The following is a 144,179-nucleotide window of genomic DNA, read 5'->3' as shown; positions in this document are numbered from 1 at the left end:
TTTTAAGTGTTTTTAAATGTCTGTGCTCAGTGTAATCAATAAAATTTTTGATATCTTGTTCAATGATTGGTTTATAGCCATTTATTACACATCCTACTTGCTTTTTGATGCACGAACTTGCTGGGGATGTGTGGCACCTTGAGTTGCTTTAACTAAAATCGAATTATTATTATTTACTGGCAACATATTAATAGCTCATTAACAGATGAACATCCAAATAATCTGATTTATATATAAGGTCATAGGGAAATGTTAATACCTCACTGACCTAAGCAGGGTAGGATGAAGGGTATGTGACCTTGTACCCTGGGGGGCGCCGTCTTGACCCTGAACAGCACCTATTTGCATCTTGGCATCCCTTTTATGAACCAGGCATGCTCACAAGGTCATTACTTAGTTGATGGCACCTCCAGAGTCAGGCAGATGGTGCTGGAAGTGGCAACATTGCGCTGCCAACGTTCTCTGTTTCAACTAGGCAGCACTGTCAACTATGCAATGATGTAATCGGCGTTGCCTGGGTCATAGAAAGGATACTGGCATCCAGAGGGGAAGATGCTCAAGAGCGAGGAGGAGGTTACAGGACGCAAGTAGATGAGTATTATTTTTTCTTTTTTTATGCTGTGCTGCATATACTGTATACAGGGGCATGTACTGGGCTACATATAAATTGGGGGCATCTGCTGGGCTACCAATATACTGGTGGAATGTACTGAGTTAGCTATATTCTGGGGGCATGTGCTAGCCAACATATACACTGGGAACATGTGCTTGGCTACATAAATACCGAGAGTGAGTGTGCTGGCCTACATACATACTGGAGGCAGGGGTGGGCTACATAAATACTGGGGGCAGGTGTGCTGGGCTACATATATAATTGTGTTAGTGTGCTTGGCTTCATATATACTGGGGCAGTGTTCTGGGTAACATACACACTGGGAGGGGTATGCAGGGCTACATATATACTGGAGGGAGTATGCTGGGCTACTTAAATTCTGGGGCCTGTTGTTTTAATGTCTTACATTAGTCAATATAAAGAGATAAAGGGGAAGGCCCAAGCATTATGGGAAATATCATTTTTATTTAGGATTATGAGAAAGATAATGAGGTGCTTTGCTTTGTAGAGTGAAGAAAGCATACAGCGTGGTACGGCACATTCTTTCTAACCATGCATATCTAGCCATGCCATGACATTCTCTACCTGATGGAGAAGTATTGCCAACTATGAGGATTTTACCAGAAAGAAGACTGGGATGGACCACACAGTACGGCATACATTGTACAAAATAAGGTTACCAAAGGAGTATACATAGAATGCATCTGAATCTTTCAAATACAGAAAAAAGAAGAGCAACGCACACTGGCACTATACAATATTCACAGAGGTATCTCATATTAGTTATTTCAAAATAATAAGAACAGTTATCTTGCAACATATTATCAGTACACTAGGGAGTAGTTCCCTTCCGTATAAGACCAGAAGCACTCGTGAGTGCACTCACTGTGCTATCGTTGTAACTTGTCACTTTATCATTTGCCAGTTTCGGCATGACAAATAATTGAGCCGCTGCATGGTGTTTATAGATGAACTTTCTCGCCGCTATTTTAGAGGATACATTTGTAACCGCTTTGCTTGTGTCGCCGCCAAAACAAATAAAAAGAAGCATTCATAAACATTCAGTATCTTCTACTTAGCAGGCACGGATGCACCTGTTTGCTGATCTTTTATTGTAGTGCTTCATCCAATATGTGCCAAACGTAGTATTCTTTTTCCCCCTTTTTTTTTACATTTTGCTATCCATTACATGTGTCCCTTGTCTCTATTTAGTTTACCTGGTTCTTACTGGGGCAGATTTATCAAGCTGTCTGAAAAGCAGAATATTTCTTGTTGGCCATGGCAACCAATCACAGCTCCCCTTTAAAATATTCATGAGCACTGGTAAAATGAAAGCTGAGCTTTGATTGGTTGCCATGGGCAACTAGAAATATTCTGACTTTCCGACAGCTTGATAAATCTGCCCCATTGTGTTATCGTCTCAATACGCTACTCCATTATTTGCCAGTCTCGGCATGACAATGACCCTGATATTTGCGCCGTTGCTTGGTGTTTATAGAGGAACTCTACTCGCCACTACGCTAAAGGATACATTTGTAACCGCTCTGTTTGTGGTTCTCATTGTTAATTTGTTACAACAGCCCGTTACTTGGTTACCACTAAACATAAGTTCTTGGCGGTGGTGCGCATGCACATTTATTCATCGACATACTTCACTGAATGGACCTTACTTCCGGTCCTGTGCTGTCATCTCAGCACAACGCCGATTGTTTCTGGCGCTTCTTGGGGAGCATATTTAAGGTGAGCTCAACACTTTGTGTCTACTTACCCCTGAGGAAGTCATCCTTTGATGACGATACGCGTGGGGAGCTCTCTACCACTGTTCCAACTCCCCCTTCCACCTGTAAGCCTACTCCATAGCAGTTTGGTACTGGGGTACTCGGGATCGCACTCTGAACTGTAAGACTTAGCACTTTCTTCACTCATCTATTTGCACTTTGTTTTTTGATTTGATATTGAGGTTGTATTTATTCATTTATTTTGGTACTAGCACTTTGTTATAATACAGCTCCATATTGCCTTTATAGCAGACTACTTGATTGATCCCGGTTCTCATCATTGTATTTTTTGACCTTATAGTGTATCTATGTATCATCTTTTGTTATTTTGTTTAACTTTAGGGAGGTTAGGAGGCATTACCAAGTGTCTGGACAGTGGTATTAAGCGCTGACCCTTACATGGGTCTCCGATTTGGTATTTTGTGTGTATATATATTTTTTAAATGTTTTTAAATGTATGTTCTGTTCTTTTGGTCTGTTCCCTGAATAATAAATATAATAAAATTTCTTATATTTTGATTCACTAAATGTATACTCTCAATGAGCCATTTTTTATGCAATTCTGTGTCTTGCTTGAGTTATTTTATGTATTCATTTGCACAGGCTCCTTTTACCTTGGTGGCTGTGCTAATCGGTTTCTTTAACCACTCGTGAGGTATAGAGAGACGCCCATCAGGTCATTGAATGGCTAGCAGAAGAAAGAAAATATAGGGGGAAGGGAATGAAGGGGGTGGGGGCATTAGAGTCCCAATGTACCTTAATGAAAAGAGTTGTAATCAGGAGACCCACTGAAGTCCAACCATGAGGACCCTGTGCCAGAATTTTATTCATCGGTGACCAATAGTGATGAGCGAGTATACTCGTCCGAGCTTGATGCTCGGTCGAGTATTAGCATACTCGGACCGGCTCGTTGCTCGGACGAGTATTTGCCCTGCTCGATAACGAGCATTTAATTTAAAAAAAAAAAGTGAAGAACAGTAAAAAGATACAATTAAAACATTTAATTTAATTGTTTAATTGAAGAAAACAGTGAAAGAACACAGTGCAGAACAGATTGCAGATGTTCGGGAACATCTGCAATCTGTTCCGGAGACACGCGTGCAGAACGGTGTTCTCCGCAATAGTATTTGAAGAACAATATGTGTGAAGAACACATTACAGATGTTTGGCAACATCTGCAAGTTGTTGTCTACACATATTGTTCTTCAAATACTATTGCGGAGAACACCGTTCTGCACGGGTGTCTCCGGAGCAGATCGCAGATGTCCCGGAGACACGCGTGCAGAACGGTGTTCTCCGCAATAGTATTTGAAGAACAATATGTGTGAAGAACAACTTGCAGATGTTTCCAAACATCTGCAAGTTGTTCTTCACACATATTGTTCTTCAAATACTATTGCGGAGAACACCGTTCTGCACGCGTGTCTCCGGAACAGATTGCAGATGTTCTTTCACTGTGCTCGTTAAGTTTATAATTTTACTGAAAAATGCTCGGAGGTGGGGCTCGTTACTCGAAACGAGCACTCGAGCATCTGGAAATGTTCGGCTCGAGTAACGAGCACCCGAGCATTTTAGTGCTCGCTCATCTCTAGTGACCAATAATATTTCTGCAGTTTGTTCATCACATGGAACGCTTTTGGTTACAACAGAGAGAGACAAGTTTATATACTGATTCCTCTCTGGTGTGTGGGTTAATCCACTATGAAGGTCTCATAAAGTGTTAATATGATGCTAATGAGGACAAGCATAAATGTCTTGCTTGCAAAGCCGGGTCCAATGCAACTGGTTTTGCCAGTGTCTGAATATCAGTGTCAAACCTGGATTATTGCATCATCAAATTCAAAAAATGTTAAATTCCGGATTAATGGAACTTCAAATTCAAAACTTTTTCAAGTCTGGATTAATTAAACTACACATTCAAACATTTTTAAATTTAGGCTTCGGGAATAACTGGGTCTGAAATCCAAGGATGCCTTAAACCACAATGAGAGGAAGGGTGTGTGGTTTTTCCATTGCCTCTTTTACAGCAATGAGAATAACTAACTGGTTCTGGACACCCAGAGCGCCTTTTACCACTGTGTCATCATCTTTTTAAATAAAAGTTTTTATTATTTCTTTGTTTATTTTTTTTGTTATTATATTAAGTACTAGCCCACAGTTTTTCAGCCCTCTACACACAAATAATAAACATAAAGAATATTTTTTAATGGCTACAATCCCATTCAGAGCCAACATTCAGGTTTCCAAATTGGTGACCTATTCTTATCAGATTGGTGGGGGTCCATCTTGGCTTGACCACTTTGTTGTTCCAGTTTTGTTTTGTGTTTCTGATTCCCAGTGCTAGAGGCTGTTGCAGACAGCTGGCATCCACTAATCTTATATTGGTCTAATAACCTGCAAAACATCTTTTCACCACATATGTTTGCACTGTGTAGGATCTCTCTCCAGAAAAAGTGGAAAGAAATGCAAAATCCTATGGAGTACGCATCACCATGACAACCTTGGAAGATGCATTAGATTTCCATTACTGTTAAAATATTGATGTCACTGCCCTTTATAACAAGTAAGGACGTAGCTATTGTTGTGGTGGCATTTTTCTGTCCATTTGTCACTAAGATGTTATGTACTGTATATAGACAGCCTAGGAGCTTATAAAAGCAGATAACAAATCTATCAATAAATCTTTATAAAGGGCCATCATATCATGTGGTGCTTTACAGATCATAGGGTACATATACAAAGAAAACAAGATATTACAGAGTAATTGTTATATCTGTGTCATGTCTTCCTTGGTCCGTGCTGGGAGACTGAGGAGATCTTGATTTTCTTTGTCTCGCTCTTTTTCTGTTGTGTGAACGTGGCTTTAGTTGCTGGGTTACTCTGATTGATTTCGCTACATCTCCTCTGCAGTTTGGTTCTGGAACAGCAATATTCACTCTTATAAGATTGGCAGAGTTCTGACCCAATCACTTGGGGCAGACTTTTATGCTGCCTATAAATATCCTGTTCAAAGGTTGTCCAGTGCCAGTTAAAGTTTTCCTTTGCCTGCTCCCCTATCTTGTTTGAGTGCGACCTTGTTATCTGAACCTCTGGTGTATTGATCTTGGCTTCCGCTGTTTCACTATTCTTCTGTGTACCTGATTCTGAACTGCATTGCTCTCTCCGATGTGGTCTGGATTCTTTAACCATTCTTCCGTGTTGTATTTTCTATGTTGTTTTGTGTTATCACTTTGGCATAGGGAAGGAGCGATGTCCATTAACTTGCCATTGCTTACAGTAGACGCAATTAGCAGGCAAGGACTGTTTTGGGAGGCTAAGAATTAGGGTTCACTGTATTTTCAATGTACAGGATGTTATCAAGCTCCATTTTCTGAGGCCCCCTTAATGAGGTTTACATTGGTTTTGGGGATTTTTTTTTACAATTTTTTTTTTTTTACAAAATAATTTTTGGGGTCAAAAACAAAAAAACAATAAACTTATCTAATTTATGTATACCTTGATTGCTCTTCTATATTCCCCAATGGTTCCTTTTTTGCAATGATGTGATGTAAATCTTTTCAAACCGATATTGCAGGCCAGAATAATGCCTGTTTGGTACTCTTAACACTGTTCTGACTAAAGTTTCAGGGCTCTTGTGACTGGAAACCATTTTTGCAATCTAATCGGATGTTCTAGAAAAACAGAATGAGGGGATCTGATGCTCCCCCTGGCAGGTCACACCTGATATGCTGAGAGGTCTGGTCAGGTTCCCTGCTTCACACAATGTCGCCATGTGAACTGGCAAAGGCAATAGTTAATGAGTGTAGAGCGGCCCAGCCCCGGAGCGGCCCACTCTACAACCCAGCAAATTTGGCATTAAGCTGGCGGCCCATAAATATGTTCATGCTATTCACTATAACTATGCAAACAATTCATCCTGGCAAGTTGGGTAATAAGCTTGTATTCATATTTACATTGAATATGAAGTGACTGTAAAAAGTATATGCAAAAGTGCCTATTACACCATGTAGGTGTAAGCGGCATCTGTGGATGTATTTTTGCATAACCTGGGGTGTGATCCTGGCTTAAACATCTCACAGAATGTTATATAAAACCCTGAGAAATGGGGAACTACAATATACATTAAACCATTTGTTTTCCCGTTTATCAATGTCAGGTGTCAGAGATGACGGAGTATTGCCCTTGTCTGTACTTGAACCAAGCTTGACAGAACCTTGTTATAATGATCCATTTCCCAGGAAAATCATTGATCACTGTTCTAACTTTCTCATGCAAGAAATTAACTTGACACAGGCTCCATCCAGTTACAACACTGTTTCTGGGAAAAGAAATCACTTTTGAATTTATGTAAATTATTAATTCTGCATTGGAATAATTTCTTGTTTCTAGTGGAACAACCAATAAGGGTTTTAAATGCAAATGCATTCAATGCAAACTGCTACTGTACATTATCCAAATGCTTCATGGTATTTAAAGCCATTGGGTTCAGAACAGAAATTGGTCAAATGCCTAGAAGAGTTCATAAAACATAAAACTTTCATCCAGCCAGAAAAAATGGAAATTATAAAAGAGTAGACAGGTATCTGGACATTATTTTTGACATATGTCACAACAAAATCTTGTTATCATGAACATGTAAGTGATAAATTAAACTGTGCAGAGTTTTACTCTTAAAACTACCTTCAGTACACTTGCCATAGTGTAGCGCACATAAATTACGCAGCTCTGCACAGAGCTTGCCAAATCAATCCCTGTCCCCAATGGGGCTCACAACTTACCAGTATGTTTTGGAGTATGGGAGAAAACCAGAGGACCCGGAGGAAACCCACGCAATCATGGAGAGAACATACAAACTCTTTGCAGATGTTGACCTGGAATAAGAACCCAGGTCCCCAGCACTGCAAGACTGTAATGCTAACCATTAATCCACCGTGCTGCCCAAAGTTTAAAAAAAAAAACTAAAACATCATGTGAAGAATATATAAATATGCCACAATTCCCTTAAAAAGAATGGAAAATCTGTCAAGCAACCTCTAATCTCCTGCGTTTTAGAGCCCTTTAAGTGGACTTGTAAAGTACCCTCAGTATTACGGAAGTAATACTCTCTCTAATTCTTGTAGTGACGCTCTTTCCTCCCACCGCTTCTCCTATGCCTTTGCAGCACCAAGCTTCGTAATGTGAATCTCTTCTTTTCAGTGTCTGGATGACCCCCTTAAGTGGGGTAGCATGGTGGCACGCTAGGCAATTACCTACCCTCACCTAGTCATCGTCCCACCCTACAGGACAAATTTCTGCAGATTTTGTTGAAAGTTTAGTTATGCTTTTTGGTTCTTGAGCTCTGCAACCTCTCAAGTTACTTCCCTGATCAGAAGAAGTCACAAGATAGAAATCTCAAAAGTAACTGGAGAGTTAATCCAAAATAGTAGATGGTCAGGGTTGGGATTTTTAATACAGCACTGGTTTCCTCTCTTGCTTTTCCCTGAAGTTATGTTTTAGAGCACTTGTTATATAGTATCAGACATACTCCTGAATCAAATTTCAGACATCTGTCAATCTTGATCTGACTGATGGAGCTGTGAGGATGAAAATTTTCACTCCATGTTATTGTACCAACAGGCTACAAATGCCTGACCTCCACCAGAACAGACCCTCCTACTACTACTACTGTACTGTGATAGGATTTAAAGTTACACTGCAAATTAAATGACTGTATCTTGTTGGATATTGGTCACGACAACATTTCTGATTACTAAAGAGAGACATTTAAAGTAAAGCTTTAGGAATTCTTTTTAATAAATCCTAATAAACTGATAACAAAATACTTTTACAATATAAAAGCACTTCCTAAAATATTTTTTCCAAACATTTTAATCTGAAAAGAAGTATAAAACTGAGAGTGTCATATGCATCTCATGGATCTCATCATCTCTTATCTCTGATCTGTCTCATTTTCTCATCTGTCTCTCATGTGTCATATACTAGTAGAATGTTCAGAAGGTAAATGAAAATGTATACAAACCTTGTAACCTGATAATCTAACCCCATTGTTAGCACACAGCATCTCATAGAACTAGAAGGATCATAATGGGACACATTTACTAAGGGCCATGCGCCAGTTTTCATGTCTGACATGCACGTTGCATGTGCAAACTGCTTGCAAAGGTATTTAACAAGTGTCTGCACCATAATTGTCGCACAGACCCTTTTTGTGCCACAGGTGCACTAGGCATCATGCTACAAACATTAGGAGGCGTTTGGTGTTCAGACGGACCGTGCGCCAGATTTAACATGCAAAGTCTGACAGAATTGTGTTGCACAGCCCATGTTAGAGACCCACCAAAAAAAAAATGATGCACTCTGTCAGAGCAGTGCAGAGGGCGCCCACTTTGTACACTACACAGGCAATGATGCTTATTGTGTAAACATCACTAGGGGGTTATAATTTGAGAACTTACTTTCAATACTGGATGTAATACATATATATATACTGTATATTATAAATAATGAAAGGGAAAAAAGAAAAGAAAGGAACTGTTTTTTTCAGTCCCTAGCTCTAAACAAGGCAGAAATGTATAGGGCATGTCCAGTAGTATTAGCAGACCGAGCAGAAATATTATATATGTCTAAGAATCTGATTTGTATAGGTCATAGTCAGAACGATTGCTTCAGGCCACTGAGAAAACAGAAAGGGCAAGCAAGACTCTGTCGCATCTAAACAGTCACAAGATGCCTCCAGATCTTAATAAATTTCTCCAAATCCGGTTGGTTTAAGTCTGCTGGATGGGGATGAAACATGAGATCTCAGGATCTGCACTTGGAATATGATTATATGGACTTTCTCAAAGTCATGGGGGTACATACTATGCCATTTTCGGCAAGAAATGTGATCATTTTTGCGGCTACGTCACCTTCACACCATGTAAGTGTGGAGGGACGCAGCCGCCAGCGGAGTGGGCAAGGCATGGAGCGAACAATTTTTTTAGCTTTTAGCAAAACTAAGCCTCTTGGTGTATTTTATGCAACAAGAGTTCCATGGACCTTATGATACGAATGATAAATGATCATGATGAATGATAAATATGATAAAATCCCCCTATTGACTCCATCTATAGTCTTCCTTCTCATCAGTATGTTCAGATTTATGGCTGGGGTACTAGGCAACTATTCTTTAGAGGCTTTACATGCATAATTTTAGTGGATTTTAGAAGGAAGGAGTCTAAGAAGATTAGCACAGTCACAGTACCTGGATCTATGAGTAAGTGTGTCCCTGGTTTATTCAAGCATGAAATAATAGAGAAGAAGAGAAGAAATGTTCTGATCACCCACCTGCTCCATTTATATATTCTTCATAGCTTTAGCTTCTACTATTATTTTTTCTATATCTATAAAAAGCACAATCCTTAGTAAGTAATGTATTTTCTGCACAGCTATCACAGCATTAAATTGGTATTACATGAGATACAAGAATATTAAAATCAAGAAGAAAAACATTGTTGTAACTAAAGAGATTGCTTTGCATTTTATTATTGTTGGTTTGAAATATAATTTAATCTGGAATATTTAAGATTTGGTGATGAAATATTCAACTCATATGTAATTTCATTCACCATCGTCATCCTTTGCATGTTTGAATGAAGCACTTATTATATCAGACATGAGGAATAGAAAGTGGCAGAATATAAAGGAGTATCGATGTTCAGCTGCTTGGTTAGACTTTGCCTAGATGCAATGACAGAACTGTCAATTAGAGGAGCAGTCTAGATATGTTGTCTGTTTGAGGCCAGAGGTTGTAGATAATTGAATGTTTGGATTTACAGTGCTGAGTGAATCAATTAATTTGCTATTCTATAAAGACTCCGAATCATTGAATCAAATATACATCACTGTGATGATGGTTCACATTCTTCTTTTAGTTCGTCATGAAAAAACTCCACACTTCAACCTTTTTTCTCTGTAGCAGATTTAACCATGGGCATACTCACAAAATAGCTGCTGGGCTGCTGAACACGTGTTCATCTTGCCTCGTACATATGCACATTGGGCTATACTGGCAGGGCATTTTATTCATCCCGGCTAACTATGCAGTGAGGAGGCATTGGGTCTTGGACTGGTGATCAATTGTGGTCTAAGTGGTCTCCAACTATAAGTAAATTTTGAATCTACACTTTCCATAAGACATTTTTTAAGAAGGGGTCCTTTACTACTATGGTTGGATAGGGCAACGGTAGCTGATTGTTGGGGGTGTAGCACCCAGTGGACTACTACACTATGGTCATAGCAGGAAGCAAACATTGCTGTCTGTACTGTATTAGCTGTCTGGGTGCAATTCTCATAGTGTGCTCAGAGTGTAGCCAGACAATCGATACAATATAGACAGACTATCTGTTTCTGGCTCAAAATTTTGTGTGGTGGTACACCATAGTGCCCCCTACCTATCATCTGCTAATGACCTATCTCATGGCATATACCCGTCTATTTGAACGTTAAAATGAGTCTTATAGGTATTTTTCACAACCACCTGTAATGTTATAATGCAATAATATGAAAAGAAGAGACTGATGACAAGAAAGCATTTGCAGTAAGAGTTTTCCTTACGGAGTCTGCCAATTAAGACCGCCTTGTTGGCGCGTGGAGACTTATTTGCATATTTTCACAGAATCTTCTAGTGGAGTGTCAATGGCTATAAGTTTTCCCGGGTGGGATGAGGAAAACTGTGCCTCTTTTAGCTACAAGAAAGAATGGCAGAGATCATAACGATAGCTATCACATCTTCTATTACATCATCATCAAGTTTTTGAAAATTCTTCTTGCATAAACATTTGATTTAAAAAAGACACATACTATACAATGATTTATCTCTTGGATTCCCTTAATATAAAAAAGATTGAAAAATGCATAAATATACAAAATCACTCCATAATTTTCTATAAACAGGTACATTCAGGATAAAGTTAATTATCAGAGGCAAGTCCAGAGTTGGTTGTCGCAAATTTAATTGGACTAGAATAAAGTATTCCCCAGTCAAGATTCAAATCATCAAAGGTTATTTGAAACATTATTAAAAATAGGAAATGTACTTGAAAGAGAACACAACTTCTGCATCTGAAACCATTGCAGTCTTGTACTTATAGTTGTCTCTGATTATGATGTCAGTAATGGAAATGATACAAATTAATTTGTATAGTTGGGTTTTATTTTTTGTCTATGTATGGCGTTGTTTTGGCGCAGTTGTGGTGCAATTGCTGTTTTTTTACTTTCCATTTAGTAAAGAGCTCCACGAGGAATAGCTTTGAACGTGAGTAGACTGGAAAAAAGCTAACAAAAATAATCAAATATAATAATTAGAGATGAGCGAACACTAAAATGCTCGGGTACTCGTTATTCGAGACGAACTTTTCCCGATGCTCGAGTGCTCGTCTCGAATAACGAACCCCATTGAAGTCAATGGGAGACTCGAGCATTTTTCAAGGGGACCAAGGCTCTGCACAGGGAAGCTTGGCCAAACACCTGGGAACCTCAGAAAAGGATGGAAACACCACGGAAATGGACAGGAAACAGCAGGGGCAGCATGCATGGATGCCTCTGAGGCTGCTTAAACGCACCATTATGCCAAAATTATGGGCAACAGCATGGCCATGACAGAGTGACAGAATGAAGCTAGATAGCATCTAAAACATGCAATAATTGACCCTGACACTATAGGGGACGGCATGCAGAGGCAGCGGCAGCAGGCTAGAGAGTGTCATGGCGACATACCCTAAATGGACTCAGGCTTCAAACCAATGGGTGGCAGAGAGGAACCAAAGGAGGAAAGCAAGAAGTGCTCAAATAATATCGGTACATGATAAAAGTTTGCCAGTATATTTTGTGGATTACACAGCAGGGTGGCGACAAAGTTAACATGGAAGCCATGAAAACAACCCAAAATTCTGCCTGACACAGCTCGTTTGATAAGGGGACCATGTATGGAGGCAGTGAACTAGTAGTAGATTAAAGGTGCTGCAGTTAAAACTATGTTAGTTGGATCTTGGCATGGAGCTGGCGCTCCGCTGCCAGGCGAGCTTTCGCCAATCCAAGCCCCTGTCTCTAGGCTACTCCCCAAACAGCACTTTTGTATAAGATCAAGTGTAGTAGCGTTCTTATAAGTTTAGGATATGCCGGGTGAGGGGAATGTAAACAGATACGCAAGAAGCGCATGATGCGCATGGAGCTGGCGCTCCGCTGCCAGGCGAGCTTTCGCCAATCCAAGCCCCTGTCTCTAGGCTACTCCCCAAACAGCACTTTTGTATAAGATCAAGTGTAGTAGCGTTCTTATAAGTTTAGGATATGCCGGGTGAGGGGAATGTAAACAGATGCGCAAGAAGCGCATGATGCGCATGGAGCTGGCGCTCCGCTGCCAGGCGAGCTTTCGCAAATCCAAGCCCCTGTCTCTAGGCTACTCCCCAAACAGCACTTTTGTATAAGATCAAGTGTAGTAGCGTTCTTATAAGTTTAGGATATGCCGGGTGAGGGGAATGTAAACAGATGCGCAAGAAGCGCATGATGCGCATGGAGCTGGCGCTCCGCTGCCAGGCGAGCTTTCGCAAATCCAAGCCCCTGTCTCTAGGCTACTCCCCAAACAGCACTTTTGTATAAGATCAAGTGTAGTAGCGTTCTTATAAGTTTAGGATATGGCGGGTGAGGGGAATGTAAACAGATGCGCAAGAAGCGCTGAAATAATATCCCTAAATGGTAAAAGTTTGCAAGTATATTTTGTGGATTACACAGCAGGGTGGCGACAAAGTTAACAACTTTGATGTGGAATCCATGAAAACAACCCAAATTTCTGCCTGACACACCTCGTTTGATAAAGGGACGATGTATGGAGGCAGCTATATGGACGACTTTTGGAGGTAGCAATGGAGACAACGTGTGGAGGCTGCTATGGAGACAATTTAATTTGGATAGTGCCTGTATGTGGCAGTCCCAAACATTTTTCAAACCAGAGGAGCAGGTAGGTGGCCCTCCAGTAAAATGGGATAGATTGAGTGCCTGTATGTGGCAGTCCCAAAAATTGTTCAAACCAGAGGAGCAGGTAGGTGGCCCTCCAGTAAAATGGAATAGATTGAGTGCCTGTATGTGGCAGTCCCAAAAATTGTTCAAACCAGAGGAGCAGGTAGGTGGCCCTGCAGTAAAATGGAATAGATTGAGTGCCTGTATGTGGCAGTCCCAAAAATGTTTCAAACCAGAGGAGCAGGTAGGTGGCCCTCCAGTAAAATGGAATAGATTGAGTGCCTGTATGTGGCAGTCCCAAAAATTCTTCAAACCAGAGGAGCAGGTAGGTGGCCCTGCAGTAAAATGGAATAGATTGAGTGCCTGTATGTGGCAGTCCCAAAAATGTTTCAAACCAGAGGAGCATGTAGGTGGCCCTCCAGTAAAATGGGATAGATTGAGTGCCTGTATGTGGCAGTCCCAAAAATGTTTCAAACCAGAGGAGCAGGTAGGTGGCCCTCCAGTAAAATGGAATAGATTGAGTGCCTGTATGTGGCAGTCCCAAAAATTGTTCAAACCAGAGGAGCAGGTAGGTGGCCCTACAGTAAAATGGAATAGATTGAGTGCCTGTATGTGGCAGTCCCAAAAATGTTTCAAACCAGAGGAGCAGGTAGGTGGCCCTCCAGTAAAATGGAATAGATTGAGTGCCTGTATGTGGCAGTCCCAAAAATTCTTCAAACCAGAGGAGCAGGTAGGTGGCCCTGCAGTAAAATGGAATAGATTGAGTGCCTGTATGTGGCAGTCCCAAAAATGTTTCAAACCAGAGGAGCAGGTAGGTGGCCCTCCAGTAAAATGGGATAGATTGAGTGCCTGTATGTGGCAGTCCCAAAAATGTTTCAAACCAGAGGAGCAGGTAGGTGGCCCTCCAGTAAAATGGAATAGATTGAGTGCCTGTATGTGGCAGTCCCAAAAATTGTTCAAACCAGAGGAGCAGGTAGGTGGCCCTGCAGTAAAATGGAATAGATTGAGTGCCTGTATGTGGCAGTCCCAAAAATGTTTCAAACCAGAGGAGCAGGTAGGTGGCCCTCCAGTAAAATGGAATAGATTGAGTGCCTGTATGTGGCAGTCCCAAAAATTCTTCAAACCAGAGGAGCAGGTAGGTGGCCCTGCAGTAAAATGGAATAGATTGAGTGCCTGTATGTGGCAGTCCCAAAAATGTTTCAAACCAGAGGAGCAGGTAGGTGGCCCTCCAGTAAAATGGAATAGATTGAGTGCCTGTATGTGGCAGTCCCAAAAATTCTTCAAACCAGAGGAGCAGGTAGGTGGCCCTCCAGTAAAATGGAATAGATTGAGTGCCTGTATGTGGCAGTCCCAAAAATTGTTCAAACCAGAGGACCGGGTAGGTGGCCCTCCAGAAAAATGGAATAGATTGAGTGCCTGTATGTGGCACTCACAAAAATTGTTTCAAACAGAGGACCGGGTAGGTGGCCCTCCAGAAAAATTAAATGCATGAAGTATAGCAAGAGCCAGTGGGCCCTGTCAAAAAATAGCCATTTTCCTCTGCTTTACTGTACAAAGAGGAGGAGAAGGAGGAAAATGAGGAGGAGGAGGAGGAGTGGATCAATTATTCAGGTTGAGCTTCCTTCACCTGGTGGAGATTGGAAATTCTGAGAAATCCAGCCTTTATTCATTTTAATAAGCGTCAGCCTGTCAGCGCTGTCAGTCGACAGGCGTGTACGCTTATCGGTGATGATGCCACCAGCTGCACTGAAAACCCGCTCGGACAAGACGCTAGCGGCAGGGCAGGCAAGAACCTCCAAGGCGTACAGCGCCAGTTCGTGCCACATGTCCAGCTTTGAAACCCAGTAGTTGTAGGGAGCTGTGTGATCATTTAGGACGATGGTATGGTCAGCTACGTACTCCCTCACCATCTTTCTGTAAAGATCAGCCCTACTCTGCCGAGACTGGGGACAGGTGACAGTGTCTTGCTGGGGTGACATAAAGCTGGCAAAAGCCTTGTAAAGCGTACCCTTGCCAGTGCTGGACAAGCTGCCTGCTCGCCTACTCTCCCTCGCTACTTGTCCCGCAGAACTACGCACTCTGCCGCTAGCGCTGTCAGAAGGGAAATACTGTTTCAGCTTGTGCACCAGGGCCTGCTGGTATTCATGCATTCTCACACTCCTTTCCTCTGCAGGGATGAGAGTGGCAAGATTTTGCTTGTACCGTGGGTCCAGGAGAGTGAACACCCAGTAATCGGTGCTGGAATAAATTCTTTGAACGCGAGGGTCACGGGATAGGCAGCCTAGCATGAAATCTGCCATATGCGCCAGAGTACCAACGCGTAAGAATTCACTCCCCTCACTGGCCTGACTGTCCATTTCCTCCTCCTCCAACTCCTCCAACTCCTCTTCTTCTGCCCATACACGCTGAACAGTGAAGGACTCAACAATGGTCCCCTCTTGTGTCTCGCCAACATTCTCCTCCTCTTCCTCCTCATCCTCCTCCACCTCCACCTCCTCCGATATGCGCTGAGAAACAGACCTCAGGGTGCTTTGGCTATCAACAAGGGAATATTCTTCCCCCGTCTCTTGTGACGAGCGCAAAGCTTCCGACTTCATGCTGACCAGAGAGTTTTTCAACAGGCCAAGCAGCGGGATGGTGAGGCTGATGATGGCGGCATCGCCACTGACCATCTGTGTTGACTCCTCAAAGTTACTCAGCACCTGACAGATATCAGACATCCACGTCCACTCCTCATTGTAGACTTGAGGAAGCTGACTGACCTGACTACCAGTTCTGGTGGAAGTTGACATCTGGCAGTCTACAATCGCTCTGCGCTGCTGGTAAACTCTGGATAACATGGTCAGTGTTGAATTCCACCTCGTGGGCACGTCGCACAACAGTCGGTGAGCGGGCAGTTGGAGGCGGCGCTGCGCTGCCCTGAGAGTGGCAGCATCTGGGCTGGACTTCCTGAAATGCGCACAGATGCGGCGCACCTTCGTGAGCAAATCAGACAGATTGGGGTATGTCTTGAGGAAACGCTGCACTATCAGATTTAACACATGGGCCAGGCATGGCACATGTGTCAGTCTGCCGAGTTGCAGAGCCGCCACCAGGTTACGGCCGTTGTCACACACAACCATTCCCGGCTTGAGGTTCAGCGGTGCCAGCCACAGATCAGTCTGCGCCGTGATGCCCTGTAATAGCTCTTGGGCGGTGTGCCTTTTGTCGCCTAGGCTCAGCAGTTTGAGCACCGCCTGCTGTCGCTTAGCGACGGCACTGCTGCTGTGCCTAGAGCTACCGACTGATGGCGCCGTGCCCACGGATGGTAGTTCGGAGGAGGAGGTGGAGGAGGGGTGGGAGGAGGAGGAGGCATAGTAGGCCTGAAACACCTGGACCGAGGTAGGCCCCGCAATCCTCGGCGTCGGCAGTATATGAGCAGCCCCAGGGTCAGTCTCGGTCCCAGCCTCCACCAAGTTAACCCAATGTGCCGTCAGCGATATATAGTGGCCCTGCCCGGCAGCACTCGTCCACGTGTCCGTGGTCAGGTGGACCTTGTCAGAAACGGCGTTGGTCAGGGCACGGATGATGTTGTCTGACACGTGCTGGTGCAGGGCTGGGACGGCACATCGGGAAAAGTAGTGGCGGCTGGGGACCGAATACCGAGGGGCGGCCGCCGCCATGAGGTTGCGAAAGGCCTCGGTCTCTACTAGCCTATAGGGCAGCATCTCCAGGCTAAGCAATCTGGAGATGTGCACATTAAGGGCTTGGGCGTGCGGGTGGGTTGCACTATATTTGCGTTTCCGCTCCAGCGTCTGGGGTATGGAGAGCTGAACGCTGGTGGATGCTGTGGAGGATCGTGGAGGCGACGATGGGGTTTTTGGGCCAGGGTCCTGGGCAGGGGGCTGACTAGCAGCTGACACAGGGGAAGGAGCAGTGGTGTGCACGGCCGGAGGTGAACGGGCTTGTTGCCACTGAGTGGGGTGCTTAGCATTCATATGCCTGCGCATACTGGTGGTAGTTAAGCTAGTAGTGGTGGAACCCCTGCTGAGCCTGGTTTGGCAAATGTTGCACACCACAGTCCGTCGGTCATCCGGTGTTTCCTTAAAGAACCTCCACACTTCTGAAGATCTAGCCCTCGCCGCAAGAGCCCTCACCACGGGAGCTTCACTAGTTGACAGTGGCGCTGATGCACCAGCTCTGGCCCTGCCTCTCCGTCTGGCCCCACCACTGCCTCTTCCAACCTGTTCAGGTCGAGGACTCTCCTCCGTCTCAGAAGCACTGTGTTCACCCGGCCTCTCAACCCAGCTTGGGTCTGTCACCTCATCATCCTCCGATCCCTCAGTCTGCTCCCCCCTCGGACTTCCTGCCCTGACAACAACTTCCCCACTGTCTGACAACCGTGTCTCCTCATCGTCGGACACCTCTTTACACACTTCCACTACGTCAAGAAGGTCATCATCACCCACAGACTGTGACTGGTGGAAAACCTGGGCATCGGAAAATTGCTCAGCAGCAACCGGACAAGTGGTTTGTGACTGTGGGAAGGGTCCAGAAAACAGTTCCTCAGAGTATGCCGGTTCAAATGGCAAATTTTCCTGGGAGGGGGCAGACTGGGGGGGAGGAGGCTGAGGTGCAGGAGCTGGAGGAGTGGGGATTTCGGTGACATGGGTGGACTGCGTGGAAGACTGACTGGTGGTGGACAAATTGCTCGAAGCATTGTCAGCAATCCACGACATCACCTGTTCGCACTGTTCTGGCCTCAACAGTGCTCTACCACGAGTCCCAGTAACTTCAGACATGAACCTAGGGAGTGTAGCTCTGCGGCGTTCCCCTGCTCCCTCATCAGCAGGTGGTGTCTCACCCCGCCCAGGACCACGGCCTCTGACCCCTGCAGTAGTTGGACGCCCACGTCCCCGCCCTCGTCCTCTACCCCTAGCCCTGGGGTTAAACATTTTTAAAATGAGAGTTATAACTTTTTTTTTTTTTTTACTTTTTTTTTTTTTTTTTGTGTGTTTTTTTGTGTTTTTTGTTTTTTTTTGTGTTTTTTGTTTTTTTTTGAGTTTTTAGAACCAAACAATCCTATCCTATTGCTATGGCTATTTTCTAGCCAAGTATCAAAGGAAGCACACTACTATGCCAGATGAGATGACACTGAGTTATTGCCTAATAGAAATCCAACCCCTACTGAATTTTGCCACTTCAGCCTTTGCTATGGATATGTGCGCCACTAAGCGCAGAACACAGCGGTCGCAAGTCTCACTACAAATTGCTCAGAATTGGCAAGTACATGCACTGCAGAAACTACAGCCACCAGCAGATCAACCAGAAATCAAATATATAGAACGCTACTGTAGGCTTCAAGAAGCTATTTGTATTCTCCTATGGCTATTTTCTAGCCAAGTATCAAAGGAAGCACACTACTATGCCAGATGAGATGACACTGAGTTATTGCCTAATAGAAATCCAACCCCTACTGAATTTTGCCACTTCAGCCTTTGCTATGGATATGTGCGCCACTAAGCGCAGAACACAGCGGTCGCAAGTCTCACTACAAATTGCTCAGAATTGGCAAGTACATGCACTGCAGAAACTACAGCCACCAGCAGATCAACCAGAAATCAAATATATAGAACGCTACTGTAGGCTTCAAGAAGCTATTTGTATTCTCCTATGGCTATTTTCTAGCCAAGTATCAAAGGAAGCACACTACTATGCCAGATGAGATGACACTGAGTTATTGCCTAATAGAAATCCAACCCCTACTGAATTTTCCCACTTCAGCCTTTGCTATGGATATGTGCGCCACTAAGCGCAGAACACAGCGGTCGCAAGTCTCACTACAAATTGCTCAGAATTGGCAAGTACATGCACTGCAGAAACTACAGCCACCAGCAGATCAACCAGAAATCAAATATATAGAACGCTACTGTAGGCTTCAAGAAGCTATTTGTATTCTCCTATGGCTATTTTCTAGCCAAGTATCAAAGGAAGCACACTACTATGCCAGATGAGATGACACTGAGTTATTGCCTAATAGAAATCCAACCCCTACTGAATTTTGCCACTTCAGCCTTTGCTATGGATATGTGCGCCACTAAGCGCAGAACACAGCGGTCGCAAGTCTCACTACAAATTGCTCAGAATTGGCAAGTACATGCACTGCAGAAACTACAGCCACCAGCAGATCAACCAGAAATCAAATATATAGAACGCTACTGTAGGCTTCAAGAAGCTATTTGTATTCTCCTATGGCTATTTTCTAGCCAAGTATCAAAGGAAGCACACTACTATGCCAGATGAGATGACACTGAGTTATTGCCTAATAGAAATCCAACCCCTACTGAATTTTCCCACTTCAGCCTTTGCTATGGATATGTGCGCCACTAAGCGCAGAACACAGCGGTCGCAAGTCTCACTACAAATTGCTCAGAATTGGCAAGTACATGCACTGCAGAAACTACAGCCACCAGCAGATCAACCAGAAATCAAATATATAGAACGCTACTGTAGGCTTCAAGAAGCTATTTGTATTCTCCTATGGCTATTTTCTAGCCAAGTATCAAAGGAAGCACACTACTATGCCAGATGAGATGACACTGAGTTATTGCCTAATAGAAATCCAACCCCTACTGAATTTTGCCACTTCAGCCTTTGCTATGGATATGTGCGCCACTAAGCGCAGAACACAGCGGTCGCAAGTCTCACTACAAATTGCTCAGAATTGGCAAGTACATGCACTGCAGAAACTACAGCCACCAGCAGATCAACCAGAAATCAAATATATAGAACGCTACTGTAGGCTTCAAGAAGCTATTTGTATTCTCCTATGGCTATTTTCTAGCCAAGTATCAAAGGAAGCACACTACTATGCCAGATGAGATGACACTGAGTTATTGCCTAATAGAAATCCAACCCCTACTGAATTTTCCCACTTCGGTCTTTGCTATGGATATGTGTGCCACTAAGAGCTAAACACAACGGTAGCAAGTCCCCCTGCTAATTCCTCACAAAATGGTAAAAGATGCAAATTAAAATAAAAAAAGTAGAACGTTATTGTAGCCCTAAGAAGGGCTGTTGGGTTCTTTGAGAATCACTCCTGCCTAACAGTAAGCTAATAGAACACCCTAACGCTTTCCCTGACCAGCAGCAGCTCTCTCCCTAGCGGCATCCAGAGACAGAATGATCCGAGCAGCGCGGCCAGCGGCTAGTCTATCCCAGGGTCACCTGATCTGGCCAGCCAACCACTGCTATCGACGTGTAAGGGTACCACGTCATGCTGGGTGGAGTGCAGAGTCTCCTGGCTTGTGATTGGCTCTGTTTCTGGCCGCCAAAAAGCAAAACGGCGGGAGCTGCCATTTTCTCGAGCGGGCAAAGTATTCGTCCGAGCAACGAGCAGTTTCGAGTACCCTAATGCTCGACCGAGCATCAAGCTCGGACGAGCATGTTCGCTCATCTCTAATAATAATACATATCACAAATATACACAAATATACATGGATGACTGTGCACACATAAACACACACTTGCCAGTCACTGGTAATGCTCTTGTTACATTAGCACCCTAGTAAAGGTCCCAAAATGCCCCCAAAAGTAAATAACACATACGTGATCTTAATAGTACCCCCTAAAAATGTCTGCCAATGAACTTGCTTTCTCTTGGTAGTGATACTTCTCTCCTCTGCTCCTGAATTGAATGGGAGTCGGTATACTCACAGGTACATACACATAAATCAAAAGTAATTTGTTTTAACAGCAGACCCTTGTGGAATGAGAGGCACAGAGTGGACTTTGCACGTTCTTTTAGGTGCAAACTGCTTGCACAGGTATTTAAGAAGTGTCTGCATTCAGAACCCTAAACATCCCAGTACCTGATAGCTTCTTCAAAAAAGCCCACTCACAACTATCAAAATGCATATGGGCAGGCAAAAAACCTAGAATAGCCCGAGGGATAATGACGAAAAGTAAACCAACTGGAGGATTGGGTCTACCGGACCTAAAAAATTATTATTACGCAGCAATCCTGGACCAATCAAGCCATTGGTGGGGAACAACAACCAAAAATTGGTACCAGCAAGAAGAACACTTAAACGGTAACTCACCAGTGATATTTAGACTATATAATAGAATATGGGGCTTACCCAATACCCCGCCAATGACAACAATACTAAAGGCGGCAGATCAGGCATGGGAAGCACTTCTTGGCAAACATAAATCGAAAGGGACCCCCTTTCCTCTTAGCAAGATCCCTATGGAATTCCTTAGCTTCAACACAGATAATCTAAACCTAGCAACATGGAAGTCTAAAGGTATCAGGAACTTGCAAGATATATGGGGTAATAAACAAATACTAACATTTCAAGAACTATCCTCAAAATATAATTTATCGGAGGGTGACATTCACCTATATTTAAGAATCCGCAGCATACTAAAAGACACTAACCAACAAGGTCCCCAGATGGATCAAGAAGTATTAAACTACCTTGACAAAACCAATTCAAAACATCAAGGTATATCCTTTTTCTATAAAAAACTGCAAGAAAATACAAAACAAGAGAAACCTACATATATATCAAAATGGGAGAGAGACCTAAAAAAACATCTACATCAGCACAATGGAAGAAGGCTATATCTATTATCCATTCTACATTTCGCTGTGTCTCGCACCAGGAGGCAATAATTAAAACCCACCAAAGGTGGTACTTCACGCCCTCCAAACTAAGCGTTATTTACCCAGGAACCTCTCCTGAATGCTGGAGGGGATGCGGACACTGAGGAACTTTGCTTCACATCTTATGGGATTGTCCTATCATAGCACCATTATGGAACACTATCTCCAACATTCTTATTTTTATATCCCATATTTACAAAAAGCCAATAAGATTATCCTCCCATCAAGCTCTGCTGTTAATAGACATATCAAGCATTGACAAAAAATATCCTACAGTACCAGCTCAACTTTTAATGTCTACTAAGTTACAATAACAAGGTATTGGAAAAAATCCTAGGTGCCCCCCAATGGATGAAGTAACAAGACAGCTAAACACCACGTGTGCATATGAGAGAGCCATAGCTACTCAAAATGGCAAAGTATCTCTCTTTGAAGCCCAGTGGAAGACCTGGACTAATTCCCAACTCTACGTAGAGTAACTCAACTCTAATTACCATAATAAAGTCATATGGCAAGACTGTTATTGGACAATACAAGGACTGTTCCATAATAAGTTAAGTCTTATTTGTTTGTTACCTTTAAACTAAGTTGCCGGACAACTTAAGGTACCGGACTCCTGGAGTATAAACCTGTCTAAGTTAGTCCAAAGTTTTAAGTAGTTGAAGAAGTATCATTATTAGAGATGAGCGAGCACTAAAATGCTCGGGTGCTCGTTACTCGAGCCGAACATTTCCAGATGTTCGAGTGCTCGTTTCGAGTAACGAGCCCCATTGAAATCAATGGGAGACCCGAGCATTTTTCAGTAAAATTATAAACTTAACGAGCACAGTGAAAATACACAGTGCAGAACAGATTGCAGATGTTCGGGAACATCTGCAATCTGTTCCGGAGACACGCGTGCAGAACGGTGTTCTCCGCAATAGTATTTGAAGAACAATATGTGTGAAGAACAACTTGCAGATGTTTGGAAACATCTGTAATGTGTTCTTCACACATATTGTTCTTCAAATACTATTGCGGAGAACACCGTTCTGCACGCGTGTCTCCGAAACAGATTGCAGATGTTCCCGAACATCTGCAATCTGTTCTGCACTGTGTTCTTTCACTGTTTTCTTCAATTAAACAATTAAATTAAATGTTTTAATTGTATCTTTTTACTGTTCTTCACTTTTTTTTTTTTTAATTAAATGCTCGTTATCGAGTAGGGCAAATACTCGTCCGAGCAACGAGCCGGTCCGAGTATGCTAATACTCGACCGAGCATCAAGCTCAGACGAGTATACTCGCTCATCACTAATCATTATACATGCTCTAACTTTACTAACCAGCATAACAAATAACCAACAAGTTCTTATGGAAAACATGTAAACTGCTGATCATATAATGCTGTATGTACGACTTCTTACATTACTATTAATAAAATTTTTAAATTTAAAAAAAAAAAAAAAAAAAAAGAAGTGTCTGCATCACATTTGTATTACACATGACCTTTTTGTGGCGCTGCTGAACTAATCTTCATGCAATACAAATTAGGGGGCTTTTTGCTGCTCAGTTGGACCGTGCACCAGATTCATCATGCAAAGTCTGACAGAACTTTGTCACAAGCCCCATGCTAAAAGTGCACCAAAAAAAATTGGTGCACTCCGTCAGAGAAGTGCAGAAGGCGCCCTCTGCGCTATACACAGGCAAACTGTCTGTTAGTGCAGTTTGCACTGTTGTTAATAAATGCGCCCTGATCTTCTCACCATTTTGTCACAGCTACACAACATAGACTAGGGGGTGCTTAAAGAGAACCCGTCATGCAAAATAACCCCCTAAACTAAATATATTTTCATAAACTGCCATTAGAGAGCATTGCCTCTATCCCTTCATTGTCCCTCTACATGCCTGTAATCCTAAGCAATGAGGTCCTAAAGCTGTATGCAAATGACCTGGGAAATGTCCAATGAAGCATTAGCATATTCAAGCTGTCCACTCTATTCAAGAGTGGGAGGCACAGCCACACCCCCAGTGCTTGACTGACAGCCTGTATAATGGTGTAATGGCTCCTCCATGTGCTGGCCACGCCCCCTGCAGCCTGTGTGTGTGTGTTTAGGAGAGATACAGAAGCTCCAGGCAGCCATGTTACAGCAGAACATGTCAGATTCATGTGTAGCTGATGTCTGTGTCTCTGTGTATTAGGAGGATGCAGCCATGTTACAGCAGAACATGTCAGATTCATGTGTAGCTGATGTCTGTGTCTCTCTCCTGTATATTAGGAGGATGCAGCATGTCAGCAGATACAGCACACACTAGTAATGCCTTACTATACATTACACACAGACATGAGCAGGGGGAGGAGAGGGGAGGGGTAACAGGGGTGACATCACTGCCTCTGACCATGTGACCAGCCTCATTTACATGATAAAGAATAGATGATTTTACAATGAATAATGTATGAAATAACTAGATAAAGGCTGGGATGGGATCCTTGTGAGCTGCTCCAACAGGTAGAGGTGACAGGACAAGTGACACAGACCTGATGACAGGTGTCCTTTAAAGGGGTATTACTATTTGTTGATTTAATGGGAACTTGTCATCAGATTTTCACATTTGGAGCCCAGCTCTCTTACCAGAGAGATCTTAGAACACATGCTCACCACAACCACAGGTGAGTTATTTTGCACAACGTTGCCTCCGTCTGTTCCCTGGATACGGCTGTATCGCCACCACGGGCTCCCCATCCATTACCCAGGGACATATATTACAAAGACTAAGGGCTGCCCCAGGGAGAACCAGTACATCAGCCTCTCCATATTTCTTGCACACACCACCTGTTGGAGAGCTGCCAGGCTGTAGGTCAACCCTCCGGTCCCCATACCAAGCACCGTGACCACAGCGTGCCTAGGCTGCAACCACCAGCCACTCCAGTATTCTGGGACCCGGCTGCCTTCAGGCCCCAAGAAAAGGCTAGGCCCCGGTGGGGGATGTTGCATAAGGAACAATAATATTAAAATATCTGATCAACCAGAAAAGAAGTCATGATCGCATTACTTTGTCTCAATTCTATGAACAATTATACTTTTAGTGTAAACAAGCTACTACCGTATATACTCGTGTATAAGCCGAGTTTTTCAGCACAAAAAATGTGCCGAAAAACGTCCCCTCGGCTTATACACGAGTCATATACAAGTTAAAAATACTTAAAAAATAATAAACGTATATACTCACCCTCCGGTGGCCCCGATGTGCAGCTCTGCTCCCCCGATGTCGCGCGGCTCGTCTTCAGGCTTCCGCACCCGTCTTCTTTCTTCTGCAGGGCGCCGCCATTGTTCTTCCCCCGGGCGGCGCCTAATATGACGTCAGCAGCAGCGCGTCATACCAGGCGCCGGCCGAGAGAGAGAGCAATGGCGATGGTGATTTCCATTACAATGATTATTAACTACAAATAGTAAGATAGTAAGAATAAGAGTATGGCTACATCAGTGATTGTATGCACTGCTTAGTGATCATGTATTCTGTGCTGACCCTCGACATATTATTATAGAGATTCTATTCTATGCTCGACTTGATGAAAAACATGCAAAGCCTGAGATTACCCATAAGATATTGGGGCAGATTTACTTACCCGGCCCATTCGCGATCCAGCGGCGCGTTCTCTGCTCTGGATTCGGGTCCGGCCGGGATTCATGAAGGCAGTTCCTCCGCCGGCCACCAGGTGGCGCTGCTGCGCTGAAAATCATCTCAACGCGCCGGAATGCACCACCTCGGACCAGGTGAAGGTAAGCGCTCCCCAAGCGACACTTTTTCAGTTTTTAAATGCGGCGGTTTTTCCGAATACGTCGGGTTTTCGTTCGGCCACGCCCCCCGATTTCTGTCGCGTGCATGCCGGCGCCGATGCGCCACAATCCGATCGCGTGCGACACAATCCCGGGGCCATTCAGGTACAATCGGCGCAAATCGGAAATATTCGGGTAACACGTCGGGAAAACGCAATTCGGGCCCTTAGTAAATGACCCCCATTGGGTCTATGGCTACCAGATATACTGTTGCCTTCAGATAAGAATAATGTGAAAGCTTATATCAGTTTTATGCTGAGAAAATGATATTTTCTTGACATTAGGAAGCTATCATGCTACACAATAGAAATCTGCAATTTTAACATGACAACAGTTTTTCCTGCTCAAACTAAATGCATTCTGTATTGAAAACAGTTTTACTAGTCTATTGTCTGATGTAGGCCATTTTGCACCTCTAATAGCCAAGGAAATTTTTACCATTTTAAGAAGTTATAAAATAAAGCCTCAGCATCATGCTAACCCTATATAAACATATAAGCATTTTCCGAAAGCTGCAACAACTATCATATTGTCAAAATTCTATCTAGTTGAAAACTAAAAACTAAATTTCGATACGGTCCCAAATCCCAATAAATAATGCTTGGTGGAAACACTTGCATTACTGTGCACAAGAGGATAACTTCTTAGACAACATGGCTGGCAGAGGATGAGGAATACTTGGAGTATTCCCAGTATTCCCCATAACCAATTGTACAGGTGTCAGAAGACACTGGTACAAATGAGTAACATGGCAGCCTGTAAATGCTGCCATAAACTTATGGATGCAATGGTGTCATGTGCAACAGGTGTAGGTCTAGATCTTGTAGTTTCTAAATGAAACTTGCATTTCAGATTGCTCTCAACTATTTATTCTCCATATTTTAGCATGTCTTGTATTCCAATTTTCTTTTTCCGACCTTACATCACTCCCATGCCAAGTGGTTGTGATGGAGCAGGGAACATATGGGTATATCATTACATCCACCTATAAAAACTGTAAATCTAGGCATTAACTACATACAGTTAAATCATGTTGTCCCAACTTATTACTGTACCTAGAGGTATAGGAGAAGACAACCTAATTTTTAAGGTCTATTTCCAAGAGAGTGAAGGGTGTGTACCTAGATTAATTTTATCTGGTGGGCCCAAGGATTCTCAATCCAACACTGGTCTCTACACAGCACGTCCTTGCAGTGGTAAATGCACGAATACCTGAATATTCTTGAAGTAGCCAGTACAGGTATTCCTTGGAATTAGTGGTGATAAAACTATGTTTACCTCCAACAGGATCCATTATGTACTAGCATATATATGTTTATGCTGGGAGAAGAGGACTATGGAGTGTGAGCTGTATACAGTAATGCTGTGTGCCCTACACTCATCAGTATTGTGTGGTGACTTGCCAGAGATGTTGGGCCCCCATCCTTTAGTACCGCTTAGCAGCCAGTGTTAGTTATACGCATGGACAGGGGCATTACTAGGAAAGGCAGGGCCCCATAGCAGATTTGTGCATGGGGCCCCCTTCCCCTTATAGGCACATCTGTAAACACGTCTATACAAACACACACATTTATAAACTTATATACAAAACTTATATACAAACACAAAGTACACTCATACACCCATATTTATAGACTGAATACATTATGACTCGGCTGTGCCCACGAGCCCATTAACATAGCAGGCCCCATATCAGCAGCTACGGCGGTTGTTACACCACTGCGCATGGATATAATTGGGCAGATTTACTTACCCGGCCCATTCGCAATCCAGCGGCACGTTCTCTGCGGTGGATTCGGGTCTTCCGGCGATTCACTAAGGCAGTTCCTCTGATGGCCACCAGGTGTCGCTGGTGTGCTGAAGTTCCCCGAGGCCCGCCGGAGTGCACGATCCTATACTTGGTGAAGGTAAGCGCGTGTCCCGTGACACTTTTTTGTTTTTTAAATGCGGCAGTTTTTCCGAATCCGTCGGTTTTTAGTTCGGCCACACCCTCCGACTTCCATCTCACCGATGCGCCACAATCCAATCACGTGCACCAATATCCCGGGGCAATACAGGGAAAATCGGCGCAAAACGGAAAAATTTGCGTAACCCACCGGTAAAACGCAATTCGGGCCCTCAGTAAATGACCCCCAATATGTGTTCACTTTTTATGGACACAACACTGAATCCCTTGTAGTCCATGACCTACCATATACCATAAATCTGGTTCTTATGAACTGTAAGAGGTCTAGGTTTCACATCCAGAATGCATCTGCATGTCAAAACATATCCAGCAGCACCAGTAGAGGAAGAAAAGTGACGAGCTAGGATTGCATAAATCAAAAACAAGTGGCTGGAGTGTCCAATCCTTTTTGAAAGTTGTTTTCATGTGAGACAGCATGACATCATCTAAAATAAATAAAAATATTCTTTAAATATTTAGTTTTATACAAAGTAGCAAATATTTTCATTAATTATCTAGTATCAAATAACATGTAAACTCATATCACAACTCAGCGGATCTATGGGATTAAATTCATCAAATAATTAACAATCTCTCTGTATATTTATTTCACCAATTATGTTCAATCATTTTTATTGAAATTTTTCAAAAATAATATACAGTATATAAGTGTCTGAAAGTCAGAATATTTCCAGTTGCCCATGGCAACCAATCACAGCTCTCCTTTAAATTATTCATGAGCACTGGTAAAATGAAAGCTGAGCTGTGAACCCATCACAGCCATGGGCAACTGGAAATATTCTGACGTTCAGATAAATCTGCCCCACAGTGTTCTGGGGGGGGATGCTGAGCAGAAGATTCTCGAAAGGCCTGATGGGGGCATTGTGTGGTGCGGCTGGGCCATACCTTCAGAAAGGATCCCAGTTGAGTGGCAGAGAGATCTGCTAGTTCATTGAAGGATGAGATTGGCGATTCGCCCACTATATCACGCATGAGTGTCCCAAGAAGGTAGTCCTGAGGAGAGCCGGGGGGGAAGTCTAGGTTCCTGAACAGAGGTGTGAGGGGGCTGAACAGCCTGGACAGGATAGAACGTTGAACAAGAGATCTCCCCAATTTCAAGGTCTGGGCCAGGAACAGGGTCTGCGGCTCGGTTTCAATGTGCTGGGCAGAGACCCACAGGAGTAATTCAATAGGGATTGTAGAGCTATATTGTTCCAGGCAAACCCACTGTTTAGAAGGCAAATGATAATGCCAGTCGAGACCGGCGTCCAGCCCCATATGAAATGTAATATCGCCGCCCTGATGGATTTGAAAAATCAGGATGGAGGAATTAAAGGGACTCCCTGAAACATATTAAGGAAGCAGGGCAGTACATCCATCTTAATGACATTTATCCCACCGAACCACGAGAGGCACTTTTTATCGTAGTAGGCTGTTTTTTTGGTGCGGTCCAGTAGGGGCATGTAGTTGAGGCTATACATTTTAGTGAGGTCGGGGGGAACCTGAATTCCTAAATATGTGATCGACGTAAAGCACCATTGGAAAAGGAAAGTGTTCTTTAAGAGATTGGACTTCCTCCCTAGGAAGGGAAATGTTTAATGCCTCCAATTTGTTGTAGTTGATTTTGAAGCTGCTTAGGTGGCTGTAGGATTCGAACTCTTTGAGGAGTGAAGGAAGGGAAATTATGGGCTGAGAGATATATAACAACAAGTCGTCTGCGAACAAAGGCGTCTTGTGGTGTCTATGGCCTACCTGGACGCCATATATGTTTGGGTTGTTCCTAATCGCAAAACTGTTGATGCGGTCATGTAAACATAAGAAAAATGTACTTATCCTGTCTAAGATGCATCTTGAGACTCTCTGGAATCCACTTGAACAATTGATAAATAAAAAGAGGCATGCTCACTGAAAAAATGGCTTTGTCCAGTCAAGTAATGGGTATAGACCTTTATAACAGAAAAAGGGAAGGTATTTAAACTCCCTCTGAAAATATAGAAACATGTTACAAAATAAATCAACAATGATTATACATAAATTAAAGGATTTTTGGGGGATTGAACTGCTGATGACTAAAACTTTTAAGGACATATCTGTGCCAGTTGAAGGAAAAGTTATTCAAGCTCTCTACTGCTCACTAAAAACAGCACTGTACACTGTGCAAATGCTGTTAGCTTTAATAGATATCACAGCCCAGGCCTATACATTGAATTGGACTGAACTGAACCAGACCATATTTGGTGGTGGTGCCATGTGCTAAATCCACACCTGTCATCCTATCCTAAGAATAGGCCATCAATATTTTAAATTCCATTTTAAAATTCTTTAAAAATACTTTAAATACTTTAAAATTCCCTTATAAGACATGTTTTATGGGTCAATATGCAATGAACATTTCAATCATCCTTTCAATCAATCTTAGGGCATACCTATTATATTATATTTTGCACAGCTACAGTGTTTGAGTCTAAAAGATGCTGATCTTCAGAACTACTGAAGTTATGGATTTTTGATGCTTAGCCTTGGTTATCCTTGTGAATAAACCTGAAGCAATAATTAAGAATGGATCCCTCTGAAGCTTTGCTTCGCTACTTTTCTGGAAATACACTGGGGGATATACTATAATGATGGACATTACATATAGAAATAATGTAACTGTTCTGCACTTTGCTTCAGTGCTCCATTGATCATTGCTGATAAGCCCCATGACCCAACCATTCATCACATTCTTGTCATCTTCGAACATGATGTTAAGCTATTTATGCCCTGAGCAAGTTCTTAAATAGAATGAGATTTAGTGCATAGATTAGCACTTGGTCCATCAGCATCAAGCAGGGAGGGGGCTGATAGATGGCCATGTAATACCTTGTCAGCAATGTCTATGAAGAACCACCATTCATTTCATCACCGTCCAGCCTGTTCAGTTTAATTCATAGATCAGCCAGAGAACAGATGTTTAGAGGATTGATACGTCTTACATTTAGATTTCATTTAACCATTTGGATTAAGGCAAAGCTCTTTGTACTCTGTAGAAGGTCATGCACATGTAATTGTGTTAACACCTATGCCAATGTGTTATATCTTATCTGTTATAAAAAGTTACACATACTGGTACTAGATTTATCTACTGTATATTGCTATTGTTCCACTAATGAAATGTGGCTTCTATACTGTGCACTGTAAATATCTGTCAGGATTACTATACAGTATAAACATTTTGTCTTATACAAGGAGCTTTCTGTGTCACTATATAAGAAATGAATAATAATAACTGTATTCCATTGTGTCCCATGCAGTTCACTGCCAACAACTTTACGCATAAAGAGATTGTAGAAGATATTCCCTGTGAGAGATTGAAATACTATACATGGTACACATACTAAATAGATGAAAGAAAGTCAGAGTGCGCCAGATTATCTAAGCCCGGCGCACGGTTTTCAGTAATCTGCAGGCACCAATGGCGAATTTTCAACATAAATGTGGTGGCATTGTGAATAGGCACCTAAACACACCTTTAGGTGCACAGTTCATAAATACATGTGCAAGCAGTTTCCATATGTATTTATGTGCAAACTATGCCTGAAAACAGGTGCAGATTTTATAAATCTGGGCCACTGTGTCTGGACCCTGGTCTAAAGGGGCACAGGGATCAAAAGAACAGAGAATGGAAGAGAATATCCATTTTTCATATGCCACCCTTAGCGTCCACACTGGGCATGTGTTTATTTGAAGTAAGTGTGAACCTTTTAACTCTGTATTATGTTCTGGTTGATCATCTATCCTATACATTTTGTCTACACATATTTAGTGATTACAGCTAGAGATGAGCGAACACTAAAATGCTCGGGTACTCGTTATTCGAGACGAACTTTTCCCGATGCTCGAGTGCTCGTCTCGAATAACGAACCCCATTGAAGTCAATGGGAGACTCGAGCATTTTTCAAGGGGACCAAGGCTCTGCACAGGGAAGCTTGGCCAAACACCTGGGAACCTCAGAAAAGGATGGAAACACCACGGAAATGGACAGGAAACAGCAGGGGCAGCATGCATGGATGCCTCTGAGGCTGCTTAAACGCACCATTATGCCAAAATTATGGGCAACAGCATGGCCATGACAGAGTGACAGAATGAAGCTAGATAGTATCTAAAACATGCAATAATTGACCCTGACACTATAGGGGACGGCATGCAGAGGCAGCGGCAGCAGGCTAGAGAGTGTCATGGCGACATACCCTAAATGGACTCAGGCTTCAAACCAATGGGTGGCAGAGAGGAACCAAAGGAGGTGAGCAAGAAGTGCTCAAATAATATCGGTACATGATAAAAGTTTGCCAGTATATTTTGTGGATTACACAGCAGGGTGGCGACAAAGTTAACATGGAAGCCATGAAAACAACCCAAAATTCTGCCTGACACAGCTCGTTTGATAAGGGGACCATGTATGGAGGCAGTGAACTAGTAGTAGATTAAAGGTGCTGCAGTTAAAACTATGTTAGTTGGATCTTGGCATGGAGCTGGCGCTCCGCTGCCAGACGAGCTTTCGCCAATCCAAGCCCCTGTCTCTAGGCTACTCCCCAAACAGCACTTTTGTATAAGATCAAGTGTAGTAGCGTTCTTATAAGTTTAGGATATGCCGGGTGAGGGGAATGTAAACAGATGCGCAAGAAGCGCATGATGCGCATGGAGCTGGCGCTCCGCTGCCAGGCGAGCTTTCGCAAATCCAAGCCCCTGTCTCTAGGCTACTCCCCAAACAGCACTTTTGTATAAGATCAAGTGTAGTAGCGTTCTTATAAGTTTAGGATATGGCGGGTGAGGGGAATGTAAACAGATGCGCAAGAAGCGCTGAAATAATATCCCTAAATGGTAAAAGTTTGCAAGTATATTTTGTGGATTACACAGCAGGGTGGCGACAAAGTTAACAACTTTGATGTGGAATGCCCTGTAATAGCTCTTGGGCGGTGTGCCTTTTATCGCCTAGGCTCAGCAGTTTCAGCACCGCCTGCTGTCGCTTAGCGACGGCACTGCTGCTGTGCCTAGAGCTACCGACTGATGGCGCCATGCCCACGGATGGTAATTCGGAGGAGGAGGAGGTGGAGGAGGGGTGGGAGGAGGTATAGTAGGCCTTTGAGACCTGGACCGAGGTAGGCCCCGCAATTCTCTGCGTCGGCAGTATATGACCAGCCCCAGGGTCAGACTCGGTCCCAGCCTGCACCAAGTTAAGTGTAGTAGCGTTCTTATAAGTTTGGGATATGGCGGGTTAGGGGAATGTAAACAGATGCGCAAGAAGCGCATGATGCGCATGGAGCTGGCGTTCCGCTGCCAGGCGAGCTTTCGCCAATCCAAGCCCCTGTCTCTAGGCTACTCCCCAAACAGCACTTCTAAGAACCTTTTGTATAAGATCAAGTGTAGTAGCGTTCTTATAAGTTTAGGATATGCCGGGTGAGGGGAATGTAAACAGATGCGCAAGAAGCGCTGAAATAATATCCCTAAATGGTAAAAGTTTGCCAGTATATTTTGTGGATAACAGCAGGGTGGCGACAAAGTTAACAACTTTGATGTGGAATCCATGAAAACAACCCAAATTTCTGCCTGACACACCTCGTTTGATAAAGGGACGATGTATGGAGGCAGCTATATGGACGACTTTTGGAGGTAGCAATGGAGACAACGTGTGGAGGCTGCTATGGAGACAATTTAATTTGGATAGTGCCTGTATGTGGCAGTCCCAAACATTTTTCAAACCAGAGGAGCAGGTAGGTGGCCCTCCAGTAAAATGGAATAGATTGAGTGCCTGTATGTGGCAGTCCCAAAAATTCTTCAAACCAGAGGAGCAGGTAGGTGGCCCTCCAGTAAAATGGAATAGATTGAGTGCCTGTATGTGGCAGTCCCAAAAATTGTTCAAACCAGAGGAGCAGGTAGGTGGCCCTCCAGTAAAATGGAATAGATTGAGTGCCTGTATGTGGCAGTCCCAAAAATTCTTCAAACCAGAGGAGCAGGTAGGTGGCCCTCCAGTAAAATGGAATAGATTGAGTGCCTGTATGTGGCAGTCCCAAAAATTCTTCAAACCAGAGGAGCAGGTAGGTGGCCCTCCAGTAAAATGGAATAGATTGAGTGCCTGTATGTGGCAGTCCCAAAAATTGTTCAAACCAGAGGACCGGGTAGGTGGCCCTCCAGAAAAATGGAATAGATTGAGTGCCTGTATGTGGCACTCACAAAAATTGTTTCAAACAGAGGACCGGGTAGGTGGCCCTCCAGAAAAATTAAATGCATGAAGTATAGCAAGAGCCAGTGGGCCCTGTCAAAAAATAGCCATTTTCCTCTGCTTTACTGTACAAAGAGGAGGAGAAGGAGGAAAATGAGGAGGAGGAGGAGGAGTGGATCAATTATTCAGGTTGAGCTTCCTTCACCTGGTGGAGATTGGAAATTCTGAGAAATCCAGCCTTTATTCATTTTAATAAGCGTCAGCCTGTCAGCGCTGTCAGTCGACAGGCGTGTACGCTTATCGGTGATGATGCCACCAGCTGCACTGAAAACCCGCTCGGACAAGACGCTAGCGGCAGGGCAGGCAAGAACCTCCAAGGCGTACAGCGCCAGTTCGTGCCACATGTCCAGCTTTGAAACCCAGTAGTTGTAGGGAGCTGTGTGATCATTTAGGACGATGGTATGGTCAGCTACGTACTCCCTCACCATCTTTCTGTAAAGATCAGCCCTACTCTGCCGAGACTGGGGACAGGTGACAGTGTCTTGCTGGGGTGACATAAAGCTGGCAAAAGCCTTGTAAAGCGTACCCTTGCCAGTGCTGGACAAGCTGCCTGCTCGCCTACTCTCCCTCGCTACTTGTCCCGCAGAACTACGCACTCTGCCGCTAGCGCTGTCAGAAGGGAAATACTGTTTCAGCTTGTGCACCAGGGCCTGCTGGTATTCATGCATTCTCACACTCCTTTCCTCTGCAGGGATGAGAGTGGCAAGATTTTGCTTGTACCGTGGGTCCAGGAGAGTGAACACCCAGTAATCGGTGCTGGAATAAATTCTTTGAACGCGAGGGTCACGGGATAGGCAGCCTAGCATGAAATCTGCCATATGCGCCAGAGTACCAACGCGTAAGAATTCACTCCCCTCACTGGCCTGACTGTCCATTTCCTCCTCCTCCAACTCCTCCAACTCCTCTTCTTCTGCCCATACACGCTGAACAGTGAAGGACTCAACAATGGTCCCCTCTTGTGTCTCGCCAACATTCTCCTCCTCTTCCTCCTCATCCTCCTCCACCTCCACCTCCTCCGATATGCGCTGAGAAACAGACCTCAGGGTGCTTTGGCTATCAACAAGGGAATATTCTTCCCCCGTCTCTTGTGATGAGCGCAAAGCTTCCGACTTCATGCTGACCAGAGAGTTTTTCAACAGGCCAAGCAGCGGGATGGTGAGGCTGATGATGGCGGCATCGCCACTGACCATCTGTGTTGACTCCTCAAAGTTACTCAGCACCTGACAGATATCAGACATCCACGTCCACTCCTCATTGTAGACTTGAGGAAGCTGACTGACCTGACTACCAGTTCTGGTGGAAGTTGACATCTGGCAGTCTACAATCGCTCTGCGCTGCTGGTAAACTCTGGATAACATGGTCAGTGTTGAATTCCACCTCGTGGGCACGTCGCACAACAGTCGGTGAGCGGGCAGTTGGAGGCGGCGCTGCGCTGCCCTGAGAGTGGCAGCATCTGGGCTGGACTTCCTGAAATGCGCACAGATGCGGCGCACCTTCGTGAGCAAATCAGACAGATTGGGGTATGTCTTGAGGAAACGCTGCACTATCAGATTTAACACATGGGCCAGGCATGGCACATGTGTCAGTCTGCCGAGTTGCAGAGCCGCCACCAGGTTACGGCCGTTGTCACACACAACCATTCCCGGCTTGAGGTTCAGCGGTGCCAGCCACAGATCAGTCTGCGCCGTGATGCCCTGTAATAGCTCTTGGGCGGTGTGCCTTTTGTCGCCTAGGCTCAGCAGTTTGAGCACCGCCTGCTGTCGCTTAGCGACGGCACTGCTGCTGTGCCTAGAGCTACCGACTGATGGCGCCGTGCCCACGGATGGTAGTTCGGAGGAGGAGGTGGAGGAGGGGTGGGAGGAGGAGGAGGCATAGTAGGCCTGAAACACCTGGACCGAGGTAGGCCCCGCAATCCTCGGCGTCGGCAGTATATGAGCAGCCCCAGGGTCAGTCTCGGTCCCAGCCTCCACCAAGTTAACCCAATGTGCCGTCAGCGATATATAGTGGCCCTGCCCGGCAGCACTCGTCCACGTGTCCGTGGTCAGGTGGACCTTGTCAGAAACGGCGTTGGTCAGGGCACGGATGATGTTGTCTGACACGTGCTGGTGCAGGGCTGGGACGGCACATCGGGAAAAGTAGTGGCGGCTGGGGACCGAATACCGAGGGGCGGCCGCCGCCATGAGGTTGCGAAAGGCCTCGGTCTCTACTAGCCTATAGGGCAGCATCTCCAGGCTAAGCAATCTGGAGATGTGCACATTAAGGGCTTGGGCGTGCGGGTGGGTTGCACTATATTTGCGTTTCCGCTCCAGCGTCTGGGGTATGGAGAGCTGAACGCTGGTGGATGCTGTGGAGGATCGTGGAGGCGACGATGGGGTTTTTGGGCCAGGGTCCTGGGCAGGGGGCTGACTAGCAGCTGACACAGGGGAAGGAGCAGTGGTGTGCACGGCCGGAGGTGAACGGGCTTGTTGCCACTGAGTGGGGTGCTTAGCATTCATATGCCTGCGCATACTGGTGGTAGTTAAGCTAGTAGTGGTGGAACCCCTGCTGAGCCTGGTTTGGCAAATGTTGCACACCACAGTCCGTCGGTCATCCGGTGTTTCCTTAAAGAACCTCCACACTTCTGAAGATCTAGCCCTCGCCGCAAGAGCCCTCACCACGGGAGCTTCACTAGTTGACAGTGGCGCTGATGCACCAGCTCTGGCCCTGCCTCTCCGTCTGGCCCCACCACTGCCTCTTCCAACCTGTTCAGGTCGAGGACTCTCCTCCGTCTCAGAAGCACTGTGTTCACCCGGCCTCTCAAACCAGCTTGGGTCTGTCACCTCATCATCCTCCGATCCCTCAGTCTGCTCCCCCCTCGGACTTCCTGCCCTGACAACAACTTCCCCACTGTCTGACAACCGTGTCTCCTCATCGTCGGACACCTCTTTACACACTTCCACTACGTCAAGAAGGTCATCATCACCCACAGACTGTGACTGGTGGAAAACCTGGGCATCGGAAAATTGCTCAGCAGCAACCGGACAAGTGGTTTGTGACTGTGGGAAGGGTCCAGAAAACAGTTCCTCAGAGTATGCCGGTTCAAATGGCAAATTTTCCTGGGAGGGGGCAGACTGGGGGGGAGGAGGCTGAGGTGCAGGAGCTGGAGGAGTGGGGATTTCGGTGACATGGGTGGACTGCGTGGAAGACTGACTGGTGGTGGACAAATTGCTCGAAGCATTGTCAGCAATCCACGACATCACCTGTTCGCACTGTTCTGGCCTCAACAGTGCTCTACCACGAGTCCCAGTAACTTCAGACATGAACCTAGGGAGTGTAGCTCTGCGGCGTTCCCCTGCTCCCTCATCAGCAGGTGGTGTCTCACCCCGCCCAGGACCACGGCCTCTGACCCCTGCAGTAGTTGGACGCCCACGTCCCCGCCCTCGTCCTCTACCCCTAGCCCTGGGGTTAAACATTTTTAAAATGAGAGTTATAACTTTTTTTTTTTTTTTACTTTTTTTTGTTTTTTTTTGTGTTTTTTTGTGTTTTTTGTTTTTTTTTGTGTTTTTTGTTTTTTTTTTAGTTTTTAGAACCAAACAATCCTATCCTATTGCTATGGCTATTTTCTAGCCAAGTATCAAAGGAAGCACACTACTATGCCAGATGAGATGACACTGAGTTAGTGCCTAATAGAAATCCAACCCCTACTGAATTTTCCCACTTCAGCCTTTGCTATGGATATGTGCGCCACTAAGCGCAGAACACAGCGGTCGCAAGTCTCACTACAAATTGCTCAGAATTGGCAAGTACATGCACTGCAGAAACTACAGCCACCAGCAGATCAACCAGAAATCAAATATATAGAACGCTACTGTAGGCTTCAAGAAGCTATTTGTATTCTCCTATGGCTATTTTCTAGCCAAGTATCAAAGGAAGCACACTACTATGCCAGATGAGATGACACTGAGTTAGTGCCTAATAGAAATCCAACCCCTACTGAATTTTCCCACTTCAGCCTTTGCTATGGATATGTGCGCCACTAAGCGCAGAACACAGCGGTCGCAAGTCTCACTACAAATTGCTCAGAATTGGCAAGTACATGCACTGCAGAAACTAAAGCCACCAGCAGATCAACCAGAAATCAAATATATAGAACGCTACTGTAGGCTTCAAGAAGCTGTTTGTATTCTCCTATGGCTATTTTCTAGCCAAGTATCAAAGGAAGCACACTACTATGCCAGATGAGATGACACTGAGTTAGTGCCTAATAGAAATCCAACCCCTACTGAATTTTGCCACTTCAGCCTTTGCTATGGATATGTGCGCCACTAAGCGCAGAACACAGCGGTCGCAAGTCTCACTACAAATTGCTCAGAATTGGCAAGTACATGCACTGCAGAAACTAAAGCCACCAGCAGATCAACCAGAAATCAAATATATAGAACGCTACTGTAGGCTTCAAGAAGCTGTTTGTATTCTCCTATGGCTATTTTCTAGCCAAGTATCAAAGGAAGCACACTACTATGCCAGATGAGATGACACTGAGTTATTGCCTAATAGAAATCCAACCCCTACTGAATTTTGCCACTTCAGCCTTTGCTATGGATATGTGCGCCACTAAGCGCAGAACACAGCGGTCGCAAGTCTCACTACAAATTGCTCAGAATTGGCAAGTACATGCACTGCAGAAACTAAAGCCACCAGCAGATCAACCAGAAATCAAATATATAGAACGCTACTGTAGGCTTCAAGAAGCTGTTTGTATTCTCCTATGGCTATTTTCTAGCCAAGTATCAAAGGAAGCACACTACTATGCCAGATGAGATGACACTGAGTTAGTGCCTAATAGAAATCCAACCCCTACTGAATTTTCCCACTTCAGCCTTTGCTATGGATATGTGCGCCACTAAGCGCAGAACACAGCGGTCGCAAGTCTCACTACAAATTGCTCAGAATTGGCAAGTACATGCACTGCAGAAACTAAAGCCACCAGCAGATCAACCAGAAATCAAATATATAGAACGCTACTGTAGGCTTCAAGAAGCTGTTTGTATTCTCCTATGGCTATTTTCTAGCCAAGTATCAAAGGAAGCACACTACTATGCCAGATGAGATGACACTGAGTTATTGCCTAATAGAAATCCAACCCCTACTGAATTTTGCCACTTCAGCCTTTGCTATGGATATGTGCGCCACTAAGCGCAGAACACAGCGGTCGCAAGTCTCACTACAAATTGCTCAGAATTGGCAAGTACATGCACTGCAGAAACTAAAGCCACCAGCAGATCAACCAGAAATCAAATATATAGAACGCTACTGTAGGCTTCAAGAAGCTGTTTGTATTCTCCTATGGCTATTTTCTAGCCAAGTATCAAAGGAAGCACACTACTATGCCAGATGAGATGACACTGAGTTAGTGCCTAATAGAAATCCAACCCCTACTGAATTTTCCCACTTCAGCCTTTGCTATGGATATGTGCGCCACTAAGCGCAGAACACAGCGGTCGCAAGTCTCACTACAAATTGCTCAGAATTGGCAAGTACATGCACTGCAGAAACTAAAGCCACCAGCAGATCAACCAGAAATCAAATATATAGAACGCTACTGTAGGCTTCAAGAAGCTGTTTGTATTCTCCTATGGCTATTTTCTAGCCAAGTATCAAAGGAAGCACACTACTATGCCAGATGAGATGACACTGAGTTATTGCCTAATAGAAATCCAACCCCTACTGAATTTTGCCACTTCAGCCTTTGCTATGGATATGTGCGCCACTAAGCGCAGAACACAGCGGTCGCAAGTCTCACTACAAATTGCTCAGAATTGGCAAGTACATGCACTGCAGAAACTAAAGCCACCAGCAGATCAACCAGAAATCAAATATATAGAACGCTACTGTAGGCTTCAAGAAGCTGTTTGTATTCTCCTATGGCTATTTTCTAGCCAAGTATCAAAGGAAGCACACTACTATGCCAGATGAGATGACACTGAGTTAGTGCCTAATAGAAATCCAACCCCTACTGAATTTTCCCACTTCAGCCTTTGCTATGGATATGTGCGCCACTAAGCGCAGAACACAGCGGTCGCAAGTCTCACTACAAATTGCTCAGAATTGGCAAGTACATGCACTGCAGAAACTAAAGCCACCAGCAGATCAACCAGAAATCAAATATATAGAACGCTACTGTAGGCTTCAAGAAGCTGTTTGTATTCTCCTATGGCTATTTTCTAGCCAAGTATCAAAGGAAGCACACTACTATGCCAGATGAGATGACACTGAGTTATTGCCTAATAGAAATCCAACCCCTACTGAATTTTCCCACTTCGGTCTTTGCTATGGATATGTGTGCCACTAAGAGCTAAACACAACGGTAGCAAGTCCCCCTGCTAATTCCTCACAAAATGGTAAAAGATGCAAATTAAAATAAAAAAAGTAGAACGTTATTGTAGCCCTAAGAAGGGCTGTTGGGTTCTTTGAGAATCACTCCTGCCTAACAGTAAGCTAATAGAACACCCTAACGCTTTCCCTGACCAGCAGCAGCTCTCTCCCTAGCGGCATCCAGAGACAGAATGATCCGAGCAGCGCGGCCAGCGGCTAGTCTATCCCAGGGTCACCTGATCTGGCCAGCCAACCACTGCTATCGACGTGTAAGGGTACCACGTCATGCTGGGTGGAGTGCAGAGTCTCCTGGCTTGTGATTGGCTCTGTTTCTGGCCGCCAAAAAGCAAAACGGCGGGAGCTGCCATTTTCTCGAGCGGGCGAAGTATTCGTCCGAGTAACGAGCAGTTTCGAGTACCCTAATGCTCGACCGAGCATCAAGCTCGGACGAGCATGTTCGCTCATCTCTAATTACAGCCTATTTTTAATTATAAAATTTCATATTTATTATCCAATTTTATAGATCTTTGCTGCCTTCATCAACCAGTAGGGGGACCAAAAAAACCTGTAAATTGTATACATTATTTTATGTTTTTTTTAATGTTTATGCAGTGTACCAGCAGTTTCTTGTCAAGTGATGAGTGAAAACAATCAAAATGTGCTCAGTTGAAGAAACAGCCTATTAAGACAAATGTTGTTTTCAAATATAAATTACCAAAATTTAAAGATGCAAGAGCAGTGCAGAATGAAGAAATGAAATAAAATGTTTATGTCTTGTTTAACAGAGCAGAATCGCCATAGTCCTGACAGTTATGTGAATATAGTGTTATATTGGGTGCACTCTGTAACCCCAGTCGACGATATTTTCTTAACCACTGTCTGTTATACCATTTAATGTGCCCATTATACTAATTTGTCTAATGTGTTTATTATACCATTTAATGTTATTTCTGTTTATTTGTTATGGGCTTAAAGGAAAAAATAATTGCTGTTTATTAATTTAAATACTTTTTCTATTATTGAGAATAACGGACTGTTAGCCCTTAGTTAAGTCATTAAGGGTAGCTGTCATTAAACGCTTGACAGATTCCAGTGTCACTTTAATATTACCTTGCTATATACTATAATATACACTCACCGGCCACTTTATTAGGTACACCTGTCCAACTGCTCGTTAACACTTAATTTCTGATCAGCCAATCACATGGCGGCAACTCAGTGCATTTAGGCATGTAGACATGGTCAAGACAATCTCCTGCAGTTCAAACCGAGCATCAGTATGGGGAAGAAAGGTGATTTGAGGACCTTTGAACGTGGCATGGTTGTTGGTGCCAGAAGGGCTGGTCTGAGTATTTCAGAAACTGCTGATCTACTGGGATTTTCACGCACAACCATCTCTAGGGTTTACAGAGAATGGTCTGAAAAAGAAAAAACATCCAGTGAGTGGCAGTTCTGTGGGCGGAAATGCCTTGTTGATGCCAGAGGTCAGAGGAGAATGGGCAGACTGGTTCGAGCTGATAGAAAGGCAACAGTGACTCAAATCGCCACCCGTTACAACCAAGGTAGGCAGAAGAGCATCTCTGAACGCACAGTACATTGAACTTTGAGGCAGATGGGCTACAGCAGCAGAAGACCACACCGGGTGCCACTCCTTTCAGCTAAGAACAGGAAACTGAGGCTACAATTTGCACAAGCTCATCGAAATTGGACAGTAGAAGATTGGAAAAACGTTGCCTGGTCTGACGAGTCTCGATTTCTGCTGCGACATTCAGATGGTAGAGTCAGAATTTGGCGTCAACAACATGAAAGCATGGATCCATCCTGCCTTGTATCAACGGTTCAGGCTGGTGGTGGTGGTGTCATGGTGTGGGGAATATTTTCTTGGCACTCTTTGGGCCCCTTGGTACCAATTGAGCATCGTTGCAACACCACAGCCTAGCTGAGTATTGTTGCTGACCATGTCCATCCCTTTATGGCCACAATGTACCCAACATCTGATGGCTACTTTCAGCAGGATAATGCGCCATGTCATAAAGCTGGAATCATCTCAGACTGGTTTCTTGAACATGACAATGAGTTCACTGTACTCAAATGGCCTCCACAGTCACCAGATCTCAATCCAATAGAGCATCTTTGGGATGTGGTGGAACGGGAGATTCGCATCATGGATGTGCAGCCGACAAATCTGCGGCAACTGTGTGATGCCATCATGTCAATATGGACCCAAATCTCTGAGGAATGCTTCCAGCACCTTGTTGAATCTATGCCACGTGGAATTGAGGCAGTTCTGAAGGCAAAAGGGGGTCCAACCCGTTACTAGCATGGTGTACCTAATAAAGTGGCCGGTGAGTGTATATGGTAGTATTTTTAAGTAAGGTGTATCCCACAAAAGAAAATTCTCACATTTCAATATCCTAGTCATGTTCGCACAATAAAGATCATTTTAACCCCTTACTTTACAATTGTACTCAGTTTTATTGCTGTTTTAGTTCCTATCACTCTCTATGGTGCTGAGTACAAAATCCCAGGGTGTGTGTGGGCCTCTTTAAGCAATATATTTACTCAATTTGCATTTATGCAAGCAAAGGTCTTTAGACCAAATTGAAGAGATAGAAAAAATAATAAAATTTAACTTTTATTGTATTCATTGTTTTAAAAAAACAGAATAAAGTCTGTATCTATCACTTTTTTGCGGTATATGTGCTAAACCGAACAATCTAAAAGTTTTTGTGGTGGTAGTGGGTTAGTGATGATAGGTATTATGACACTTTATGGGGAGGACGTACTGTGCTGTACCGATAGGATGTGTGTTAGTGACCACTCTTTTGCCTCTACCAGGGAGGAGAGACGCCTCTCCGACTCTGGTTGTGGGTACTGCTGGGCTAATATGGACCTCTAAGATTGTCCCCAAGGTCAATGGTGTCCACAAAAGGGACCACTAGTTGAGACGTATGACTTGTCCTCTCTATAATTAGCAGTCACGCTGTTGGTGGTACATATTGCTCAAACGCTCCATGGCTCACAGTCACACATGCTCAACTGTTGGAGGTGGTTCAGAGTTCACATACACACATTAGTATACTTGTTAGCAATTAGCTGACTCCAATCCTACTACTATTATTATCCCTAATTGGTACGGGATATAGGTCTCCTAGAGTGTTCAGCTGACTGTATAAGTTCTAGGTCAGATCCTAAACTATGTCGCTGCAGTCCGACACATTTGGACCATTAGGCTTCCCACTACTTTACAACACAATTGTCTTAAAAAATAATTCACTCAATCAGCCCCCCCGACATGTTTCGCCATAGACTGGCGTCCTCAGGGGGTATCAGGGCTGAACTGATGTGTTTGGTGTGTTTGTATCACCTTATAATACCTTGGTATGGTGACGTCATTATGGGTGGGTGTGTACAGAACCAATCCCCTGTCGCGGAGTCATCCGCAGGCGCCGGCTGAATTAGCGTGCGCCCAATTTGGCGCATGCGCATGGCCGCTATGTTCCATTTGTGATTGGTTGGTGAAGGGGTTGGTTAGTTCGTCATAGCTCCGTGACAATTTTCTAGGCGCGTGGGCACAAGAGGTAGATTTTCTAGGCGCGTGCGCACAATTTGGCGCATGCGCACGTTATATGAACCTAGTTAGTTTTACAATTGATAAATTTTCTGATTTCGTATGTTTTATTGTCAACTGGTTGACAATAAAACATACGAAATCAGAAAATCAGAAAATTTATCAATTGTAAAACTACGAATGTAGTATACGTGGCAAGATGTGGTTGCCCCAAATTATACGTGGGCAAGACTCTGAACTGTGTGTATGTGAACTCTGAACCACCTCCAACAGTTGAGCATGTGTGACTGTGAGCCATGGAGCGTTTGAGCAATATGTACCACCAACAGCGTGACTGCTAATTATAGAGAGGACAAGTCATACGTCTCAACTAGTGGTCCCTTTTGTGGACACCATTGACCTTTGGGACAATCTTGGAGGTCCGAACTAGCCTGGCAGTGCCCACAACTAGAGTCCTTGGGGACAATCTTAGAGGTCCATATTAGCCCAGCAGTACCCACAACCAGAGTCGGAGAGGCGTCTCTCCTCCCTGGTAGAGGCAAAAGAGTGGTCACTAACACACATCCTATCGGTACAGCACAGTACGTCCTCCCCATAAAGTGTCATAATACCTATCATCACTAACCCACTACCACCACAAAAACGTTTAGATTGTTCGGTTTAGCACATATACCCCAAAAAAGTGATAGATACAGACTTTATTCTGTTTTTTTAAAACAATGAATACAATAAAAGTTAAATTTTATTATTTTTTCTATCTCTTCAATTTGGTCTAAAGACCTTTGCTTGCAGAAATGCAAATTGAGTAAATATATTGATCTTGACAGGTCTTGACCATAATTCCAAATCTCTGATCTTCTTTATCAGGAATTTGGTTTTTGGCCTCTTTAAGCGGACACATTGGGGCTCATTTATTAAGGGTCCGAACTCTGCACATTCATCGGGTTTCTCGAATATTTCCTTTTTGCGCCGAATTGCCGGGTAAGTAAATTATGACACATCGGGACAGATTTACTTACCCGGTCCCGTCGTGATCCCACAGTGCGTTGTCCGACGGGGATTCGCGTCCAGCGCGATTCACTAACATCGTGCACCCGAGTTCCTGCATGTGTCGCTGCTGCGCCGAGGACCACCGGAGTTCACCTGAACAAATCCTTTTTTAAATTCTGCAGTTTGCCCGAATCCATCGGGTTGTCTGACGGCCACGCCCCACCCATTTCTGTTTTGCGTGCAAACCGTCGCCGATGTACCAAAATCCCATCGCGTGTGGCAAAATTCCGGGGGAATTTGGCGCAAAAATGGAAATATTCGGGGAAACCCAACGAAAGTGTGGCATTCGGACCCTAAGTAAATGAGCCCCATCCAGTTTCGTGGGGTGACAATGTGGTTACGTTATCAGGTTACAAGGTGTAAATACACTTTCATCTGGCTACTGACATTGTACTGACACATAGGGGCAAATTTACTTACCCGGTCCCGTCGCGATCCCTGATCCGGACGGTCCGACGAAGATGAAGTCCGGCGCGATTCACCAAGATCGTGTGCCCGAGATCCTGCATGTGTCGCTTCCCCGCTCAGGTCCGCCGGAGTTCACCTTCTTCTTTCCGGTGTATGTAAGTGCATGTCTTTCTATGTTATTTTCGATGTTAAATCCCGTGCGTTATCTGAATCAGTCGGATCGTCCGACGGCCCGCCCCCCGATTTGTTTTGCGTGAGAGCTGGCACCTATGTGGCAAAATCCGATCCCGTTTGCCAAAAACCCCTGTTAAATGCAGCGCAAATCGGAAATCGTCGGGAAAGCCGACGAAAATGTGGTCCGCAGACCCTTTGTAAATGAGCCCCATAGAGAGAGAGATGAGACAGATCAGAGATGCATGAAATGATTACACATTGGCTGATAGACCATTACACTGTTACACTGTGGGCTCTGATACATCTTATAGATATGTGCCTGCCTCCCCCTTCCCCCAGATCACTTATCTCCTTATATGCCAAGACTAGAATTGTGCCCTAAGCTTAGCACAACCTTACCAGCAGAGCATTAACCAATCACATTTCAGATCCCCAACTGGACAATATTACCCTATGAGCGGTGTTTTGTTTTGTCTCGTATACTTCTGCTATACTTTACCAGCTGTAGACATAGCCATAATAGTTTTCCTTCTCTGTTTTCTGTACATCCAGTATAATTTCTTTGCCAAAGCCACACTAGAACTGCAGTGTTCCGAAATAGGCTCTTTCAAAACCTTCAATATTAAATTAAAATATGTGTCACATAATCTATTCGGAAATTCGAGTAAGCTAAAAAACAAGAGTGCCAATTGGTTAGAATTTCATAGACATACTGACATTATCCCAGGAACATTGCCAAGTACAGGGATTTCTCCCTCCTAGGTGACCACTTTTCAGATCCCTTGCTCTGCCTTTCCTTCATGTAACTGACAATTATTAATCAAAGTCTGGAAGAAAGCCAAGTCCACGGCCAGCTGTAATTAAGATTTCCGCACTTTCTAAATGTTTCGTGTATTTAATAATCTTAGCACAAGGGACTGGAGAACAAGAAAGGTCTAGATAAGCCAGAGATGTCTCTTTCCGCATGACTACTGTTTGGATCTCCAAGCCCTAATTAAAATTGAGTCACCTTACCAATTAGAATGAATTTTATGTAGAACTGTATAATCTGCCCCCTGATTCAGAAATATGATATGTTACCATTTTATTTCTACAAGAAACGGTTTCTTCACCAAATCCACACTTTGCTACCACTTCATCTTTTTGTATGGATATTAATTCAGCATCAAATATATAATACAGAGCATACAATAGTAGTTACAAAAGGAGGAGCGGTAATTTTTTTAAAAGTAGTTTGAATGTTTAGATATTTGGGGGAATTTACCAGTTTATAAAATTCTTTGCTGCTCGGCCATTCAGGTGTGGGTTAAGACTGCGGTGGGCCCTGAGCTGTATGAATATTATAGCCCTTACAAGTCTGGATTTTATTTCTTACGTATGATACTACAATTCAGTTTCTTTGAGGATGCATCCCTTCTGACTTAAATCTGCGGTTTCAGGACCTTTACAGGACCTTGAAAGGTCCTGAAATGGCTTGTGCACATGTGTATTGAGAGAAAAAACAGATGTATGAGGAGTTCATGGGTGAAGGTCCTTCGCTGTATCGAATTTGGTGGACGGTATGGGAGGCCATGGACCACCTGGAAGGCTTGGGCCCCAGGCTACCTCCAAAACCACCTATATTATAATCCACTACTGCAGCCATCTGATGAAAAGGGCAGTATAACATTGAATACTGGCGTACAATGTAATTCTACACCAGGCAAAGAATTAAGCCATAATCTGCACCAGGAACTGATGAAAGGCTATTAGATGAGATATCTCCACTAAATTTTCTAAAGAAAAAGAAATTATATAGATAGATGAACAATATATTAATTTATGCTGATTTATGTTATGTGCCCGCCTTGTCGGAATTGTGTGTTCAACTTCCATTTTTGTAGATGAGGCTAAGCAGTGGATAACATAAAATGAGGGATTTGTAGAAACTGGAGGATTGGGTGGAGAAATGCCTAATGAAGTTTGATGTACATAACTGTAAGGTTATGCACTTGGGCGATAAAAAACAAAGTACAGCTATGTTGACAATGCACAAATACCTGAATGTGTAGTAAAGAGATCTCTCCAAAGATTTTTTTTATACCTAGGCCTGTGACCAGGACAAGGGGGCATCCTCTGCGCCTAGAGGAGAGGCGGTTCTACCATCACCATAGACAAGGATTCTTTACTGTAAGAGCAGTGAGGCTGCTACAGTATATTGTGATGGTTGTTTTTGGTACACGTTCAAGAGGAGCCTATATGCTTTCCTTAGAAGCAAAAAGATCACATCATAGGGACAAAGCATCAGCTTTATGGGGTTATTTTGCCTTAGGTTATCTTCTATGATACACATCATCATTATACAAGCATTATGTCGTGTTTCTACAGTACAGAGGTAATACACACAGTAATGTCCTTGTTAATTGTAAAAAGTGATCTTTGTATTCTGTCAAAAAAAATCTCAATTTATATATATATATTTTTTTTTTTTTTTTTTTTTTTTTGCATCAGTTATTGTGAATCATAACCAGGGAGGGCAGAACAGATGCAAATCTTTCCATTATACCCTGTCTCTGTGTAGCCTCCGCACCTAATTTTGGTTCAAAATAACTGATGCAAAAAAAAAAAAATTATGAAGTAAGTGAACTGTACACCGACCCTTAGTCTGGAGTGGTTCAATGTCCTGGATGATATAAAGCCACATCACTGTGAAGAAAAGGGCAAGCATTTAGCCATCAACCAACTCAAAGTGATCTTCTGTGAACAGGGACTGCAAAAAGCATCTGTTCACATGTAAAAGCTGGCAAATATTTCTTCAGCAATTATCACCTTGATTGCTATACAACACGGCTTGTGATGTGTGTAATGATCTTATGACAAGATGCTAAGTGTATAAAAGCCTAGAAAAATAGGCTGACAAGGTGCATTGTAATACTGTGCTACAATAAATCCTAATTACCTTGTGTTTCCCTATACATTCAGCACAACCGTGTTACTTTATAAGATATGTCTTTTTCTACTGCACTTTAGAGCCAGATTATTATGGCAGATTTTCCCAAAGGATTTCAGTCCCCGGCGCCTTTAATCAGTCTCCATTCAAGCACTCCATTAATTGCGTCCCTTTGAAAATCCTTCCACGTTCACAGCTGCAGAATAATTAGAGGGAAGGGTTTCACCCCAGTCTGAGAATTAGAGCGGAGCTGTATTTACACAACACATAGACACACATACACTTCATGTCATCTCCAGGTTGTCACTTCATAGATTAACTCTCTGGACACCACAGGAGGTGACATTTTAGCATATAAATTGATGAGCCACTAGAAAAATGCATAGATAGGCTCATCCACACTCGGATTCAGCCCATATATGATGGCGCCATTTCCCTTTCTAAACATTGCCCTGGGATACTACTGCCTCCCCTGTTCAGGTATCAAGACAGCATCCAGTTCAGAAAATACAGTAAGGTTTAGTTTATGTAATTTATATTTTTTTTTAAGACTAAATATTTTATTGAAGTATTTTAGATTTTTAAATATTTTATTTTATTATTCTGCACTACATGGTTACAATCCGATTATCCAAGTATTACATTTTAAGAAGATCAGACACCTAAAGAAAACCATCAGCAAATATATGTGTGATGTTAACAGGGCTGCTGTATAGATTCAGCTATTTTTGACCCACCTATAGACTTGAATGGAGAGTGGCTGCTCATGTGCTGTTTAGCTGGGCTCTATAAAGAGGGTCAGTGGACCCTGTTCTTAAAGGGAACCTGTCACCACATTTTTTCACACCATGACACCATCCTTTTAGCCCTCAGATCCCTATATATTCAACTTTATAATTTTACCTGGTATCCAGGGATATATATAGCGAGTCGAGGTGGGTGTGGCCTCCTTGGGCTGAATCCAGCAGCTCATGTGACCAGAGTGACATTCACTTTGTAGCATTCACTGTACATGATGTCTAAGTGCAATCTCTACAGTTGAGTGTAACGGAAAGCAGGGGGCATTGGGGGCATCTTCTCATATCCCCTCTTCAAGGGCTTGGAATCTTTGTGGGTAATCATAAGCAAATATTACAAAAGTACACCAAGTGGAAACAAAAAATTTCATAGCCCTAAAGAACATATGTGAAGGTTTTTTTTAACAGAATAAGAATGAAAAAAGAATTAAAAACATCATAGTCGCTAATAAATTGAGAGGACCTGCTGTGAATACCATTGTCACTGAAGCAGAATGGAAAGTATAAAAGAGAATGGAGACTGACTGATAATGACCTTTATGTGGACACCTTTTGTACAACTTGTGGGTTTACACTTGATATTGATTTAACAGTATTCACAGAGCTGAAGATACAGTGGAAGATACAAGTAAAAAGCTTCATCACTGTCATGTAGACATAAATCAACCTTGAGCACTTAAAGTATTTGATGTGACACAATGCACTTGATTCCAGAAGAAATCTACAAAAAAAATGTATGAAACAAGCAACTGCTTAAACAGCAAAATATGAGACCACTTCAGATGATGTAGTACCAAAAACTACACATGCACCTTGTTCTTCATTGGGAAATAGTGTAACATTTCTAGAATACATAAAGTCGATACACTATACATAGTTAGGGTACATTCACACGGCAGTAAGCCCGGCGGGCTCCAGAGTTTGGTCTAAAACTCCAAAAAACTGTTTGCATGGGGGTCTTTCAATTGAAACCCCTGTTCTAACCTGCGTCTACAAGCTGAGACAGTATTAATGAATGAGAAAACTCCTAAGTGATATGTTAATCTCAGCTCTTGATTGATCATGAACAGGCGTCCAGTGACCTCTTTTGTACTGTACTAATACTATAGGATTGGGGAAAGTAGGCTACATTGTACGTATCATTATGGTATCTCAAAGACTATTAAAGATTGGGATGAGATATCTTAATATCCAGCCTCTAACACTTCCTCGTCTAGAAGCTTTGCATCTAGCATTGCTAGGCTCCAACAACAAGTAGAAGCCCAATACCGGAAATTAAGCCATATGCGCCAAAAATATCTCCTCGCACAGGACGCCGGGCTACAGGAACAACAACACATAGTTGCCGTTGCCCAACGTACCGTTGCACCGTACCGCACTGTTGGGAGAGTGCCACTCATAGCCTAACATAGAGCCCGGCGTCATATTCCGTTGAAAGATAGGACATATCCTATCTTTCTACAGACTACGGAACAGTACGGTGCCGCATGTGTGGCCTCCCGTGTGGGGCTTTGAGGCCATTGCGATGTATGGGGGACTTATATACATTGAATATACGCCGGCCGTATATACCTCCCCCATATGTTCGTGTGATTGTAGCCTTAGTGAGTGACTGTTTTTCAGCTTTTACATCAGCCAACCAGGATTGCTCATCCTGACATATAAAATTATATGAAAGTTACATTACTTTTTCAATCACTTGTATTAGACAATTTAAACAGATGAACAATAACAAAACCATATAGAGAACCATATAGAGATAATCACAATAACATGCAGGAACAAAGTAACAAATATAGTCTCAAAATATAGTCTCACAGTACTATGAGAGTTCAAATTTGAGAGCCAGATAGGGCAATCAACAGCAGATAATTGTCTGCCCAGGTATTTAAAGGGTAGTAGGCAGCACGGTGGCTCAGTGGATAGCACTATAGCCTTGCACTGCTGGGGTTCTGGGTTCAACTCCCATGCAGGTCAACATTTGCCAACTGTGTATGTTCTCTCTGTGTTTGTGTGTGTTTCTTCCAACACTCCAAAAACATACTGGTAGGTTGAATAGATCAGGGACTGATTTGGCAAGACTGTGGACAGGGCCTAACCAGCTGATCGTTGGGGGTCTCAGTGATGGTATCATCATGGGTCACAAGAAAGGGGGTCTTTTGCACCCCGCGTAGCACCGCAAGATGGCCGGAGCAGCTGGTCGTGCAAGCTACCCCATTCATCTTTATTTGGCAATTTCTGTCAGCTCCATAGAAATGAATGGGCCAGCCCGGCTATGCATGATCGGCTGCTCCAGCCATATTGGTGGTGCTACGAGGGGTCAACAGAGGTATATTCCTGGGAAAATCCCTTTAAAAACATATCTGGATGATACAGGATTATAGTCCACCCATTCCAAGGTACACTGCTTTCTATAAACCATCAAGGACTCGGATGAGTTTATCAATTTGATGTTTTCACAATCAACCCTTTTATGGTTCCAGTACAATTCATGGTTCTACTATTGCTTTCATAACGGTGATTATTTTAGTATTTACCAAATATAGAGACTTTATGATCTTATGATGTTTTTTTAGCATACTTAGGTGGTTTTATTTAATTTATGCACAAGATAAAGATTACATGTATAGAAACCAGAACTATCTACATAAAGGGCCAGATTTACCAAAAGTACAGTTCTTAGTACAGTTTGCCTCATGAATGAGCAGGGGCGGCGAATTATTACTGCTGGTTTGCACCATTTTATTTTTTGTGCAGACAGAAAACTTGTGCAGCCAGTTTAATAGATCTGGCCCATTATCTTTAATAGTCTAATTTAAGACACACGGGCGAGTTCTGAGGACATCTAAGTGCTATATACTGACAACGTGTCTCCCAAAAGTTCTCCCTTTTCGCATGTACTGTATCTTAATATGCATAAGAAGCATCCATATGTTTATCTAGAGTTGGTGGAGAGCTCTAATTTAGCTGGGAAGCTCAGTAGAGAAACTCTAACTCTACTAGACAGCTCTAATCAGGCCCTGACAGCAGATGCTGATTTTCGGTAGCCTGGATCTGGAATGTTTGCCTTGGTTTTTACATTTTCAAGAAATCAATAGGTTAAATCAATTTTTCCATAATGGGTAAGATTCAAGGATCAATTATGCTAGTAAGCTCAGAGCTTCCTGTGGTTATATGGCTGTCAAATGATCAAAGAAAGCGGCAAAAGAGAGAGATCACTACAGACAAAGTACCCTTAATAGTCTTCCTGGGCTAGGACACGGTATGAAGCCAGAGAGGATTTGGATCAATATTTTACATCTCTGCATTGTGTTTATGTGTGATATGTTATTGATGGAAAAGCTGGATGTGTGGTAATGGTTGTGAATACTGGGGCAGTACAAAATGCTCGCTTCTTTACCAATACACTTCAAGTTATTGCTCAATAATCTGTTTAAGGTCGCACAAACCATTCATGCAACCATTCAATACAAATCTATCCAAACAGATGAAACCTGCAAACATCCACCTATAAAATATTATATCCTTATTACTTATAAAGGCTAAAATGACTTAATTAAGTAAAGATTGGGCTCTAGCATATGCACGGCATGCAATATCAGTATACAGTTCTAGATAAGTTATGTGTCCATTGTTCCATTGATAAATAAATAAAAAAAAATGTGCATGATTTCAATGGGTGATATTATGGGTGATATTATTTTCTAAAGAAAAGAAAAACATGTTTGTCCTCCAGAGCAACCAAAATCATTTTAGCTTTCTCTTTGCATTGTACTTTGATTAATTCTGTGCATGTATTGGTTATTGTTGTTTTCTTTTTACCCTTTATAAGTAGCATTTACCAATATAATCAGAAGTTTGGAAAAAGTTTCTGCAGGCCCTTTTCCCACCTGAGTGAAGTTGGCCCCCCACCTTGTTCAAATCTAACAAACATTTGTGCTGGTTTCTGCAGCATAATTTTTAGTTTATGCCGCAATTGTTTTTAAGATATTAATAAAAGTTTACAGAGGTCATCAGAGGTCAGACCCAGCCCCCACATTACCCAAATCAAACAAAACTGGTGCCAATCAATTCTTCTATGTTTGTGCTGCTCACATTTTTGTTTGTTCTGCTTTTGAAGTTAAGATATTAACAAATTGTAAGGTCAAAAATTCAGCCAGCCTCCCACATTAACCGAATCAAACTAAACTGGTGTCAAACCTTTGTACTACGTTTGTGTAGCAAAAATTTTCGTTTGTGCCGCTATGGTTTCTAATGTATTGATCGTTCTTTCCAGAGGTCATCAGAGTTTATTCCTTCCAAAGTACAATGTGTTTGGTAGCTCCCTCTGGTGATCAAACCAGAGAAGTGTCACTAGGTTTGGTTTTTTAGCAATTCATCCTAAACACCTTAACTTATGTAAACACCTAAACATACCTTAACCCCTTCTGGTCTGAGCCATTTTAGGGTCCTAGGACCAGGCCTGATTTTCAAAATTTGCCCTGTAACATCATAGGAGGTTATAACTTTGTAACTCTTTAACATATCCAGTGGATTTTGAGATTATTTTCTTGCCACACATTGTACTTCAAATTAATAGAACATTTTTAATGATATCTTTTGTGTTTAGGTATGAAAAAAATGGAAATTTGGCAATTTCTAAAAATTATTCATTTTCAAAGTTCAAAATTTTCTGCTTTTGAGGTAACTTTATAACTAACATTTCTCAAATGTCTGCTTTATATCGGTGTGGCTTTTTTGCATCCTCTCTCTTTTCTTGGTTTAGAATTTTGGGTGCAATTTTTCTAATTTTTATGAAAATTGCCAAAACCCTTATTTAGAGGCACCTGCTCAGTTTTAAGTGACTTTAAGAAGTGTGATAACCCTTTAGATGTTTCACATGGGTTAAAAAAAAATGGAGGTATAATTTACAAGCTGTAATTTTTTTTAGACATTGGTTTAATTTTTGGCCAAAATTATTATGTCACAAAGTATTAAATGATGAAAAACTCCAGAAAGTTCGATACCAAATTTCTCCTGAGTATGTGGTCATTAATTCTTGTTTATGGTTTTTAGCATTTTTTTTCCCAGATGTTCACCATTCCAGTAAAATAATTTGTTATCTTTATTCTTTGGATCATCACTGCGATACCCCATTTATGGTTATACCTCTTTTATGGTTTAAAGGGGTTGTCCGAGAGTTCCGAAAAAAAACTAAAGGTGGCCGGGAGCAGGCTGCTTAAAACAGTAAAGATGTACTTACCTTCCAGTGCCCTCCGGTATCCAGCGCTGCTGTCGCTCCGGTCCGGGCGCCATGTAAACAAACATGGCCGCCGGAGCAGCGCTGCATTCAGCTTCCGGCCGGCCCTGGACGGGTACGCCTATCCTTCCCTATATACAGCATTGTGTATGGGGGCCGGAAGGTTGTCAGGTCCGGCCGGAAGCTGAATGCAGCGCTGCTCCGGCGGCCATGTTTGTTTACATGGCGCCCGGACCGGAGCGACAGCAGCGCTGGATACCGGAGGGCACCGGAAGGTAAGTACATCTTTATTGTTTTAAGCAGCCCGCTCCTGGCCACCTATAGTTTTTTTTTCAAAACTCGGACAACCCCTTTAACTTGTTTTGCAGAATATAGAACTCATTTTGTGATAAATTCGCTTGTTTTTGCATCGCAACGTAACAATGGGCATAACGTTTAGATTTTTTATTTACAGAGCTGTTTTAGAGCTTATTTTTTGTGGGACAAGCTGTACTTTTGCTTGGTATCCTGTCAGGGTAAATGTTACTTTTTGATCACTTTCTATGCGCTTTTTATGAGGTCAGATGTTAAAATTTCAAAATCTTGTTTTGTTTTTTTTGTTTTTTTTTTACAGCGTTCACCGTACAAGTTCAGTGGCAATTTTATTTTATTGTACGGGTTGTTACAGACATTGTGATATCCAATATGTTGTGGGGGTTTTTTTTTGGTGATTTTCAATTTTTTATGTTATATTTGATAACATAGGGTTAAACAGACAGGATCGTAATTCTACGTCAAGGTGCGGGAACTACCTGCATCGTATGACATAGAATAACGTCAGGGTGTGGGAAGGGGTTAAAAAGGATAGTGGCACAAACCGAAATTTTGGCTGCACAAACCAGCACAAGCAATTTTGTTCCATTTGGTAGTGTTGGGGGACTGGCTGACCTTTTGAACTTTACAATGTAGCTAATATCTTCAAAACAAAAGCAGCACAACAAAAAATTGAGCAGCACAAACCAGCAAAAATGTAACAAAATTGATTGACACCAGTTTTGTTTAATTTGGGTAATGTGAGGGGGCTGGTTGACCTCTGATGACCTCTGGAAACTTTTATTAATATCTTAAAAACTATTTTTTGACACCAATTTTGTTAGATTTGAACAAGGTTGGGGGGCCCAACTTCACTTAGGTCCCTTTCCCACATTATGACTGGCTGTCCAGGAGAAGACGGTAATATAGCTGTGGTAAAATTATGGAATACACTAAAGCTATTTATATATGACATCTGCCCCTTATCTCAGGAAGCAGACATATCTGCCCACCTGCCCTCATCAGGCGACACAATGGTCATCATTACACTCTTAACATAAAAATCATGATACCATATGGGAATTGCTCTAGACCAGCGCCGCATGTGTGTTTATCTGCTATATGTTCATTATAATCAGCTTTACAGAATCATGAATTAACTCAAGGACACTGAGTTTATTGGAGTGTTTTTCCGCTATAAACAGCTGCGCATTCTCTCATTATCGTGGCGTAAACCCACTCACAGAGTCTCCCGATGACCCCTGCTAAGTGCATTTCCGTGTTGTATTGCTTTCCCCGGTTCACTACTCTGGAGCATCAATTTCATTGTTAATTATGGGATAGCAGTGACAGGCTCCTCTCTGGATTACTGAGACTCATTTTATATGGCATGTATAATAAGGATATGTCATGGGCCACTAAAGTCATGGCTAACTCCTTCACTGGACAAGCTTTCCACTGATATAGTGGAAAGATGTGATATATATCTAAGATAAATCTTATATTACATTTGTGGTGTAAGTTAACATGCAAAAAAACATTCTCTTGATATATTATATTTATGGACCTAAAAGGTTGTACAATCATATCTGACAAGAAGGTTGATTGTATTTTCCACATGGTGTTTTCTGAGCTGACAAACAAAGCAAAGACAAGCAGAGGGTCTGAACCATCCACCTGAAAGTAACTTCAATTCCGTACAGTGGTAAAGAACAAGAGTTGGTGAAGGTCTGGAAAGATCCGCTTTAAGACGACCTTAGATGCTTGAGTGTTAGCAATGAATGGCAAAGCGTAAACTTCCATAGACTTTAATCTATACACAGGCAGTCCCCGAGTTACGTACAAGATATGTTCCATAGGTTTGTTCTAAAGTTGAATTTATATGAAAGTTGAATATATATAATTTAAAATTGTAGCTCCAGACAAATTTTTTTTGTCCCTGTGACAATTGGAGTTTCAACATTTTTCACTGTAATGGGACCAAGGATTATCCATAAAGCTTCATTACAGACACCTTACAGCTGGACATTGCAGCCTGGGACTATAGTAAAGCATTCAGAGAGCTTCGCCAGAGGTCACAGTGGGCAGAGGGGTCCGTCTTTAACTAGTCATCGTCTGTAAGTCAGGTGTCCTTAAGTAGGGGACCACCTGTAATGCGATTTGATACTGTTGTACAAATAGTATCATGGAAAAAAATATCTGATTCATATATCTAAATAAGATTTTATAGAAATCCATACACATGCTGCAAAAATAAACCCATTAAGATGGGCGCAGCAGATTTTCTGTTACCTAAATGTATGCAACAAATTTCTCACACTGCCGTAAAATAGATGTATATTCGTGGGTCATGGCCTTACCGCTGTAATGCACAACCAACCATGGTTAGGGAGCTAAATTTAATTAAAAAAGGACACTGGGTGAGATCTTCTGTATGCAGTAGCCACACTGGACAGGATCTTTGCAGTGTAAATTCAAGGCGTGTTCTACTCGAATGGCACACTCAGTTTTAATGAATGGATGTGGGTGATGAGGAATGATGATATTAATATTTTAGGTCTGAAAAAGAAATTATGAAATGTTATTAATATTAGATAATATTAAATATTAATAAAATGTCATAATTTCACCCACATCCATTCATTAAACCTGAGTGCGCCATTTGAATAGACCACGCCTTATATTTACACTGCAAAGATCCTGTCCAGTGTGGCTACTGAATACAGATGATCTCTGAAGGCAGCACAGTTGACATCTGCCTAAGGCTCTTAGTAGCGTTGTGTGTTTTTTAGCACAAACACAGACGGGGTCAGCCCCATTTCACCTTTGATCCGTAGGGTATTACACTATTAGCTTCCTCCTTGTCCTATCTTATGCCACTCTAGTCCCCCTTACCAGTTTGGCCATGGTCTACTCACAAAAGTTGGTTTTGATGTCTTTTACTCTTTAAACCTTAAAGGCTATGCTGCAAGTTTAAGCAGTCTTCAGGTCCAGGTCAAAGGTCAGAGTGGGCAAGCTGGGTTCAACCTCAAGAGTCTTTAGAGGATGGAAAAGCTGGGTTCAACCTCAAGAGTCTTTAGAGGATGGAAAAGAGTAATAAGTTGGTCTATAAATTGAGCCTGAATCAATAACACACAGATCAATCAAAAGCAGTACACCTTTGTGAAGAACCATCAAAAGGGGTATTCTGGAAATATGAACATCTGATTGAAATACCCATGAGGCTATAAATAAATGTACATAACAAAACTCGATGCCATTAATCACAAAATGGAGTTTTAATAGTTTGATTTTAGGATTCTCAAAATGTTATGACCGATGTTATGACCAAGATGGCGCCACTGGAAACTAGAAGTCCCATGATCCTTTCGTTCTCAGTAACTCCTTCTACCTCTGCTCCCAGTGATGATGTAACAGACTGTCCTGCTCTGTTACCATAGTAATGATGTGTGTAACTGCCATCACTGCACATTACCCCACTTAGATGACATCTCACCACAACACTGGCCATACAGTCAAATTAGTATAGGACAGCACGGTGGCTTAGTACCTTGCAGCGCTGTGGATCTGGGTTCTAGTCCCAGGTCAACATCTGCAAAGAGTTTGTATGTTCTCTCCGTGTTTGCGTGGGTTTTCTCCGGGTCCACTGATTTTCTCCCACACTCCAAAACATACTGGTAGGTTGTTTAGATTGTGAGCCCCATGGGGACAGGGACCAATTTGTCATGCTTTGTGCAGCGCTGCGTAATCTGTGATAAGAATGTAAATAAAGAATTATTATTATTAGTGATGATCACATGACCTGCCCAGGAAGGTGCAAGACATGTGATGTGGACATGTGACCAATGGCCATCTTCTCTCCTGTGTCTGCTCTGTGTGTAGAAAATCAACAGACTGATTAAAGGGTCAGTAGTATTTCTTTATTACAGTGTATGTCATGAGCATTTTTCTGCTAAGGGGAGCAACATTTTAAATAACAACTAATTACATATTAGCTTATATTTTAAGGACCCATTTATATATGAATTATGCTTATTCTTGGAATACCTATTTAAAGGACACCTGTCATCAGGTCTGTGTCACTAGTCCTGTCACTACTACCTGTTGGAGCAGCTCACAAGGATCCCATCCCAGCCTTTATCTAGTTATTTCATACATTATTCATTGTAAAATCATCTATTTTTATCATGTAAATGAGGCTGGTCACATGGTCAGAGGCAGTGATGTCACCCCTGTTACCCCTCCCCTCTCCTCCCCCTGCTCATGTCTGTGTGTAATGTATAGTAAAGCATTGCTAGTGTGTGTGCTGCATCTGCTGACATGCTGCATCCTCCTAATATACAGGTGAGAGACACAGACATCAGCTACACATGAATCTGACATGTTCTGCTGTAACATGGCTGCCTGGAGCTGCTGTATCTCTCCTAAACACACACACACATGCACGCACAGGCTGCAGGGGGCGTGGCCACCAGCACCAGGAAGCACACCATTACACAGCCTCACATCATTATACAGGCTGTCAGTCATGCACTGGGGGTGTGGCTGTGTCTCCCACTCATGAATAAGGTGGACAGCTGGAATATGCTAATGCTTCATTGGACATTTCTCAGGTCATTTGCATACAGCTTTAGGACCTCATTGCTTAGGTTTACAGGCATGTAGAGGGACAATGAAGGGATAGAGGCAATGCTCTCTAATGGCAGTTTATGAAAATATATTTAGTTTAGGGGGTTTATTTTGCCTGACGTGTTCTCTATTGCTAAATCACCTATGTGAAGAACCTACAATGCCCAGGCACCTTTGTGGAGTGGAAGTTGGTTTTTCCTGCCAGGGTGAAACATAGTTTGGCCAATTACAATTATGTTTTGTTACACTGGTCCTTTATCTTTCAAAGATGCAGTATGCACATCCCATGGGAGAGAAAGTCATCACAACGCTGGGACAGGGAGAAGAAGGGCCATATGTATACTAGGATGGAAAAGGAAGATGGCAGCCTGGAGCTTTTGGACCTACATTTACATTGAGCTCTTGTGTGTTTTGCTGCTCTGTTGTGCCACCCTCTCCCTTCCCCTCCAAAATTAATGATAACTTGTTTCCTGTCCTCCTTACAAAAAGAATGAAAAGCTGTGAAAATGCCACTAAAGTGCTACATGGAAATACAAAATTGTGGAGAAGTCAAGAGCACCATTAAACTCCAAAATCAATGTCTCTTTTGGCTCCGATGATGATCTTAAATTTCCTCTTTTTTCATTTTTTTCACTTGTACTTATGAAACTACCTTTTTTGAACATGACATCAAGCAGCTTCTAGCTGACCAGCACAATCCTCCATCACATCCAGCTCGGCTCCTGCATGAATTTCTGTAATAGATATTGATCAGCAAGACTCAAAAGCACACTTGGGCATCTGAAGAAGGAACAAAGAATCTTAAAACACTAATTCAGGCTATGTTTGCGGTAGCAGGGAAATGGTTTCACTGTAGGGTGCTTTTAGCGGGCTGCTATTCCTGCTGCTATTCTGCCTGGATAGTAGCTATTCCTATTCATAGCTACATTATACCGTACAATTTAAGATTACAGATCACACAAAGGCACATCTGAACAGCAAATAGCACTTTGTGATTGAGAGTAGGTCTCAATATAATTATGCCTGCTGTTGTCTTTAGGGATGGCCCCCTAAGTCATGTTCTTTGTATGGATTTGTTATTTAATAATTTTTATTACATAATTGAGGTTTGAATTGAGGATGCAAAATAAAATTACATATTCTTCACATTTTTATACTTTTACATAAAGTATTTTGGGCAGGATTGTACAAGTGCATCCAGTGTGGAGAATGTGCATGAACCCTCAAAGGAAATCTACCATTTGCTTTTATGCATTATGAACCAAACATACCTTGAGAATGCCATAGCTACACTGATGCAGAAACATATCTTGTTTAACCCATGAATCTGTCGCTCCTATGGCTGCCCAGGTGCTCTTCTCTTTCCCTAATTATACACTGCTCCAGCCTTGCCCCACCTAGCATAAGCCTACAACATTGTATTCACTGTGTTATCTGTGACAGGCAGAAGTAATCAATTGCTGCACCGGCTGCTGTGTAAGAGTCATCCAGCTCAGGTTGATTAGTCCTGGACAGTTCGGGTAACTCCTGTGTATCTCGAGGTGTTGTGTTTTATGTACGGCAGACAGGGAAACCAGCTTTCCTAAGGTCCAGGACAATCAACCTGAGCTGGATGACTATTACACAGCAGCCGATGCAGTGATTGATTACATCTGCCTGTCACAGATAACACAGTGAATACAATGTTGTAGGCTTATGCTAGATGGGGCAAGGAAAAAACTTATTAAACAACAATTTAATATGCAAAAAAAGGCACGGATGCGGATATTTTAGCTAATTTATAAAACAAAAAAAAACTGACATATCACATGGTCATGAGTATTCAGACCATGTGACACTCACATGCTGTCCATTAGGATACACATGCTGTCCATTTCCTTCTGATTCTTTTTGAAATGGTTCTACTCCTTCATTCGATTCCAGCTGTGTTTAATTAAACTGATTGGACTTGATTTGGAAAGTTTTTAGGACTGTTTATAAAAGACCTCTCAGCTCATAGTTCATGTCATAGCACACAAGAATCATGAGGTCTCAGGAACTGCTTATGGAGCTCAGAGAAAGAATTGTGGCAAGGCGCATATCTAGCCAAAGTTACAAAGAGATTTCTGCAGCACTTAAGGTTTCTAAGAGCACAGTAGCGTCCATAGTTCTTAAATGGAAGAAGTTTGAAACAGCCAAAACTCTTGCTCGACCTTGGCGTCCAGCCAAACTAAGCAATCATGGGAGAAGAGACTTGGTGAGAGAGGTAAAGAAAAACCCCAAGATCACTGTGGCTGAGCTCCTGAGATGCAGTAGGGAGATAGGAGAAAGTTCCACAAAGTCATCTATCACTGCAGCCTCCACCAGTCGGGGCTTTATAGCAGAGTGTGCTGGTGGAAGTCTCATATATGAAGACATAAGAAATCTGCATACAGTTTGCAATAAAACACATGAAGGACTCCCAGTGTTAGGAAAACTCACGTCTGGAATACTGTACACAAAATCACCACACAGTCTGAGTGCAGGCTGAGAGAACGGAGCAAGAGGGCGAACTAACCCTGCGCTGATCTACCAACTAGACCCTACAAAGGCAGAAACCCCCTTGAAGGTCGGGAGTCTCTGCCATAGGAACCTCCTAACTACCCTGCAAGGCCATGGGAGGTGTATCAGGGTTAACTTGCTGCGGACGGGGGGGCGGAGCCAGCGTGGAGGACCGCTAGCATTGTCAGCATGAAGGGTAGGAGGACCAACAGACGCGGTGTCCCTTCCAGCAGATCTGACACCCAGACTATGAGAAATAAGATTCTCTGGCAGAGGATCCCCAAATCCATGTGTGAAAAACTTGCTGCATCATTCCCAAGATGACTCTTCACCTTTTATACAAAGGGATTGATCCCCTATAGCAATTCACAGTAAAAGGAAAATGTGTAAATGTACATACTGTTCCTTTTCATATTTCTATACTGAAATAATATAATGAAATGAGTGAGAAAATGATATTTTTCATGAACTGGAATTTTATTTATTTGTGTTAAATAACGTTATTACATTTTATGTTTATACATTGTCCGTTTTCTTTGATCCCCTATAAGGGATATAGCACCAGGACTTAGCAATAGTCAAAGAAAGTCCAGACTTGGGGCATCATGCAGCCAGGGCTGGCGCTAGCACTGGGCATAGCCAGGCAAGGGTCTTAGAGCTGCTGGGGGGCCCACATTAGGCTGTACATAAGAAATCCATGGGGGCGAGGGGACTGTATTCAATTAATCTATAGGAAGTGAGGGGGCTTTATATAAAATAATCATGAGGGGGCTGTTTGGTATGATTAACTAGGGGATATTTTATGGAACATGACTGTTTTAGTTTCAGAATTTTTAATGCTATGAAACTGCCACCTTATGGAAAATCTTCAGTTTTCACAGAGAAGTGGGAAACAAAAAAGTGGGAAGTGGGAGACAAAAATGAACACAATAACCTATTAGAATATGCTCATTTGAAAAGAGGAAAAAATATGAAATGTCAGTGACTGTTGTATATGACTTCCCCGTGGCTGGCAAGAAAATTATTTTGCAGCAATGCATTTCCCTAATCTATGAGACTATATGAGCATCTCCAAACTGAAAGTATACTTTAGCCTTTTCACTTAAATTAAATAAAATAGATGTGATCCCTCAGCTCTAGAAAAATAATATTATTATTGCTCTTTAAACATGGAGAGAGGTTTATCAAAGAAAAATATAGCATTTCAGGGACACTTTATATTGAAATTCATGCATTCCAATAAACAGAATACACTTCATCATTCTAGATGGGCTTGAATATAAATAAGACTTTAAAGACAAGACAGCATATTCACTGAATAATAACCTTGAAGATATTTTCCTTACAAGAGATTCTTCGAATATGCATTAAATCAGAGCTCACCCAAATAACACCATTTATTGCAACACATTAGATTGATAAAAGATGCTATTTCTTTGCACTTACAAATTTTAGAGATTGTAATCACAATCCAGAGGGTATAAAAAGACCAGGAGTCAGTTTGTAAGGATGTTTGGAGCCCATTGGAATTCTCTGCGAGTGATTATAGGCTATGCCCATTATTGTAAACATTTTATAAATATAAGTAAATGCGGTTGTGTTCACCTCATGTTATTTGCTATACATTGTATGGACACGTTGGCGGGAAGTGTCCTTGCAACTTATGGCCCAAATATATCCCACTGTATCCTTATACAGTGGCATATGTCGCCCAGGAATTCCATTCCCCCAAATGCGGGGAACGAATGTACATCGGCAGCAACCGGCAATTGGCTGTTACCTATGTACGGTGTGTTTCCCCAGTGCTCAGCGAGGCTGGGGGTAGGGCTGCAATACACTTCTATCAGGAGGCAGCAGGATGCAAAAACTTAGCTTTCTCGATGTATACAAAAAACGTCATGTGAGCCCAGCCTTAGTGAAACAAAATTTGATACTGCAGTAATATTCTATTGTATCTGTCCTCTACTTCTGGCTAACCTACCAAATGACCATTTGCATATGTATGAGACAAAAGAAACAAAAATATGAGACTGAAACATTGCAGAATTGTGCAGGTCATGGAATTTTTCATCTGTTTCTATGGAGATACAAAGTCTCTATAAAAGTTATAGAATCAAAATCCTAGAGATGTTTTCATGATACAATGTACACATAAAGTTAAATATTACTATCAGGAGGAGAGAATGGACCCAAGACTCTATAGAATTGATAGGCTCCCAACAATGTTACATTTTGAATAGAACTAAGTATTTGCAACTTTATAATTCAATATATTATTTCTAGTTGCAGTCCTGGGGGTAGCAGTTGCTCAAAAAGGGGATTCTTCCCCATATCCAGAGGAAATCCAAGAACAACAATTGAGTTGATTGCCAAGTGTAGGTGATATGACAAACATATAATATAGTGAATAAATAATCTATACATATTCAATGTGTCATAGGTTTTTCTGGTTTGAACATGACTAGGTGGATGAGAGGATATAGTCCATACATAATGCAGGTATAAGGTCCAGTCTTGAGTGTGTTGTATTTGTTATAACAGGTTAAGGTACACTGCATAAAAGTTGTAATTATTGGCTAAAGACCAAGGGTAATAGTTAAAGGAAACCTACAATCAGAATTCTAACTATTAAGGTATTGTCTGATGGTAGATTCTTTGTAACCTTCTAAACCCTAATCCTATAATAGTTTCTAAGATAAGCTACACTTTATATAGCTATTATGCCTCCATGTGCCCCTCTGTCCGTGATGCCTCACTCGCCTCGCCGCCCACCGGCTTGGCGGGTGCGTCCCCACCTCCTAGGGCGTGCGTGTCAGCTCTATCAAATTTAAAGGGCCAGAGCACCGCTAATTGGTACTTGCCAGTCGCCGACCTGTTAAATAGCCAGCCTCTTCCTATGACCTCTGTTGGATCTTTGTGCCTTGTTGCCATTGAGAAAGCTTGTTCCCTATGTCCTCTGCATTTAAAGTGATTTCCATTTGTGACCTCGATTTTGTTCCTAACTAAGCTCCTGTGCTGCCTGTCTTGACCTTCCGCTACATCCCCGACTCTGATCCTGTGCTGCGTGTCCTGACCTCCTGCCTGTACCCAACTCCGTCTCTGCCTCAAAACTCTGTACCTCTCTTTGGCCGCCACCTCTCGAGCTACCTGGTGGTACCCTGCTGCAGAAAGTCCAACCCGCTTTGTGGCGGAATCTGATGAAGACCACTTAGGCCCCTTCCACACTTGCGTTGCAGATCAAGTCAGAGTCTGATCAGGGTGTGATCAGGGTTTGGTCAGTGAAAAACTGGCATTTTTCATCAGAGTTCAATCAGTTTTCAGTCAGAGTTTGAGCGATGTCTCCGTTTTTCATGCACATTTTCAATGCGATTTCAATGCGTTTTTCATGCGCAGGTGATGCGCGTGAAAAGGACTCAGGACTGAGCTCTATCTTTTCTATGGCAATTGATGCGAGAAAAATGCATTGCACTTGCATGTGTCTCAGAGTGCAATGCGTTTTTGATGCATCTCCATAGACTTGTATGGTGCGTGACTTGCAAAAGTAGAGCATGCCGAGATTTAAACGCGCGTTAAAAAACATGCGCGTTAAAAATAATGGAAGTCTGAAAAAACCCATTGATTACAATGGGTCAGAGTGCAATGCAAGTTCTGCGCGTCAAAAACACGTGCGTGAAAAACGCAAGTGTGGAAGGGGCCTTAGACTCTGCTCCCATGTGTTGGCTTACTTCATCGTCCGCGGTAGCACAGTGGGTCCATTACCCCTGAATCCTGACAACCAGTAGGACCAAAAAGGGTGAGAAGGATACTCAGAGGAACAGGGCCGGCTCCAGGTTTCAGTGGGCCCCTGGGCGATAGAGCCTCAGTGGGCCCCTTAACAGTGAACTTGTGTAGCGACATTAAAAAAACAGACATTTAAAATACCAAAACACATACGCACAGATATACAGCATATATACACACACTTCCAGTACATACAGCACATACGCACAGATATACAGTATATATACACACACATACAGCACATACGCACAGATATACAACATATATACACACCCATCCAGTATATACATCATACGCACAGACATACAGCATATATACACACCCATCCAGTATATACAACACGTACGCACAGATATACAGCATATATACACACGCATCCAGTATATACAACACATGCGCAGATATACAACATATATACAACACATACGCACAGATACACTATACACAGCATACATACACACACATCCAGTATATACAGCATACATACACACAGATATACAGCATATATACACACCCATCCAGTATATACAGCATACATACACACACATATACATGCATTTACATATGTACAATCATACTCACCCCAGCTTGATGTCACTCGGTCAGGACAGGGTGGCAGGTGAAGTGGACCGCATAGGAGAGGGCGGCTGGGCTGGACATTCGGCCGAGCGGCTCGCGTCCGGCCTGCGCGCCGAATGTCCAGCGGTCCGGGCCACAGGTGAAGCGGGCAGGCCGGGGAACGCAGGGCGGCCCAGGAGGGATGGGTGTGCCGGGGAGCGGAGGGCTGGGCAGCAATATGTGAGGTGGGTAGGGCAGGGCGGGGCTGCTACGGTCCTTCAGCAGCAGCAGCCAGGGAAGGTAAAGGGATGGGCCGGAATGGGATGCCGAATCATACTTTGCTCTCGGGCTGATCCCACTACGTCTCCGCCCACCTCCTATGCGGCCTGAAATCAGCGGCGAACCTGGGCCCCGTAATACGGTGCCACATCGTCTTGGTGGGCCCCTTTGGAGCTGTGGGGCCCCGGCACTTGCCCGGGTCAGCCGGGTGCTGACGCCGGGCCTGCAGAGGAAAGTGACCAGAGGCTTGGTCTTCAGTGGACCTCAACAGTTCTAAAAGAGAAAATCGGGATAGTAGTCATACTCAAGGTTGAGAAAATTACGTAACATTTGTTTAAAAGGGGGAACTGCTGGAGGGAGCACTATAAGAGGAAGAAATGCTGGGGATAACAACAATAAGGAGGTAGACAGGATTAAGCGCTCGTGAAACGGCTGTCGCCTCTAATGGGCTCCTGCTCTATCCCTCTCTCCCGCAGCAAAGTTTTATATGCGTTTGGAATAAAGACTGAATTATTTTACTGCTATTATTTTTTCTTCCTTTTTTCTTCTTTTCGTACATGTTTATCTATAATCAACTGTGGGCAGTATGAGCTAGAGCACCTCCGTAAGTTTTTATGTTCTATTGTCCTTGATTATCATCTCCTGATAAGAGCGGGAAAAGTTTGAGGGGGCACTATAAGAGGAGGAACTGCTGGGACGGCACAATAAGAGGGGGAACTGCTGGGAGGGCAGAATATATGGGAGGGAGCTGCGGGGTGGCAAATTAAGAGGTGAGCTTCTAATGGGGGTTAAACATAAGAGGGGGAGCTGTTAGAGGGTAAAATAAGAGGGGAGCTATTGGCGCTGTACATGTGGTGCTACTGGGGGATGGGCACAATAAGATAGGCTTGATGGCATAGCAAGAGGTGGGTACAATAAATGGGTGAGCTGCTGGGGGGGGCTTTAATAACATATGAGGCAGAGCTGGGGGCACAATATAAGAGGGGCTACAGTATCACAGCGAGCTGGGGGACATAATGTTAGGGGTAAATGGAGGCACATTGGGTGCGTTCAAAAGGTGCATTTTTAAACACATTGCATGTTACCATGCATTTGGATGGTTTACATCCGTTTTTCTTCATTTCTGGAAGTTTAAGCAGCTGTGAAAAATGTTAACACAACAGTTAACACTCCAGAAATGAAGAAAAACTGATTCAAACTAGTCATGGTAGCATGCAAAAACGCAGAACGCACTGTGTGGCCACACCCTAAAGGGAAATTATACTGTGTGGGGGTGGAGTAAGGGGTGGAACAAAAGGCGGGGCTGAGGGCAAAAGTTTCTCTCCTACAAGAGCCCTTTGTATATCCACCTCCCAACTTCTGTATGAGAAAACCTCCTACAGGCTCCACACACTTACCGACCTCCAACCTATCACTCACTCACTCAACTCTGTCACAGTAACACACTCCATGCCTCTGGAGCGGGCGGGAACGCCCACATAGCTCATACACGCCCACAGCAGTGCATACAGATATAAACAGTAGGAACGCCTCATACACGCCCACACCACGTGATCACACTAGGACACAGCTGATTGGCCTTGAACCTTATCAATCACTCCTCTTGGGAGGAGACCCTGGACATTTAACCCCTGCAGCTAGCATACAGTGTAGCATTCTGGTACAGCCGGGATGTGCTCACTCCTGATACTATACTCTCCTGTGCTCCTATCCCAGCCGCTGTCTGGTGAGCGCTCCTCCGGGCCGTACACTTATAGCATGTGATCCCCCTTTGTTGTGTTACTCGTGTATATATGTGTGTTGCTATGTGTCAGTGTTACCCGCCGCCCGGACTGCGTGCCTGTCACTTTCCTCATCTGGCTGCTGTCACTTTTGTTGTATGGAAGGGAATGTGGCGCCTGCGCAGTGCCGCCTCCTCCACACACTGATGTGGGTACGGAGCGAGGAGCGGCCGGAACTTCATTGGTAAGTGGCCGGTGAGCAGTGACATTGTGTTCACACGTAGCGGTACCGGGGATGAGCCGCTGCTGAGGAGGGATATAGAGGAGCTCCCAGGGAATGGATCCCCCGCCAAGCCCGTCCGGGTGACATCGGTGAGAGTTTGGTCACTTTGTGTGTAGTGTGCGGAGTCCTCCGCTTCTCTGTGATTGTGTGTATCCCGGGCACGGAGCAGATCGCTGTCAGGACTGTGTACCGGATGTCACTTCATTCTACAGGATTGGGAAAAATCAGATTTTGGGACTCCATGAGAATTTGAAATCTCCAGGATTATTAAGTGTTAATAACATTCCTTCCTTCTTACTGTTGGATAAGACAATAGTTATGCACATCCGGAGGATCCGGTATTTTTGGGGATTGTGCAGATGCTATTGTGTGCCCGCCCTGGTGCCTTCTACATTTAGGGTCAGGCTGAGCGCTTCGTGTTATTAAGCATCTGCTTCATCTTCCCTGGATTTTGATCATTTACCATCAGTGATTATGGAATTGTATCCGTCATTCAATCACGTAACCATTTAATAGAGAGTGTCACGTGTCCTAGTTGTGGGTGACCCCATTTAGGGTGTTGGCAGAGAATGGTGATTTTTGTGTCGCCTACGCCAGGCTGTCCACGTGGATATCATTTTTACAATTTGCTCCAACACAAAGAATTGGAGTCTCTATAGATGCAAATGTATAGGATTAAAGGAATCTGTTCTAATGGAGCTTCTTGGTTCTAGGAGACTTGTCTTGGCCCCACCAGACCAAAGTCAGAGCCCAATGGAACAATATTTTAGAGACCTCTATCTGTGTGTCTAGTAATAATAATCATGGAGACCAGATCTCCAGCGCATGGGAGAAGAATAGATCTGATTCACACCAGTCAGAGGATTAACATTTTCACTGTCATTTTTGGGGCTGAAGTGTAAATTGTGTTCCTTTAACGAAGTCCCCTCCAGTGAAGCTTTGGTTGTATCTGTGGGAAACAGACTAGTGCATGTTGTGTAATTGCCTTATTGTAGATTTACACATGAAATTACTATAATAGATCAAAAAGAACTGTATATCATGCCTGAGCAAAATGTCTGATGGCTGCTCCGGACTTTTACATGTAGCAGTCCTAAAAATATATTGACAGGTGTCAGGAACAGATGCTAACAAAGCAAGTTACATGACTGTAGACTATAATAGTCTTCACAGGACACTTTTCAGTGATAATGTTTGGAACCAATACGGATCATTTTAAGCACCTGTGGCCCTAGAGGTCAGATCCGAACCATTATCCTAGCGATCAACCATCCTGTTATGAGATGCCAACAATAAACAATTTGAGACCTGCAGTGATGAGGCTATAGAGGATATATTTTTCCTGTATTGTTATCTTACAATTTGGTTACTTTGTGATTGTGTGTTTTTCTTTTTTGTTTTTTCTTTTTCTCTTCCCAAAGAAAGATGAAGCCATAAAGTAGATGTGTTTGTAGCTAAACAAAATGTGTCTTGCTGTCACAGTAACTAGCTATACCCAAAGCTGGCTTTTTAAGTTTATTTCTTAGCATCTCACCTGACACATACTGGACAAGTACCCATGACTAGGCGTATCTGTCTAGGTTGAAGTGTTGTTGCCTATACGTTTATTTGTGGCTATAGTGTACCGCCTTACTTGCTTACCTTCCCCCCCAGCACAAATCGGCATATAAAATTCTCAATATATATCTCTCTATCTGATATATAAAGCTCTGTGTGTGTATGTCTGCTTAAAGGGATCTGCACTTTTGCATTTTCACCAAACTTTGCACACCCGCTGCCTGTGACTCGAGCAATGTCAACATTTTCACCCTGCACTTTCCAAAATACACTTATTAACTGCCATCTACAGGACCAATTGTCTGCTGGATGGCAGTTGGCAGCCAATCACAGCCCAGCTTCTGTTTTTCCACAGGTTATTAATATGAGCTCTGAGCTTTGATTGGTTAATATAGGCAATGAGTATAAGACACTTGTGTGTGAGGTAATATGAAGAGAGACTTAGAAAGGGAGCTACAGCAGTAATTTACTATCCCGGGCAACATCAGGGGCTACAGCTGAGACAGCGAGAGAGACATAGATACAGAGATGGACAAAGATAAATATAGAGAAATAGAATGGGTTAACAAAACTCTTTTATATCTATTTTGTTATATCTAAGAGCAGTTATTTGCTATCCGGGGCAATGCTGGGGGCTACAGCTAGTATATATAAAATTGATTGCTTACCTTCTCTGGGAAGGAGACCTAGTAATCATAGGGTTTGACCCTGAATTCTCTGCTGGAAAATAATGTTCCTCAGTGTTGGAGCCTGTGTCACAGGCTTTGAGTAAAAACTCAAAAGATAGATACCACTATCATCCATGGGTACTTCTGTTCTCTGCCCATCATATAAACTCCCTGACTCCAACTTTTTTTTTAATGATTCTGCTCCGGATTTAAATTTCCTGGAAATCAAAAAAAAGCAGGATAAGTGCAGGAAGTCCTCACAGCACAAGTGCCAAGAGAACAGGGGAAAAGTGAGACAATGTGGGTCATTTACTAAGGGCCTGATTCGCGTTTTTACGGCGGGTTACACGGATTTTTCCGTTTTGCGCCTTTTTTTTTTTTTTCCCTGTATTGCCCCGGGATTTTGGCGCACGCAATCAGATTGTGTCTAATCAGTGCCGGCATGCACACTACGGAAATGAGGGGGGTGGCCGTACGAAAACCCGACGGATTCGGAAAAACCGGCGCATTTAAAAAAAAAAGTGTCACTGGACACGCGCTTACCTTCACTTGGCCCGCCTTGGGGAACTTCAGTGCATTCAGCGCAGCAGCGACACCTGGTGGATGTCGGAGGAACTGCCTTAGTGAATCGCCGGAAGACCTGAATCCACCACACAGAACGCGCCGCTGGATCGCAAATGGACCGGGTAAGTAAATCTGCCCCATTGAAACACCTTTTCATAGCCAGATTAGAGAGGCTAGGGTAACCCCTCAGACTCATTCTATAATTTTAAAACTTGATTTTGGAAGGAAGGAGGCCATGGATAACAAATATATGGTAAGAAGATTACCACAGTCCCAGTGCCTGGATCTATGAGCAAGTGTCCTTGGTTTATCATGCTTGATTTTATGGTAGTTTTACTTTTTAATACCATACATAACAAAAATCATGATTTATGAATGGATCTAGATTTGCAAGATTGGCAAAAATGACCAGAAATTAATGTTTTAATGCTTGGCTTATTTAATTTCATGAATAATGTATGGAAACTGGATGCCCTTTACATAATCATTATTTAATGTGATACAATATTCCTTTAATCTCTAATTAGATTTAGTTGTGGATGTAATTTGGATGAACTTATTGTTTGAAGCCTCATCAGATCTTGTCTTCTGATATTCAAATATTCCTAAATCTAGCTTGCATTGTACTGGTTGCTAGGTAACTGTGGGTTGTCACCCACTTGTTAGTGTTCCAATTTCCCAGACACCTATTGGGTGACTGCCTTGTAACTGGAGTACAGTCTCATTCACACAGTCATACTGTTGTTCAGAACTCGTTTTTAGGCCTCTGTTGTAACAGACGGATATCTGAAGTGTCCTTAAGCCGAGGGCTGGGACTTATCCCACTGTATGTGCAACAATCCCCACCGGGGTCTAGCCTTTTGGCCTGGCCTGGATGGAGCCAGGGCCCGGAATGGCTGGCAGTTGCAGCCTTAGGCACGCGATGGTCACGGTGCTTTGTATACGGGAACGGAGGCCTTGTCCAGAGCCTGGCAGATCTCCAGCAAGTGGTGTGAGTAAGAAAATAGAGGCATAGGCTGATGGAATAGGTTTCTCCATGGGGCAACCCTGATGTGTAGATAGGGATTCCGGAAGATGTGATGCCCATGATGTTGAACAGCCTAATCCATACAGTTACATCCCTCCCCCACAGGCTATTATGGCCTCCACAGAGCATATCCTTCGCTCAGCAGGATAGAAGTAGCTTGCTATATCTCTCAATTCTGTATTTTCTGACGTATTCTGTGCAGATGGAGGCAAGAAGATGTATCTGCTAATTTGTCTATGGATACGCTCAGCTTTCCTGGAGGATATGCTGAACATATGCATAAAATGAGATCTGATCGTAGTGTTACTGTCAGATTCGGTGGTAGTGGACCCACTGAACCGCTGCAAACAATGATGTAAGCCAACACCTAGGTGCAGAATCTTAAGTGGCATCTGGTATCCACCAGAGCCTGCCCCAAAGTGGACTGGACTCGCTGCGACGGGATAACAACCGGTCACTCCACAGGTCCAGATTTGCTCTCGGTAGTGGCCAACGCGAGGTTCCGAAACGGGAGACAAGTCGAGTCGTAGGCAGTCAGGAGGTCAAGACAGGCGGCAAAGAATGAAGGTCAGGGAACGAAGCAGAGGTCAGAACAGGAAAATCTCAAAACTCACAATAACACGCTTTCTCTCAGGCAACTGGGCACAAAGATCCAGAAGAGGTCAAAGGAAGAGGCAAGCTATATATCAGGGCAGCGATCAACCGGCGCCAATTAGCGGTGCCCTGGCCCCTTAAATTTCACATGGCCACGGAAGCAATCGCTAGGTGTGGAGGGGTAAGTACAGTTGCAGTCACCACGATGGGGCACCGCCTTACGGGAGCACATGGGTGCGCCTGAGACTCAAGATAGTTACAAACTCATGTCCCATCCTAAGTTTAGGCAAATGAGCCAAAAAAAAAGTATGTAGGGAAATCCTGAGCTCCGTGACTGCAGGGAGATGCCCTCAGAATAACTTATCATTCCCCAATGGTTGAGATGACAATTTGTGCCAGTTTTTAGAGGGAAAGCCTTCTGGTCTGGCAAAGAGGAATGAAAAGGGATGCCATGGTGCATCAAATACTGGCCCTAGCTTAGCTTTTCCTTATGTTGACAGCAATCCTGTGTTTATCGAAAAATTTAGATATTGCTTCATTGTTAGCAGAATTAAATGCGAGTCTTAAAATCTACCATTAAAATCAGGCCAGAGGCACATTGTAATACATGGTGAGTAAGATCCCCATACTCTGCCATACTTGTAGTATGGTAGGATCAATCTGACAACCTAGGGTAAAAGTCCCCTAGGGGGTCTGAAAGATATGCAACACCCATGCCAATGTATAGGCAACATGTTAGTTGCAAATAGATCCTGACATGGAGTGGGCGCTATCTGGTGAGCCTGCGCAACTCACCCAGAAGATAATGCTAGGAGAACTTAATGTAAAGTGCAGCTGTAGATTTCGCCTGTAAAGGCAATGGTTAAATTGGTGTAAGTAATTATCCAATGATGTGGCTGTATTGTTAGCTGGAGTGTGATTGGAGTGGTGCTATCACCTGACCATGGAGAGGATAAAACCCCTGTGCAGTGGGAGAACATGGTCTGATCCCAAGGAGAGGGAGGCACACCTTCAGTGCTGCCACAGATACCAATCCAAGGAACTGAGTCAGACGCTAACCCAGTAGCGATGGGAATTCCGGCTCTTCTTAGTGAGCTGGCTCATTTGGCTCTGCTCACTAATCCGAAACCTGCTGTTACCCATTGTGGCCATTTGCCTGCTGTTCAATAAAGAAGTAAGTTGATTTGCACAATGTTGCCTCCGTCTGATCCCTGGATAAAGCTGCTTACCACCACGTGCTCCCCCATCCATTACCCAGGGACATATCTTACAGACACTCAGGGGTTGCCCCAGGGAGAAACCGTGCTTTAGCCTCTCCCTCCTAATTTCTTGCACACACCACCTGCTGGAGACTTGCCAGGCTGTAGGACAGCCCTCCGCCCCCCATACCAAGCACCGTGACAGCGTGCCCTAGGCCGCAATCGGCAGCCCCTCAAGTATTTAGGGCCCCGGCTGCCGCTAGGCCCCGGTGGGGGATGTTGCAAATTGTAAAGAAAAATATTTAAAACCTAAAAATTCAAATCAGTCCCCCCCCCCCCCTTTGCTTAGAACTGATCTAAAAATAAACAGAGAAATCATTAGCACGAGGAGGTTTTCGGAGTCAGCATTATGGCGCTGCATACACTCCTTGACTTAAATACGTTAGGGGAGATTTATTAATTTGTCCGCAACAGAATTCTGCGGCTAGCTCAACAAAAGGGGTGTGGCCTAAAAAGGGGTTGTGGTCTCGCACCAAAAAAGGTCGGTGTGCCAGAAATACTGCTAACCTGACAGAATTGTGTCCTAACATTCTGGTGTAAAGTAAGCCAACTAATAGGAGGTGCAGAGTATGACTAGACAGTCTTATACTGAACCAGTTTTATCACCCAGACACTTTTATAAATCTGGTGAAATATAAGGCTGTCTAGTCTAACTCTGCACTGTCTAACCTTAGGACGCTTTTTTTTTTTTTTTTTTAAAGAAATCTGCCCCGATATCTTTATTGTTTGTGACACGTTTCGATTCTGTACTAGGATCTTCAGGCATAAAAATACATACAGCAATGAAAACATCATTTCATCGTGCAAAAAATGACACCACACACAGCTCCGTACACACTACAAGTATGAAAAGGTTATTAGTGCCAGAAGATGGCAAAATATTATTTTTTGTACAGAATTGTAAAATGTTTTTAAATGTATTAAAACACAATAACATCTATATAAATTTGGTATCCCCGTGATCATACTGACCCAAAGAATAAGAAACATGTCATTTAGGGCGCACAGTGAATGCCGGAAATCTCAAAGGAAAATGTTGCAAATGCGTTTTGGGATTTTCTTTTTCTGGTTCCCAGTACACAGCATGTATTATTAAATACCATCACTATGAAGTGCAATTTGTTACACAGAAAATAAGCCCTCACACAGCTCTGTTCATGGAAAAATAAAATAAAAGTTACAGATTTTGGAAGGTAGGGACTGAAAAATGGAAACGCATGGATAGCAATGGATTATGAGACTAAAGTAAATTCTCTCATTTATAAAATTGGAACCGAAAAATTAATGATCACTACATAAAGGGGTTGTCATAAATGAGTTTTCTGAATCAGGAGGTATATTTTATATTAAAGAAGCAAAAAATAAAATATATAAAAATTCTATACACACTGGTTCTGGACCCTGTTATCAGGGGTTTCCGGGGTGGTAACGTCACATGCATTGTACTTGTAGTGGCATGAGACTGGCATCTCATAATGTGATCATCAGCTGTTGCTATGTGATGTCACAGGTGCACAGCTCGAAAGTATCAGAGTAATCAGAACTGTTATATAACAAGCTGTGCATCTGTGTGACATCACATGACAATGGACCAGTTTTTATCCGCAGGAAGTAAACAATGAAGTTTCCTGTTGAATAATATTGAGCACAGATTTTACAATTTCTAAGGAAATGATACAGAAAGTTATATTGGAAACAATGTCAATTATTTGTTGAGTGTGGACAACCCCTTTAACAATCTGATGAAGGCTCCAGTCCGGAGCTGAAACACGTTGCTGCTTTCATAATAAAACGATAAGATCCATTTCTGATGTTCGAGTCTTAAACGGCGCCGTCCTGACATTATCTTCGGGCTTTGCATATTTTCTCAATATAACCGCAACATGTGTCCAAAGACAGGGGTATCAAATCAATACATCATATAGCAGCAAGCAAGTATCAAAATATCACAAATAATCTCAAAAAGTGCTAAGTGCATGTAAACAGATGTATCAAAAGCTATGAGCTGTTCTGAAGCTCAAAACTGTAAACACTGCAAATGTAATATGAATGAAAGATTGTAGTACACATACCAATAAATAATTGTGTCTCCGAGTGCCTTCCCCAACATGTGTTTCGGCGTACCAAGCCTTTCTCAAGGGGACCTGTGTGACATCACATGACAATGGACCAGTTTTTATCCGCAGGAAGTAAACAATGAAGTTTCCTGTTGAATAATATTGAGCACAGATTCCACAATCTCTGAGGAAATGATACAGAATGTATATGGGAAACAATATCAATTATTGAGTTTGGACAACCCCTTTAATTATCCAAATAAGCATGCATGTGTAGAGGGTAGTCTGCTGGAATAGCTGTTGGATGATGACAGCTCTGTGTAATCTACTGGGCATTCCTGTAAAATCTAGATCCTCTGTGATGACAGTCTTTAGTGTCCATTCTGTGTCCTTTTTTTTTTGGCTGCTGTGTAAAAACATGAGCCCCTCATGCCGTGTCGTAACTAGAAGCTGATGGGCCCCAGTGCAAAGTCTGTGCTAGGCCCCCGACTATAATGTATGGTTTCATAGTAATAGTCTTCTGATATGGGAAAGTGACACCATAAGGGCCCCCTAAACCTCTTGGGCCCGGGTGCGATCACAACCTCCGCACCCCCTCAAGCACCATGGAGTGCTGAACTATTATAGTGGGGATAGAATAATTGTAAGCCTAAGCTTCTAAGTCATCATTGTGTAATTAAGTAGTTTGTGACATTGTAAAGAAATAATCTATTTCCTGCTAGAATTACATTAATTCAGATTTTTCTGTGTGTACTGCAAGTAGTAGTGTGGGAGGTACTGCATCCGTCTCCAGTTAAGGTGTGTATGACCCGCTAGTATAGATATATTCTGCCAGAGGGACATTTTCGTTTCTTTTCTGACAGCAGTTGTCACTGTGAGAATCTCATAAAACTGATAAAAAGAGGCAACTACTCGCTCTGTTCAATATCTTCCTGCTGACTTCCACCATCTTTCTCAGTAATAAGACTCTAGAGCAGGAGAGCGTCTTCAAAAGTGATCCAATAAATGGCTCCTAGTGTAGCGCCGGGGGGGGGCCTGTGTCTACAGCTTATCCCATTTTTATAACAGTCGGAAAGCGATGTGCTAGTGACTGATACATTGATGGGCTTTACAGTGTGTCTGTATCATTCTGGTGGGACTTTTCTCATTGCATTTGTACTAAACGCGTATTTCCTCTCAGTTTCAGGTATCCTGTGTTTGCCCAACTTCCGGCACATCTCACCTGCCTCAGAGGCTTCTAGGCGGAGATGACAGCCACAGCTGCCCAAAAGTGCCTGAAGAATGATAAAGTAGATGAAGCGCAAGCTTTAGCCCGGAGCTGTGCTGGAAGACCGGATTTCAAGCCCTGTGATGGACTATCCATCTGTGCCACCCACAGCCATGGCAAGTGCTTCAGGCTCCATTGGTGCTGTCACTTGGGCTGGTGCCACTGTAAGTCCTCATTACTATGCCGTTTCTTCTATTTTACTTTTCAGGATGTGTTGGGGATGTCTATAAAAATGTCCACCTAATACAGAAGTGGAATATCTAGTTGTGTGGTTAGCTTGTTTGTGTACTTGTTTCTTTGCTAGAAAAGCCTGTACAAGTTGCCCGAACCTGATCACTGTACGCCCTTGTTGACTACAAATTTGGAGAAGTAAAATAATATATCATATTTATAGGAACCTGTCATCATAAATCAGTCTAATAAACTATTACCAGTATGTTGTCAAGCAGCTTTATAGCTTCCAGATCGTGTTTCTTTCATGGCCCACCTTTGCTCCATTATCCACAAAATCAACTTTGAACTGAGATTTAAACTTGTTGTATAAAGTTAAGGAGACTGAGAGTTTAATACGGAAGTCAAGCTCTCCCTGCATCAGAACTCCTCCTCCCCTGTTATTGAAATCATGCACAGGAATTCTGGAGATCTGGTTAGTGATTTCTCTGGGTGCAGGACCATCAATTACAATGAAGGTGGCATTCTGAAAAAGAGGAAATTAGTGTTAAAATCTCTGCCTTCTTGACTTTATACAACCAATTTCTACTCTCTCTTTTTTACTACCTCACCTAGTTCAGGGACATGTTGTACCTTTTTATGACTTTCTTATATAATTTGTGTTTCAATTGTTTGCGTTCAATTACAGATTACTACAACAGTGTGCAGTGGTTTTATGTGGGTTGTAGAATGATATGTTACACGTATGCTGATAGTGTTCATGCACATGAACGTGTGCAGCCTGGGGAAACGGGCTGCATGTTGACCCAATCCAACGAGCTGTACACAGTGCAGGGGACTGGAGTTCCTGCATTATATAGAAATAACATGGACAGAATGTATTTGTTGTATTATTTCGATATTGAATTCCAGATTGAAAATGTTTAGGTTAAATGTCCTATGGTGGATATTCTTTATCTGTATATATAATAAGTGGCAACACAAAATGTGTCCTGTACAGGATGTATATTTGAGGGCCATCTTCTGTTTCACTGCTTTTTACTACCCTGCATGCCGTTTACGTATGTAAATACATGGGCTATGTTACTTATTTGATATTTACATAGATTTTTACTAACTGATGCCTTGTAAAATGTGCATGTGTCTATAGATCTATAAATGTGTACCAAAATATATGAATTCTGTTGTAATAAAAGATTGCAGTGGAGGCTCTGAGATATTGTGTAGTGATCAGGACTCCCACGCTACATATGGCTTGCAGCTCAGTGCTGAGTGACAAGCGTGCCATATGTGCCCAGCTTTCAGAACAGCGAGGTAACACTCGGCGCATTACCAGAATATCTGCTTTAGTTTTAAACAGTTTTACTGTATTTGCACTCATTTCTAAGTGAGAAGGGGTTAATCCAGGACAGGCAGACACCACCATGGGGACCTTTATTCCTCAAGCTTAGATTGTAGCAGTTATTAGACTGTGAAGTTCACAAGATACAAATGTTACTATTATTTCTGTCATATATCACACAAGTTCCGCTGTACAAACCTGTTTCGGAGGATAGCTTTTGTGGTTTTTTTTGTAAGCTTGTTTTACACCAAAAGAGAATTCTTAATGCTGATACGCTTTTTTGACTTCCCTAAGTGGGTTAACATAGATGGGAGGATGCCAGGAAATTCCAGAGATGACAGAAAATCTTTAGCCGAAACAAATGGATTGTATTAGTCTCCCCCAGAATCCATCCATTTGCAGCTCTTAATGCTTGCCTGTTAGAAGATCATGTTTTGCTAATGAACTTACTGGAAGAAGATGCTGAACGGGTGTAATTTAGGCCGGCAGTCTTTCTGAAAAGTGCAGCATTATGTATAGATCCTTTTTATAGGCAGAAAGAAAACTCGTTACAAGTATCTGATGAATAACCTAAATATTATGAGTCTTTTTCTGAACAAGTATTTGGGTATTTGTCTAAGCTGGACACAACTGTTGTGCAATTGCCTAGACACATCTGCATTTTACAGTCTGGAGAGACCGCTAACATCCAGTGTCCCAACTGAGTACCGCATATTTGACAACTTGATACCGTAGCAGATTTGTATGAGGATAGCCTCATTAGCAGAGACGACCCACAAGATGACCTGTAGATTTTTCCATGCAAGTATGGCGAGAGTTGTAGAATGAAAATGTTGCGCAAAACACCAGAGTTTATCCAGTAATATCATTTATTATATATATTTTTTTAACAAATATGCATAGGCCAAGTAAATGAATATACACTCACCGGCCACTTTATTAGGTACACCTGTCCAACTGCTCGTTAACACTTAATTTCTAATCAGCCAATCACTTGGCGGCAACTCAGTGCATTTAGGCATGTAGACATGGTCAAGACAATTTCCTGCAGTTCAAACTGAGCATCAGTATGGGGAAGAAAGGTGATTTGAGTGCCATTAAACGTGGCATGGTTGTTGGTGCCAGAAGGGCTGGTCTGAGTATTTCAGAAACTGCTGATCTACTGGGATTTTCACGGACAACCATCTCTAGGGTTTACAGAGAATGGTCCGAAAAAGAAAAAACATCCAGTGAGCGGCAGTTCTGTGGGCGGAAATGCCTTGTTGATGCCAGAGGTCAGAGGAGAATGGGCAGACTGGTTCGAGCTGATAGAAAGGCAACAGTGACTCAAATAGCCACCCGTTACAACCAAGGTAGGCAGAAGAGCATCTCTGAACGCACAGAATGTCGAACTTTGAGGCAGATGGGCTACAGCAGCAGAAGACCACACCAGGTGCCCCTCCTTTCAGCTAAGAACAGGAAACTGAGGCTACAATTTGCACAAGCTCATCGAAATTGGACAGTAGAAGATTGGAAAAACGTTGCCTGGTCTGATGAGTCTCGATTTCTGCTGCGACATTCGGAGGGTAGGGTCAGAATTTGGCGTCAACATGAAAGCATGGATCCATCCTGCCTTGTATCAACGGTTCAGGCTGGTGGTGGTGGTGTCATGGTGTGGGGAATATTTTCTTGGCACTCTTTGGGCCCCTTGGTACCAATTGAGCATCGTTGCAACGCCACAGCCTACCTGAGTATTGTAGCTGACCATGTCCATCCCTTTATGACCACAATGTACCCAACATCTGATGGCTACTTTCAGCAGGATAATGCGCCATGTCATAAAGCTGGAATCATCTCAGACTGGTTTCTTGAACATGACAATGAGTTCACTGTACTCAAATGGCCTCCACAGTCACCAGATCTCAATCCAATAGAGCATCTTTGGGATGTGGTGGAACGGGAGATTTGCATCATGGATGTGCAGCCGACAAATCTGCGGCAACTATGTGATGCCATAATGTCAATATGGACCAAAATCTCTGAGGAATGCTTCCAGCACCTTGTTGAATCTATGCCACGAAAAAATTGAGGCAGTTCTGAAGGCAAAAGGGGGTCCAACCCGTTACTAGCATGGTGTACCTAATAAAGTGGCCGGTGAGTGTATGTTGAAAAGTAAATAAGGTGCACATTGGGTGGATCCACCGGGTACACTATTTCTTGTCTAATTTCACCGTTATTAATCAAGACTGAGTAGAATGTGTAGTGGGCAGTCAGTTGGGAAAGCTTTAGGCCAACTCTATATGGCACTGAAATGATCATGTGCGTATAAATACAATTAAAGATGTATCTGCATTCCGGCCTCACCTACAAGTTCATATGATTAGGTTGCATATAGGCTTCCTTTAAAAAAAAAAAAAAAAAAACACAACACCAGAGCCCCTGAGGCTCATTAAAAAGGAAGGAGGCCATAGATAATAGATGTAAGAATATTACCACAGTCACTATGACAGGATCTACGCGTAAGTGCCTCTGGTTTATCATGCATGATATTGATGATTTCCTTTATAGATGGCATAAAACGTGCCGTTTTGGTGGCAGTTTTTCACCTAAAGCCAGATATGGGCTCAAGTACAATGGGCAACATAAAAATGGACCTTTACATCCCCTTTCTTCCAGATTTATTTGAGACTTTAGCTCTAAAAATTGCACAAAAACTTCCTGTATGTATCTAGTTGACAGTTGCTATACAATGATCTAGGCTTAGTTATTCATAACGTAGTGTTACCTCTGTGCAGTGGGCATCCCATGTGGAATGCGGCTGTAAATGCGTTGATTTTTGTCTGTGTTTTTACTTGTCATTTGCCTGTATGAACACAAACGCTTAGCTTGCTGGTTGATTTGGAGTTGTTTGCACCTCACCCTTGTGCTCCTGCAGTCTGCTCATGGTACAGCAACAGTTAATGTTGTGATTGACTTTTGCAGCAATGGTCCTGGTGCTGAGGTTCTGGTATCTTATAATTGTTTTGTTCTCATTCAGTCCACTGCCAGTTTTAGTTTTGTTTAACCTGCTTTCTACTTATTAGACAGTTTGCTGCACTTTCTATACTTTGATTTTCTGATTTTTGGCTATCGTTTGAGACTATCCTGTGATGTTGTGCCTCATATTTTTATTTGTGAGTCTTGTTTTGTTTCCTCACTTTGGTAAAGGGAGGGAACGTCGACCAGTTTCTGCCCACTTCATAACACAAAGAATGAAACCGAGTCACTGCAACTTGGCTTCAATTCAAATGGAATGAGATGTGATCTGCAGATGATACAGAGTATCATGACATCTGTTCATCCTATGTCATTAAAAACACATGATTTGTGGGTGTGCTGCACGTTGTACTCCCCCTCTCCCCCCACCCCATTCAAGGGGTTTTCACACCAAACAAGTTAGGCCCTATCCACAGGATAGATGATGAGACCCCCACAGATTACAAGAACGCAGGTCCGGTGGGGTCCCTCTGTCGGACCCCCCTTCGACTTCCCAAGATGAATGGCGCAGACGGACGGCCATGTCCGTTCTGTTCCATTCATCTCTTTGGAGCTGATGTGATTTGGAGGGAAACCCCCTTTATGATTAAGCTGGCATGTGTGTAGTTAAGGCATAACACCATTTCAACATTTTTACCCTTACTTTACCCATTTGCTCCACTACTTTTTTTTCACACATGGGGGCATCCAGAAGCAATGGGGGCAGTGTAGTTGTAAATCCAGCAGTGAGGTGTGATCAACTGCTAACTTGTCTTAATCAGCTGTGCCTCTGTATAAAGTTTAGTAAACCAGGAAAGTGGAGGCTAAGTGCATAAAGTGGTAACACAGATTAAACCAATTTACTGTAGGGCAATTTGTAAGCTTTTTCAATATACATTTAATGTTTATCACTCAAAATGGCTTAGAGGTGCCGCAGTTTTCTTCTGCTTCATAAAACCAAGCAACACCATGCCTTTGCCCAATGGATGACAGTCCCTTGCAGAATGGCATAGAAGGAAGAAAACCAGTGCACCAAGAAGGTGGAAGAAACATGGAATTTTCTCTGAAAAGACAGATAACTGGGGGAAAAAATGACTTGTGGGTGAGTCGTGAGATAGTAGACTACGGTTAAAAGGGTTATCCGGGTTTTAAAAATTACTGAGGGCAAGGTTGGGGTAGGCTAGTTAAACATAATAAACAACTACTTACCTCATCCGGCGCGGCCGATGTCCCTTCGATCTGTGCCCCTGTTTGTTTACAGGCACAGGGAGCTTCTGGTCCGCGCTGTGGCCGGCTCCTCCCATCCGTCCATATCTCTCAGCGTTGTAAGCGCTGGGAGATGGTGTCGGATGGGAGCTTCTGGCACACAGAGGAGACAGGCCCCGGCGCGGGACATCGGCGGTGGTAAGTACAGGTTTATTATTTTTAAATAGCCCTCCCCAGCACTGCACTAAGTAATTTTTAAGACCCGGATAACCCCTTTAACAACTTAACACATGATGTACTGCAGCAGAATACAGCACAACAAATAAGTTTTTTGTACAAAAGGTTTTTATTTTTTAAAAACTAATAAAAAAACCTATATAAATTTTGTATCCCTGTAATTGCACAGACCCAATGTCATTTGCACATTGAACACACGTTGTTATGCGGAAAATGAGGCCCTTAAATTTGCATCGGCAGCAAGGGGTTAAATGGCTATCCATTCAAAAACATCTATTTCTTTTCTATTTTCATCTTAAAATTTGCAACCTATATATTTCTGATCTGGAGCTGAAAATCCCTACATGGCCAAAGAGTAAGAAGGGTTTTTCCAGAGCTAAAATATTCATAATCTCACCCCAGCACCTCCAACAATGTGTTTTAGACCACTGCAGCTTCTCCAAGCACAACAACGTACATTGTATAGGGACAGAGTTTTGTACTGTAGCTCTCCTTTATTCATATAAATGGACAGCGTACAGGTCATGTGACAAATGACATCAAAGGCAAGTTAACAGAACTGGTTCGAGATTGTTTGTTTGGGTTGTGGAGAACTTAAAGGGGTATTCCCACAAAGACAAGTTTCTTGTATGTACTCAGGATAACAGGATTTTTTTCAGTGCGTTAGTACACTATCAGAAGCCAGATGAAAATGCATATACACCTGTACTCTAATAATCTAACCACATTGTCATCCCACAGAACTAGATGGATAATACAGTAATGTGTCTGCTTAGAGAGGCTCCGCCCACACCCTGGGATTTTACACTGAGCAGCATAGGGAGTGATAGGAGCTAAAACAGCAATAAGACTGAGTAGTATTGTAAAGTAAAGGGTTAAAATGATCTTTATTGTGTTAACATCACTAGGGGATTAAAATGTGAGAATTTTCTTTCGTCCGAAAACCCCTTTAATGATCGGTTATCAATATTGACGCTTAAACTCTTTTAAATGATAAAATTATGACAACTTGGAGCCACCACAAGTGGGAACCTTGACGCATACAGTTTATAGACTGAATAATATAACTGTATGCAATAATGTTTAAATTCTTTCCTAGTGGTGACTGCAGGCCTTAAAGGGCACCTACCACCACAAATCTACCTATAAAGGTAGATCGGGTGGTAGGTGAATCAATGGGACGTGAGGATAGCCCTTTTAAGGGCTAATCCTCACGTCCCCGCACTGTTTTATAAACTTTTATTACATTAATATGTTAATTTACTTATGCGGCTACTGGGGCGTGGAGTAGCCGCATCTGAGGTTACACGAGGCGGCTACTCCACGCCCCGGTAGCCACATTACCCCTCCTACTCACCATGTTCGGCGCGCAGCTGCTCGTAGCTGCGCGCCCTCGTCCGCCGATCCTGCCGTCTGCGCATGCGCAGAACAGCAGGCCCGCGCCTGCGCAGCCCCGGCTTCAGAGCAGTGACCGCGCAGGCGCGGGCCTGCTGTTCTGCGCATGCGCAGACGTCAGGATCGGCGGACGAGGGCGCGCAGCTACGAGCAGCTGCGCGCCGAACATTGTGAGTAGGAGGGGTAAAGTGGCTACCGGGGCGTGGAGTAGCCGCCTCGTGTAACCTCAGATGCGGCTACTCCACGCCCCAGTAGCCGCATAAGTAAATTAACATATTGATGTAATAAAAGTTTATAAAACAGTGCAGGGACGTGAGGATTAGCCCTTAAAAGGGCTATCCTCACGTCCCATTGATTCACCTACCACCCGATCTACCTTTATAGGTAGATTTGTGGTGGTAGGTTTCCTTTAAATGTTATCAAACTGTATGGAAACCTGTCAGAAAACTAGAATTCAAGTGCAAAAATTTTCCATAATCCAGGGTGTTGCCCTAAAAAGAAATGGTACTGCGATACTAATATTTTCAATAACTTTGTGGATCATATATTAACAAATTTTCTGCGATGGTGGTTCAACATGTTTCATGTATTCCATCAAGGAATATATAACCTTCTACTAGAGTCTATTATTTTTTTTATTTTATTTTTTGTATTCCTATCTGCAAGAGTTCATTAAATAGTCGTCAAGAAAACTAGAAAACACAAAGACTTTAAAGGCTGTTAACATTTTATGAGACCCGACAAAATCTAAAGAAAAGCTCTTTTTTGTGCTGAAAAGCTCATGCATTATACACCAGCCTTATAAAATGTTTATGTCAGGGTATTTCATAACTTCCTGTCAAGTGATTACAATTGTGTTTCATCGTAGGCTATAGAATGGAAGAACCTTGAAAAACAATTCATAGTAAAAATGGAAGGCTTTGAAATATGTGATGGGTTTTTACACCTTTATTTCCAGTATTCCAGGCACGTTTTAGCATCTGATCAGCTTATAATATATGAAAATACAATTCTGATGTTTGAATGTCAAACATCTCCATCCTTGAGCTCTGATACAGTTAAATGGGTTGTCTCATTACAGACAGCCCTTCTAAAATGAAAGGAGGGTTAGCAAATTGTTGATGGCACAAATTATTTTCCTGGTAGAAGGTGTTCCTAGTATTTACATAATTTAATATCCCATAAGAAAATGCTCCTCAGAGGAGCTATTGACCAAAGGTGTAAGTTCCATAAACCACACAAGGTACTGTTAAATAAATAGTACAGTCATTGCTGTACTATTCTCGTCTCTCTGGATTTTTGGCTGCACTGATAATTATTCCACCAACAACTCTCCCTTTACACCATGGCCTCTCAGGGTTCTGTTCATCCAGTGTCTTAGTTTTGGAGTCTGTGTAGAGTTCAACATAATCTGCACAATGAATTAGCTTTAACTGGGCGAAAGCCTGGGACAGGCAATGGGCAATGTTTACAGATTGTTATGATAGGCACTTGACTTTTAACTTGTTTGTGTGTACTAAAAATATTAGCTTATTTCCGTCCCCCCGACAAGCCCTACCAGTTCCTCAACCACTTTCCTTCTTTGCTTCCACACTTTCTATCTTGTGATATTCCAATGCTCATCATTTAACATCCCTATTAATGCCCTCTTTTCCTCCTCTCCGCTTCTATCACTAACTACTTATTTAGGAACCACTCTCTAATTTTCCTACTCGCCAGGAGGGAAACCTTCTTGATTTGGTCTTTGCCTGACTCTACTATCTTTCCACTCTTGGACACGAACATTTACTTTAAATGGTTTTTCACCCATACAGAGGTGCAGCCACCTGTCACAGGCCTTGGGTTGAAGATTTGGCCATCTACTTTAAAGATAAAATTGACTATCTGACAGGAAATAATTTCCCAATCAACTAATTCCCTTCCCTCCGGTACTTCGCTCTGCTCACTCTCTTCCTTCGAGCCAATCACACAAGAAGAAGTGTCCAGGCTCCTTTCCTCTGCTTCACCAACTACCTGCATCAGTGACCACCATCCCCCTTACAACTCATACAGTCTCCCCTGCAGTCTATTCTCACCTCCCTAAAGTCTTTAACCTCTCTCTTTTCTGGTGTTGTTCCCTCTTCTTTCAAGCATGCTGTTGTTACCCCATTACTAAAGAAACTCTCCCTGGACCCATCCATTGTGCTAACTACCAACCAGTCTCTAATTTCCCTTGCACTTCCAAAGTCCTCGATCCCCTACAATTTGGTTTTTGTACTATGCACTCCACAATGATCTCCTCACTGCTAAATCCAAAGGTGACTATTCTTTACTCATTCTTCCAAATCTCTCTGCAGCGTTTGATGCTGTGTACCTTTCCTTCTCAGGATTCTTCAATTTATTGGCCTGAGGACACTGTACTCTCTTGGTACTCTTCCCATCTCTCTGACTGAACTTTCAGCGTCACCTTCTTCCCACTGTTGGGGTTCCTCAGGGCTCAGTCCTGGGTTCCTATCCATACATTCTATTGCCTCCATACAGCCCCATTGAAAACCATCAGCAGATTGGTTTCCACTATCATCTTTATGCTGATGATACACCACTAAATACTTCCGCTTGTAACATCTCCCCTGTCTTACTTCAGAAGTCTCTGTGCTGTCTCTAATATCATGTCCTCTCTTTTTGTAACTTAAAGGGGTATTCTCATCTGGGTATTCACATTCAGTTTCATTAATCTGCTATACATAAACATTTCTTACATTTAGATGTTATTAAATATTTTTACCCGTGTGAAGATAATTTCTCATAAATGTAGTCATATAGTGCCTTATAAACAAGACAGTGTCCTCGGATACGGCCACCTCTGCTGGAGGGATTGCACAAAGAAACAAACCGTAACCGAGGAAGCCATCTCGTTTCTAAGGGACAACATGACTACATTTATGAGAAATTATCTTCACACAAGAACATTTTTTTTTTTTTTTTAATAACATCCAATTGAAGAAATGTTTACAGAAATGAATTAAATTAAGTGAATGCCCAGATGGGAATACCCCTTTTAATCTTAGACTAAACTTCTTTTCATTTTGCCATCTACTAATCAACCCAACAATAACCTCTCTGCCTCAGTCTTTGGAGTCGCCATAAGCCCAAGGTAGCGGGCCCGCTGTCTTTGAGGTTGTGCTGGACTCCGACTTCTCCTTTGTACCACATAGTCAATCTATTGCTCGCTCTTGCCGTGTGCATCTCAGAAACATATCCAGAATCCAACCATTTCCATGTCCTTCCTCTGAATATCAGACACATACCCATCCTCCAAAGTTTTAAACATGCTCTTAAAACCCATCTTTTTAGGCAAGCCTATTATGCTCGCTAACCGCTGGAAATATCAACTCTCTCTTTACTAAACCATCCTGTATTCTTCCGTCCATTATCTGTCAACACCAGATTCTGCAGTCCCATTGACCTTGGGATTTGTATGTAAGATGGCGGCCGATGGCTGGTTCAAGAATCTGTGTTTTTTTAATTGATTTAAATTAATTTGTTCTGTTCCCTTCTAAAAATGGCTGGACCATTATATAAGCTCTTATTCCTCTTGTGTCACCCCTTCATCCTTATAGACTGTAAGCTCTTGTGAGCAGGGCCCTCACTCCTATTGTTCCGTATGACTGGTTGTACTCTGTAATGTCTTTATTTTGTATATGTCCCCTATGATTTGTAGAGCACTACGGAATATGATGAAAATATATAAATAAAAATTATTATTATTTAAAATCTATGCAGTTCAAAATTACAATTGGACCAATGAGCTTCCAAGGTGCGAACAGAGTTAATCTGTGTTGGATGGATGGGGGGTTTATTAAAGGAAACCTACCACTTCTGAAGGTAGGTATGAGATACAAACACCGGGCACCAGCTCAGGGTGAGCTGGTGCCGGTGCTTAGTCTCGTTAGTGTTAAAACCGCGGTATCGCGGTTTTAACACTTTTGAAACTTTCTAGCAGAAACTGCTTCGGCGCTGCGCGCGACCGTGCGCGCGCAACGCCTGCGGCGTTTCCAATGTAGGCGCGCGCACGATCGTGTGCACGAAGCGCCGAAGCAGTTTCTGCTAGAAAGTTTCAAAAGTGTTAAAACCGCGATACCGCGGTTTTAACACTAACGAGACTAAGCACCGGCACCAGCTCACCCTGAGCTGGTGCCCGGTGTTTGTATCTCATACCTACCTTCAGAAGTGGTAGGTTTCCTTTAAATATCCATTGTTATACCAACGATTTGCAATAATCATTGATGAAAGAGCTGCCCTCATCAGTATCATTTGGGTTTTAGGAATTGTAGCATTGGCTATTATTTCCCTTCTTTGGAAGCTGTTCCAAGATGAGCAGTTTCAGAAATTAAAGACTATTGTGTAGTAAAGCAAAGGGGCTCCATTCGTCCTGAACCATTTTCCAGTGTTATGTTATCAGGGCTTATTTGTATAAGGAGCCAAGTGTCTGGGGCCCCCCAATAGTCATGAGCACTAGAGTCCTGTTACCAGCGTTCATATGACCATTAGGTGCACTGATGAAAATGGAAGTTGAGAACTTTTGGCTACCTTCTTCAGAGTGTGAACGGAGAGGTCGCACAAATTCCTAACCACCCCACCCTCCCCCATTCCCAAACAGCCAGTCACTGTCTGTACATGTTATATTACTGTTATCACCCCTCTAGTAATGGGAGCCATGATGCCAGTGATACGGTGCGTGAGCACTGCAGATGTATGCCTATATATATACAAAGTCTGGATTGTAGGAGTGCTGACACTGGTTTGCGTTTCATTAATTTGTAATAAATGCAGGATTTATATTTATTGTATGTCTGTAAATTTAATATTTTTTTTTGTTGGAAGCTTCATGTAATACCCCTTTATACAATGGAGTAGAGTTGCGATGCAGTCTTTATTTTGGAGGTGGCAGAGTAACAATGTGGGGCCATTATATCCGTCTGCTGTTTGCTCTGTATGAATTCATTTACCTAATTAGCATGTTCTGACTTGTGCTCTATACTTGCTGGTTGGATTCTTTGAGTTGCTCTTTATCCCATTATTGGGCGACTGAACACTGTATGTAATTATTATAATTCTTGCAAAAAGGCCACACTTTAGAACCTCTCGTATGTCAAATGCAGCACATTGTGAGGGAATATTAATTGTGCATTTGAAACCTCCTCGAATTGTAGATGGACCAAATAAATGAGGTGGTGTTCAGGCAGCCGACTATAAGTGTAATTGTACCTACTTATCGTGCTGGTTGTGTATTACTGGGCAGAGCAAACTCAAATGGTGTATACAAGTACCTGGTAAAGAAATGAGATCTTACTTAGCCTTAATAGTGGTAGATATACCGTAATTAATGGCTAGCACAAGTAATAGCTCATACAGTACCTCCCAATATTCATTTGTATATACACTTGTAAGTGGAGTAGGTTTTATGCATATGACTGTAGTATGGCACTTCTCTGGAACACCTTTTGTATGCCTCCATTCTCTAATTACACCTAAATGGATGGGTTCCATCTGTTTGGCACAGACTGAAACTTGAATTTACCATAGCATAGCAATATTCACGTCAATAATTCCCTGGCACTTCCAATATAGATGGGGCTTGGGTACCCTGGCAGAAGGGGCAGATTCAGACTGCCACGGGCCCTGGGCTCTATGAATATTATAGCCCCTACAAGTGTGGAATCACTTCCTACATAAGTTCTAGAATCAAACTTCTTGGGTACTGGACGATTCATTCATTCTGAAGTTTCAAGACTTTTGGAGGAACTTCAAAGGTCTTTAAAGGGATCCAGTCAGCAGAAATTGACCTAATAAACTACTACCAGTATGTTGTGTAGCAGCTGAACACCTTCCAGATTGTGTTTGTGTTTCTTTCATAACCCAGAGTGGTGGCAGCATCCAGAAACTTTACTATGAAGTGAAATGTAAGTTAGTTGTATAAGGTCAAGGAGGCAGAGAGTTTAACACTAACATCAAGATCTCTCTTCTTCAGAAAGCCCCCTTTAGTGTAATTGATGGTCCTGCATCCAGAGACCTCAAACCAGATCTCCTGAAGTCTGACATGTGATGTCAATCATAGGAGGAGGAGGAGAAGGAGGCACATGGCGCTCCTCACCTTGACTTTAGTGTTAAACTCTCCACCTCCTTGACTTTATACAACCAATTTATAGCTCACTTCAAAGATGATTTTCTGGATGATGCCACCAGGCTGGACCATGAAAGAAACAAAGACTGGAAGGTGTTGCGCTGCTTGACAATATTCTAGTAGTGGTTTATTATGCCAATTGCTGATGACAGGTTCCCTTTAAATATCTCTTATGTAGTAAGACCAGGAACAGTTGTAGGAGGATTTTATGGGTGAAGGTCCTTCTCAGCATAACATTTGGTGGGTGGCTGTAGGCCCCAGGCCATTGCCCAAACCACCTATATTAAAATCCAGTACTGCCTGACAGTCTTTGCTTCCTTACCCCTCTTGGCGCGTAGATTCCATACATTCACTTGGTGCGGAGACCCTTCCTGTGGGCACCATAAATTGGAAAGCCGAGATTACTGTAAACTCATTCAGCTTTGAAACAGAAGAGAAGGATCAGTGAGGATTTGTTCTGTTATAATTATTATTATTTTTTTTCTCTCTCCATGACATCAAATATTTGTCCCAACAGGAAAAATGTTTTAGGAAAGCATTAGTTTATTTCCATTTCTATCAGTGTATCCTGTGTTTTTATTATCCTTATGGCTGCATCTTATTGGGAAAGTCTAAGCACATCCAGGGACTAGCATCCTGCCTGGTGATCTTTGTCAAGGATAATATCAAATCCAAATCAATAAAAAGTCTAAGAGTCTGATGCTGCAGGACTCCTGCTGTGTTTATTTCCATTGGATAGTTCTGAGACGCTGCTGTCTGTAAAAAGTACAGACTTGAGCAAAATAACATGGCTGTCCATCCACATTTCACATTGCGTTACATTATCTGTATACATTTCTAAATCCTTTTAGAATGTTTGTTTTATTTCAGCTTGTATTATATGGGTTTTTACACTTGGTTGGGACAGGCTAAACGTTGTTAGGGGTCAGTGTTTATTGTATTCCGAGTGTAATCCTCCTATGAAGAGATGTACGGTAAATCTACTATGCTTATAGGTTATCTTCAGCCAAGCATTTGCCAAACAAGTATCCCTTTTTCATTGATTAAGTTATAGGGAACCTGTCAGTTAAACTTGCCCACACTAACTAAACATATTTTTGAAAACTGCTATTATATAGCCATATAACTATCCTTATATTGTTGTACTCCATGCCTGTAAAGTTCCACAGTCCATTTGCAAAGTTGACTCCCTAACAAATCACATTCATGTTCTTCTAGCTCAGCCATGCGTCCAGGTTTATGACTGACAAGGGCTTGCTTTCTTTGCAGCACAGTGAACTCAACTCTGCTGCATGACCCCTCCCTCGGGAATGACAACTCGCTGAAGAGAATTCCTGAGGGGAGGGGTGAATGAAAGGGTTGAGAGAGTCGCTGCCTCTGTGTGATTTGGTGAAGAGAGAGAAGCTCCTAATTTCGCCTCTCCCTCAATTACTTTTAGCAAGTTGCATCTCTCCCATTACTGGGCGAGGGAGGGAAATTATCAGAAGGTGACTGGTTGACGAGAAATCTGTTCACCCCTCTCTCAGGACTTCTCTTCAATGAGTTATAAAACCAGTGTCTACCTCATTCTTGAGGGGGGGGGGGGGAATAAGCTGGAGGTATGACTGAGTAGGAAGGAGAAGTATACTGATCATCGAAAAGATGATGATTGGAATAACATGGGGTCATTTGCATAAATTGAGTCAACTTTAAAAATTTGTAGAGGAATACAAGATGGCGCACTCTGAGGTAGTTTTCTTGGATACTTGAGGGCCTTTGTACCCACACCCTAAAGGTGGAGGCTTATTTGAGGTACTCTTTGTATAAGGCCTCGAATTTTTTTATGAAGTATTTGTTGTCCAACAGTCAGATGTCATGTGCAGAATTGGCACTCTCCATACACGACTAGGAGTGCCAGAGTAAAACCAGGAGATGGACTGGATCGGTGCCAGAATCAGAAAGCGGATAACTGTCAGTGTTTGGAATAGCGAGTCCCCACTTGGAGATATTGTTGATAAGTGTGTCTTTTTTTTATTGTTTGTTTACATGTGAAATACCTCCTTCATCAGATCTATAAAACAGTATTCTATATGGATATACATAAAATCGTGTATCATAAAAAAATATTTTAGAAATATTATGCCTTCATAATCAATGGTGGCAGTATATGGTAAAAAAAACTGTAAAAATGTACAGCATAGGTTGGTAATCTTTAAAATGATGTAGACAGATAAAATATATATTTAAATACATGGTAATAAAATGGAGATGTATATACAGTTCTCTTTTCTGCTGAGCAGGCAAGGGTCTTAGTTTTTACATCACAGTAGTTTGCTATGTGTGATAAAAAAAAGTTCTTACTTTAAAGGATATCTACCACCAGGATAAAGGACTATATGCAAATAAGCCTGAGGGGCTTCAGGCTCCGTAGGTGTTAATGGAGCCCCTCGGACTCATTTGCATACAGTCTTTCATCCTGGTGGTAGACGTCCTTTAAGGTACTGATAACCTTGTCAGTGTGCACTGTTGGTGTTTGTATGTTCCCTCTGGTTTTTGTTTGGGTTTCTGCAGGAAGGGGCGTGCCTCTTGCTCCTCCTAAGAGAATGTACAGAGAAGGTGTATTACTTGATTGACAATTGTATACACCAGAAGTGTTGTTATTGGTCGTCATCGCCCCAATAGTATGCATGTTGGAATTGGTTTTCAGTCTGCTTGGTGCTAGATGAGCTTTGAGTCTTGTTTCGCCTGTGTAATGTGTGGTTTAGGTGGTAGGTACATAAAATTTGGTTCAGCTTGGAGGATATGCCAGTGTTTCCAGTATACTTGTTATCTGTGGGTGAAATACATTGTAGCTAGTGATTAAATTCGCATTTTCTTGTGTCTTTGGCTCTGTTTTTTTTTTTATTGTCCTCGCCAGGTTTTCCAGTTTTTGGTTGCTTGCTCTTCTGGTGGCATCATTGATCAGTGGCAGAAGCGCTTTAGAAAGTACAGGAGCCTGGTTTTCAAAGTTTTCTGTTGTGCAGTTTTTGCAGACTCTTTGGTACTGATTGATGGGAATGTTGTTGAGCCATGCTTTGTAGTGAGCATTTGAGAAGTTGATGGACCTATTCGTATCTACAGATTTGAAGTGCGTTTTTGCACGGACGTCTGATTCTTTGTTATTACATAACCAAGTCTTGATATTCTCCTTATTTTCGTTTTTGGTGAAATGGCGCTCTGACGTGAGTTTTCGAACTAATGCATGTAGATCAGAAAATGATGTGAAATCACCGGGTTGGCTAGTGAAATTAAAGACCTTTACTAAAGTTGTTTTTTCCTCCTCATTCAAGGTGTATGTTGATAAGTTAAATACCTTAATCAGTGCATTTTGTTCTTCTTGGTTCTCAGTGGGGTTATAGAGTTCCACTATTTAGTTCTGTGGTTCTTTCCTCCTCTTCGGCCTCTCTTCCTTTTTCCATCTTGGAATGGCTGATGTCTTGACTTGGGAATGGATGTAAGAGGATGGTGTGTAGAGTGGGATTAAGGATGATGGAAATTAGTTTGACAGTGTCTATAGCTGTAGGGAGTTCTAAAAAAAGAAACCTTTGCATTGGAGGCTTGTAGAATATTTTGTACATTTTTAATTTTGTGGTGTTGATTGGCTGGATGTATTGGGTTCCTCATGGATTGTATAGAGCGAGTCATTGAGTGGAAAGGAAGTTGGTGAGAGGAGTTGTTACTATAGATGGTGTAGCTACTATAGATGGTGTAACCAGACCTTCACAAATGGACTGAAATGGAATTTTTCAGGCACGGGGAATAACGATATAGGGAAAGTTGTACTGCTGTTCAATAGCAATTTTCAAAGATATGTTTAGTGATATGGGTTTATTTTAACACAACACTCTTAAAGCCCACTTGTGTGTGTTTTTTTTTTTTTTTTTTTTTTTTAAGATTTAGTCTAAAACATGAGCCTGAATAACAATGGTAAACATTTTAAACTACCATATTTTTTGGACTTTAAGGCGCACAAAAATCCTTTGATTTTCTCAGAAATCAAAGGTGCGTCTTATAATCCAATGAGCCTTATATATGAACCTAGACGTTTTAGCAGCCATTTATTGATGGTGCGCCTTATAGTCATGAATATATTAAGACAAGGAATGAAACTAATAATTGCAACCCAAAAAATTATATTGCGCACCACACAGTACAGTTTTACAGTATGTGTAAAAAAAAAAAAAAAAAAAATTATATATATATATTAATATTATTATATTGGTTTTTACACAAGCCATTGAAATGATGTACATGTTTAGCATTAAGGGAATTTTTTATTTCCATCTGTATTATATCATCTGGTGTTAGTAACTTTAATAACGTCTAATGCCTGCTCAGCTTCTCATAATAGTCTGGCAGCCCCGGTGGGTGGAAATGAATAGCCATGATAAAGTAATGGACTATGGTAGCACATTCCTACAGTATAATGCATTGAGTACTCTGTAATGTTGTCATCTACTATGGTACAGATACATGGGAAATGCTGTGATGGTGAATTTGTACATATGTATGCATGAGTGCTTCTGGGAGCAGAGTGGTTAAGGTCTTGATCCCTTGGATGAGAATTGCATTAGTACTCATTACCAGCCATACACCGGGTAGACCGCTAATGATAGCTAATGTCTCTTGCGTATTACATAATTGCTGACTTCAAGGGAAAGTATTTTTTAATAATCTTGTTTACCTTCAATCAAGGCTTGGAGTAGAATAAAATAATTTCCTGCTTCTCATGTGTAATAGTTTACATGAAGTGTAGACAACAAAGGAGAAATGCTTATAAATCTACACATTGGTTTTTAAAGCGTAACTGTAAAGTTATAGTGATTTTACCAAATTATTATATACGATTTCCCCCTATGAAAACAAGCAAAATGATGCCTACTTTATGCTGCTCGTCCTTTTTTTTTTTTTTCCAAAGTTATGGCATTTTCTACTTTGAAAGTGTTTGACAAAAATCTTTTTCACTAAAGGTGAAGTGGGCGGAGACTAATGCCTGTCTGTCTATGCCCTCAAGCTGAGGCCAGCTACCTTACCCACAGATCCCATGATGCCTTGTATTCTCTCTCAAAGTAATTTAACATTAAATCCATTTAGTTCCCCTTAATTAAATCCAGATAACTCTGCACAATGCACTTACAGGATGTATATGGTGACAGCCTGGAAGCTTCCATCACATGGAGGAGTGTGGAGCATGGAATAAGTGTTGGAAATCATTAGTCCATGAAGTCTTCAGCCTGTGCTGTGTGAGCACTTAAGGTTAATAGCTCATCTGCACAGAGCTGATACTGCCGATGATGAGGTGGGGGGTGGGAACAGCACAAGGAGAGGAGAAAGACGGAGAAAGTTCTGTAGGATCAGACTGGGATGGAGGGACTGATGGGAAGCAGGAAGATCTTGTACCTCACTATTCTGTGAAGGAGACCTCAGCATTCATACCTCCCAGCTCGCTGCATTTACTGTCTTGGATACATCCAGCTCTGCAGAGAGCTCAGTCACATTATCTCCTCCCCTGTGAGCAGGGATCACCAGCTCCTTCCCTCCCATAAAAAAACGACCAAGAAACATAGTGTAAACAAAGTACGAATTCATAGGGCTTATCAGCACATGGAGAGGAGGCAGCTGTTGCAGCTCTGAGGTAATCTGAGGGGGATAGCAAAGAAACTACTGAATATAGGTAACAATATAATAGGCAAAGTTTTTTACATTCCAAGAGCTATTGATTTGTGGACTAAAAAAAACCTTTACTCTTTAATGTTGGCAATCACATATGTGGAAGGACTGTAACTACCACTGTGAAAGCCGTAGTGTTACTACAGGGCCTAAGGCATCAGTGGGCCCGGCAGCCTAGTCTAGTCAGCATCCAATAGTATTGAGTAAAGGATCTGCTCTACTATCAAAAAGTTCTGTTAAGGTGGTAAAGAAGACAACATTGTAGGTACCTTTTTAATACACCTTTTTAATACATACAGTATATGAGTCTGTGGGGAACAACGATTTTGAATTACCACTGGTTACGATTTCAATAGATGGCACAGCCTTGCAAGTAGTAATATTCCAAGTGGTCACTACTGCCAGGATGCTCTGTATGTATGACTGCAACATGCAAAGTATAACCTTTACAAAACCATCTGCTGTGGGAACTGTAACATCAGAATAGAGAGACATAGAATGGCACTCACCCTTCCTGGTGATTTCAATCAATCTTTATTCCAGCTTGTTAAACGAACATGGCTTAGGGATAGGGAATCATTCAGATGTGCTGTATAGACGAGCGACGACCATTTCTCATGTTCTCGTGCATCTTCCGGCTGGTTGCGGTCATGTGACTGCTCCAATCCTAGTTACAGCTGAAGGTGCGGCTGAGCTAGAAGAGCATGAATATGTATAGATAGTGAGTCAACTTGACAAACAGACTGTGGAACTTGACAGGAATGGGGAAGAACAATATAGGGATAGTTGTACTGCTGTGGAATAACCACTTTCAAAGAAAAGTTTAGTTAATGTGGGTTAGTTTATCTGAAAAGTTCCCTTTAAGACCTAGTCAATCTCCTTTGTTAAAATCACACTTGTATACGCCATAAATTTAGAAAGTGGCTACTTTCTGCAACTCCCTTGTTAAGAATTATTGTCTTCCATGTGAAGTTGGATCTTGACATTTTAGAATATCAAGGGTCAAGCAATAATTGTGTGGAGGATATTCCTCCTCCAAAGACTTTTCTAGAAGAGGATGATTTGTTAACATATACATTATTTTTGTTTTTTATTTGCTGTAGGGGAAAAAAAAAATGTGTTCAAAGAAAACATATCATAAAGTCGCTATAAAAATTGTCCCTCACATGGAGAGAATATTTTGTCATTTTCCACCCCCTGGGATTTCAGCAGATGACGCCTCTGTTTTCCCTGCAGCTGAGCACTACATACTATCAGCGTGAGATGAAGAAACCCAGGGTGGTACCAACTACGCAGAGGAAGCTGGTGTTTTATATTAACAATCAATCTCAATTTCTGTCTTCTTTTCAGTATATTAGAAAGTGTCTAGACTCCCACAAAGAGAGGGGATTATGTTTTCTGTGTAGGTGGGCGTATTCTATAGTTTTCTGATTGAAACAGTCCGAAAATTCCAGTCTACAGTTACTTTTTCCCCTAAATTTTTTTTTTTTTTTTTAATGCGGTAATTGTAATATACTTGAATAGTTTTCAAATATCACATAGGACCTCATATTTCCATGGCTCGTTATTAGATAAGAATTTTAGTATGTGTGAATAGGAACTTGGTAACATTTTATCTACTATTTGTGGGAAGTCTCCTATTTCTCACCTTTTTTTTTCTGAAGAAAAGCCGTTTTTTTTTTTGTTTTGTTTTTTGCCTGAAGAAAAGCCATATATGAGTTTCTGCTAAGGGGAGCAACATTTTAAATAGCAACTAATTATGCATTAGTTTATATTTTAAGGACCCATTTGTATATGAATTATGCTGATTCCTGGAATACCCCTTTAAAGTGAGCATGTTCTCGGGGAAAAGTAGTGTAGACAATGCATTTTACTTTTTTCAGAAATTGTTGCTCAATGTGGAAAATAAAATAATGATCAAACTTTTTTGCATTTTTTTTTTGCACCAAAGTCTATGAGCATGTGAAAATCTGCATAAAATCCATCAAAGCATACTTGAATTAAAAAGTACACAGACCTTGTGTAGATTTTAATGCAAATTTTCCACATGACAATCCAAAACGTGTGCAGGCAGACTGAAATCTGAAACCGTAACACTCTATTAATCAATGTTTTCCAAGCGGATTTGTCCAGTGTTGCATTTTCTGCATGTGTTTTTTTTCCCCTATGCAGAAATCTGAAGGGATGCACAAGAAGTGGCATGATTATCATTTTAATTTTTGCACTGAGCAACAATTACAGCTTGGATAAAAAATGCATTGTCTACATTACTACATCTACACGAACATAGGACCGCCGGGCCGTAGCCGGGTGGGCATACACCCGCCACGATGGAGAGGAGGAGGGGTAACATTTCTTCATAGAAATGCATGACGTACGGTCCGTGCACAAAGGGAAGATTGGATATGTCCTATCTTTTGCCTGTGTACGGGGCGGCACGGTGCCGCCTGTGGGGGACATACTGTATATACAGACGCAAGCTTGAGGCTGTACATGCGTCCCACATATGGTTGTGTGAATGCGGCCTTAATGCTACCATATATGCAGATTTTCCACACCATAATCCCCACGGAATCGGCAACATGTGCAGATAGCCTTTGTGTGTTTTTATGGTTTGTTAAAAAGATTGTTAAGTACCTAACAGAAAAACTGTCTGGGGGTGGCGGGGGGCTGGCTGGCCATATACAGGGGACCAGCTATCCACTGGGGGAGGTGGGGGATGGCTGGCCATATACAGGGGACCAGCTATCCACTGGGGGAGGTGGGGGATGGCTGGCCATATAGAAGGGCTCAATTGGTGAAGATATTTTTAGTCGTATTATGTCAATTTCAGTTCACAATAATTGTGTTTTTAATATGAATAATTAGAGACTACTACTTCATATGCCTTGAATACATATTGGCAGCTCCAATAGAATGAGGGAGTCAGCTGTCAGTAACAGGGTGCCGGCTTGCCCTCTGGGAAATCAGCTTGTCGAGGCATAGGAGGATTATACAGTGTAGAGAAGAGGAAAAGGAGACCATATTCCTAATATACAGCATGGAGCAGACCTACAAAACTTTGTTGCCTTAGTGAGATTTTTTTTCCCAACCTGACATTGATAATTCTCATAAAAAGCCTTGCACACTTCATAAATTCAATAATAGTCTTGTTCCTGTCACAAACATAAAAACACAATTTGGAAGCATCAAGGAGAGGGAAAGCAATCGATGGAGATTTGTCTGTGGTTCATTTATCAAGAGACTGGCAACATGCCATCTCTTCATTTTCTATTTGTAAGCAGCGGAGAATTAGATAAAGGGCCCGGGGTGACTAAACGGTGTTACACAGGTTAGAAATGTACAGTAGGGAACCTGTAGATAAGGGAATAACCTAAAAAGTAACTGTTGTCGTTGGTTCAGCATATTTTTTAGTCCTAAATTGGAGGAGGGGAATATATATATATACTGACCTAAATGGCCTATGGCCGCCTTGATGTTGGGTTTGGTTTCTCTGGATTACCAAAATGATACTGTGATGTAGCAGTATGCAAATACTGTTCCCTTTAGGGTGACCACACACGGTGGAGGAGATGTATTAATGACCAGACAGTCCGGTGCTGGATGATTAATCTGGTGCAGTATGCGACTGGTGAGTCCTACTTTGCACGTCCTTTTAGTCGGTCTAGTTTGCTGCGCCACAATATTGAGAGCATGGACTAAATTTCCTGGCACGGGGGCTGTTTTCTGTCTGTTCACGCCCCCTGTTTACCAAGGACATGCCCCTTTTTCAGATGACTTGGACCGCTGCCTAAAATTGATCTAAAATCTTCAATGAGAGAGGAGCACTGCATTTCAGTTGCAAATTATTCAGTTTTTTTTTGGTGTAAACGGATTGACACATCTCACCCAATGCATGTTACGAGCAGATTCGCCAGGTAACATTTCATGTGCTAAATAGATGTGCAATGTTTGAACTGGCTTCTCACAATATATGATTTATATTTATTCATAAATCTCAAGGGCTCCTTCCTTCTAAAATCAAGTTTTAGAATTATGCTAATGAGCCCAAATAGCTCCTGGGTATGTTAAAAGACCCCCTGCCTGCTACAGCTTCACAGGCTGTTACACTCACTCCTGACCCTCCCTCTGCCTGCTGTAATCTCCCAGCAGCTGGGGAAGTTTCGTCACACAGTTGGAGGGAGGAACTTCTCCTACATTGTGTAACAGCTTGTGAAGTTACAGCACAGAGGGGCTCTGGTAACAACCCCCAGGGCCCTTCTGGCTTGTTAGCATATTTGTGAAAGTTGATTTTAGAAGGAAGGAGGCCACAGATAACAAATATAAGAAGATTACCACAGTCATGGTGCCTGGGTCTATGAGTAGGTGTCCCTGGTTTATCATGCTTTATTCTGAAGTTGTTTTTCTTCTCTACCTTCTGTTTCTGAAAATATAACCACACAGTTTAACGCTGATTTTATGTTAATTGCAAACAAAGGTTGTCCTAAAAGTGCGGCAACATTCAAACATGAGAACCAATGGCTGTGCCTGGTATTATCACTGAGAACTTTTTCACTGTGCTTTTTAGTCCTATAAACCTGTCAGACCCTTGCCGTAAGATCACCACGGGCTTCTATAGTGCTGATGTTTGTGTTATTCTGGGTGCAGTTTCTATAGGAACGATTATAATTCTATATTGCTATATGATGGCAGGTGTCTACTTGCCCTTGATTGGAAAGCGTTTATGTAAGGGAGGATCTTTCTTTATATGCACAATTCATTTGTAAATGAATAGACGAGTAAAGACTTGCCATTAGCATTGCTGGATTTCATTAGTCGGTCATTATATCTGGCTCAGCTGATATTTTTTTTTTCTCCTCTCCTCCTTTTTAGCTCCTCTCTAATGTTATCATCCATACTCTCATTTGTTCTTCCAGCAGCGTTTTTCTCCGTCTGGGTGTCAGCGCGCTATATACTTGCTGAGATGCCAGCAGTGTTTGGTAATGTTCCTTTGGGGAAAATTGTCTTTGTTCAGAAATGACAGATGGTTTTAGCTGAGCTGTCACTTTGTCTCTTCTGTGGATGTGGCAGGTTTTACATTATTACTAATCAGTCATTTACATACTATGGAGCACGCTTATCATGAAAGAAGGTCACCACAAGCTCTTTGAAACTTAAAGTTGGGTTGAGGAGGAAGCTGAAGGGTGAATGCAGGGGTGTACAACTCTTCCCTGGAGTTTCCCTGGCTTATGGAATATATACAGTAGATAACCAGTGCAGACATTTGGGGACATGTATCATAGGTTTTTTTTTTCTGTGATAAATTTTTGAGACATTTGGCAGCTCTTTTTTGCGCCTTATTTACGATAATGTACTACAAATTTTGGCTTCTTTTTGAGAATTTTTGTTGAAAATGTCTCAAATCCACATGGACACAAGCCAAGTTAGGGGTTATATACAGGAGAGGACACAAGCCATGTTAGGGGGTTATATACAGGAGAGGACACAAGCCATGTTAGGGGGTTATATACAGGAGAGGACACAAGCCATGTGAGGGGGTTATATACAGGAGAGGACACAAGCCATGCTAGGGGGTTATATACAGTAGAGCAGTGGTGGCGAACCTATGGCACGGGTGCCAGAGGCGGCACTCAGAGCACTTTCTGTGGGCACCCGGGCCATCACCCCAGCACACCAGGCAGGGCTCAAAGAATCTTCCTGCAGTTCCAAGCAATTTAAAAGATGCTGCTTTCAGTCATATATTAAAGTGATACTTACTTCGCTAGAATAAGTAAACAGGGCCGAATTATCTTTGGAGGCCCCACGATTCTCTGTACAGACGGACACTGGAAAGAAGCTAAAATGATGTAAATTTTCCATCTTTTTTACGGTGTTGGAGTCCTCAGGAGGCCAATATGATTGAAAGTTGTTGCAGAACTGGGAGCTATAAGTTACTGCTTTAATTTTTGGTTGGCACTTCACAACAAATAAGGGGGGTTTTGGGTTGCAGTTTGGGCACTCGGCCGCTAAAAGGTTCGCCATCACTGCAGTAGAGGATACAAGCCATGTGAGGGGGTTATATACAGTAGAGGATACAAGCCATGTGAGGGGGTTATATACAGGAGAGGATACAAGCCATGTGAGGGGGTTATATACAGGAGAGGATACAAGCCATGTGAGGGGGTTATATACAGGAGAGGACACAAGCCATGTGAGGGGGTTATATACAGGAGAGGACACAAGCCATGTGAGGGGGTTATATACAGGAGAGGACACAAGCCATGTTAGGGGGTTATATACAGGAGAGGACACAAGCCATGTTAGGGGGTTATATACAGGAGAGGATACAAGCCATGTTAGGGGGTTATATGCAGCAATGGACACTACCATTAATTTGGGATTTGAGGTTGTCCTTCATTTTTAAGAACTCTGCCTTTTGATTGCGTTTTGCACTGCATTACAACAGCTGAGGAGAGGTGCTTTGCCCAATTACATTACTGTTAACATTAGCATTTACAAAACGCATAGTTAACGCGATGTGAACACATGCGTTAATGTCCAGTTTATATTGCGTTTTGTAACCGCAAATGTTAACAGTAATGTAATTAGGCAAATCACCTCTCCTCAGCTGTTGTAATAGGTTTCAAAATGCAATTAAAGCACAATTGTAACCAACAAATTAAAAAAAATGTAGTAATTTCAGAATTTTAAAAACACGGGTTGCTGTGCAAAATTTTAAACATTTAAAGCATGTGAAAATGTTCCAATTTACATGTTAAAATGGGGACCATGAAAAAACCTTCCTTTGCAACTGCTCTGGACCAGGTGCAGATTGGCGCCTGAAAAGTCGCAAAAAAAGTGATACATAAGGGAAAGGTCACACAGAACATCTGGAAAACAAAGATACATAAGGCACAAGGTGAAGATCAAGGCATACTTGAAAAACGACAGCAAAAGTCGCAGTGAAAAGTCGCAAAAACGACAAAAGTCACAAAAATTAGACGATTTGAATAACAGAAATAATGATACATGTGATACATGCCCCCCTTGTATTCATACACATAATAGTCAGTCAGGTGTATAGACCTGTCAGTCAATAAAGCATAGACATGACCAGAATATTACTGACACAAATGTATGCAGCTTTCACCCACACAAAAAACACAATATGGGGTGTAGGTCTCTGAAACAGATATCCAAACTTCCAATCCTACTAGGTAATTTAGGCCCCATTCACACATTGGGGCAGATTTATCAAGCAGTCTGAAAGTCAGAATATTTCCAGTTGCCCATGGCAACCAATCACAGCTCCCCTTTAAAATATTCATGAGCACCTGTGAAATGAAAGCTGAGCTGTGATTGGTTGCCATGGGCAACTGGAAATATTCTGACTTTCAGACTGCTTGATAAATCTGCCCCATTGGGGCACATTTACTTACCCGGTCCGTTCGCGATCCAGCGGTGGATTCGGGTCCGGCCGGGATTCATCAATGCAGTTCCTCCGACGTCCACCAGGTGGCGCTGCTGCGCTGAAGTCCGCTGGATTGCCTCGAAATACACCGGCCTATGCAGGATGAAGGTGAGTGAAATTTTCGCGACACAATTTTTTTTTTAAATGCGGCGGTTTTTCCGAATACGTCGGGTTTTCGTTCGGCCACGCCCCCCGATTTCCGTCGCGCGCATGCCGGCGCCGATGCGCCACAATCCGATCGCGTGCGCCAAAAACCCGGGGCAATTCAGGTACAATCGGCGCAAATCGGAAATATTCGGGTAACACGTCGGGAAAACGCGAATCGGGCCCTTAGTAAATGACCCCCTATGTGTTGAAAATGCAATTCAAACGTAAATGCGGTAGGACCTAAATGCTTGTGTTTGGGAGCTAGCACCACATGTAATGCTGATCAATATTGCAAAACCTGTTTTGTTACTGAATGCAACCGTTCAGGCCTAAAATATTCTTCACCCAGATGTCTTCACAACATGTGAATGCAGACTCCAAACTAGCCCCAAATATTGCTATTCCATAAAGGGAAATTGTCACATTGAATATGGTGTCTTCTCCGCAGCCAGCATAGTACAGAAAAGAAGAATGTTAGCATTGAATTATAGGAAAAGATGTTTTATAACCAATTTACCAATAGTACCAATTTTCATCTGTGCTCTTTCTGGACCTGGTTCAAGTCCCAGGGTCAACATCTGCAAAGAGTTTGTATGTTCTCTCTGTGTTAGCATGGGTTTCCAAAACATACTGGTAGGTTGATTAGATTGTGAGCCCCATTGGGGACAGGGACCGATTAGGCAAGCTCTGTGTAGCGCTGTGTAATCTGTGTGTGCTATATAAATAAAGAATGATTATTATTAATTTCTGTGACTTCGGATTTAGTGGCTGATACCTCCTGAGTCACGCAGCCTACAGGACTCGAGCCCTTTCATTCAATATGTTACAAATTACTTTTTCCAAAATCTTTTGCCACAAAACTATCATTTTACTCCTTTGCTCAGCACACTCTGGAACAGCTGCTAGCTGCTTATTGAGTAACACTGGCCCTTCACTCTGTGCATTTCCATAGGTGTACTATTGTACGATGTAAGAAGAACACCCGATGGTGGAATGTCCAGCTCACCCGAAAGGAGACAGTCCCAGCTTCCCTGGTCTCGGCCTGCTCTTATATCTCTTGTGTTACCCCCTCATAGATTGTAAGCTCTTGAGAGCAGGGCCCTCACTACTATTGTTCTATAGGTTTGTACACTGAAATGACTTATTTTATTAGCATATGTCCCCAATGATTTGTAAAACGCTACAGAATATGATGGCACTATATAAAGATTTGGGTGCTCCCTGCACCCCGTCCCGACTGTTACTGGGGTGACTTTTTTTTCTATTTATTTATTTTTTGTAGCTGCTTTATCATTCTTGTATCCCCTGTAGTATTTGTTACCATGCTTGTGATGTGAATTGTTACCTAGGGCAGTCTAACACTTGGGTGTTGTGGGGGCTAGTTTGTTGGGCCACCTTACCCCTACCTACAATTGTTTGCTTGTTTACAATTTTGTTGTACTGTTAAAGGTTTTTTTTTTTAATCAAGGGATTTTGTTGTTTATGATTTATATATTTTTGGATAATTAATAAAGAAAGGGGCAGATTTATCAAGCTGTCTAAAAGCCAGAATATTCTTAGTTTCCCATGGCAACCAATTACAGCTCAGCTTTCATTTCACCAGTGCTCAGGAATATTTTAAAGGGGAGCTGTGATTGGTTGCCATGGGCAACTAAGAATTTTCTGGCTTTTAGACAGCTTGATAAATCTGCCCCAAGGTGTTTATACCTAGCTGGCTTTTTACATATGTCTTCCTCTTTGGAATGCCGATTTATAAATAAAGCTGATTTATAATTATTACAAAGCCTATGTGCACATGAACTTGTGCATTCTCGGGACACAAACAATGGACCCATGTAAGCAGTTTGTGAGGTCGACTTATGTACCGATGATGGAAGAAAAGTATGTCTGACCCGCAAACACGGGCAGGAATAGGACCTGCTCTGAGATTTACAACCTAGGCAGCCGGCTCATACAATGGGACCTGGAGACCTTGGCCATGTGTGAGACAACTGTACCATTGTTTCAGCGGATAGTGCATGGTCCCAAACCAAGTACATGTTAAGGGAGATTTAGAACAAGGAGATGGCACATTGCAGCCATTGCAGAAAAATGAGCTAAAAAATCATCTTGCACCAATTTGTCTGGTAAGGCGTTCTGTTCTGAAGGTAATATGACTACTTGCGGAGGCTGAATACATTCTTTTCTTCTACTTTATAAGTAGATCATCTAAGCCATTGTGCACCCCTTGACGGTTACGTATTCAGCAGTTCCAAAGACACCGTGGCTGGAACCTGGAAGTATTCGGGATCCCTTGTATCTAAGAAGACATATCTTTGCTTCTGATTTATAATAGATCAGCTTCTCTCTGCACATCAGTGCCTACACTCGCATCAAAGAGCTGCTTTTGGACAGATTTGCTCTTGCTTTGTCCTTTAGATGTGCAGTCCCCCTGAGCAGGCTTGTCCTTTCCTATTATATCTGTAAATGACAGTCTGCTGCACTCAGGCTTCTTTGCACTGTTCATCTCCCTTTGGCTTTGAACTGCAACATATACTTAGTGCCAGTGTCTTCCAAATAAACCGCTGCAGTAATGGAAATCAGTGGGTGTTCAGACTCTATAGATATTTAGTGGCAACCCAACTCCTGCCGTGCATCATCACCATAGAAACATCACAGCTGACAAGCTGGAGAATTATTTTAACATGGTAGCTGACAACAAACAGCAAACCTTTCCTTCTCTTATCCATCATACTGCTGTACATTCTGCCATGTTGGAGTCCAGTGGGTGGTTCTTATCTGTGGCTGGCTGCTAGGTTTGATATATAGGGAAGTATGCAAATATGTTTTCCAAGGTGTTACATGGAAAACAATACCTCCTTTTGATACCCTGAAAGTATGACCTACAAGAAGTCTAAAGATATGATGTGGGATTAAGCCAACCCAGTATATCTATTCCAGAAGGAACATACTCCCAACTGTAGACAGCACTGTTCCACCTGGTTGGGTCTCCTCAGTACAGTACAGAACTGGATTGGCTATGTGAGAGGCTTGTGACTAGGGTCGGGAAGTAAGAGTTGGAAAGTTTGCCAATTAAGGCTTAAAGCCATAGATGTTCCGCTAGGGAATTCTGGGAAGTATGCAAATGTTTTCGAAGGTGTTAAATGGAAACACAATGCCTCCTTTTGCTACCTTGAAAGGCGGCCCCCTTAACATATGGACAGACTCCCACTAAATTATTACAGTAAAATGAACTGAGCACTATAATATAAAGCTGCTGACATTAACTCACGTAGTATGGGGGCAATTTATAGCTAATTTTACTTTTAGTTTTTTTATTTCAGGCACCTAGACCACTATAATCCAACTTTGTTACTTTGTTTTAGTCACATACCCTCCCCCCCCCCTCCTTCCTACGTAAAGGACATCTACCACCAGGATGAGGGATTGTACACCAAACACACTGACATACTGGTATGTGCCCCCTTTGGTAGGATCTGCTCTTCTTTTAGCTTCTTATGCCCTGTTTGGTTTTCTAAAAAAAAAAAATACTTTAAAAATGATGTAAATGAGCCTGAGAGGCTCCAGGCTCCATTAACACCTATGGAGTGGGGAGCCCCTCAGACTTGCATTATTTTAAAAGCCTTTAAAAAAAAAAAAAAAAAAACGGGGCATAAGAATCTAAGGGAAGAGCAGATCCTACAAGAAGGCATCCACGCCAGTATGTCAGTGTGCTTGGTGTACAATCCTTCATCCTGGTGGTAGATCTGTGTTATAGACCTGTGACTAGACCTGTGAGTTTCAGCTTCCCCCAAACACTGCCTTGTATAATACTAATAAGAAAAAATCTATCCCGCTTGCTCATGGTGCGTAGTAAATTTGGTGCCTCTTACTTTAAGTTATATTTTCCATTAAATTATTGGCATGCTAAACCCCTTTTTGGATCCACTACACCACTGAAAGATATTGGCAGCAAGGCAAATATACAGTATGTGTTTACACATGTCGAGAGCCACTGAGTGAACCTACAGCAGAAATATGAGAGAATAAAGATATAATCTACCATGTTGGTACTTTGCAATGCAGTCGGTGGGTCCATCCCATGAACTTTTAGGCTGCATCATCTTTGTGGAGCAACTTCTACTCTGACTACTACCGGTAGGGATGATCAATGCTTTAATAATAATTCTTTGTTTCTATAGTGCCGACAAATTGCGCTGCACAAACCATGACAAATTGTTCCCTGTCCCCATGGGGCTCACAATCTAAACCACCTACCAGTTTGTTTTGGAGTGTGGGAGGAAACCGGAGTACCCGGAGGAAACCCACGTAAACATGGAGAGAACATACAAACTCTTTTGCAGATGTTGACCTGGTTCTAGTCCCTGGGTGGGACTAGAACCTAGGACTCCAGCGCTGCAAGGCAGAAGTGCTACCCACTCATATATATTAGAGGTATCTAATCAGTGTATAAGACTAATCATTTGACCTAGACACAGGAACTTGGATTAATAATACCCTAAAGACCATTTAATGGTGCTGAGGTGATCAGCTGAGCGCTCTGCCCCATCGTTTCGGGTTCATTCTGCTTGTCTTTCCTGAGAGGTAGGAGTGAAGGGTGACCTGTACAGATCCACAGAGATGGAATAGTGTATAGTCTTCACTGCAGATATTTTTAGATATTTCCAGGAAACTGCATGAAAATAACAGTTATGGTAACATACAGTCTAGGACTTGTAAAGCAATGTTGTCTTGTTGCTGCTGATGGTTAAGGAAGATTTGTGTACCACATGCATGCAAATATTGCAGTAGACAGCATTAGCTTCATCTACATGATTGCAGCAATATACTGCATAAAATATGTATAATTATCTCCTAAGGGATGAACTACATGGCAGACAGTTGTGGCAATAGTGATTTTTAATCAGAAGGAAAATAGTTTAGCATTTATTCAGCTGGAAATGAACACGAATATGATAAACCATGTCCCGGACTTGTCTACCTGCAGTGAAAATGGCCTAAGTAGGATATATGTAAGGAACAAGGACACCTACATACTGTACGACAAGATACTGGCATGATAGAAGGTCAGGGCGACAGGTTTGGTATATCTGTGTTTTTATGGGTCACATGTATAATAGTTCAGACAACTTTATTCCGTCTTCTTGTTGATATTTTTAATATGAGTACTTTAGACACGGCTGCATAAATCATGGAGGACAACCACTTTATAGAAGTGTCTGCCTTGGTAATAAAAAGAAATGATGGAATTAAAAGGGCTTTCCCCCCACTAATGACATTTATTTCCTATTCTCGGGATAGTAGATTTTTGGGGCCTGATCACTATCCATAAGTGCCCCAAGTGAGTAGAGGTGGTACATATGCCCTGCCACTGATTGTAAGATAATGTACCAAAGATGGATATCCTGGAATTTCTAAAATGTAAAGACAGTGCTGGGAAAACAACTTGCCTAAACTCGTGCCCTCCCCATGTAATGTATAGTGATCATGTCACTGTACTGCCTTGTGCAAAATCCCCACTGGGACAGCAGAAGAGGGGAACCCAAAGTGGCTGGCTGTAGGGCGGCTAGGCTGAAAGGTCATAGAAACCTGGGGTCCAGTGTGGGCCTCCACATTCGTCTTGGCTGGCAGGTCAGTGCTGTTGACAGTTTCCTCCTGGGGCACTCCAGATGGATGTGACTAGTCCTCAGCAGCAGTTCTGATGGAGGTTTATGATGGTAGTGGCAGGGACACACAGAATCGTACAGAGAATCTGGTTCCTTTAATGCCAGCCTGCTGTTTTCTGCAGTTTTTAAGCCTGTCTATAAACTCCTTCCTTTTGGAATTCTAGAAGAGTTGGAGATTGACTTGCTGGGCAATAGTGGAAGCCCTTAGCTTGCAGGAACCTCAGCGTGGACCGGTGGTCAGCTTTGCTGGGAGTATCCCTGGTGAGTCAGGTCAGCTCTGCTGCATCAAAACATGACAGCAATCAACAGTGTGTCCTCAGATAAATCTCAGACCTGTGACTTAGATTTCAAACGAAGACCCAGAAGTATAGGCAGAGCCTTACTTTTAAAGACTGTCTTCTGTAACATTCTGGGATTCCAGCCAACCAGGATGCCTGCTTTACCTCCGGAAGATACATTTAGTTTAAACATAACATTAACTCCTGGGTGAACCAACATAAATACAAACAATGCACTGTAATCGCCTATTTCCACCACTTAATGGAACTGCTTGCCATATTTAAAGTCCTCTAGTCAGGCTGCATGGCACATATAAGGGATCCTAATTGTAGTGAGGCCCTAAACATCTGGATGACATTGATCTGACTTACGGTTGGGAAAACAAATGGGTTGATCCGTGCCACTGGATCCTTGGGGCAAGAATTCCTGTGTTAAATTTAGGAATGGCCCAGCTCCAGGAAATTACATGTGCCCTTGCAGCTTCCCACCCCTGAGCATATGATCTCCCTATCACCTAATTTTACCAGTCCCCAAAACTCTGCCCTGGGTTTATCATCACTGCAGCCCCTCCCCCTTCTGTCCTGGTATTCATTAGTATTAGTATTCATTTACAACATCCCCCACCTCAGTTTAAATTTTTTCCAGGTTGCACCCTTCACTGTACTAAACCACCCTCAGTTTATTGGGTTTATTAGCTACACCACTACATGCCGTTTCCGTTTAGTTTTATTGGTTACAGGTTTTCCACCTTAATGATATTGATTATGTATCCATAGATGACGCCATGTCCTTGTGGCTGTCAAACCGTGGGGGTCATTCATCTCAGAATTTTCTCTTTTTTTTGCCCCTTCTTTTTGGGACATTTGATATATGTGTGAGTCCCCCACCCCAGCACATAAATTGTTCAGTGTTGCGCCTGATATAACGTTAAAATCTAGATGTGGATGTATGAAAGTCATAATTTTGGCACAAATCGTGGTTAAAAAGTCACAAATAAACTCCAGTTCTGACCAGGTGTTGGAAAAACTTAAGAAGGGGTTGCAGAAGAATTTGCGACTTTTAGTGCAACCTTTTAATAAAAAGTCTTTAAAAAACCCAGACTCTGCTGCCTGATATATCAACCTCTAAGATAAATTTAAAAAAAAACAAAACAGAAAAAACAAGAAATTCACAAATGTCCTGGCTAAAGATGAATGATCCCTCCCCCCCTTTAGCCATGAGTGAAACTGAGGGCAGTGAAATTGTTATGGCAGAACTAAATAGAGCTGTCTTTGGATTAAGAAAGGTATATTTCCATACTGACCCATGAACCATTACTGTAGTATGACTATGCTCTCTGGCTCTTTTGTAAGGCTTCATGTCGACATGTCTTCTTCATGCCCCAGGTACTTGACAGTGCTTGACTGATATTGCAGCGTACAAGTAGAGGGCAGGGTTAACGCTCTTCTGGCGGTTCGTTCTCTCTCGGAGTGCACTTCTTTCAGTCCTGCCCGTATATAATATTTATATACTCTGAGAGGTAATATATTTTTGTAACCTATTCCCATGCTCCCTGCTAGCAGATGCACTTCCAAAAGCATTACTGTCAGCGTACAGGGATATTTCTCATCAGATCCTGACATACGCTAATTAAACTTGAGGCAGCACAGGATAATTGTTAAGTATATGCACGGGAGCTAAATTTACCCCAAGCTTTTGGGTTGATAGAGGAACAATGCAAGCTATTTTTAACCCTTCCTGGAACTTTTGTTTCAACCCATCAATGAATCTATTTCAATGTACAGCTCTACTCTTCTCTTAAGGTTACCATGTGTTGTGCTCTGACAGTACAAGATTGTATTTTACCCCAAAGTATTGTCGAAAAACTAGTTGATTCTGATGGGGCTGTCTTCACCCTACCAGACAATGTAAAAATATTGTCCATCAAGTCTCTTGTACAACTTTTCCACACACTTCCGTTGTCCACACTCCCTACTCACAGCCCTAACAATCTCCTGCACTTGTGCGCTTGTTCATCTATTTATCTGTTTGTTTGTTTGTTTTTTTTACCTTAACTTTATGTGGCTCTGAACTGGTTCTGTATGTGCCCCGACCCATCAGGCCGATTCCTCTGTCGACTAGTTCACTGCCTGATAGTTCCCTGAGTCAGCAGTCATTGAAGAGAGACTGCTACAAGTAGTGAAATCCCTTTTTCCACCTAGACCGTGCCACTAGGAGTTACCCAATGTATTGTTCATAAATAAACTTTTTATTTATATTCTGCAAAAAGTGTCATTGCTTTTGCAGAGTTTTTAATTGCATATTTTGTAATACTATACACCAGTGACGGCGAACCTTTGAGAGACCGAGTGCCCAAACTGTAACCAAAATCCACCTATTTACCGCAAAGTGCCAACATTGCATTTTAAGCAGAAACCTATTGCTACCTGCTCATCAACGTTGTCAATTGTATCAATTGTATCGGCCCCTTGAGGCCACTAATACAGTTGAAAGAGGGAGGGCACCATCAGACTATCATTGTAGCTTCTCACCAGGGTGTCTCTGTACAGTAAGAATGAAGGGTCCAGTAGGAGGACCTCCAAAGATAATGCAGTTCTATCAACACTTTCTCACTTTTCACGCAGTTCCAAACAGCCAATGAAGTGTCGCTTTAAAATAGCGCTGATTGCAGCATCTCTTAAATTGCCTGGGTCTGCAGGAAGATCCGGTTGATTTGGTCCTGTTTGGTGAGCTCTGTCTTGGGGTCAATGGCCTGAGTGCCCACAGAAAGGGCTCTGAGTGCCACCTCTGGCAACAGTGCCATAGGTTCGCCACCACTGCTATACACCTTCAAAGTTACAGTAAGCAAAGCTGGAAATCTGGTATGATCGATTTCTAATGAAAACGAGCTCATTTTGTGGCTATAAAGGCAGGCCTCCCATCTTATAACGGGCCTCATCTCTGCACAGTCCATGATTTTAACAGCATTTTGGACGTGATGGACCCCCCTTAAGGCCACACAAATTTGCTTGGTTCGTGGAACCTGAGCCATGTGCCCATCAGATCCCGCACATAAAGCACAATGTAGTGGACGGATCAATGCACACATGTGTTATTTTAATGGACTGTGCATCGGTTGTGTTGGGGCAGGTCTCTGTCTGAACCATTTTTCTCAGATCATTCATTGGCAATAACATATGCAGATCCTTGAACGCTGATGAAATCGGCTGTACAAAGCCAGTATTAACATTTGTTTTCCACAGTAGATATATACATACAGGCCGCACTCCTGTAGAGTTGTGGTGAAGTTTAGTTCATGTGCAGCAGTGTTTAAGCGAACAACACTTTAATTACAAGTTACACACTGAAAAAATAAAGTTTAGCCTTTTTAAACCTCTGAGCTGAGGAGTCCAGGGGGCCCAATCTTGGAGATTGACAACTATATCTGTAACCAGTCTTGGGGCTAATGCATACATGAAACATGTCCACAGTTACTCACAGTGTGTATAAGCCTAATGCCTGAGCTGTACAAGATGGTGCAGGTCCAATTCCTGCGCGAGTTTGCGACTCAGACTTTTTCTATAGTCATTGGCGACAGTCGGGCTGCAAAAAAAAGTCCATGTTATGTAGATATAAATACAGACTTTTAGTCCCTCTCATTGGACTTGCCGTTTTCAGATTGGAGTCTTGACAAAAGTATTCATGACTGAAACTAAACGGGTTTAATGAGATTCCACAATTAACAGAAGGATGTACTGACCCCTCAGTTTGGCTCCGATTTGCCTCGCATCTTCCTGTGCTACACCATGTTGTTCATCACCCATCTTCTGAGTATGTGACTCTTAATCCTCCCATTCCCTCATGAACCACTGAAACAGAATTGGAATTAGTTGTATAAGACACTGTGAACGATGATTAATTCAGTGGCGGATAAGTCATGGAGAGGAGAGTGAATGAATTTAAAGTATAGGCAATCCTCTTAAAGCTTTTATTTCAATTTACATTATAGATGAAGCTTTATACTTGATTATTTGATGCCTCAGTATTTTCAGCCATATGCAGTACAGGAGGTATATACTGTATATACAGAGACAATGGATACAGTCTCCAGTGCATCCTGAGGTAACTGTGAGGCAGAATAGAAAATATATCACCTTACATTTTAGGGTCTGTGCATTCAAATTAGTGCTGGGAATCAAGAAAGATGTCTGGAAGGCTTATAAAGTGCTTGATTTTATTTTTGAGGTGGTAAATACATTCACACATTGCAGCCTTTGTGGAGGACACTAAGATAAAGAATTACTAGCTTCTCTGCATAAATAAAATGAAAAAAAATGAATAAAATAAATATATATATATATATATGTACTTTGCTGTACAAAAACATATATATATATTATATGAAATGGATATATATTACAAAAAGTTTGTGTGTGGGGTAAGTCAAAACCCTGTGTTTATTAGTCCTCAAGTTCTGTCAAGGGGTTAGTCAAAAGTCACAGCACCCTCATTTATTTCAGAAATGGAAGAAGAAATAACTGAATACCACATTGAGTAATGGGCGAGGGGATTTATCTTTAAGGAAGTTCCGAAACATGGCTGACACATCAGCCATTTTGCATCAGTGGCAGGTGTTTCCCATAGGAACGTGGTCATGTAGAAGGTCAAAGACCAGAATTGTCTCGCAATATCTCTTGTTCAATGGTTGTCAACACAGAAAGTTAACCTGGAATATTTCCTTTGATGCCCAGCTATGTGACGTCTTCAATGCTGAACACCGCGGTGAAAGTGCAGGATCCAGATGTCGCACTAACATATTTCTAGAAGGGTAATAATACTCCTCTTACTATTTTTGAGGAGTATTTTTAGCCGGGAAGGAGTGTGAAATTTTCAGTAATACAAGTATATAACTCATAGCTGTATATAATGTTGATAGACGCTAATTATATAAGAAAATCATGTGTCAGTATCTTCTGTGTTTAAATAGCAAATTGAGGCAGTTATAGTGATGTTACATCATGCACTGCCCAGACTGGAGCCAACGCCACCAACCCCCCAACCACAGTCGCCGAAACCTCCCACCACCACACTGCTCTCCGCCGAAACCTCCCACCACCACACTGCGCTCCGCCGAAACCTCCCACCACCACACTGCGGCCCTCCGAAACCTCCCACCACCACACTGCGGCCCTCCGAAACCTCCCACCACCACACTGCGGCCCTCCGAAACCTCCCACCACCACACTGCGGCCCTCCGAAACCTCCCACCACCACACTGCGGCCCGCCAAAACCTCCCACCACCACACTGCGGCCCGCAGAGAGCTCCCACCACCACACTGCGGCCCGCAGAGAGCTCCCACCACCACACTGCGGCCCGCAGAGAGCTCCCACCACCACACTGCGGCCGCCGAGACCTCCCACCACCACCACACTGCGGCCGCCGAGACCTCCCACCACCACCACACTGCGGCCTCCGAGACCTCCCACCACCACCACACTGCGGCCTCCGAGACCTCCCACCACCACCACACTGCGGCCGCCGAGACCTCCCACCACCACCACACTGCGGCCTCCGAGACCTCCCACCACCACCACACTGCAGCCTGCCGAGACCTCCCGCCACCACACTGCGGCCCGCCGAGACCTCCCGCCACCAGACTGTGGCTAACGCCGCTGACACCAAACCAGACTGTGGCTAACGCACAATGTATCCCCCTCCCCATGTGACCAGACTGTGGCAGCCGCCGCCGAGCCCCAGTGGCCAGACTGCAGCAGACACTGCAAATCCATGATAGTTGCTTTGTAAAATGCTTTTTTTAAAAATAAATTTTGGTTTATTTTTTTTGTTGTCTGTGTTGGGGGGAGGCGTTTATTTTAGGTTTTTTATTAATTGAATTTGTGTCTGTCATTTTTTTTTTACCTGATTTTACTGTTTATGCAGTCCTGTTTCACATACACCTCATGCCACCTCAGCACTCGCCAGACACGCAGTCCCACGTAACATATACCTCATGCCACCTCAGCAGCAGACATGCAGTCCTACGTAACATACACCTGCCACCTCAGCACTCGCCAGACACGCAGTCCCACGTAACATATACCTCATGCCACCTCAGCACCAGACATGCAGTCCTACGTAACATACACCTGCCACCTCAGCACTCGCCAGACACGCAGTCCCACGTAACATATACCTCATGCCACCTCAGCACCAGACATGCAGTCCCACGTAACATATACCTCATGCCACCTCAGCACCAGACATGCAGTCCCACGTAACATATACCTCATGCCACCCCAGCACCAGACATGCAGTCCCACATAACATATACCTCATGCCACCTCAGCACCAGACATGCAGTCCCACGTAACATATACCTCATGCCACCTCAGCACCAGACATGCAGTCCCACGTAACATATACCTCATGCCACCTCAGCACCAGACATGCAGTCCCACATAACATATACCTCATGCCACCTCAGCACCAGACATGCAGTCCCACGTAACACACACCTGCCACCTCAGCACCAGGCATGCAGTCCCACATAACATATACCTCATGCCACCTCAGCCCTAGACATGCAGTCCCACATAACATATACCTCATGCCACCTCAGCACTAGACATGCAGTCCCACGTAACACACACCTGCCACCTCAGCACCAGACATGCAGTCCCACGTAACATATACCTCATGCCACCTCAGCACTAGACATGCAGTCCCACGTAACACAGACCTGCCACCTCAGCACCAGACATGCAGTCCCACATAACATATACCTCATGCCACCTCAGCACTAGACATGCAGTCCCACGCAACATATACCTCATGCCACCTCGGCACCAGACATGTAGTCCCACGTAACACACACCTGCCACCTCAGCACCCGCCAGACACGCAGTCCCACGTAACATATACCTCATGCCACCTCAGCAGCAGACATGCAGTCCTACGTAACATACACCTGCCACCTCAGCACTCGCCAGACACGCAGTCCCACGTAACATATACCTCATGCCACCTCAGCACCAGACATGCAGTCCCACGTAACATATACCTCATGCCACCTCAGCACCAGACATGCAGTCCCACGTAACATATACCTCATGCCACCCCAGCACCAGACATGCAGTCCCACATAACATATACCTCATGCCACCTCAGCACCAGACATGCAGTCCCACGTAACATATACCTCATGCCACCTCAGCACCAGACATGCAGTCCCACGTAACATATACCTCATGCCACCTCAGCACCAGACATGCAGTCCCACATAACATATACCTCATGCCACCTCAGCACCAGACATGCAGTCCCACGTAACACACACCTGCCACCTCAGCACCAGGCATGCAGTCCCACATAACATATACCTCATGCCACCTCAGCCCTAGACATGCAGTCCCACATAACATATACCTCATGCCACCTCAGCACTAGACATGCAGTCCCACGTAACACACACCTGCCACCTCAGCACCAGACATGCAGTCCCACGTAACATATACCTCATGCCACCTCAGCACTAGACATGCAGTCCCACGTAACACAGACCTGCCACCTCAGCACCAGACATGCAGTCCCACATAACATATACCTCATGCCACCTCAGCACTAGACATGCAGTCCCACGTAACATATACCTCATGCCACCTCGGCACCAGACATGTAGTCCCACGTAACACACACCTGCCACCTCAGCACCCGCCAGACACGCAGTCCTACGTAACACAAACCTCATGCCACCTCAGCACCTGTCAGACATGCAGTCCTATGTGAAATACACCTCATGCCAACTCAGCACCTGCAAGCCATGCAATCCCATGTAACATACAGGTCTTCCCTGACCTTATCACATCCACTCCTGTCAGGCCCCCTCCCCTCCATACACATATATGCACACAGCACCTGTACACCTTCTACTCGCAGGCAGCCATTACAGCTCTACTTCCTGTGAGGAGACTGTGTGGTAAGCCACGCCCCTTTCCCGGAGGCTCCGCCTCTCCCGTGACATCATGGCTACTCGGAGCAGCTCCATTCTACAGACTACCAGCGCTGTAGTGTGTGCTGAGCAGTGCCGGCCCGCGCGCTGCCAGTGTAATGTCCTGCACACCAGTGCTGTGCGCTCTGGACCACTCAGCCACACACTACAGGGGATAATTGCCAAGCGTACTTTTACGCTTGCCAATTATTCTGGGGAGTAATGGCGCCTCATCATGCGTCTATGGCGCTTGGTGAGGCGTTAATGCGATCTCTGGCAGGATCCAATATTTATTAATGGTGATGAGCAGACCTGAAACGCAAACTTAATTAGAGCAAGATAATTGCCACGGGCGACTTTGCCTGCGTCATTTAAACATCCACTAACGATGCTGACAGGGCTTTAATGGGTTTTCAGCTAAACCTAAATGTTGGTTATCACAAGTTATGAACCTACATGAGAATCTGTGTCAATAACTTTTCATATGTATAGCTTTACATATTATATGCTGTTATGTTTTATCAGTATAATTTTCTATGTAGCTGTTTGAATACCTGGAGTGTGTTTTTTTTGGGGGGGGGGGGGGGGGGGGTTGCAAAGTAATTCCATATTGTAGTTTTTCTGAGTGGCATTATTTTGTTTAATATTTTCTTTGGGCCCTTGACCTTTGTAAAAGTGTTCAGTTACTCCTACATTTTCTGGGAGGGGCTTATAATCATGTATAAAAAGGACAGTAGGCCATTATGTTGTGTATATTTTGGGCACGCAAGTTGTCAGGGATTTTAAGCAGGGCCCCAACAGCCCTCTTGACTTTTGTAAGGTGAGTCCTAATTAACCCTTTGAGGGAGGATGAGATAGCTGCCGGCAGCGAGCTGACAGAGTAAATGAAAAGACACAGTCGGTCTTCCGATGCACTCAAATCACACTGTTTATTTCAGACAGATACAGCTATATTTTATCACATAGAGATCAGCATTTGGGGTGTTGATAAGGACTTAGATCCTATTGGCCATTATGCTTTTGTACCAGCACATTCTGGGAAAAATGACTAGGCCTTGTTTACAGCCATGCTTATCTACACAATGGCTCCTAGAAGCTTCTTCATAACCAAAATAAATAACAAGAATACAGAGGCCCGAAGGACAGTAAGAAATGCCAAGGATATTGTGAAAAGGCAAACAACAGTTTAAATGAGAAAAATAGCTGAATTAAAACATTTAACTCTATAGCTTCTAAGAGGGAAGCATACCCCCCCCCCCCCCCAGGGTGGCCGCTGTATCTAAGGTGGCGGACAGTAGTCGAGATGGCGTCTGAAACCAGTGCGAACTCCTTAACAATTCCCCCCTTTCAGCTTTGCTGGCCTGTAACTCCATCCTGAGTGACCTCCTCAAGCTCCAGGTACCCACAGGTAGGCTAAGCCCGTACCTGCTGGACTTGTTAACTCTTCACCAGATCCCCTGGAGGCCAGTCACTCAGGGGTTACAGGCCCGCACACTCAAATCACATCACTGAGTTCCCATAGTCCATAGGTTTGTAAACAGGCAGCATCATCCTCCGCTCCGGGCACTTCTCCTGTCGTGGACGGACATCTGGGACATGGTGGACTTGATGAGGGGGACCACACAACATGCAATAAGTGACAAGAGCAAAATCACAATCCCCAATATCACCCCCACTTAAAGGAAACCCTTCCAATCCCCCAACCACAAAGTGAAGGACAAAGTGTCCACCCCAGAGTTTCTCTTGAGTTCCCTGGACAGTCCTTCAATCTTTTCAAGTGCATGGGTAATGGATCCATAGGGGGTGATGTCATCTGGGATGTATATGCGACAAGCCACTCCCACCATCTTACAGACTCCTCCCTTCTCAGCAAGGATCATGTCCAAAGCCATGCGGTTCTGGGAAGCATCTCCGATATAATTCACAAATCTCTGTTGATTACAATAAAAAACAGTTACCCAACCAACATCTTTGCTCATAGCTCTCTGGGGAATAATGGACTCTAGACCTGCCCATATCTGATTGTGGGCCTTGTACTCATCTGGGACCCCCCTTGGTGCTCCCACTGTATCCATATAAACATTGTCATCTAGGTGCTTCTCTCAGACCTCCAGAATCCTTTGTGATTCTCTACCTTTGCTTATGTGTCTGATCAACCTTATCCCTGGGGATCACGAGGAATGAATGCACAAATTTTATCACAGCACACTCACCTTCCCAGCCTCTAGGCCTGACCTGACTCTCCTATCCCCACAAATCCAGTACACATCAGACACTGCTAAGACACGGTTACCTGTGCTGTCAGTGTTATAGAAGGTCATTGTCTTGTTGCACCAACCGTAGGTAAAGTCTCCTACCCTGGGGTATCCTGGTCACCCCTTTAGATAGAGTGATAGTCACGGTTGGGGTGTCCCTGAGCATACAGTCAGTCAGAAGAGACCAGCTAGCAAGAAGTATAAGTAAGCATGGAAAGCGTGGAAGCGTGCTGACTTCCCTCTAGCTTCACAGACGTGGCACTGGTCAGCAGGACTTGGAAAGGACCATCGTAGCGAGGCTCCAGACTCTCTCCCTGGTGTCTCTTTACCACCACGTAGTCTCCAGGCTTCAGGTTATGCGTCCTGAGGTCTCTGTCTGGATCTGAAAAAGGAATCAGAAACACTTTTACGGACCTTTTTCAAGGCCTGGCTCAACTTTGTGGCATGTTCCACCTGGTTTTCCTGCCATCAGCTATAGGGTCTGTGGGAAGTAGGGGCCTAGTCTGGGTGCACAGCCAAAAAGTACTTCAAAGGGGGACAATCCCATCTTTCTGTTGGGTGTGGTCCTAACTGAATGGTGGGCAGCAGGAAAGCACTCGCGCCATGGTTTCCCTGTTTCTTCCATGGCCTCCTGGATCTCTAACTTAGGAGTGCTGTTTAGTTTTTCAATCCCACCACTAACTTGGGAAGGGCAAGGGGTGTTCAGGGCCTGTTCTACACCCAGGAGGGACAAGGTTTCAGTCTTTACCTGTCCAGTGAAGTGGGTTCTGCGACCGGACTCTTTGGTCTCTGGAAGTCCAAACCTGCAGAAAAATCTCACTCACCAACTTCTTGGCTGCAGCTCTGGCAGTAGCCTTGTTCATGGGAGAAGCTTCTGGCCACTGTGGAAAGAGATCAATGCACACAGGCACGTATTCCTACGTACCACTTTTGGTAGCTGGATAAAATCCATCTGCAGTCTCTGGAAGGGATACAGCGGCTTGGGTGTCACCTTCTGTGGGGTCTGTACCACCTTACCCGGGTTGTGGCGGGCACAGACTATAAAGGCTTTCACTAGTCTAGTGACAGGGGTAGTAATGCCCGGGGCAAACCACTTGCGGTTTATGAGTACTAGCATGGCCATTTGGAATATGTGTGTATGTCCGTGGGCTACTTGACTTACTGTCGGGTGCAGGGCTCTGGGCAGGCACACCCTCTCTCCCAGCATCCAGGTCCCATCGGCATCTGCGCTCCAGCTTTCCTCCACACTTCCTTCACTTCTGATGACACTCGGGCCACCAGGGACTGGAACACCTGTGGATCAAACTTTTAGCTCAGAACTCACCGCTGAGACTTCAGGACAGTCTCTGGGCTCCATCTGTGCAGCTGCCTCCGCCATCCCGTCAGCCACATACTTGCCCTTGGCTTGTGGAGTCACCAAATTGTGTGTGGTTTAACTTTTATTATCCTCACCTCTTGTGGAAGTAGGAGAGCATCCATGAGCTCTATAACCAGTGTGCCATGCTTAGAGGGGGTCCCTGCAGAGGTGAGGAAATCTCTAGCCTTCCATAAGGGTTCATAGTCGTGTTTAGACCCCAGAACTATACCTTGAGTATAGATGTTCGCCCTTTTACCTTCCACCAGCTGTAGCGCTTCCCTGAGTGCCGTCACTTCACCTCCTGCACTGACCTGTGTGGAGGGAATGGTTCTGCTTGTACTACCTCATGTGCGCCACTGACCACTGTATATCCAGTGTAGAACCGTCTGTCTTCTCCTGCAGACCTGGAGCCATCTATGAGAAAAAACTCAACATCTGGGTTAATCACCCTTCTCTCCCCCCCTCTCTGAATCCTGGAAGACTGGTGATAGAATGAAGGATTCAGAGCTGTGCACCTTATCAGTGTATCCTGGGGCATCAGGAGTGCACACTGGAGTCTGAGCTGTCTGGCCTTTGCTCAGATGCTTGGGCTGTACTTGGGTGAGGACACTGTGCAAGGTATGTGGGGTTTGCACTGTAACTGAGTGATCTAGGGTCTAGGATCAGCTCATTGGCCTTGCTGAGCAGATTGCTGGCTGCAGCTACTAACACATGAGGGGCTCCCCACACGACTGAGTCTAACCGGGCCTAATAGTTGGGCCACTGGGGAGGCCACCACGTTCCTGGGCTAAGACACCTGTCTCCTAGATACTCCGTGCAAAATAAAATAAAAGGTCTGGCTCAGTGGCATGTGCCCAGGGCCAGGGCAGACAGAATTTGCCAGCTTAAGGCTATGGAATGCATCAACTGCCTCCTGACTAAGGGCAAATGGGGAAGAGGCAATGCAGTCAGAAAGGGGCAGCATTGGGCTGGGGGCAGCAGACCTTATCCTAGGCCTGCAGGAGCTGGCCAGTCCTAGAAACATTTGGAGAGCCTTAGGGCCTCAGGACAGGGGCACATTCTGGACTGCCAGCTTTCTTCCCTCTGCCAGGTATCTGCCTGTGGCTGAGAAGCAGTAGCCTAGGAAGACCACCTTCTCCTGGCAGTACTGGAGTTTGTCTCTGGGAACTTTGCAACCCTTCTGGAACAGAAAACACATAAAGTCAATAAATGCATCCTGGCAAACAAAAACAGTAGGTCATCCGCATACTGAAAAGGAGAACATCCAGTAAGGGGCTAGTCTGCCAGTCTACTCCCTGTAGGGCCGTGGGGTATTGGCTGGGTGAGTTTTACCCCCCCTGTGGGAATCTACACCAGGTATACTGGAATACTGAACTGGTAAAGGCAAATAGGTACTGGAAATCCTCATGTAGGGGCACAGAGAGGAAAACATTTGCCAAATCAATAACAGTGAATAATATGTCACTCTCAGGGACTGCTGCCAGTTTGGGCTAGGGACCACTGGGCTTCAGTACACTCATTGGCAGCTTGGAGGTCATGGACCATGCTACATGTATCCGGCTGTTCTTTCTGAGTCTTTTCTTGACCGGAAATGGGCTAAAATCTTCATCAGACTAGCAGAGGAGAGTTCTACAATGAAAGGCAATAACTCTGGGGGGCTGTTCTCGCTGACATCCTTGTCCGTAACTACCCCCCCCCTTGTCTTGCCCTGTGGGGGCCGTCTCTGCCACTCACTACAGTAATATCTCCTCCCCACAGTCGAAACACGCCCACTTGGGTTGGTCGGTTGAGACTTCCGGAGATGTTGTCAGTCTCACTTTGGCGTGGTCTGTGAAACATCCTCTATTCCCTCTGTACGTCAATGTGTCAGAGTCCCTCCACCACATCTCCAGCCCAGTGTTCTGTGCTTCCTATAAAGTTCTGGCCAGACTCCAACGTCTCAATAAAATCCAGGTACACTTAAGATGGTTTTTAATCAAAAAGGAACAAAAGTCAGTCATAGGCTCTGTAATACAGTTGGGGGGCTCGTTCTTGCTTAGTCTGTTCATGGGGTACACAGGAGGACATCACATCATACTGTATTCTTGTTCCACAATCAAATAAATTCCTTCAAGTCTTTTTTAGATTGTCAGGGAGAAGTCTAAACGCAGTGATCTACCCCTCCCAAATGTGAATGTTCTCACTAGCCTGTAAACCACGAGATAACAGAACACAGATTCCAAGCAACTCAATATGGAGAAATTCAGTTTTCTGTGAACATCAAGGTCACTATCGTCTCTCTCATAGATAAGACAGACACAGCACATGTCAGTTCTTCACAAAACAAAACGCAGCTCCAACAGCCCCCACCCTTATGTTAACCCCTTAAATGCCAGAAAGCAGGTACCGGAGACATTGTAACACTTTTTCATAGTATTTTTCTCTAATTGTCGGGATCAATAAATTTTAATAATACTCAAACAAACAACATCCCTCACTCCCAAGACCCCTAGCAGACGCCCGAAACATGGTCAGCTGTTATCCTACAAAGCCCCACAACAGCTTTTATGGCTGCCAACAGCAATCAACTTTCAGGGACTTGAAGGGAATATAACTTAAAATGGCCGCCACTGAAAAATAAACTGACTTAAGATGGCCGCCACTGAAGGATGGTAGGGCGGGTCATCTTCTCTAACCACCAGATACAGGGGTGGAGTCTGGATTACAGGGGCCATTTTTCACTCCAAGGAAAATATAATAAAATCTCTTTTTCTCAAATTCTTTCCACATCAAAAACTTTGAAATGTCCCTTATCGCCTGTCTCTTTCTTCATTGGGCACTCTGAAGGATTCCTGTCACTCTGTCCTGGTCCGTCCGTCAGTCAGAGGCTCTAAGTGTCTGTTTTGCAAATCTGATCAAGTTTTCTCACTTGTACAATCATCAGATCATCTGACACATCCCAAAACCTTCAAACCTTCACTATGACCTTTCATTTCAACACAAAACTACCAGCCCTTATGTCCGATCATGTCAACTTGCACTTTTCCATCAGTCCTACTTAACTCATGCCAATCTTCTGTCTACTTACATCATGCCAATCTTCTGTCTACCTACATCTTTTTGTCTGCAATGCACTTGGCTCAATTCCAATTCACAACTGTAAATCATAAATGCCTACTACTGCAACACAACCAAACTTGTCCCCACAGACACAGCGAATGCCAACACCTCGATTTACTGACCCCAAAGAAACTAGATACCAGACTTTCACAGAGGACTCTACACCAAGTCAACTCTGACCTGTCACTACTCTTTCACCGACTACACCAAGTCCACTCTCTTACCGACTCTTTACTAAGTCACTACTAGTTCTTACAGTCCCACGAAGCTGTTCAGACTCCCAAAAAAAGAAAGCTAAACACACACTTGATCAGAGCGGGTCTCCGCTGCACGTGCACAAATTGAGCTCTATACCTCTATGGGCAACCCTATTGGCACCAGTCAAACAGTACTATAGACACTATGATAATCACAACAGAATATCTCCCACTCTCCCACTCTAGCATTGCAGACATCTAAGGGTTACTACTTCCCGTCTCACTGCTTCAGCTAACACCACAGACTGTCTGAGCATCCGTCACTGTCCAGTCTCTGTCCATCACCTTACAAAGTGGTTCTTTGCCAAAAACTCTAAGCTTAGGTTACAGTGAACAACAGTGGCAAATACATAACACAGAGACAGTCTTACCCGGTCCGTCCAACCAGTGAACCAGAAGTGACATATCAAGGTAGACAATAAAAATTAATATCTTACCCTGAGAGCTCTCTGGTCAGTTCTGTTCACCGAGCCGGCGGGGACACTTCACGGAGGCTGTCTCGGTGTTGTTGTTGTTTACTTCTAAGCCCACCCAGGGACGCCAAATATTGTCAGGGATTTTAAGCAGGGCCCCAACAGCCCTCTTGACTTTTGTAAGGTGAGTCCTAATTAACCCTTTGAGGGAGGATGAGATAGCTGCCGGCAGCAAGCTGACAGAGTAAATGAAAAGACACAGTCGGTCTTCCGATGCACTCAAATCACACTGTTTATTTCAGACAGATACAGCTATATTTTATCACATAGAGATCAGCATTTGGGGTGTTGATAAGGACTTAGATCCTATTGGCCATTATGCTTTTGTACCAGCACATTCTGGGAAAAATGACTAGGCCTTGTTTACAGCCATGCTTATCTACACAATGGTTCCTAGAAGCTTCTTCATAACCAAAATAAATAACAAGAATACAGAGGCCCGAAGGACAGTAAGAAATGCCAAGGATATTGTGAAAAGGCAAACAACAGTTTAAATGAGAAAAATAGCTGAATTAAAACATTTAACCCTATAGCTTCTAAGAGGGAAGCATACCCCCCCCCCCCGCCCCAAGGTGGCCGCTGTATCTAAGATGGCGGACAGTAGTCGAGATGGCGTCTGAAACCAGTGCGACCTCCTTAACACAAGTCTCCTCTATCTAGTTTACATCAAAGCTGTGCTGCTTATCACCAGAATGTGGCCGGCTGCATTGTGCTCCACTGTTATTTTTATTAATATAAAAAACTAATAATAATTCAAATCGGTGAAAAGAAAAAAAAATCTTTCCTTTTTTTTTTCTTTTAAGTAATCCTTTTTGAGGTGCCATGGGAACAGAGCACATAAATGCAGACATTTGTCCCAAAATTGCCAAGAAAATAAAAGTATGCAGCTGGGGGGGAGCCGCTTGTTTATTTATCATCAAGAACCATTTCAGCAACTTGATAAAACATAATAAAAACTTCAAGGATGCGGGGCTTCTCTGGTGTGTAAATCCATGTCAAATAAATGGGAATTAATGAAAGCGGGTTGTCCTGGGGAGATTATTAACTAACTTTGTGGGTGTCCTTACAGAGTAGCACAGCGGTTCTCAACCTGTGGGTCGGGACCCCAGCGGGGGTCGAAAGACCAAAACCGGGGGTCGCCTAAAGCCATCGGAGCCGCAATTTTATTGTGTTTTTACTGCGAGTTGCATGGTTTGGGGTCACCACAACATGAGGAACTGTATTGCGGGGTCACAGCATTAGAAAGGTTGAGAACCACTGGAGTAGCACAAACTGTATACAAGTAGACACACAAAGATATTAGATCTGTCTTAATAATCTTTCCAGATGCACATTTTACGCTTTATATTGGCAGAACCGTGGTATAAAATTGCTTTCAGGCGTTAGAAATGATCTAATTCTGAAGATCCTGTGTAATAACATATCCCTCTTAAACGTAACATTTTGACCCTATAAAATAGTGACGTTGGCACTTCGTTAGATATCATACACGGCCGCATTTATGTAGATATAACTTGGGGTAATCAAATCACCAGCCACATCCAGTGTTAAGTCTTGTGTACAGCAATGACCCAAAAACATTATTGGATTGTCCTGACTCTCCATGTCACTCAGCCCCCATCTCTGGAGTGACGCTCCTGCCCGTGGAGTCCACTGTGTATTGCCTGGAACATTGCTTCGCCACTCTTCTTTCTCGTGGGCTTTTAGATTTTCTTGCCTCTTGTTGTGTGACATCACAGGAATAGGGACAAAGTGTCAGTAGGATATTTATCTGTTCTTATCCATGATGATGTGCATCTGCTATAAGCTGCATTTGTCTGATATTTTAATTGCATATGCGCAGGAATTTCTGACAGATTGGTGTCTGAATAGGAGCTTTGTTGGCAATACTTCACAGATATTGCTTAGACAATGTGATGCAAACTGCATAATACCTGCTATAAAGCGCACATCTAAAAATTGGGAATTGCAGGGGGTGAATTTGCTATGTAGACACCAGACAGAACTAACTGCTGTAAATTTGCCTATTACCATATGAGTGCCCCCCAACCCTCCACCCCGTTAATTTTCCACTCCTTTCTGGAAGCAAGGGAGCTTTTGGGAGCTCTAATTGCTAATCTATTGGCTGCTAAGATCAGTCATATGACCCCGTATTGTAAGGGCAATTTCATTTGTGTACTTTTCTGTAGCTGTCCCCCCTATTACATCCATAGTGGGTTTGAAATAAGCTGAGCAGTAATGTCCAGTTACTATGTCCAGTCCATAGACTACAAAGTTACTAGAGCATATGACAGAGATAGATCCTGCTTTAATGGGAAATATACTGCACATAATACTTAGGTGCCACTATACATCCTTTTCACGTTTCATTGCTGAGCCAATTCAAAAATAACATTTTTGCCTAATAGGACAAGTTAGAGGCCGAGCATAATATAACGTACCATATGTCAGTTTTACACCTATATCACTTATTATATAATGTAATATACACTCACCGGCCACTTTTATTAGGTACACCTTGCTAGTAACAGGTTGGACCCCCTTTTGCCTTCAGAACTGCCTCAATTCTTCGTGGCATAGATTCAACAAGGTGCTGGAAGCATTCCTCAGAGATTTTGGTCCATATTGACATGATGGCATCACACAGTTGCTGCAGATTTGTCGGCTGCACATCCATGATGCGAATCTCCCGTTCCACCACATCCCAAAGATGCTCTATTGGATTGAGATCTGGTGACTGTGGAGGCCATTTGAGTACAGTGAACTCATTGTCATGTTCAAGAAACCAGTCTGAGATGATTCCAGCTTTATGACATGGCGCATTATCCTGCTGAAAGTAGCCATCAGATGTTGGGTACATTGTGGTCATAAAGGGATGGACATGGTCAGCAACAATACTCAGGTAGGCTGTGTCGTTGCAACAATGCTCAATTGGTACCAAGGGGCCCAAAGAGTGCCAAGAAAATATTCCCCACACCATGACACCACCACCACCAGCCTGAACCGTTGATACAAGGCAGGATGAATCCTTGCTTTCATGTTGTTGACGCCAAATTCTGACCCTACCATCCGAATGTTGCAGCAGAAATCGAGACTCATCAGACCAGGCAACGTTTTTCCAATCTTCTACTGTCCAATTTCGATGAGCTTGTGCAAATTGTAGCCTCATTTTCCTGTTCTTAGCCGAAAGGAGTGGCACCCGGTGTGGTCTTCTGCTGCTGTAGCCCATCTGCCTTAAAGTTCTACGTACTGTGCGTTCAGAGATGGTCTTCTGCCTTCCTTGGTTGTAACGGGTGGCGATTTGAGTCACTGTTGCCTTTCTATCAGCTCGAACCAGTCTGCCCATTCTCCTCTGACTTCTGGCATCAACAAGGCATTTCTGCCCACAGAACTGCCGCTCACTGGATGTTTTTTCTTTTTCGGACCATTCTCTGTAAACCCTAGAGATGGTTGTGTGTGAAAATCCCAGTAGATCAGCAGTTTCTGAAATACTCAGACCAGCCCTTCTGGCACCAACAACCATGCCACGTCCAAAGGCGCTCAAATCACCTTTCTTCCCCATACTGATGCTCGGTTTGAACTGCAGGAGATTGTCTTGACCATGTCTACGTGCCTAAATGCACTGAGTTGCCGCCATGTGATTGGCTGATTAGAAATTAAGTGTTAACGAGCAGTTGGACAGGTGTACCTAATAAAGTTGCCGGTGAGTGTATTATACAATGTATTGGGCAACTTTTATATATAATATATTGAAGGCTTCTATAAGGTGGCTAAAAATAAAATTACAAAAAGGGTTAATGGGGTTGTCTGGGATTAAGAGAATAGTAGTCTCTGCTGTAGTAAGAAAGGAATATATTGCTGAAGCACTGTGTACGCTGTCACCTCTAACCTCTATATACAGAAACATCTGTCTATTACCCGCCAACCCCCTATAATGTTGTTTTATAAAAAATAAAATTACACAACCATCATATTCATCACATTTGGTAAACTCCATAAATAATGATACCATAATTTCTGTTATCCGTTTTTTGGGTTTTTTTTACAAAAAAAAAAGTTATAGCTCATTGCAGGCAAAAAGTGTCATTAATGAGATTTTCCTTTAGAAATACTGGAAAACACAATGGGGACGAGGGATTATTAAGCAGAAAATGGGCCCAGTAATGTACAACAAATGATGTCCCCAAACCCTCAGAGGCTCCTGATTTGCCATAGTAGGTCCCATGACCTCAGACCCTTCCCGCTCAGCCAATACTGCTGGAGAACTGTCGGCCCAAGCTTTGCTGGAAGAAGGAGCCACGTTGGGTGAATGCACTTTTTTTTTCTTTTTTTAATTTTTGCTTACACCTGCCTCAATGAGATTTCTGTGAAAACCTGTTTAAGACCCAAAACAGACCCAGAATCCATAAGGGATTACATGAGAAACTTACTTCACAGTTGATAAAAGCATTCCCTACAGTCAGCGACCATTCAAGGCATTAGTTCAGCTTCACACCAGACAGGGCCTGGCGTAGAATTGCATGTCGGCTCAGTCTCGAGCCTCCTGATGTATCCAAAGGCTCTGGGGTTTTATTCTATGCCGGCACACACAAAATATCCCCTTCCCCAATGACTTCATATCCAATGTAATTAACAATGTGGCAACTCTTCTGTACCGAGATCAAAAATGTCAGAATCGGTCGTTCCAGAAAGGGTCATTCGGGTATAGTTTAGATTTCACTACATAAGAGTGTTGTGTTTTGGTTTTTTTTCCATTTTTTTTTCGTCAGGTTTGGTTACTCCCTTAATCTCCCCACACAATTATCCGTTCCCTGTGTGAATGTGTCCTGTAGATTCCTCTCTTTGCTGTTATGATACTGTAGTATAACTTTGTGTAGGAGTTCTTAGCTGTTGTGGTGCTTTCTATAGTAACTGGAACTCTCATAAAAATAATGTGCCCATTAATTGTAGGGTACATCAGTACATATATGTTGGATCTGTAAACTACTAGTGTGTATTATGCATCTACACAATGTATAATTTGTTATTCAGAGGCACACACGTGTCTACTCAAAATGATTTTACAACCTCCATTTCTGTCCGTTTTTTTTTTCCTTTCATGCTCCACATTCTGTTTATTTCTTTAATACGCCATCTCCCCATCACCATAATAACTCCATTATTGCATCTACATTAATCTGCCAGCTCACTATGTTTATTCATGAGGATTCAATTTCCCTGCCAATTGCTTTGTGCAGCTGAAGGCATAATGTCCTAAATCGCTACATGGAGACAAAATTATACCTCTTACTACAGATGCCAGGTACTTGCCATTCTGGCACCTGATTGGCCACAACCATATCTGCTAATTAATAATAGCAGATCAATCCCAGGGGCTATGTATTACCAATTATTAGCTATTGTATTTTAACAATCCTGTTTCTTGGTGGATTCCAGCTTTCTCCAAGTCTTGAACGGCAAGTCTTCCAGGTCCATGTGGTGTTCCCTTGCCGTGTTTAGCTAGGAAGATTTCTAGTTTGTAGATAATTATCACTTCCTTTTCTTAATTGTAACTTTTCACCTTCCCATCAAGGTTCACCGGTGTTGTGTTTGATTTGAATTTGGAAACCTAGTAAAAAAAAAAAAAAAGTTGCAATTTTTTGCAGGACAGTTCCTAAAAAAGGTGCATATTTTTGTACAAAAACTGTACTCTGTGGGAAAAACCCCAACAGACTCACCTGCTAGTTTAAAACCCAAAAATACAAATTGAGCAACTTCGTAAATATTAAAAATAGGTAGGCACAAACTTCCAAAGTAAAGATAAATTACCCCCAATGTGAGCTTGTGAGGGCGGAGTGACCAATCCCCCAACATATTCCTGGATCCCCGGGAGGGTAAAGATGGGAGAAAGCACAACATCTGCTTATGGGTAGCGGGAAAAGCTGCATTTCCATTTGCGGACGTGTTAGAAGTCAGGCATCCATTGCACCTGGAGATCAGCTGATTGACAAGGGGTGGTCCCAGATGTGGTGGTCTATCACAGAGAAAATGTATCCAGCGTGGCAGATTTGCGTAAATAGTTAGTTCCTCATTGTAATTTTCCATCTTCTTACCATATGCACTAATCTTACTGAATATTTCAATAATTCTTGTTGCCAAGGCATTAGGTTTGCATTGTCTACTATTATTTTATGCTGTATTTGTAGAGTTCTTGCAATCTGGCATCATGGAGAATGTATTCTGGTGCATCAGCAGAAAGAAGGCATAAAAGGAAGATTGTAATTACTATAATTATGCTCAATGTTGTGAATTCATTTCTGGGATGTTCATGACTAGTTATACGGAAATTTGTGAAGAGCAGGACACGCGCACATCTCCTCCATGGATGTTTACAGTGAACTCCTGTAGAAAATTAATTTTCATATAACAAGTACATTTATTTTTGTACCAAGATTTCAATGTGTAGAAATGATTAAGTTCGGCTTCTTTGTATATGAACTATAGGCACTCTGCATGCCACTATATATTGCCTTTATAAATCATTCTATTAGGCATTGATTTATGGCAAATCTTACTCTTATGGATCTGGGAGCACATAAAGTCAGGAGTATAATGAGATATATTGATGTGGGGACTGTGCAATCTTGTTATTGTTGAAGGAGTAACAGTGGAGAACTGCACAATGTAGAGTTCTAAGAGAAGATGCCGAAATAATTGTTATACAGAGGTACAGAAGGGTCCAGCTGAAGTATATGAGATCCCAGAGTTATGCCTGGCCAGGTGATAGCTGCTCACCCCCTGCCCCTCTCCATAGTAAATAGTAGCCGCAGGGCTGTCGATGCGGCCGAACATAGAGCAAGCTCTTTCACATGTTGTGCTTACTGTACAGAGTCCGGACGCCATAGCCGTCTTTGGGGAACATGTGTGCACAGCTTGTGGCCATACATTCGTCCCCCAGATGGTTGTGTGCATGAGGCCTTAGTGGTCATTATGATATTAGGACTCTGATATTAGGAGATTATGCCTACAGCCATCCTTTGTATTCGTAATATTTACATTCTTTTTTGGGATTTTTTACACCGTTTGCTTCCCCCCAACCCCCTCCTCGTCGGTAAAACATTGCTGGCCATGACCAAAGAACTCAAATGTTAAAAAAACCCAAAACTCTATACTCCCCTCTAGCTTCTTCTTCCCTCTCCGCCACACACACACATAATGACGCCATGTGGTGTCACAGCCGTGTGACATTATGGTGTTTGTGCACGGGGAGAAGAAGCCGGAGGTGAGTATAACGTGGTGGTGTGTTCGTTTAAGCTGTGCACTGCACTGGACATTTTATTAAAGGGGGGCTCTGCTGTGGCCATTTCATTAATGAGGTGCGCCTGCTGGACATTTTATTGAGAAGTAGCAGTTGCATTTCCTACCCTAGGACTTGTACTCGAGTCAAAAACTTTTCCCACTTATTTATTTATTGTAATTAAAATTTTGTGCCTTTGCTTATACTTTTATTCTCTGCAATGTACTGTGTGTGTATAATATTTCTTTTTTTCCTCATAGTGAAAAGTGGTGTTATAGTGTCTTCTTTTCTGTAGTCCCCTTCTTGTATAGTATCCGGAGGGGTTACAGAAAAGGGGGCAACTGCAGGAAAGGGGGCAATTTAGACCGAGGGCTGATGGAAATGGCACATTATATGGCAGGGAGCACGTGTGACTGGCTTCTTTATCAATTTTACAATTATATGATCCGTGGGTTCCCCAATTGATTATTTACACTAAGCATTATATATAACTCTTTGTCCGTGGGAGGGGGGGGGGGCGTCTTTGTATTTCGCCTCAGACAGCAGAGAAGCTAGGTACACCCCTGGTAGTAGTCTCCTCAATCCTCTTGATAGGAGTCTAACTTCTGTTATGCTCACCAAGTAGGTAGCTATAATTTTTTGAAATGTTTTACACAATGGTGCTAACAAATGGGTGTCTCTAAGCAAATTGAATAACATTTTTTGTTGAATCAAATTTACATACTGCAGAGGAAATAAAATATGTTATTCTTGCAGAATTTGTCACCGACTTGTCTGACACAATGGGGCACATTTACTTACCTGGTCCATTCGCGATCCCGCGGCGCGTTGTCCGACATTGATTCGGAGCTTGCCGGGATTCAATAAGGTTGTGTGCCCGATATCCACTAGGTGTCGCTGCTGCGCTGAAGTCCGCCGGAGTTCACCTTCTTCGTCCCGGTGCTATTCTTGCAACACAATTTTTTTTTTTTTTAATTCCGCGTCTTTTCTGAATGTGTCAGGTTTTCCCGACGCCCACGCCCCCGATTTCTGTCGTGTGAACGCCGGCACTGATGTTCCACAATCCAATTGCGTGCGCCAAAATCCTGGCGGAATTCGGCGCAAATCGGAAATATTCGGGGAAACCCGGGGAAAATGCCCGATTTGGACCCTTAGTAAATGAACCCCAATGTCTTCTCAAATATACAAGCCATGTGGACATACCCTTTTATAGTTTCTGTTTTGGAAGGGTTATCCCAAGTTGATAACGGTTGTATTGGTGGGGGTCTGACTTCTGGGATCATGAAAACAGATCCCCAAAGATCACAAGAAAGGGAGTCCCATTCTCAATAATTGAATGAAGTGGCAGGTTGAGCATGTGTCCGGGCCACTCCATACAATACAAATGGAGCATTGTAATTTACTGAGCACAGCGCTCAGGTATCTATCTTTTAGCTCTCACTGACTGTTTTTGAGAGTGCCAGAGATGCCAGAGCGCTGTGCTTGGCAGTTTCCAAAACTCAAAAACTATCGAATGAAGCATTAGGACAAATGCTCAACCTGACACTTCATTCATTCAGTAAGAACACCCATGACAGGTGGGGATTGCTAGCTTTTATTCTGTGGATACAGTACTTAGGAAAAACACTTTAAAGTGACAGTATTTGGGAAGTTTCTATGCCTCATTATAGGAAAAACTAACTTTAATTAAACTTAATAAAAAATAACAATTTTTATTATGCATTAGACAGGACCTGTCACCTCTCATGATATGTTTGTTTTACTAGATGCTTGTATTCTCAGTTAACATCTCTTTGACAAGGTGAATGAAATGGCCTTTTTAAAATTTATACATTTCCGGGAAAGATAACAAAGGGGCGGCCACAATGCATGTTCTAAGAGGAAATGCCACAGAATCATCATTTCTTGGAGAATACAAGTACAGGCAGTCCCTGGGTTACATACAAGATAGGGTCTGTAGGTTTGTCCTTAAGTTGAATTTGTATGTAAGTCGGAACTGTATATTTTATCATTGTAATCCCAGCCAGAACTTTTTTGGTCTCTGTGACAATTGGATTTTAAAAGTGTTGGGTTGTCATAAGAATCAGGATTAATACTAAAGCTTCATTACAGAGACATTTGAAAACTGTTACAGCTGATCATTACAATAAATTACCAATATCCAGATGTCCGTTTGTAACTAGGGGTCGTATGTAAGTCGAGTGTTCTTAAGTAGGGGACCGCCTGTATAGTATTCATGAAAATGGGCATGTCTGGAGCGGGGACAGGTTTTTTTTTTTTTTCTAGCATGACCAACCTGAGACTTTTTTTGTGTTTTTCTATTTCAGGCAAATACGTATACCAACCAATGACTCCTGTGGAACAGCTTCCAAGCACAGAAATCCCAGTGGAGCCACAACAACAGACCAACACAATCCAGATTTCTGTCTCGCTGGCCGAGCAGTTTCTTAAAGTAGCTTCATCCTTCCAGCCTCCATTTATACCAGAATCGCCACAATACTGTACCATCTCAGACCTCTTCCTCGATAACTATCAGGTCAAATGTATCAATGGGAAGATGTGCTATGTCCAGCGTCAACAGCCACCACCACCTCCTGCACCACCCTGTACAAGGTCACGGCCTGAAAGAGAGTTCCTTCAGGAAGTGTATGCACCCAAAGACACAGAGGGACCAAAAATAGATCACTGCTCTTCACCTTCCAACTCTGAGGACTCTGGAATCAATGCAGTGGGAGCTCCATACTTGGAATCATGCGATGAAGACACCGAGGAAGGAGCAGAACTTAGTTCAGAAGAAGATTGCAATCCAGACGGTTGCTGGGAACAGGAGCCTTCTCCCTTAGTATCACCTTCCAAGACTGATCTCGAGATCATAGAAACTATAGAGACCACTGTCTGAGTTGTACACTAGGGGATAATCCAACTAGTGTATTAAGCACATGCCGGCAGCAGCCAGCTGCCAAGAGACTGAGCAATACAATCAGACCTACAAATATCAAGAAGTCACCAAGAATGGGTTTCAGTTTTTGGGTCAAACCCGAATGACTTGCACATGGATTGAGGCTTTGATAGGCCTTCAAGGTCAACATCCACGCAAAAGAACGCGTTTTATATTCATTAAGGCATATTCATTCGTAGTATAGGTGACTTATGGATGAATCGACAGATGTATTTGCACAATTTTGACAGATTTTTTTTTATCATGAGACTGTCTGTCTGTAATAGCCTTCATGACAATGGTTGGTTGTGATTTATTTCTCTTAACAGATTAAAGAAATAGTCACAGCATGTAGCCTGCAGATCCATCATATATATACGTGCCGGTCACAACATGGGGCCTTTATCTTGGGTATGCTGCAATGAATATAAAACATTTCTGTATACCAGTGTTATCTTATTCCGATGTCGGTAGATGATGTCTCGCATTCCTCACGTATTAATTGGATGGAATAAGTATATTCTATTCTTATTTAGAGGCTAAGAAGGAGCTGCCTTGTACATACATTAGCTGTTCACCATGACTATGGTTAATTCACAAGTGTTGAGTAAGAGGACCGATGACCTAGTGCTTTCCCTGTGTAGCGGGTAAGGACCCTGTGCTTTCATGATGTCCCTGTCATGTCCTGTGTACACATATAGCTAACCCACTCCTATCCAGTATTCTGAGCATAGTTTTTCTTTAGTCAAAAAATATACATGACCCTAAACTGGGTGAAAGCATTAGCTGATCAAAAAAAAGGCAGTAAAGTAACATTACAATGACAAATCTTAAGAACGCTGGGGGCAGCTACCTAGTTCTTGAAATTATAAATCAATTGATGTATGAAGAGTTTGGTCCAAACTAATTAATGGGCATTGCTGGGTAGTTTACTGAAATATATATGAAAAAAAATTTTAGCAAATGGGAGCACATGTACCCAGTGAGCAGTCTTAAGTAAACCCTGTCCATATTCCTTTACCCCACTGATGCTGTTTGACAGCCCCACCACAGTTTGAAGCCCCAATTCCCTACGTGTATACCTTGCGCATGTGCCATGCATTGCCCAGGTGGTACATGAACACAATTGTCACTGCTGTAGGCAATGGTACAGAAGGTTAAGACATTGGGTGATACTGAGCTCTCCGTTTCGACAATTCGATCTTCAAATTTCAACCTTGAGATGTCAATGTCAAATGTGAGGTTTGGAATTGCCCAGTGGAAACATGAGACCTCACTTTATTTTTTTTCGGCAATTATATGTGTATCCATAGTCTGAGATATGCTAGCCCATCAGTTTTAGCCTACTAATTTAAGATATCTGAAAGCCTGAGCCAATGCTTCATAAGTTTTCAACCATAAATGACCCATAAGATGAGACTCAATGTTATATTATGACATTGTCAGAATAACATTGACGTCGAAGCTTCGTTGTTGATCTTGTGTTACACCAAAGTGCTTCTTTTCTGATATGTTATTGGACTTTTAAGCCTTTAAATCAATATACTGTCAGTTTTATCAAAGGATAAAAGCTGATTTAAAGGGATGTAACTGTCTCTGTTTATCCTGGTTTCACCACTTGCTATAACCCACTTGAAGCTGAATTGTTTGACCTCTCCATCCTGTCCAGATAAATAGACGTGACACCTGCTCAGTACGCAGAAGGCAGTGCTCGCTTCTGTCTCCATCGCTCTGCAATTACTCAATGGGTGAGAGCAACCAGAGTCAATTATGATGCAATTAGGTTATAGTGACCTTTTAAGAGCAGCACATCTTCAAAGGGAAATAGCAAACCATAGGTGGCCAAATTGTAATTGAGTCAGGAGCGGACAGGCACTCTGGCTGGCTTCATGCCTCCTTCATTTATTGCAAATTATAGTGCAGGATTCCCGCAGTGCAAGTATTAATATTTAACCGTATTAGTAGGCTTAGAAAACAAGTTTGTTTTGGAGTGTAGGTAGAAACGCTCTGGGCGCCATTGTCCATCACTAATGTGGATATTCTCCAGGATGAAAGGAATTGCTTGTAGTGATTGTGGATTTATTGTGTGCGTAGTGTTAGAAGGGGTTTTGTGCACGGATCTGGCACATGTTTCTATGGTTAGTACCCTGTTTTCCGGGCTTTAGAGGTTCTTCACTGGAGGACCGTGGTGCCACAGCAAAGGATTCGATTTTTGGAAGCCTTTCCTTATAATATGGGGGCACCCCAAGTGCTAGAGTTCATGTTCTAGGTTACTTCTTGTACTTCTCACTATAGCAAAGCATCTTAGGAGAAATGTTATAAGATGCAGCACATTTTTTTTGTATCTATAATAGTGGTACTAAATGATTGGTCCCAAAACCGTCTATAGGATCGGATCTACTAGATTGTTACTGCAATACGCAAAATTGTATACAGACGGTCCCCTACTTCAGAACACCCGACTTACATAGTTACAAACGGAGCTGGATTTTGGTAATTTACTGTACTTTAGTCCCAGGATAAAATAAACAGCTATAACAATTATCAAAGGTGTCTGTAATTAAGATTTATTATTAATCCTGATTCTTCTGACAACCTTAACTAGACATGACGGCATATGAGCAAGGTAAAACCAAGCTCCTACAAATTGTCTACCAGATTTTCTTTTGGCTATAAAGTAATAGACACTAAATGAAGTCAAACTGGTCCATGTAAATATTATAATGCAAAGCTCTCTGTGCTGTTCACAGTTTAGTCAAGGGATAAACAGACTTGTTGAAGTTTGGGTTCAGCTGAACCCAAACCTCAAAATTCTGCTCAGATATTAGTATCAAACTCATTAAATGGCCGGCGTTGACATACAAGCTTCCATTTTTCCAAAAATCATCGCTTTCCCTGATGCCATAAAAAAGAGCAACGATCCTGGACACTTGTATAATCACGCCAAAAAAAATAAATGTAAAGGCACCTACACTAAAGCAAGAAATGACAGATTAGGGAAAAAATTACTCCCTGGTTTTAATTAGCAAGTATAAAAATCCAGATACATTGTATTTCATTCCAATTAGTTATATATATTTAGAATCCTATTCTCTCCAAGAAGACTATCCATCGTCTTAATGCAGTATCTGGGTGAAACTGCTGGTAAATGTAAATGCAGGCACGTTGTTCTGTTACAGAATAGTCGCCTTTCTTGCCTTTGTGTCTCCTCTAATCGCTGGTTGCAGCTGGTAGCACTTTCTGCAACAAGTTTTCCCTGTGGACGCTCTTAAGCCGGTTAGAGAAATACTTTCCTGTAGACTTTGAAAGTCAGTGCAGCAGGTTTATCTCAGCGGGCTGCTAGAAATAATTATGCCAGCGTGGACTTATTTTTCATAGCGTCTCCTTTTACCGACTGAAGGTTAAACCGTGCTGTGTTTTCCGCCTCTGAAAAGCTCCGTATGAGAGCGGCAGATGTGAGGAATGATTCCTGCACGCAGAATACTTTGCCCAAGCCATTGTTTTTAACCTGTGAGCTGTGCTATTTATGGCGGGGTGTAGGGAGGAAATTATGGAATGTATTTCTGTCCATGATGACTGGGGTTGGCATTCCGGTAAACTTGTCTAGAGATGCTGGTGGTAATCTAATGTTCAGCACATTTACACATGTAAGGAATTTATTATAGGTCTGTGCTGTCCTGTAACATCAGGTTATTATACAGGAGAAGCACTGACTGATCATACCACTAGAAATACCAAACTCCAATGGCGTAATAAACTCTATTGGACCCTGGTGCAAACTTTGGATCGGTGCCGCCATATACCTAAACTCTCTCTCCACAACTGTTCTGCACATCACACATACTGCACAGAATTATACTTCTAGAACCATACTCCTTATACACCTTATATGTAGTGTGTCGAGCAGCCTCCCTTATTGATAAACTTCCCAGCAGATCTTATTAAAGAAATACTCAAAGCAGCCCCTTTAATGAAATGTCAACAGAAGCCTCCTTAAAGGGGTTAGCCTTAGTGATGTTTACACAATAAAAATTAGTTTTTTAACTATTTATTTCACAGTTTGGACACTCATAATTCCTTCATAATTCATTTGATCCTGTGTGCTGACAATGTGTTTAGATTGTCAGGGTACAGGTTTAAATACTTTCATTTAGCTTATAAACATTGTACAAGTAAAATAAAAATAGAGATGATGAGATCCATGAGATGCATATTACACACAACATTCTCCCCTCTGCTATCACATCCGTTACATACCTCCCTCCTTCTGTCCTGGATAAAGATCTTATCTGCCTGTAGTTTGCAGCTTTCAAGGGTGCGGGCCAATGCAGAGAGGAGCTCAGTACTGGAGCAACGTAGGAGCTGTCAGACAAAAGCAATATGTCTGCCGACTCTAAAGTCAGAAGTTCCAGGGGCAACCAAAATTGTGTACACCGGGGCTAATAGATAGGTTGAAATTATATGTGTTTAATGCTGTATTTTTTTTAATAACAGTAAATTAGAGAATGTTTTATTTTGTTATCCTGAGTATATTTAGGAATCTTGTCTTCGTGGGAATACCCCTTTAATAAAACGAAAACAATAAACTCCGTACTCACCTCACCCAGCGATCCCACGGCTTCCTCTTCTCTTGTAGAGGTACATCTGCCTACCTTCACCGCTATTGTAATCTTTGTCTCTTCACCTCTGATGGGACCTGTATGCTGCGGCCCAGTCCCATCCAATCATGACGCCACTGCAAAGCACCCTTACATTTTTTCACACTTTTTAGTTGTTTCTGAGCCTAGCAGTATAACATAATCATTTTTTTTGACAAGCACGAAATTGGCAGGCCACTAATCTCTTATGCCAAGGAGCTCAATCACCATCATGTTATTGTGGGCTGTTGGTGATATCAAGCATTGGCTGTACACTCAGTCCAGTCTTCATTTTGTTAGTGGATTATCTCCTGTATCTACCAGTGATCCCGATAGACAGAAGTATTAACACTTCGAATGTGGGGGTGCTATAGAAGTATGCTCTGACTGCAGACTCTTGGGATAGATGCACCCAATGCACCTCTAAGCCCGGTAAGAATTCAGTCAGTGAATCTTTATATAATACTTGATGTGGATCTTTATTTGGATGCCGTTGCAGATTCCAAGAGGATGATTCCATTGATGATCATCTTCATTTCTGTGTGGAATCGGGAAGCTGCCAGAGACACTCATGAAGACCAGATCTCGGCATTATACAGTATGGTCAAATATATCTTAGAATTGCCACTTCTATCTTCCTTTCAATGTCTGTTACTCATTTGACTCGGAGATAAAGTAATGCATCTATAAGGAAACCTAGCTATACAAATGAATCCTATAATTACAAAAGAAATGTAACAACCTTATCTGTTTTGTTTTCTGAGGCCCAAGTGCCATCAGACCACAATGAAAACTGCCTGTGCTCCAAGTTTCTCTGCTCCATGGCTTTCTTGGATACCGTGGCTGTATGTATGAGCCCATAGAAATGAATTTTCCCACGTGTTATCCATTAAATGAACAGAACACAGACAAAAACAACCCTCGTGGGCATTAGGGCTCGGTCGGCATCACTTGCATGATCCAGACCCAAACAGTCTTGTAGAACATGGAGCAAATCTCTGGCTGTTCTGCTCCTGCTACAGTAGGAGTTGAAGGCAAAGGCATGGCTTTGTCTTTTATTCTACTGCAGACAGGTCATGCTAGAAGGATGTTGCTCCAGCCAGTTGTCTCCCACCCCGTGGAGACCGTGAAGATGATGGGGTCATGGTGGGGATCCTGTAAGAGAAGATGTATGTTTTGTCTGAAATTTGAGGCCAAATAGCAGAAAGGAGGAATAATACAAAGCTTTTTAAAAGTATTTTGGGCAATGTTTAATGTTCCTGTTAAGAGTACTAAGAATTGGGTAATGGGTGGATTTCACTAAACCAGTTACATATTCATGTGCTGCTCTGTTTTTTGTTTTTTTTTTTCAATTGGGGTTTTCAATCCTTGATCAGGGGATATCACCCTCTCAGGGGTGTAACTAGGAGAGGCAGGGCCCCATAGCAAACTTCTAAATGGGTACCCCTTTCCGCTTAAAAATATATAGTAGATATCGCACTCATATATACACGTACACATTTATTTATATATATCTCTGTATACATAAACATTCAGTTCTTCACATATAATATATATATATATATATATATATATTATTCTGTACAATGTGCAGCATAATATATGTATATAATAGTGCACATCCTCCATTCTTTTGTGTCAGGTCAGATGATGGGCCCCATAGCAGCTGCTACCCATGTATTTACGCCCCTGCACCTTCCCCTGTACTGTAGTATTTCATCTTGCTCTGCTTCTTTCCTGGTACATTCCCATGACATACAATTATCCTCTGTGTAAATGGGCAAAGAGTTTTCTTCCTTTGTTTTTTTTTTCAATCTTCGCTGGTTCACCAAAAGGGGTTCCTGCTTTTATGGTCAACCTCCTTTTAATGGACAATTAGAGATTTCCCAAACGTCCTCCTGCATTACACAGTCCATATTTGAGGAAGCCGTTGCCTCTGTAGTGTGAGCCCTGACAGGTCTGCGAGAATGAGAGATGCTTTGTAACTGCACTCTAATGTAACCAAAAGATGCCGATCCTGGATACTACCCATCTCGCTCGAAGAATTTCCTTATAGGGTGTATGTCACTGGCCTGACTAATCTCAATATATCCTTCTATCTTTTAAAAACCTTTTCATAAAGGGATGTCTGGGAAATACATTTCGGACAAATACATTTTCTATTAATTTGGAATAAAATTGATGAGCCAATAAACCAACAGATCAGGCTGTGGGTATCTGCAGCACGGGAATGCATTTCGGATTGAGACTAAAAACTCTTCGTTTTACCAAAACTGTTTTAATTTTCCTTGTACTGGAAACCATTAACATCACTTCTGCCATCAAGTATTTTTATCTTACTCAATAATCGGTTGGAAGCACAATGTAAACAATACTAATACACACGCCCTGTATTTAATCAGCCAAGAAAATGTATGTAAATTTTATCAACTGTAATAAAATTTGCTGTTTTTTTTCCTCACTCTGGAAGCTCTTTTTGTGCTGTGGTCGTCATTTAAAGTGAGCGAATGTCATTCTTTACACCATAATCCAAGCTAGATGGGAACAAGTGTACAATGTAATTGTGTTAAGTTGTTCCTATTATCAGAGACAAATGGCTTGTACATAAGGGATACAATAGTAAGAAAGAACACAATAAACAGAGAATATAAAGTCTTTCATTGTTCGTTTGTGCATTGTAAGGTCACACTGGTTTGCTGTGAATATTCCCTCTAAAGTAACTATACTGAACCTTCTTCATATAAAAGTGCTGTCTCTAGTATTCCTTAAGGTTGTGACATTATATCGGGCTATTATACTTTTCTGGTTTAAGTAGATACTTAGGTCTTGAGTAGAAAAAAGTCTTACAATTTACTTCTTTTATTCCTCCCATGTCCCAGACCCCCATGACAACTTTCCCAGCTACAATTGGTCTTTGCTACATAGCTGCCGCCTTCTAATCTTTGTAAGAACATAAATTGTTCATCTTACTGCTGAACCGCATTACGGTTGCTGCTGTTACCCTGGCACTGTGCACATTGCTGCTACTACCCTTATAGACTATGGGGGGCATGTATCACTCCTGTGACATAGATTTTCTTTTTAATTTGTGACTTTTTCTGTGACTTTAAACAGTAAACTTGCTACTAATTAGTCACATTTGCTAGTCCATCTCTGGTCCAAAGATTTTATGTCATGTGCTGTATGTATCTTTATACTCCAGGTGTTAGAGTTTTAGACTTTGTCCCATTTTTGTGCCTAAAAAGTCACAAAACAGAACATGCTAGACCCAGATATACTTTCAAGTACAAAATAAAATGTCAGCAAAAATGAAAGGAAACACATATTCTTTCAAACATGCTGGAAATTAAACATGGCTCGGCAGACTTGACAATCCCCTTTTTTGGACACCACATATATTAAAAGATGTAAGGATCCACAATTTTATACTTATTCCGTCTGTCTTCAAATTCAAAAGGGTCTGTGCAGAAGGAAGACCTTCCGAAACCAAATGTGATGTCCGATCAAGCCCGTGTTTCACGAACTCTGAGGGGGATCAACGTTTTAGAGCC

At 42.8% G+C, this 144,179-nt stretch overlaps 1 protein-coding gene across 3 annotated transcripts; it reads left to right on the top strand.

Annotated features, from left to right (window-relative positions):
- The first annotated feature begins 68,213 nt into the window (after positions 1–68,213).
- On the top strand, positions 68,214–143,089 carry C8H3orf70 (chromosome 8 C3orf70 homolog). 3 transcript variants are annotated; one of them, XM_072121238.1, is made up of 3 exons: positions 68,214–68,359; positions 77,544–77,794; positions 135,381–143,089. In XM_072121238.1, exons 2-3 carry the CDS (start codon positions 77,611–77,613, stop codon positions 135,950–135,952), a joined length of 756 nt encoding a protein of 251 aa, XP_071977339.1. In that variant the 5' UTR covers positions 68,214–68,359; positions 77,544–77,610; the 3' UTR covers positions 135,953–143,089. The 3 variants fall into 3 exon arrangements, with proteins under 3 accessions (XP_071977339.1, XP_071977341.1, XP_071977340.1); XM_072121240.1 differs by lacking the exon at positions 68,214–68,359 and adding an exon at positions 68,382–68,598; XM_072121239.1 differs by lacking the exon at positions 68,214–68,359 and adding an exon at positions 68,593–68,726.
- The last annotated feature ends 1,090 nt before the right edge of the window (positions 143,090–144,179 follow it).

The sequence above is a fragment of the Engystomops pustulosus genome, chromosome 8 (assembly GCF_040894005.1).
Source record: "Engystomops pustulosus chromosome 8, aEngPut4.maternal, whole genome shotgun sequence".
NCBI lineage: Eukaryota > Metazoa > Chordata > Amphibia > Anura > Leptodactylidae > Engystomops > Engystomops pustulosus.
Note: the sequence above shows the minus strand (reverse complement) of the source record. Positions and strands in the feature narration are given on the sequence as shown.

Bases quoted from the DNA above. Each gene is read 5' to 3' on its own strand.
- C8H3orf70 (XM_072121238.1), top strand. From the start codon at position 77,611: ATGACAGCCACAGCTGCCCAAAAGTGCCTGAAGAATGATAAAGTAGAT. The intron at 77,795-135,380 runs GTAAGTCCTCAT...TTTCTATTTCAG, and splicing joins TCACTTGGGCTGGTGCCACT to GCAAATACGTATACCAACCA.